The 144,179-nt window shown below is 42.9% G+C and overlaps 5 protein-coding genes across 6 annotated transcripts; 3 read left to right on the plus strand and 2 right to left on the minus strand.

Moving 5' to 3' along the window:
• Window positions 1–7,391: 7,391 nt before the first annotated feature.
• LOC133111759 (alpha/beta hydrolase domain-containing protein 17C) lies at window positions 7,392–21,325 on the plus strand. Its single transcript, XM_061222334.1, has 3 exons — window positions 7,392–8,186; window positions 15,788–15,967; window positions 20,548–21,325. The coding sequence occupies exons 1-3, from the start codon at window positions 7,702–7,704 to the stop codon at window positions 20,765–20,767; spliced, it is 885 nt and encodes a 294-aa protein (XP_061078318.1). The 5' UTR covers window positions 7,392–7,701; the 3' UTR covers window positions 20,768–21,325.
• A 4,973-nt stretch (window positions 21,326–26,298) lies between these two features.
• On the plus strand, window positions 26,299–55,319 carry LOC133111072 (inactive cell surface hyaluronidase CEMIP2-like). The gene is made up of 23 exons (XM_061221232.1): window positions 26,299–26,534; window positions 31,743–31,879; window positions 31,986–32,544; window positions 33,527–33,696; window positions 33,808–33,996; window positions 34,674–34,843; window positions 35,844–36,053; window positions 36,692–36,897; window positions 37,044–37,113; window positions 37,463–37,591; window positions 38,293–38,378; window positions 39,574–39,705; window positions 40,123–40,158; window positions 41,523–41,675; window positions 42,002–42,179; window positions 43,753–43,968; window positions 47,177–47,385; window positions 51,196–51,378; window positions 51,874–52,099; window positions 52,979–53,080; window positions 54,199–54,356; window positions 54,884–54,993; window positions 55,074–55,319. The coding sequence occupies exons 1-23, from the start codon at window positions 26,299–26,301 to the stop codon at window positions 55,271–55,273; spliced, it is 4,065 nt and encodes a 1,354-aa protein (XP_061077216.1). The 3' UTR covers window positions 55,274–55,319.
• LOC133111561 (cell migration-inducing and hyaluronan-binding protein-like) lies at window positions 30,776–78,476 on the plus strand. Its single transcript, XM_061222026.1, has 30 exons — window positions 30,776–30,869; window positions 30,974–31,057; window positions 56,278–56,434; window positions 58,610–58,747; window positions 59,060–59,198; window positions 59,287–59,523; window positions 59,979–60,158; window positions 60,469–60,539; window positions 60,667–60,762; window positions 62,422–62,543; window positions 62,915–63,062; window positions 63,309–63,500; window positions 66,326–66,495; window positions 68,056–68,265; window positions 68,480–68,685; window positions 70,289–70,358; window positions 70,841–70,969; window positions 71,396–71,481; window positions 71,717–71,848; window positions 72,035–72,070; window positions 72,376–72,531; window positions 72,922–73,102; window positions 73,335–73,550; window positions 73,691–73,902; window positions 74,345–74,530; window positions 75,175–75,379; window positions 75,803–75,889; window positions 76,253–76,410; window positions 76,635–76,735; window positions 77,382–78,476. Exons 3-30 carry the CDS (start codon window positions 56,383–56,385, stop codon window positions 77,507–77,509), a joined length of 4,044 nt encoding a protein of 1,347 aa, XP_061078010.1. The 5' UTR covers window positions 30,776–30,869; window positions 30,974–31,057; window positions 56,278–56,382; the 3' UTR covers window positions 77,510–78,476.
• Window positions 78,477–80,765: 2,289 nt separating this feature from the next.
• Window positions 80,766–87,377, minus strand: stard5 (StAR related lipid transfer domain containing 5). 2 transcript variants are annotated; one of them, XM_061222228.1, is made up of 7 exons: window positions 87,224–87,377; window positions 86,794–86,845; window positions 86,537–86,586; window positions 85,720–85,852; window positions 85,288–85,405; window positions 84,741–84,834; window positions 80,766–84,063 (listed from the first exon to the last, which is right to left on the minus strand). In XM_061222228.1, exons 1-7 carry the CDS (start codon window positions 87,253–87,255, stop codon window positions 83,913–83,915), a joined length of 630 nt encoding a protein of 209 aa, XP_061078212.1. In that variant the 5' UTR covers window positions 87,256–87,377; the 3' UTR covers window positions 80,766–83,912. The 2 variants fall into 2 exon arrangements, with proteins under 2 accessions (XP_061078212.1, XP_061078211.1); XM_061222227.1 differs by having other exon boundaries at window positions 86,794–87,377.
• Window positions 87,378–87,970: 593 nt separating this feature from the next.
• LOC133111755 (transmembrane channel-like protein 3) lies at window positions 87,971–104,206 on the minus strand. The gene is made up of 22 exons (XM_061222331.1): window positions 104,088–104,206; window positions 102,772–102,918; window positions 101,340–101,415; window positions 99,973–100,054; window positions 99,617–99,723; window positions 98,934–99,032; window positions 98,619–98,761; window positions 98,136–98,283; window positions 97,696–97,739; window positions 96,607–96,754; window positions 96,160–96,269; window positions 95,581–95,669; window positions 94,634–94,869; window positions 93,590–93,718; window positions 93,199–93,266; window positions 92,813–92,941; window positions 91,608–91,718; window positions 91,140–91,265; window positions 90,756–90,834; window positions 90,401–90,443; window positions 89,959–90,220; window positions 87,971–89,201 (listed from the first exon to the last, which is right to left on the minus strand). Exons 1-22 carry the CDS (start codon window positions 104,204–104,206, stop codon window positions 88,301–88,303), a joined length of 3,396 nt encoding a protein of 1,131 aa, XP_061078315.1. The 3' UTR covers window positions 87,971–88,300.
• Window positions 104,207–144,179: the final 39,973 nt, after the last annotated feature.

The raw sequence follows: 144,179 nt of genomic DNA on the forward strand, positions 1-144,179 counted from the left end.
CATTTTAGGCAGAGACGAGAAAAACTGGACTATAATATCAAACATAACAGCTACAATGTAATAAAGCTTGAGGTCACTTTGGCCAAACTTGGAGTCAAAAAGTCACAGATTTATCTTAGCCTTTGGAACAGATTATGACAGGTATGAATCCACCAATTTCACCTCTCTCCCTCTCTCTCACTTTCCCTCACACTGATCTTTTTAAGAAAATGAAACTCAGGTGTATTCATCCATCAGCTGGTGAATACTACTGGTGTTATCCAAGAAATCAAGTGTGCTGTTAATGTATACAACATATTAACAAAGTGTATTTCTCTGACTAGTTTCTGTCATTATCGCTGTCCTCTGAACAGTGAGGATTTTTCCAGGGGTGAAAATTGTGCTTGTCTGCTGAACCCTGTATTCCCCATAGCTTGCAGGAGGGAACAATGATCACTCACTCTGCTTTTCCAGGGACTTGGGCCTCCCTGCAGTGATGATAAAAAGCACACGGTCATGAAGAAGAGATGAAATGTCTCTGAAATGTAAATGTTCCCATGTGCCCTAGGACCAGTGGTAGCAGGGGTGCGATTGATCTGTGAGAAGACGTGCTATCTAGACTGTAAATGACAAACTGATCCTTGGCTTTGACCAAGCCTTCTTTCACCATAAACACCTTTCAGATGTACTGATATACACACACAGGATTTCTGAGCGACTCACAGCTTTGTCCCAAGGCACATCTGTTCAAAGGAATGTGATATCTTTCAACTGAAAATAACTGAAAGAAATGCTAATTACTGTGAAATTGATTGATTGAGTTGGAGAACTATACAGCGTAGTTTATTACCTACTGTCCTAAAAGGTTCTTAAAAGGTGAGTGACATTTTTCCTGTGTTTTTTGTATGTAGATAGATCTTTTTAAATAGCCAGGTGATAAAAAAAAAAAATATTCTAGAAAGTATTTTATACAAATTGCATTCATGAATTACATGTTTAGTCTTATTTTATAATGTCACTTTGTCTTCATCTGTGGCCGACATTATAATTATGTTAAATGCCATTTATAAAGAGGAAACACCACAAGATATGTTCTCTTTGACAATGTGCAGGGGGAAATATTAGGAGTCTTTTTTGTTTAGCACATCTGTGTCACATGACTTTTTTGAAATTATTGTCTAGTACAGGTTATATATGATTGTCTAGTCGGCCTGGTCCAGAACTCTTTTGGCAGCCTGTAGTACACGTGATGTTGAGCCTGTGGTAAGTTTTTGCTTTCATCATGTATGATTTCAAAAATATATGTTAATATAAGTTGATAGTATTAGCTATGAACAGTGTCTTAACATGGAGAAAAATATTGAAAATGTTTATGATGTTATTGAATTGAATTTTACTTCTGATCCGCCCTCGAGACAATGACACATTATAACAGAATCAGGATTATCTTGGCAAAGTAAGACCAGTTCTTGAACATATGGTGCGGAAGTGTGAGGCTCTTCAGACTGAGAATCTGTATTCCGGTGGTTAAATTATTGTCCCTTACAAGTGGACCAAGCCGGACATTCTGAGGCATTATCTTCCTGGCAAACCATATCACTGGGGTTTCAAGGTTTTTGTACATGCAGTACTGTCTGGAATTGTTTATACTTTTTTAACTTACACTGGCTAGACCTTCACGACCACATCACAGGCACCAGTGAGAAAGCTTGAACTTTGAGCCAATGTTGCTGCAGTCCATCTCTACAAGATCACGGAATGTTTTGTCTATTTTGGTACCATCCAAAAGAGCAGGTTGAAGGAGTACTCGTAGGAAGATGAGCATACATACATACTAAAAACAGGAAGGGGTCAAGAAGTGGGCCAATGACTAAATTGTCACTTTAGCCAATTTCTGTGCTAATGCAAGCCCAGTGAAAGAGGTTGGGCATTATTCCAGAGAAGAGGGAAGCGAAGTTGGGATTGCTTGCCTGAATAGTGACACAATACAATGGGCACAAGCAATGGGTAGACCCTGCTGATATGATGTTATCCCTGCAGAATCCCACTGATGGTACACTTAGTACTAGGACAGTTAGTGCTCTATGTATAAATAGCACCAATTGTGACAGTTACAGATAATGAAAGTCAGATGGAAATTGGAGTATGTTGCCCCCTGTGGGCTTCTTGCCCCAGGTAGGGGGACATCCTGTCCCAGTAGTGGGGCAAGGAATCACTTCACCTGGTTTTGTTTATTGTGCCATATCCACAATGTTACTCAACTATGTTACTAAATAGGTTTAAACCTGAACATTACATAAACACTTTATGGATGTCCAAATATGTAATAGTAATTTAGCATAAGAATTACATTGTTCTTAAGGGGCATATTTTCCCCCATCTTACCCTTGTACATTGCAAAAAATAGAAAAATAATAACAAAAAGAATCCTAACCCTAAAGCTGGTATTCAGATGACAAAACTGGAGTGACACTTTACTGTCCAGGTTGTCTTAATGAAACCCAGGATCTCTGAATCTGACACTGCTCCATAGATAAATAACTGAATGATGATATAAGGATGAAGTACATGGATATAATAATGTAATATTATAATTTAATGATGACATGCTTTCTTGTGTCAAATTTACTAAAACCTAAAACTTTTCATAGTTGCATTCTGGTTTTGCTGACAAATTAATTTAAAAAGTGTAATATTGTACGATACCTTATTCATCATTTTTTAAATGTGAACTTTTAAAATATGCTAAATTGCTCTGATTGAAGTCTTCCTGAATCACCTTTCACTCAGAATAAAGAAACAGGGGACTCTAAATTTAGCTCTTTTTTCTTTTTTTTTCTTTTAAAAAAAAAATCTCTCTTCATAAATCATCTGTTTGAGACCTAACATGTTTCCCTTCTCTGTGCCTTTCCTTGTGATTCTGGGACTGTTTAACTGTATTTCCAATGGGATATAGTAACTATGGCTATGTAATGTTTTGATTTGCCGGCTTCAAACCACCCCATAAAACAATTGTCAGGAATCCCAACATATGTTTTTTCTCTCTGTTTGGACTCTCCCACTTCTGAAATAATGTTCTTGTTCTGACACTTTTGTGCTTTTATACATCTGCATAGATATGTGTAAAGTGAAGAGTCTTTGCAGTAGTAGTGTGTGTGTATGTTTCTGCTGTAGTACAGTGAATTGTGTGAGAGTGTGCTTCTACAAAGCAATTACAATTAAAATGCATGCACAATTTTTGAATGGAACCATTAACACATTTTACACAATTTTGGTTGTTAATGGAGAGTTAACATGATGGTATGGTACAAGTTTACTGACTTCCTCTCAGATGAACAGGACATCATGTTTTCATGAAGCAAGTCTTACAGTTTTCATACTAACAGGAATCACCATTGCCTCAGTCCAGCTGGCAGCATATAGAGAGATTGCCTCAACAGGGTAAATAGCTGTGTGGGCCAGAGATTAGGGTGAGAGGTGCAAAATAGCTATTGTATAATCAGTGGCAAGCATCTCAAATATTTTAATCAATAAAGTAGGCAATAATCCTCAAGAACTATGTGTTCCCACATGTCCTGATGACGAAATTCTTACCAGAGTGTGAACTCCACCGCTCCTTCAGCTGCCTGGTACAGAAGTGAAAGGTGTTTTAAAGGGTAATGAACAGAGAGAAACCAAGCGTACGCCCTTTGTTACAGCAGCATTGTATGAAGTGTACTGCATAACTGCCTAGGATTCAGGTGTCAGGTGCTTCAAAGGGAAGGGCCTAGGATTCAGGTGCTTCAGAGGGAAGACAATATGGACCCAAGGACATACCGTAGCTGGCATGTTAAATATCAGCTATGGAATGTACTGTATATTATGTACATACCGTATGCATGTACGGTGTATTTACTGGAGCATTTCAGATTAAATGCCCTGGAAGGGCATGCAGCAGCAATACCATGCCTGGGATATGTCTCTGCCAACTGCTGGTAACACCATCACCTCAAAGTGTCTTAACAACCAATACTTATTTAAAATAAATAAATTAATGATTTGTATTGATATTGAAAAATACTTTGATCAAATAAAATACAATAAAATACATTTGACAAATTATTTATCACAATATGCATCACAATATAACAAAGCAAGTCAAAGGTGACAGTTGGAAGGCAAAACTCCCTCATGGTATGTAGGAAAAAACCTTTGGAGGGGCCAGGCTTAGCCAGGAGCCCATCCTCCTCTGGCCAGCTCAGGGTGTGGGTTCATAGAAACAAAACATGGTATTTTCTGCTTGTGGAGGTGGCAGATCTGGGGTGCGGTGGTGGATCAGGAGTGTCTCCAAACTTAGGCAGGGGCCTCCTAAGTAACAAAGGGAAACAAGGATAGGGAGTTAGGGACGAGCTGTAACAAAACAAAGATACAAAGTAAGGATGGAAAAGGATTCTGTAAAATTGAGAATTGTACAACGATACACCCTTTCCTATAACCCCCACCCAGAGTTTCCTATGTCAGCACAATTATTATGCCACAGACTGCAAGCCTACACGGGCATGAGTAAGGCAGGAATTGATGTTGGACTAGAGCAGTTTCTGTAGATTTTTTTCTGTAGTCTCTCACAGCTGGGCTTTTCCCAGACTTTAGGCTGAAGACTGTGGCCTGCTATAATAGTTTTTAATTTCTCATGAAAGTTCATAAAATCACTTCTAATGCAATTACATTACATTACATTATTGGCATTTTGGCAGACGCTCTTATCCAGAGCGACGTACAGTTGATTAGACTAAGCAGGAGACAAACTAAGGGCCTTGCTCAAGGGCCCAGCAGCTGTGCGGAACTTATTGTGGCTAGAACTATTGTGGATTAGAACCACAGACCTTGGGTGTCCCAGTCATTTACCTTAACCAATTAGTGGGATAAGTTGTGGATGTTGCTTTTAGTCGATTTGTTTACGGTATTAAAAGAGATATCTTGGGTAGTATGCAAATGAAAAGATCTAGCAAATGCAAGAGCAAGCTTGCACTGAAAAAGGCTACTTTTCCATGCATAATATTTCTCATTTTGATGATGCCATTTTCACTCCAGTTTTATTTCTGACTGCAGGCAAAATCCAGTGCTGATGGCAGGCCATTCTTTTAAGAAACATAATTTCATCATTAGTACTTCTAAAAATGCAAGTTAATAAGCCGTTTAATAATTTTCTACAGTGATAGTTCATCAGTGTTTTCTTCACCTGAGGCAAATGCCTCTGGGAGCAAACTCATGAAGTGAATAGGAGTCAATAGATGGATTTCAGGAATGGATTTCAAGTGTACTGAAGTAATGAAATGATCTGAGAAAGCTGGTTATAGAAGCTTCACAGCTTCTCATGCTGTGGGATATAACTAAGTTTAGTTTATATGATTCTCAGACAAAAATGAGTTATTTGGCTTGTTTCCACAAGGAAACCATTTTTAACCCTTTCAGTCACAAGCTGAATCTAAAGTGGTTCCACCCAAATCCAAAGGGCTTGGCTTTTGTTTCGAAAATTCTGAAACATTTATTAGGGTTTTAAGAGGGACTCAAAACAATAGTATAGCAGTCACTATTAGTTGAAAAGGTATAAGGTGGAAACTGCCATATGGCACTCTTGGACTGAAAGGGTTCATTCTTTATGGAACCATGTACAGTCGGTGTGAAAACGGCAAAAGCTACCAGAAAGGCTCCCAGTCAGTCGATGATAGAACCAAAGGTTCTTGCTAAGGGATTTTTACCCTTATTCACATGGATGTTGAAATCATCAAAAATCACAGCCTGATCTGCCAAGACAGTAAGATATGATAGTAACAAATTATTAGGATATGTGAAATTAATAATTCCACAGTAGGCTATGGTCAGACACAACATCTGCATTTTTGGCATTGAAATAGAGAGGCACAAAATGAGAGGCACATCATACCCACAGTGAAATATGATGGTGGTATAATATCAATGGTATAACTGATTCCACCAAGTATCAGGTATTTTGTCTGACAATCTGTTTGCATCTGCCACAAGGCTGAGACTTGGCATGGATCTGCATACAGGAATGGCCCAAAATGTGTTCCTTAACCTTGTCAAGCATTAAAGGAAAAGACTCCATGCTGTTATCCTCACCAGAGGTGGATGCACCAAGTACTAAACCAGGGGTGCCAATATGACATTTTGGTGAAATATATATTTTATTAAATGATTGTATGATTTTGGTTGATTCCATTGAAATATTTTTTCACATGTTGGCATTTTTATTTTATGTCAATAATTATATTATTGTTTTAAAGCATTTTTGTGCATTGCCAGTCATGGGTGCCCACTGTATATATATCTCATGTCTATATCTAATATAATCCACATTAATTGCAGTTTTAATTGCATCATTGCAAAGCACTGACAGAGTATATGAATAGGCTACTCTGATGTGTAATTTCTGAGCAGGTTGTAGATGGGATAGAAATGTTCTGCTTCTCCCCACACTGATCTATTCTCCATCTGTTTTTCATCTCTGAACAAACAAAACCCTGTGAACAGACACAGCGATGAGGTTTTCTGCCAGTCCTGGTCCTGGTAGTGAATGGGGATGCACTCCTGGGGCATGCATTTCACTGCTACTCAAATAAATATCCTGTACCTTACAAAGATAAACCCCAACTGCCTGAAACTGCTGAGTGAAAAAAGACCATTTAGGGAAAATACGCCTCTGCACACTCTCAACTTGCTGTAGCAGATGCAAAACAAACAAAACATACAGTTGCCTATTGGGATGTGGAATATGTTCTACATTTGGCACTGTGGTTTGTGCACATGCATCTATCATCAATTAGGCCAACATCTGCATCAGAAAAGTCATGTGCATCACAAATTTGAAATATAAATACAATGGCAGGCATTTTATATAGCGCCTTTATTTATTTCACAATAAATTTGAAATGGGAAGATAATCTCATGAAAACAATTGTGGGTTTTATTAGTTTTACCTTTATTAAACAAATTAACTGAATAAAACATTTGTATGAATGTTTTAGGGAGCACACCCTGTCAGTCATTTGAGAACAAACAATTTCTTGATAAAAAAAAAACCCAAGGTAATACAGATATTTTTATTGCAAAGAATTCAGACTATTTTGTAGCTATATTTGTAGAGAAAACCGTGTACCTAACAAAGACCTGTCCGTAAGAAGAAAACAAAGTTATTTTTACAGTAACCTCATTTGCTTTAGTTGAGTGTATTGCTTTGGGAAAAAAACTGCTTGCATGAATTTCAGACTTCACTGTCCTGAACCCCAAGGAAAGAATATATTATATATTAAACGTGTTTAGTTATTCTGCTTTAATATTTACTTTACAATGTGTAATCCTTGCCGCCGGGACAGGATATCCGTTATATGAGCACTACCCGGAAGTTCTGATAGCTAGTTGCTAGCAGTCTGCAGCTTCGAGTTTGAGAAATGGTAGCGTGCTTTGTCGTTGAATGTACATTCTGAATGGTATTTTATTCGGAGGAGGGTGGTTTAAAAATACGAGTTTAAAGTTGATTGTTCAGAAGCCTTATCTTGGTCTATGATGATAATTGACTAGCTAGTAAATTGGAAGAGGAATAGCCGGTAGCCTCGCTCAATCGTCTCCGTTTTTCATGAAGCTGGCTAGCTAGTATAGCTAGCTGGCTGCATCGTTTTCTGGCCATTGAAGACCGGGGATTAGTCTAATTGAACTAAAGCCCCGATGCCCGAGCAAGGCCCCAGGATGAACGGGTTCTCCCTCGGCGAGCTCTGCTGGTTGTTCTGTTGCCCGCCCTGCCCTAGTCGTATCGCCGCCAAACTCGCCTTCCTGCCCCCTGAGCCCACGTACTCGGTGCAGACGGACGATAGCGGGACCTGTAGCCTCCACTTGAATGAGCGTGCAGACTGGCAGTACTCCCAGCGCGAACTGGACGCTGTGGAGGTATTCGACACCAGAACCAGCCGCGGGAACCAGGTCGGATGCATGTTCGTGCGATGTGCTCCGAACAGTCGGTACACCCTCCTCTTCTCTCACGGCAATGCTGTGGATCTTGGCCAGATGTGTAGCTTTTACATTGGCTTGGGTTCGAGGATAAACTGCAATGTCTTCTCTTATGATTATTCGGGTTACGGCATCAGCACTGGAAAACCGTCTGAAAAGAATCTTTATGCCGATATAGAAGCAGCCTGGCAAGTCCTGCGGACCAAGTGAGTAACTAATAATACTATTTTATCAAACATACAGGGCACGCTGTTCTGGTGCATATGTAAGTTAGCAAATTGCCTGACGTTTCTTAGGAAATCTCAGTTTTATTGCGGGTCCCTCCCCGTTCTACATTGCCATGGTTACCATTGTCGGCTTTTTGTCGTCAGCTACATTTCGCCATCAAACAAACCTGATAGTAGGCTATCTTTATGATGGCTGCTTTTTTAATTTAACGACAATCTTAAAGATAATTGTCTTAATACTGAATAACCAATCATCACTTCAGTAATGTAAGAACTTTTTTTTACTTATATATTGTCTAAATACATTCTGCAGGTATCAATGTCAAAATGTGGCCTCAAATAATTCAGACCCCTTCACTTTATTGCACGCTTTATTTGTGTCGTAGATTTCATTTTAAATGGATAAAAGTGCCCATAGATCAACACTTTAACACATAATGAAACAAGCAAGTGAAAAAATCTTTGCAAATTATTAAAAATCAAAAACTGAAATCTCATTTATAGAAGTATTCAGACCCTCAAGTACATTGTAGAAGCTGGTTTGGCAGCAATTACAGCTTTGATTCTTTGATTCTTCTTTGGTCGCATCCACACTGGAGCAGGTTTTCTTCAAGGACTGTATTTGGCTGCATTCATCCTTCCCTCAATTCTGACCAGTCTCCCTGTCACTCATTATATGATGCTACCATGCTTCACCATAGGGATAGTTTTAGCCAGACATGGTGCTTTGAGTTCTGCCCAAAGAGTTCAGACCAGAGAATCTTTTTTTTTTCCCCGAATGCTCTCAGACTCCTCTAAATGTTTGGCAAACTTCACCTCGGCTGTCATATGGGTTTTACTCCAGAGTGGCCTGATTGGTGGATTGCTGCTGGGATCATAGCCCATCTTTGCAGAGGACTTCTGTTCGTTTGTCTGTTGGGTCACCTCCTTGACCAAGGCCCTTCTTACCCGGTTACTCACTTCTTCCATTTCACAATTATTGAGGCCACTATGCTGCTGGGAGCACTCAAAGCTTTATAATAGGGCTTATATCCCTGATCTATGCCTCACCGCAATTTGATTTTGTTGGTCTACAGAGAGTTAGATTACATTACATTATTGGCATTTGGCAGACGCTCTTATCCAGAGTGACGTACAGTTGATTAGACTAAGCAGGAGACAATCCTCCCGTGGAGCAATGCAGGTTTAAGGGCCTTGCTCAAGGGCCCAACGGCTGTGTGGATCTTATTGTGGCTACACTGGGATTCGAACCACCAACCTTGCCTGTCCCAGTCATTTACCTTAACCACTACGCTACAGGCCGCCCCACAATGAGTTCCTTGGACTTCATGGCTTGGTTTATGTCTTGACATGCAGTGTGAATTGTGGGACCTTATATACACAGGTGTGTGCCTTTTTAAACTATGTCCAATCAATTACATTTGCCACAGGTGGCCTCCAATCAAGTTTTAGGCACATCTCACGGATAGTTAAAGCAAACAGGATGCACTTGACTACAACTTGGAGTGCCACAGCAAAGGGTCTGAATGCTTATGTAAATCAGATGTCTGTTTTTTATTTTTAATACATTGGCAACATTTCTAAAGATATGTTTTCACTTTGTCAAAAACATGTTTCACTGAAGCCATTGTATGCCACCTGGTCTAAGGCTCACTGCTACCCTAATAAACCCTGAGGTTTTCTGACCCTGTGGGTCGGATGAATCCAGTGGGTCAAGCCTGCCAAATGTCTAAAATGTAATGTCATCATGTAGAAAGCTGATTTAAATTCTGTGAATTTAACAAACATCTTGCAATATTAAAATTTTTTTCCAAGTCTCCATTTGTAGAGATGCTCACTCAGTCAAGAATGTGTTGTGGGGAAAATGTAATCCTGAATTCCATTTCTGAATTTTTAGAATATATCCTAAAGGCCAGTGTTTATTTTCGTTATTAAAGGTCAGTGGTTTTTATTGGACAATAGACGGTGCCGCTCTGAATAATAATGTGTTTTGGTTTGACAGTGATGTCAGAGGTCCAGGCAGAAATGGCAGGAAATGAGCTCAGGGAGAAAGACACTGGGCTGTTAGAAGATTCACTGAAATACTCTTCATTAACAGAGATAATCGTGTGATATCCAATGTCTGTAATTTAATGTCTGCAAAATATTACGTCATTTTCTTTACCACAGAGAGAAATACTGCAATGCATATTCCAGGTACAGCGTGGTGCCACTTGCACCATTATGATCAATATGAAATCCATCCTGTGCAATATTTAGCAAAGTTAAAACCAACACTGTAGCACTGCACCTCAACCAGCACTGTAGTACAATACTCTTGCTTTGCTCTTTCTGTTTGCTGTTTATCACAGTCACAACAATCAGAACTAGAATGTGCTTATAATAGTTAATATATATATAGTTAATAAACTGTGTTCCTGGAACTTGGAGCACTTTCCCTTGTGCCATCAGCATCAGAATGCTCATCTGTTTGTGCTTAGAGAGCCATTACTGCAGCTAATGTGAAAGCACAGCAGTTCACAAGCACTTGATGTGTAATGTCTATGGAAAATTTGATATCTATTGAAAAGCATTTTTTCCTAATTGAGTTAGGCAGTGGCTCTGGAGCGACCTGACTCCCTTGATATAGTCTGTGCCCTTGGCATCAGTTGGTGTGTGTGGCAGGACCAGCGCATGGCATGGATGATATTCTCTGGTGTGATAGCCTTCATCTTTTCGTCACTGGAGCTCAATTAAAGTGATAATTTCCTGGCGGTCTGGGAATCTGAGCTGAAGGCTCACGTACTAGCCCTGTGCTGTTTGTGGAGGAGTAGAACGCTGGGCTGAATGCTATGAGGGAAAGGGGTATGAGGTTATGAACTTGTAGGACAAATTGAAGCCCTTCAGAAATTGTTGAGGGTATTTTTCTTGTTTTAGTATACTCACTGTTTACTGAACAACACTTCACAGGGCAGACTGTGAGCGGGTAGGAGTCTTCTGTAGATACAAGAGTATATATGCACATCCAAGAACTCAGATGGGTGCGGAAAGGACTGAATAAGACATCCACGGTGTCTGCTCCCCAGTGCCATACATGCAAGTCTGCTGGAGAAGTTACCCGGCTCGACTCATCAGTTCGTTTTCATGCAATGGGCAGCTTCCTTCTGAATTAGACATTTTTGTTGAAATTGCTAATATGTATTACACTGAAGCTTATTTTGGGAAAGGTACAAGTGCTCCTCCCCTGGTCCCTCTTGACTGTAGAGGTTGGAGTCAGCCCTACCCCCCCACCCACCGTTTCCCCTCGCTGGGGGTTATCCGGCCCTCCGTCTGCATCACGCTCTGGCAGCTCCCAGGAATCAGCAGGTGGCCCCTTATTACTGCTCCCCTGCTGGGTGAGGTGTGTGGGGCGGGGCACTGTGATGGTCTCTGTGACTGGCAGCTGTACTGTCCAATCCGGTCTCCCCGTGGAACATGTCTGTGCCGTACAGATGCTTAGGCTATGACCTTTATAGATATTTGCATCCATATCAGGTGCTTGCTGTAGGAATTACAGCCTGTTTTGTACGTAGACCCCCACCCATTTCAGGGCACCATAATATTTGTGATAAATTGCTTCGCAGTTGTTTCTGATTAGTTGAGTGTGTTTTCTTCAGGCAGGTATAAGAGAGCTTTCCATATCTAGTCTTGATTCTTGGCTTTTGATTGCCTTTGGAGTCTGTTATTGCCATTTGTCAACTTGAGGACCAGAGTTGTGCCAGTGAAAGTCACGGAAAGCATTTTGAGGCTGAGAAATGAGACAGAAACAGTCTGAGACAAAGGCCAAACAATGTGACTTCATTCATTTATTTAGTTTGCGCCTTGTTTACATTAGACCACACTATTGCTTTGTTCTAAGGGATTAAGAATCTGCCAGTGTGCTCATTTGCTTCAGTAAACAGTCCAACCCATTTTCACCTTGCCGCTTTGTCTCCACCCGGTTCTTACATTACTTACCGCACTCTAGGGAGCTGAGAATGCACTGTGTGTCTGTGTGTCTGTGTGTCTGTGTGTCTGTGTGTCTGTGTGTCTGTGTGTCTGTGTGTCTGTGTGTCTGTGTGTCTGTCTCTGTGTATTTGTGTTTGGTATTTGTCTATGTGAGCATCCATGTGTGCTTGGTATTTGTGCGTGCGAAAATGCATGCGTGTCTATGTGTGCTGTTTTGTTCTCTCAGCCTTGGTATTTTCACACAGTGTTTTCTCTCCAAGGAAACTGGTTTGGGTCCTAAGTGTGCTGTGTTTTCAAAAAAACGCAGTGTAGCTCGAGCCTTCACTCCACTGGCTTGCCCTCTCCTGCCATTTTCACTTGTATTCATTAATCCTAGATCCAAACCAGTCTATCAGGCCAGCAGTGTGAAAGCGTGAGCACCATTCAGACTGACTGCAGTCTGTTGCAGTAGCGTGGAGCCTGGCCTCCATTCTGGCTCTGCATGCAGGGGTCCTGTCTGTATGCGGAAACTGTGGTCTTTCTGGCATCCATAGCTGCAGGATGTATAGCAATAGATCTGTTGATTCTCATTTACATTACATTCCCTACAGCAGCCCCGCCTGTGTTTTTCTTCTCTTAACTGATGTACTCCTCTAATCAGATTTGAGAAATATCCATACTGCCAGATAACAGCATTTTTCCAATAGTCTAAATAGCTGTGGTTAAAAAGTGGCTGTTCTCCACAGTCAAAGGCAGAAACTCTGTTGGAAACAACGGAGCGCAGAGTTTGAGTGCCAATGTTCAGGATTTCATAGAGTTCATGGGAGACTATACCATGAGATTGTCCACTCGTGAGCTTTACCACTCTGCAAGGTTTTCCACAGCGTTCACTGCTGAAACAGCTTCTTCATTCAATTGCCAACTGTTTGTTTGTGTATCGAGCTGAATCATTGTTCATTAAATCAGTGGATTTAGATGAGTTAAAAGAGGTCTCTGTGTCACCTGTGGGGACATTTCAGGGGATATTCAGGCTCCTTGATTAGGTTTGCGTGCTCAGAGTGCGGGCGGGTCACCTAAGGTCGGTGTTATGGAAGCCTGTGCGCTTTGACTGCGCAAACAGGGCGCTGGCTCCGCTTATGTTTTTACTTGGACTGTGTTGTCATTCCACCGTTTCAGTGCCTAAAGCCGTTCAACAATAAATAACAGCCATTAGCCTCCAGAACAACCAAAACCATATATCAGGCCTTGAAATTTGTCATTTTTAGGGCAAGGCTTCTTTGGTCTTGGCCAGGCTGAGATTTCATAGGGCACCAGGCAGGGAAGCCGAAATCACAAACACATCAAGGTCAAAAGGATTGTTGTTACAAGACTTACCCCGTTCATGCACTCAAAGATCACAAGGAGTCAAAGGAGGGACAGAAAGGCACATACTGTGTACACAACAACAGTTTATTTACACCATGAAACCAAAAATATGACACAGGCTGTCAAGTGCTCAGATTGGCGATTTAAACAAACTGTATTTATACCACCACAAAACAAATATGGCAGGTACCAGTAAATGCTCAGTTTGTTGATTTAAAACAAAACAGTTTATTTCTCATTTTTTTGACTTGCGTCTTCTGCTGCTGTAGCCTATCCACTTCGAGGTTTGACACGTTGTGTGATCAAAGATGCTCTTCTGCATACCACTGTTGTAATGTGTGGTTATTTGCTTTACTGTCACCTTCCTGTCGAGCAGTCTGGCCCTTCTCTCTCTTGCCATTCTCTGCAAACTCTAGAGACTGTTGTGTGGAAATCCCAGGAGATCAGCAGTTTCTGAGATACTCAAACCACCCTGTTTGGCACCAACAATCATTACACGGTGAAAGTCACTTTGATCACCTCAGGGCCCGGTCTGAATGTTTTTATGCATTTTGTTGCTGCCACATGATTGGCTAATTACATATTTGCATTAACAAGCTGGTGTACAGGTCTACATATTAAAGTGGTAACTGAACGCAAATAATTTATTTTTCTGTTTTGCTATGGCATCCATTCTCATTTTGTTTACATATACCAAAAAATGTATCGACCTAATATTTGGTAGGGACCTGCAAGTTACCAGATTATATGAGTAGCGGTGTAGTTATAGACACGTAAACTGACTAAAGAAATCTATCTGAATAAATAATTCGAATTCTTCTGAGAGAACAGTCTTTTATTATTACTATTTATTAATCATAGCTATGTACCTAGTTAATTATGAAAACATTTGAAAACAGTATTTTTGTATATTCAGAATACAAGTATCTGTGCATGCTGTCCAGCGCAGCTGTGTACAGCAGGTGTACGGTTAACTGGAATGCGTGAAATTGGAATGGAAAAGAGCTTGGGAGTAAAGCCGCTATCTAGAGCGCGAGACCTTGTCAGTACCTCGGGAACATGCTAAATGTTACCACTTTGATGTGCTGTGAAATAATGCTCCGAGCATGTGATGAATTCCTGTCCCCGGAGGGCTGCCGTGTCTGCTGGCTTCTGCCTCAGTTCATTTACAGCTAGCCATCGGTTAGCCACAGACCGCGCGTCTTCTCACGGCCTTAATTGGCTGCCGATTGAAAGGAAACCACAAAACCCGCAGACACTACGGTCCCTCCGGGTTTGACTGACTTATAGGTTATAAGGCAAGGCACAAATTGTTGGACAGGCAGTTATTTTTAAAGGGCATTCATGCCAAAACGCAGGACATCCACTGCAGTGACATTATGCGCGCAGTGTCATTTGAGCCCTGATATTTCAATGTTGCAGAATACTCCAGAGAATAATTTTTTCTTGTTCTATTTTTTTTTTTTTTTTTCAAGCATTCTTCTCACTAATCTGTGTCTGTGTTTGTATGAATACCCATGGTTTCATTCTTCTGAAGGTCAGTGAAAATTACTCTGGAAGTGAACCCGACACTAACCTTTTGCCATATTTAAGATCAAAGAAAATCAGTCTCAGTTATTGTTGTAGTGTGGCCAGCTCCATTCAGTTGACCTTGACTTGACCTTGATTTGACGTATTTTTATTGTTCTCGTAGAGCTACTGTGGCTTTCGCAACCATGAATTTTGAGGTCTACAGTGGGAATAAAGTTTGTGCACAGATTTGACACCTGTGATGTACTTGGCAGATGGGATAACCATAATGACCACATTATTGTCAGTGAGGTCTTAGAATGTCATTTATTGAAATGGAGTACACGTAACGATTCATACCTGACTTATAATGTAAGCTGTTTTGAGGGTTTTGCCTTGAGCGTTTGGGCATTGTGTCACTAATGCGCACGGCCTTCATAACAGGATAAAGTGTTCTGTTGTATGCATGAAGTCATGCCGGGAGTCACAGGGAGTGCTGAGGAGAAGCTGTTTTTTCTGATCTTTGTCTGGAACCTACTACAGTGTTGCATGGTTTGATGACAGTGTCCTTCCTTGTTGCCAGTGCATTCGTCTCTGTTTCCTGAAGTTTCTTTGGAAAGATTGAGGAGAGCACTGCTGGCTACTGTCTTTGCGTGGGTGTGTGAATGTCAGGTTTTTTTTTTTTTTTGGTTTTTTTTTTAAACACTGCTAAGGAGCTGTGTTGACCTTTTCTTTTGTCTCCCTCTCCCTCTCTTTGTCAGGTATGGTGTGACTCCTGAGAACGTGATCCTGTACGGGCAGAGCATCGGCACGGTGCCCACGGTGGACCTGGCAGCGCGCTACGAGTGTGCGGCCGTCATCCTGCACTCCCCGCTCATGTCCGGCCTGCGAGTGGCCTTCCCTGACACACGGAAGACCTACTGCTTCGACGTCTTCCCCAGGTGAGGCCCTGGCCCGGGTGTGTGCGTGCGGGTGCGCCCGTTGAACGCAGGTAAATCTCAGGTAATAAGCAGCCCCGGGGCTCTGATTAAATCACCTCTGACAGGAAAGCAATGCCAACCCCCTGGAGTCAAAAATTAGTTGCCGAATGTGTGGTTCAGCCAGTTTGTCTCAACCGTCTCTTACATAATCGTACCTTTCCGCGTGTATTTGGGAATTGACAGGGTTCCTTTTTGTCACAAACAGGGTCATAGTCGGGGGGAAATTAGCGCCTCTTTCCCCTTATTGTCCAAATATACCCAGACCAATAGGACGGATCAATGCGGCGTCTCACTGCGACGCCAAGCCGAGCTGCTCTTTGGTCACAGCAGCACCGCACACGCACGCAGAATATAAAGCAGCTCGCTTCATTAGCTCGCCTTTAGCCAAAATAAAGACTTTAATGAGAAAGGCAGGAGGCCCTGCTACAGAGACCTTCATTCTGAGTCATACCCCGGTAGCCCCCTTTAAAGCCCGGCTTCCTTCCTCTCGTGTAGGCAGGAAACCGAGCAGCGGCACACGGTGATGTCATACGACAAAAGACCACCGCAGGAACGGCGGCGCTAGCACTGCAGTCCGCAGCCCCTTGGAACAGCGGGCGCCCGCATCCCGGCTCTTTATCCCGCGGCCGTATTCATTATCCCTCTGCGGGGAGTGCATCCCATGACCCTCGGGTGCTCCAGACACGGGCCCTCCCCGACCCCCCAGTGTGTAAATGTAGTCTTTTTATATCGGCCTCCAGGCTTTTGTTCGGAGCTGAGATTCTGAAAGGATGGAAGGCTCTTAGCAATGAACACCCTCACGCTCCCCTCTCTCGTGTGAAGCAGGATTGGATTTCAGATTGAATTGATATGGAGTCTGTTCTTTAGCGATGTTTGGGTACAGCTACTGTAAATGGGGTCCAGCAATATTGTGCTTTTTTCTATATCAGTATATGGATGGAATAAATCTGGGGGCGACATGGCTCAGGCAGTAAGAGCAGTCGTCTGGGAGTCGGAGGGTTGCCAGTTCGATCCCCCGCCCGTTGCTGTGTCGAAGTGTCCCTGAGCAAGACACCTAACCCCGAAATGCTCCTGACGAGCTGGTCGGGGCCTTGCATGGCAGCCAATCGCCGTCGGTGTGTGAGTGTGTGTATGAATGGGTGAATGGAGAAGCATCGATTGTACAGCGCTTTGGATAAAGGCGTTATATAAATGCCTGCCATTTACCATTTATATCTAAACAATTGAATATATTCACTATTGTATGACAAAGCATAGCATGTGATCATGTTTTTACTGAAAATAATATTCTAATTCTGTTTGGTAACAAGTGATTTTATTATTCGTTTACCGTTTTGTTCCCCCTCCCTCCTTTTCAGTTCCCAGAAATGTAGAAAAAAGTAGGCTATTGAGACATTAGATAATACAGGGAGAATCCTGCCTTGGAGAACTAAGTGCATGCTTCACATTTTATGCACTTGACTCAAAATATCCCGATGTAGACTTGCGTGCAACTTAATTCTGACACAGCCTTTTAATATGAACTCAATATCTTCATATTGAACAGTGATGGCACTTCAGAATATCTCACAAAGTCAAACACGCCCTCCTGGTGGCCTATAAAATACTTTGGCTCTGTCCGTCATACTCTGACTCAGCTGTGCTTTGTCTTCTATTACGGTAAATGTGATCGTTTTATTCTGACCAGCGGAAGGGTGGAATATTAACAAGTATTTGGCAATCATTGTCACTGAGCAATGGTATTTTGATGTAGTTAAAGTTAAATGTACTCTCTTGGGTGGATTGCGACTCCTCATAGCAACTGCATTTTTGCGGCAGTGTCATTGGATGCTGCGATTGCTGTGTATGGCCTATCAGAGTGGCCCCTGCCCTCTTAATGGTGCAGAAAGGCGATCCCATGTGACTTTTTCCTAATGGGTTTGGGCTTCGTTGTAAATTGAATTCAGTTTTAATTTGTTATGTCCGACAGAGTTTAACAAACAAGAACATTCAATTTCATTAACTGGTTTATGCTTGTCCGATAGGAATCCTTCATCAGAAATGATGAGCTCTCTACACGGGTCTGTAATTGGTGGCCATTATTAGATTGCGCCAGTTTGAAGGAAATGGGTTTATTCAGGAATAAAATGCAGCCTTATTTTCCCTTGCACTCTGTGCAGTGGTAAACAGTGTGCTTGTCTTGGGCTATCATGCTGACTTGTCTTTCCTGTGGTCTGGGATATGACTGAACATTGGGCCAATAGCCTTTCCTGTGGTCTGGGATATGACTGAACATTGGGCCAATAGCCTTTCCTGTGGTCTGGGAGATGACTGAGCATTGGGCCAATAGCCTTTCCTGTGGTCTGGGAGATGACTGAGCATTGGGCTGGTAGTCTTTTTGGTGGTCTGGAAGATGACTGAACATTGGGCTGGTAGTCTATTTGGTGGTCTGGGAGATGACTGAGCACTGGGCTGGTGGTCTTTTTGGTGGTCTGGGAGATGACTGAGCACTGGGCTGGTAGTCTGTTTGGTGGTCTGGGAGATGACTGAGCACTGGGCTGGTGGTCTTTTTGGTGGTCTGGGAGATGACTGAGCACTGGGGTGATAGTCTTTTTGGTGGTCTGGGAGATGACTGTGCATTAGACCGATGGTCTTTCCTGTGCTGTGTGAGATGGCTATTGGGGTTTTGGCGCTGTTCACGGTTGTACTGGCTGTCCTTGTCGCAGGAAGGGAACAGTCTGAGAGCGTTTGCAGTGTGCCTCTCGTATATCTGATTGGGTTCAGTGATACAAAGGCAGGCGACACTGGAGCTGGGAACGGTGTCTGCTCTTAAAGAACGTCTGAATGTGAGCCCATCTTCCCGCATTCCAGACGTCTGTCTCCCACTCTCTGTCTTTCTCCCTCGCTTTTATCTCTCTCTTTTGTGTGCTCTTGCGGGCAGAGACGAGGTGTGGACTTGCTTTTCACACTCGCTTGGGTTTGCGTGACAGTTGCAGAAACGGGTGTGTCACCTTTCTCTTTGAACACAATGCACACATTTTTCTCCGACCGGCCAAAACGTTCGCATCGTCGGAAACATCGGTGACCATTGAATGCTATGTGTGAAAAATTACCAATGCACCCATTTCTCTTTTTTTCCCACCCTTTCTTTGGCTCTCAAGAGAGATATTTATTCTTTTCAAAATGATGAATTCTATATCGATGTGGAGCTGAGATAGTGGACCATCATGTCAGACTGCTGTCTCGTCTCCCTTTTGTGGAGGTCCTAGATAAGGGAGAAAAATGTACAAACTGAGAAGAACTAGAACATCGTAGTGCACCACCCTCGGAATCCGCACCAAGTATCCTTCCTGTCCAAGCGCAGTGTTGCACACTGGCAGAGGGCAAAAACAATGAAAAGAATGAGAATCTTCTTAATCTTGCTGATTCGTGAGAAATTGTCCAGTTCTTTTGCAGAGAGAGACGTTCATTGTTTGCAGTGCCCCCACTGAGTTTCTAAATTGATGTTTTATTTTGACGGCTATGTTCTTCACCCCCCGCAAAACTGCAGCACTACTTCTGTAGAGAGCTGAAGAGGCTTAATGAGAACTTGAGTTCATGACCTCTGTGGTTCTATAGCAGGGGGCCCTTGGAGGCCCGATATACAAAATGTTCTTACATTTTTATCTGTGATATATCTTGAATATCTGTACTGCTTGTCAGTTTCATTATCCAAGGCCAGACCATCTTCCGCAAGTGAGTGTATGTTGGTGTTTTTGGTTTGCTGCAGTGTAAAATCACAGTAACAGCATGCCTTTCCCCAGTACTGTATGATGGAATTGATTGCTTTTGTAAACTGTTGAAGAGGATGGGAGCTCTTTTGAAAACTGTTGCAAGATGCTTATATATTTTGATTATGCAGTTGTATTATTTATTTCCTTTAAAAATAAAATGAATTGCTCCCTGTGTGCGTTACATGTATTAACCTTTTAACTGAACCATAATTAAAGGAGGTCTTCTGAAGTGGCAGATAAGTTGCAATTAGTTATGTGCTGAGCATAATTCATTAGCATTCAGAGCTCAGAGGAAACCTCTGAAATGTTCCTACAGGTCCACAGGCTGAGAGGAGGAAGCTTTAAGGAAAGTGTTGTGGAGTAGGTCCTGGTTCAGTCTGGATTGTGCCTGGCTTTGAGTGTTATAGTTATCCAGTGTCACCACAGTATGACAAATATTGTTGACCTGTCTTCACTCCATCAAAATATTTTTTTTATTATAAATTCAATAATCAATAATTTAAAATAACTTTTCACCAAAAAATTGCAACTTAGTCGCAATGTATTTACGTAAAAGTGCTTTATGTGATGAGATTCACTGTACATTTCTGCAGACAGTTATTCCATTAGATATTAGGTCATTTCCAAAGTTGAAATCGACTGTACTTTTATTTGCTGTACTTTTCTGCAGGTACTGTACAGGTGCTGTACTTTTTCTATTGACCATGCGTGACGCTCTGTCCCCCCGCCCCTGTGCGACATACTCTCCCCGACCATGCATCACTGACTCTGTCCCTTCCTGCGCTCTAGCATCGACAAGGTGTCCAAGGTGGCGTCTCCGGTCCTGGTGATCCACGGCACGGAGGACGAGGTGATCGACTTCTCCCACGGCCTGGCCCTGTACGAGCGCTGCCCGCGGGCCGTGGAGCCGCTGTGGGTGGAGGGAGCCGGGCACAACGACATCGAGCTCTACGCCCAGTACCTGGAGCGGCTAAAACAGTTCATCTCCTTCGAGCTGCCCAACTCCTGATGCCCCGGCACGTGAGCCTCCCTCCCTGTGGAGGTGGAGCAGGGAGGGGAGCTCCTCTGTGGGCGCATCCTCTCTGTGAGAGGCAGGGGGTCCCGATTGGCTTTCTGCACTTCCTCCTCTTCAGCCCATGGGGGGACGCATCGGTCACCTGTCTCTCCGGGGCGGAGTTTCAATGTGATTACAGCTTTGTATTCTTTTTTATCTGATGACAAAAAAAGAAACAAAATGTTTTTGCACCTCAGATATATATTTTCTAATTTGTTTTCTTTTTTTTGTTTTTGTTTTTGTTTTTTTACATTTGCTCTTTTCTACTTTCTATATACATAAAAGAAAACTACTAGGATATTCCACTGATGCACTTTTCTTGTGCAATTATCACTACATAATAATAGATTCATCACTTTTTTTTGTTAAATTGCATTCCACACCTGTCACCTGTCAGTGCAGGAAAACAAACTGAAAGAAGTTGAAAATGGCATCAAATCACTGATGTCCAATGATATTGGGGGAAGCGTATAGATCCAAGAACTGAACCTTATTTTTAATATCACAATTAAACCTGCTGTCTTGAATGTTTAAGGGTGCGGTGGGGTGGGAAAAGCAGTGTTTTGGGGGGAGGAGGGTGGTGTGGTGGTGTAATGTTTGGTGTTTCTGATGTCCAGTGATACAGTGATTTACTGGTGTCGAGGGTTCTGTGCAGATGGTCTTAGCAAGCACACAACTGTTGACTTGTGCATGTGCTAATGCATGAAGGGCAGATGTTCACAGCAAGAAACTTGTTCACGTTTTTCTGTTTTTGGACACATTTGTCCTACATTCCTTTCAACCTCAGTCAACACAACCGGAGGTTTACCGATATATTCATAGGATCAACAACTTTTAGAGTGATGTCTTAGACACTGGATTTTCCCTTTAAAGATTAGTCTTGGTACTAGTCTACTATTCTTTGTCTTCTTAAAGTTCTGCTTTAAGACACCACCCTATGGTTACTAAAGTCTGAGTATAAGTTAGTTGTATAATTATAAAGATTCATGGTATGCAGGATTAATCCAAAGTGATTTCTGGCCTTAGAATTCATTTAAAAAATAGTCTTCATAAAAATGAATGAATCTTGATTTTGAAAACTGATATATTATGTAACCTCGATAGGGGATGTGGAGGGACAGTGAAATAGCTTTAATTTTTAACAGTAACGTTATCGAATTTGTAAACTAAATAACCACTGAGTATATAGTATGTTTTCTATGTTTTTCATGGGTGCAGATTTTTATTGAAGGATGAACTGTTTTTGAAGGACAGCTGTAGTAGAATCAGAACGGGCCAGTTTTGTATGCAGTTTCTCATGATGGGGAGTCCCGGGTCTGGCTCTGTCACACGGATGCCAGCTGACCTCAGGTCAGCTTAGATGTGATGGGATTACTGTGAAGTTTCTTCACAGGGGATCTCCTGCTGAACTGGGTCAGTTTCTGTGTCCTGTTCCTGCACTATGAGCCTTGTTGAAGAGCCCCATCTCGTCTGTGTGTGCATCTCAGGCTCAGTTATTTTCCCTCAGTCTACCCCTCCCTTTTTTTCTTTTTTGTCTTTCTTTTTTTTCCTTTTTTTCTTTTTCTTTTTTTTTTTTAAACACTCAAAATGCAACAAAACCGGTTTTTGTTGATTGCTGTTTTTACTTGTTATTTTGATACTAATTATTTTTTTTTACACAATGTTTATGGTAGCTATACTGAAGTGGGCATTTTGTTTAATGCTGATTTTTAAGATGAACATGTGTAACTATAATGTAATCTCTAATGTGGTTAAAGGGTATTTTATCCTACTTGATTTTGACACTGGAATTACCTAAAATAGTTTAAAATTCTTAATCGGTACACTCTCTACTGACTTGCATAGAATTTGCTTGAAACAGAGAGCCTTAAATGTACTGTTCAATACTGGAATATGTGTGCATTGTCATGGTAAACACTGCCATGATGGTTTTAATGGAATAAAAGGTGCATGAAATCCAACTATAGTGGGTCCTTTATTTTCTATTTTAATTAAGTGAAATAATTCAGATATGTGCATGACAGTAATAATGCATTCATAACTACATGTACACATGCATATATGCAGGATTCAGAATTATGACATTAGCAAGAGGGATTGCATGCATGTACAGTGTTGAAAACAAAACTCTTTAAAGCGTCCACAAGTTGAAGAAATATTTCCACACAATTAGGTTGTGCCTGTGTGTGCATGTTTGGTGATGGTGAGTTGATTTGATTACAAAAGCTCTGTCAACCTTGTTGGACTGAAATGTGCATGTGTTGTGCACATGTATGATTTAGCCATGGCTTTTTGAGCAAGCCAGTGCAGTCAGTGGTAAGTGAAGAGGCTCAGCTGGTATGCGGTTCTGATGCAAGGAAGCGTCATTCAGAGGAAGCTACGATAATTGCTAATGTGAGAACAGCTGTCCTGAGAGCAGAGCTGAGCCCGGAAGCCTTCATTATGTCACTAAGAGCCACTTCAACATGCTATTCTCACTCAAAAAAAATCTTTTTGAAGGCCCGGTGTAAGAACATAGGCTTGGTGCACACTGCACCGTTTCATTTCACACAAAACGTTTTCAAAACTACAGCTTGCCGTACAAAAAATTACAAGGTTCTGGCAACCCCAAACTCTACTTAAGCTTTAATCACTCAGACCAAACTCAAAAAAAGGATTTGCCCTCAGTATCTACAGATTAAAGAAACAACCAGAAAAAAAGGAGACGACCAATATTATTTGCCGCCTTAAATTTCTGCTTTAAGCAGATGTAATTTATCCTTTGAATGTTTTTGCCCAAAGTTGAAAGTGCTGTATGAGGTGAGAGGTCAAAGGTTGAGAAGTGTCCAACAGCGCTCGTTGAACCCCAGCACCCCAGCCCCCCAGTAGTGCTGTAAACCGCTCCTCTCCCTTCTGGAGCTCCTGGTTCTCCGGGCCTGCCGGACGGTCAGGATCTCCGTGGAGCTGAAAAGCGGGACTGTTGAGGAGCGCTTTATAAATAGCGCCTCTGTGATCGCCCCTCTCCGTCTGCTCCGGTGAGCTGGCACACAGCAGGTACCCGGCCCACCACGCGCAGGCGGAAGAGCGCTTTCAGAAGACCGCTGTCAGACCCGGGCCCGGCACAAGGAAGCCTCACTGATGGGCCCTGCACTCAGGAGGCCCGTAAAAGAGCTACTGTAGGTGGTTCAAAAAAAAGGAAAACAAGAACCAAAGCTTCCAACTCCGACTGCAGATTCCTCCTGCAGCTGAAGTGCTCCTGGTGGATTTGAACGCGGTCGTTATCCCGACCCCCGTCCGCTGTTGGGGGACGCCTGGGGCCCTCTCCTGTGCGGCTATAGGTGCTGCTCGGTGCGTGGGAAGGTCAGGGGTGCACCAGGGCCGAGCAGGAGGGGCCTGAGGAGCTGTGGGTTGGGGGTGAGGATCCGGTTTCTCTTCCTTATGTAAGGGCGACCGCTTTCTCAGACCTACACGGACTGACCAGCTGGGAGTGTGCGCACGTGTGTGAGCGTGCAGTGCGGCTTCATTTCAGCGCAGAGAGGCCGGAATGAGCGCAAGGTGACTGGGAACGGGGGCAAGCCAAGAGACACCTGAGGCCACTGCGTACGACGGTGAGTGTGCCACTTAGCATCATATTTACTTACTACGTACTTGAAGTTGATGGTTAAAAGATTATTTGGTCAACTGCTGTCTAGTCACTAAACATATTTACACATTTGGTATATCATTTATTCATTTGTTTGCATAAAGTCAATAGTTGTAGGCTAGTTGCATGATTTTTAATTTATTATTTAAACAATTATATACACACTCTTGTCCTTATATTTGCCCACTGCATTGTAAATAGGCTAGTTTGATGGTTTGGTATTCAAGCAAATTGGAAGCATCTACGTGAATTGCATTTAGCTTTTATATTCTGACACATTCCAGTAAACACATTCCATACTGTAAAAAGCATAAAGCATAAAGTATATATTATTAGCACTCAAGTGACAGTTAACACAGAAATATTTCAGCGTTTGGGACACTTGTGTGACCTTCAGCGCTTGTGAAAGATGCACCATGAACCCAATCCCTGCCTCGTGCCACCATTGCACGGTATACGGTATAGCGGGGGTGGCGGTCTGCGTGTCAGTGTAAAAAGTCTGTTTGACCGTGCGTAGTTACTGCTGGGCCCGGGGAACCGGACACAAACACATCCAGAGCTCCCGTCAGGAATGGCGTAATGATTCCCACGGTTGCGGTCAGTCTCCCCTCAAGCTCCCCCGCACAGCCTGTCCGCACCTCCTCCGTCCCAGTGAGAGATTTGGGGGCGCTCTGCTCTCCCCCTTATTGGCGAATTGCATCAGACCCTTGTGGGGGTGTCAGGCTTAGGCCATGTGTGGATTCGCAAGCTTTTAAGGTTCATGAACTGGCTTGTGGTTTTGGCACAGTGAGCGAGAATAAGCTGTCCGTGTGACATAGGGATTGGGGAATTTGCACAGATGCAGAATGGTGCCCTCCTGGATCCTGCATCTTCACAATGAATGTGCTTCTGCTCCAAGCTTGTCCTTAACTGCATATTATTAATTTACTTTTAATGTTTTAGTTAATTTGCAACATTTTCATTTAATGACTTTGATCATCTGCACACATCACTGTACATGATGAATGAATCAAGTTTGCAGTAAATTAGAAATATTTTAATTAAGTGTATTTTGGGAAATGTGCAAGGGCAGGCATGAACAATTAAATTTTTTTACAGTGTTTAACACAGATTAAATTGATAGTATTTAGATGATTGCATAAGTTTCTGATGACCTGTGGGCTTTATAATGGCCGGTGTGTGGACATTTGGGAGTTCAAAGGAAAAATACACTTCTAGTAATTCCAAAGCAACATGTACAGCACGGGGTGTACATATGAGCACATTCATTGTCATTGTGTTTGTTCACTATTCTAAACATAAATATCCATTATCATATCTTGGCAGTAGTTCTTTCCTTGAGTGTAGTGGAAATATGAGCTAGTTCTGAAAATGAGATAAGATGTAGGCCTAATCTTGAAAAATAATAAAATAATAAAGTGGCATGCCTCAGGAGGCATAACGTCACTGCACAAGCTCCTATGGACTTGTGTAAGACTATTTTCCTCTTGCTTTAAACCATAACCCAGTTAATGCTCTCAAACCAGCCATTATAAACACCACAAGTCATCAGAAACTTCAGTAAGTATCTAAAACATCATTCAACACACACATAAACTGTCTGGGTCATTTGGAAATGTACAATAAAACCAAAATAGCACTAAGAAACTCCAGAAGTTAAACTCCAGAGTCTGCCAGCAGTGTTTATCAATCCCAGTGCTTGAATGCAGAGTGATCTCCATCCACAGAATTACACACCAACTCAAGCCGTTGCCTTGCCAGTGAAACAAGACGTGCCTTCTCAGCGCCAGCGGCCAACCAAAATTGCTACTTCTTTCACCAAGGTAGTTCCTGTGAGGCCCCTTTGAGAAAGCCCTTCCCCCACATGATGAGCTGGAACTCGGATCTGGAGGCCGTCCATCCTGCCAGGATGCAGAGGTCCCGGTGCATCCTGGGAGCCCAGCGGGTCCCCGCGGGTCTCCCCCGGAGCCAGCTCCACGTGGTGCTGCTCCTCTTCCTGCTCGTCTGGCCAGCGTCCCGCGCCGGAATCCCCACAGGTCAGTTTGAGCCCCGTTTCCACGACAGCAGCCCAGGATTTACAGCGCAGCGGCTGAGGCCAGAGTGAGAGGGAGGATTTATGTCCTGGGCCAGTCTAGGACTCCGCCGTTTCCCCCCTGAACTCATACATCAGCCCCCTACGGTGGGGAGACCGCTATACGTCTGACTGAAGTCAAACTCCATGCCACCAAATTAGCCTTAAATTAGTCACGGCCATCCCCAGTGGGTTGTAGACTGTTCTTTGTATTTATTCTGGAGGCAGTTCACAGAATACAACAGCACAGGTTACTCTTTACCACAAGCTGCGGACGTGTTTATTTATTTTTTACAAGGAATAATTCATGGACGATGAAATCGTGTTCCGGCTTAAAATCTGGAGTCTATATCAGAATTACATGCTTTAAACAGAACTGACAGAAACAAAACAACATTTCTAATGTGTCTGGTAAATGCATCTTCAATTTTAGTTTTTGGACATCTTATTATTCCCCATATTTCCTTTTTATATGAGTTTGGAATATGAAATCTCATTTATAATCCTGTCCCATGACTGCGACTTCTTCCTTCGAAAAAGGTATACGTCCTCCTAAACATGCACATTCGCTGCTCCATCACCTACGCTGCGCAGTCTTTGTACCAGAGGGCAGTGCTCTGAGCACAGCTGCCACAGACAGGCTGTAGAGACACGATTGAGTTGGGGAGTCACTGGTGCAGGATAGGGTGGAGAAAACCTGAAGCCCTCCCTCCCTGAATCATGCTTAGGCCAATTATGCAGCAGCCCAGGGGGATACCAGCCATAATATGCGCTAGTCTGTAAAGATTGTTTCCAGCAAACATTGTTGTGATGCATATACACTCACAGAGCACTTTATTAGGAACATTTTTACTTTATTACACCTATGTATGCATTACCTTTCATTGATCTGAATGACATGTGTGATGTATGATGGCTCAGTAGTGTCAGAAGCACCATCACACTTCAGCACAGGTGGAGAGGAGTGGACACGCACATGGGTAGAATGTGCTTTAATGGGGAGCTTGTTAGTTAATCTGAGACAGATAATGACTGTACATACATTGCAAGTACACTCACCGAGCACTTTATTAGGAATATTTTTACTTTATTACACCCATTTATTAATGCGATTATCTAATCAGTCAATGGTCTGGCAGCAGTGCAATGCATACTATCATGTAGATATGGGACAGGAGCTTCAGTTAATGTTCACATCAACCATCAGAATGGGGAAACATGTGATCTAAGTGACTTGGACCATGGAATGATTGTTGGTGGCAGACAGGGTGGTTTGAGTATCTTAGAAACTGCTGATCTCCTGGGATTTTTACACACTAGTCTCTAGAGTTTGCAAAGAATGGTGCAAAACAACAACAACAACAAAAATCCAGTGAGCAGCAGTTATGCAGACAGAAATGCTTTGTTAATGAGAGAAGTCAGAGGAGATTGCCAGACTGGTCAAAGCTGACAGGAAGGTGACAGTAACGCAAATAACCATACATTACAAAAGCGGTATGCAGAAGAGCATCTCTGAACACACAACGCACCATAACTCTAAGTGGATAGGCTACAGCAGCAGTAGAAGTAAAAATGAAAAAGTCTAATAAAGTGTCACTGAGTGTAAATTAATATATTAATAATGAACAGCTTAAACTTGGTTATCTAAGCACTCAATTTTACTGTTCAATATAAACATCCTAAGCAGCTAAAGTTTCTTTTTTAATGCAGATATAACTTATCTACTTTAGTTCTTTATTGCACCAAACTTCTTTAGAAAGAGATATTTGGCTTCTGCCTCATTCATAACAAACAAACAAACAAACAAACAAACAAACAAACAAACAAACAAACAAACAAACAAACAGGTTTTACATTAGACAATATTATAGTACAGTTCCAATGCCTTAAAATGAATTGACAAAGCTATCCTTTGTCAAATTACCACTACCCACCCCCAGTCCTTGGCCTATTTGAGTCATTAGATATTACACAGCAACAGAGTTCAGGTTGAAAAATAACAGATGCACTGACATCTGTTAGATATGTTCTAGTAGATATGTTCTATTTAAAATTCTGCTGACAATACATATACACTACTTCGTGCTTATTTCCGAAATTATAATTTTTTACATTTTGTAGAATTTGGACAACAAACTGGACAAGAATATTGCCGGTTCAAATTCCAGGTCAAACTCTGTTGTATACACCATTAGCCAGAGAAGCACTTAACATCAAATGCGAAAGGAAATATTCACATATATAAGTGGCTAAATATTAAAATAGCATCCAAATTCCCCTGGATACCAACATGTATAATGTAATGCGTATGTTGCACCGTGCTATTTTAAACTCATCTGCAACATAAATGCCCTTAGAGAGAGATATGTCTACATCTCTTAGTCAGCCAAAACCAATAAAAGCCAGCATTTCTGCATGCATAACCTCGTTCCAGGAAAAAAGTATGGCTCCAGTTTTGTGCGATCTCCTCATAATATGACAGAAAGCAAATAATTCCAACTGCGATCAAAATATTGTACCGTTTTCTCCACAGCAATGCAATTGCAGTTATTAATTTAGCATGATGTGCAGTTCAACTGTTTATGAAACTTCTGTGGATTTATAATAAAACTGCTCATATTGAATGGTCATTCTGGATCAGAATTAATTTTAGTTAGGCTACTGTAAGGATCCACATTGTTAAAGGTCTTTCGGAGAAAATGCTTCTTTAAACAGCAACGTCCATACCGATCTCACAGTGTATTATCTCATGCTGGATATGTTGATATGTGTAGCCTATTTGTGCACTTGTGTGTCTTTGTTTTGATCCACTCCTTAATTGTGACAGAATATCACACCCAATAGAAATATGTCTGGCGGATGTGGTCAAACTAGGTCGAAAGACACAAACAGGTCAAACAGCAGACTCCTCGGCATGCGAGTGAATGGCTTCGGCTTTACTTTTGGCATATAGGTTATCCGCTTCCTACTCTATTAGACAGTTGGTTAGTGGCAATATTCTAGAAGCTATATTTTATAGGATACTAAAGAATACCAAGAAGCAAGACTGTTACACCAGTATGTTCTCGCTACATAAAATCACAGCACGTGCGCGATGCAGGTGTGCTTTCCGATTTAGTAGGTATATTCTGGGGATCATGCCTTCCTCGTCTATCATCCAGCCAGTGGCGTTTCGTTGATATTTATGACTGCATGAAGCTAATGGTGTGAAAATAACTGTGAGGAAATGTAATTAGGCTTCTTGCATAGTCTTGATATGAGTTCTTGACAGAGCGATATTTGATGTGTATATTTTCATTAGAGGAGATGAAAGCAAATGGATAACTAATCAAAGGCTTCACACTCTCCAAGCCATTTCAGTGTCACACGCATCTGCAATGCTCATGTAATGTACATAGGCCGACATTCCATCTTACGGCGACCTCTGTGGGTGAAAAATAGTATTTTTACTCTGTTAGATGTTGGTTTTGATTGTAAGGTCCTGGTTGTAAAGCAATCAAGTTGTGAAACCCCTGTTCCAGTAACGGGAAACCTTTAACTACTACAGTGTTCTAAAGAGTTTACATCAGTTAACTTTTAGGTTGCCCAATAAGTTGCTGTTTCGAGTTCCTTGCGTGCACTGCCGTTGTAGCCTCGGGCAGGGAATGTCTTTAGTAACATTCCATTTATATTAGGCTACTGTGTCATATACTAAATTTGAGCTGTGTCATTCAGGCTGGATTAGAGTGTCTGCAATAAATGTATAATCACAGATAGCGACCTCAGTGTCTCAGTGAGGATGACATATTCAAATGAAACAATCTGTGGCTTTATTTAGATCGACACAGTGAACCAATTACACATTGCATTGGCAGTGAGTTCTTGTAATCTGAATTTGTGTATTGTACAGCAAAGACCTTGTCAGTCTGAAAAAATAAATAAACAAAGTTATAGATGCCCCCGCGCTATAATTATATTTTACTGCATGAAGGTAGTCTAGTATTCGGAACCGGTGAAGAATCAACAGCATATACCGATGCCTTACAGCTACTGGGGAGTTCAGGGACAATAGCAATGCGGTCTGTATAGGACTGTAGACAGTGATTGTTAATTGTCAGGGCGCTCTCTACTTACAGTAAATTAAATCCTCAAGACAGATAGGAATTTTCCGGACCAATCGGTTTTTAGCGGGAGTGGTTTCACTCAGCTGTTGTAAACAGCGAAGCCTGAGCCGAACTCGGAGCGGAGATTCATATAAATAACAGACGATTCGCTCTCAGGTACAAACGGAGTCGCGTCACATGAGCGCACTGGCTCTCCCATCATAAGCGCACCAGCCGCCTATGATTACACTCACTGCAGAAGTCGCCGCCAGTTCACCACAGGTTGGAGTCCTTGCATTCCGGATTTTAAATAACTAAAGAATATATTTATAATTGCTGAATTAGCCGGCATAGTTTATTTTCTGACGGTGAAATCGTGGTTTCAGATCCACAGGTGTAGCCTTCACGTCTGGATTAATATTTCCCTCCGCGCGCTGTGGACTGTCATAAGAGGAAGATTTGTGGTCTTGGTAAGAACAATGTGAAACGTTGGATAATGCTTATAATCTGCTGGCTCCACCTGCGCTTTGTTCTCCTTATTAACCCGCTTTAAGCCTTGTGTGAATGCGGATTTGAATGTTGCTACTGATTGAGTGTGCTCATGGTTTGCTACAGGTGACATCAAACAAAATATATTTTTTTAATCTTTGGGGGAATAATCATATCTTGTAGCCTAATTTTGTCACAGCAATGTGACATATACGACAAAAATATAATGTTATAATTTCTTGGCAACGTGTTTGACGGGTTTAACTAGTTTTCAACTATAGAAGCGGTCCAAATTGCGCGGTGAGAAATCCTTTGAGTTTACTTTTATTTTCAGGAAAATGTAATTTTTCACGACAACTTTAACAACTACATCGTGTTTCCGTCTGTCGGCCAACCATTCGTCGTGGTTCCACGGTTTTCAGTGCGTTTTCGCGTGCCCCTGACGTGGAGACCTGCAAGGTGCGCTTAGTGCGCTAAGACATCCGTTTCTTTGCCATATCGCGGGCAACAACACGGAGCGAAAACAATTTAGATCAGTAACTGACAGGTTTGTATATCATATTTACTATACATGTTTTTACTATACATTTACATCTATAAAAGCATTGAATGTTAAACTGACTGGGATGATTTTAGTTGGTAACGTAATTAGTTTATTTCAGACAGGTGCCCCCAAAATAACCGCCGTCTACAAAGCTGGAACCCAGGGCATGATAAAGACCGGACCGTGGTGATAGGATCTGGCACGTTTCTCAGATTGGATTCTTCTGCGACTGTCAACTCTATTCTCATAGAGGGAGGAGGTAAATCTGGATTTGCTACATATCTAGTATATTTATTTGGTCATACATTTGTAAGGAAGAAATCTAAATGATATTAATTGATTGATTCAATTTCTGTTTTTTCCAGGAGTATTGGTTTTTGCTGACAACTCAACACACAATATTGTGCTGAAAACAAGACACATTCTTATTCGAGACGGGGGCGAGTTGCACATTGGTTCTGAGAAGTGCCCCTACAGAGGCACTGCTACCATAGTGCTCTATGGGAAATCAACAGACCAGAACGAAGTCCATGACTTTGGGAGCAAGTTTATTGGTGTGGACAAAGCCGGCACGCTGGAAATGCACGGCCGAAAGCCAGTCTCCTGGACTCTCCTGGCGAGAACCCTGAACCCCATGGGTTTGCAGTATGGACCGTATAAATTTGAGCGGTTCTGGGGCAGTAGAGGCATCAATGTCAGGGTGGTGGATGACGGAACGGGTCAGGTGCTGGCCGCAGACCGCTTTGACACTCACATGTTCCCCAATGACAGCCTGAGGCTCAAAGACTTCCTTGACCAGCAGCCAACCGGGGTGATCGTTGCCATGGCGGTGGGGGACTCGGCAGCCAAGAGCCTGTCGGCTGAGACCCGGGAGTTCATCATCGAGGTTTTGGGGAGCAAGTTTATTAAACACCTGGGGTACAGGTAAGAGCTTCCACTGCATTCCGCCTCTCTCAGTAAATGTGCAGGGCTGTGTGTTCGGTGAACAGCTTCAGCATGGACAGCTCCCCTTATTCTCTCATTTCCTGACCCGTTTGTGCTTCTGCAGCAGCTGATGACTGTAAGATAACGCTGAAAACATGTAGTGATGTCAGTGTGCAGAGCTGTGTGTTCCTCCCCTCGGTGAGTGAACATTAAAGGGCTCCGTAGTAAAAAGGTGCGTAGGCAGCACCTGCTCCTTTCAGACGCGGTATAGTGCCATGCATTACTCCTGCGCTATTTCCGCCTGTCTGTACATGCCCAGTGATTCCCCCGGCCCCGGAACAGTCCCCCTGTGGCTCCAGCCAGCTCTGAGCCCACTGTGGGAGAGGTTGGCTGTGTGCCAGAGCCCTGCTTTTACGTCAGGACAACACGAGGCTGCTGTATAATTTGAGAAAGGAAAGCGCACCACACATTTTTATGTCCCTCTTTTGTTGCGAGGCTGACAGAGTTATTTTCGGCCTGTGAAATGACAGTTTTTCCACATCTAGTGCTCACAGCTGTGTCATTTCTTTCAGTCAACTCTCCACTGCTGCTATGAGTTTTATTTAACAGAGGCTGAAGTTCTGACCTTCAGCCTCTGTTCTTCAGATAGAATTGCTATTGTTGAGCAGTCTTCAGAAATATCAGTTACTTTGCATCATGATTATATGTCACAAAGTGCTGGATGGGTGTACTTTTTTGGGTTCCAGATTTATACTCGTATCAGTGCAGCTGTTTCATGCTGAAAGAATCGGGGCATTTCAGGCTAACCTGTATTTGGTGAACTTTCTCAGTCTGGAGGGATGTGGAACAGGTGTGAGAAATTTGCAGTGAGAACTTCTTGAGGAAATGCTGGCAGCTGTCACCCAAAGGCAGTGGAGTTCTGGTTCTGTGCCTCTGGTTCTGGGTCGGTACTGTAAGGTTAAAGGTCACTTGCTTTCCTCAGGCAGCCCTGGGCACTGGTGGGCATCTTGCGGGCAGGCCCCTTCTCCACCACAGAAAGGAAGCGGCCATATTCCCGGAGTGGAACCACAGGCACAGCCGTTGCCAGGAGACAGTTCTACACCTACAACGGGGTCCGCTTCACTGTCACCGCCTACAGTGAATGGGTAAAAGGTTTAGTGTCAATGTTTTGTCATCTTTGTTCCTTTATAATATTAGATCCATTATATATCATTTTAAGTACATTAGTAATGGTTGTCTCCTGGCTTGCTGTATATGGTACAGGGTCACCACACATCGGGTTTAAGGTGGAGGCCATGAAGGGCCTGATCATAGACCTGGCAGACGATGTGTCCAGTTGGAAGCCTGGGGACCAGCTGGTTGTGGCCAGCACTGACTACTCCATGCACCAAGCTGAAGAGTTCAAGCTCCTCCGCTGTCCGGAGTGCAGGCGCACCCAGGTCAAAATTGATGGTATGCCTTCCACCTCTCAATCCTGCCCCTGTCCTATTATTTGCCATATGAAACCAGTTCTACGACAGGGCATCGACAGGGGCTCCATCTCTATAAAGCAGTAGGACATGGTTCTAATCAGGTCAAATGTGAGTCAAACCAGGTGGTAACTTGAAGCCCGTAGACCCTGTGGAACAGGGACAGATGACCAGGGTTAAGCAGCCCTGCAGACAATGCAACACCTCCAGGGCAAGGGTAGAACAGTCCTGCTGGCACTGTGGCCATCCAAGACCAGAGTAGCACAGCCATCAGGCAACCTGTCTCTTTCCTCTATTTCCAGTAGCTCTCTCCCTGCAGGTCTTTTTCAAGCTGCACCACAGTGCCCCCTATCTATCAATCAATCAATCAATCAATTTTATTTAAAGTGCAGAATCACCAGGCAACATGGTCCCAATACACTTACCTATCTGTCGCTCCTGCTGTAGTCTCACTTTCAATCCATCCCATAGCACACAGATGGAGAGGTGCTGGCCTTATGTTTCATCCCACATCCCTCCCCACCACCTCAGCCCTTTCCTGCAAATAGAATTGCTACTAAAAAGAAAGCCAGAAAGATCTATCATTAAAATTATTCTGAAATAATTGCAGGGCTGAGTTCAGCCTCAGTGAGCTGGCTGTAATGTGACATGTTTTGGCAGGTAAGCCCCATTACCTACACATGGGGGAGGTGGTGGATGGGGTGGACATGAGGGCAGAGGTGGGGTTGCTCACCAGGAACATCAGAGTCCAGAGTGAGATGGAGAGCTCCTGCTATGGATACAACCATTGCCACCTCTTCCAGCAGGACACCTTCGGAGGGCACATCAAGGTGAGCTCACTGCCTGTAGCATACAAATACATTTAACATATAAGCTCCAAATGGAGTGTCAGATGGCTATTGTGAGTTTTGAAATGGTCAGCAAATAAAATTAAATATAATTTAGAAATATTTTTTTCCGATAATTAAGAATGGCTGAAAGCCACCCAGACTTTAGGGATTTCATTGGGACATTTTTGTGCTCATTCAGTAGATTATGTTCATCAGGTTTTGTGGAAATCTTAGCATGTGGAAGTTGTTTAATTTTAAATGTCATCTTTAAATGTAGCGCCACCTAGTGGCTAATTTGATGCTATATTGAAAGGGGATATAAGGGCGACCTTTTCTGTCCATCCTGCCAAAGCTAACACTGAACATCTGTCGTGAGTAGAAGTAGAAAATACTTTTTATGTTTTAAGTTACTGTTTGCTTGACAAGTTACCTCATTGGCAATTCTCGAAATGAGTCAAACTGGCTCACGTCATTGGCATATTTTTGTCTTATTTAGCAAAAAGGTAATAGAGGTAAGAATTTAAGTATAAGTATAAGACTAAAATACTTGTTGAGATTGACTTATGTCTTGGTGTTTGCAGTGCAGGTCTTTGTTTATCCATCATATCTCAGAAATTACGATCTGTAATTTCTGCCATTCATTCTCTATGAAAATTTTCAACAAGTACTGTTAATTATCTTGGAAACTCTTCCGAATTTTGGAAAGTTGTCTACAAGCATATCAATCACGACCATGCCTTACAGTTGAGAGAGATAGTGGACAAAATTCCTTTCCTTTGATTCATTTGCAATCAGACACTTTACAAACTTAAAATGTTAGAGTGGGCAAAATTTCACTTTTATAATAAAATAAATCTGTCCTGTATTGGGAGGCACAGGGCTAGCTAGTGAGGAAATGTACTCCCTCACCATGGAGGCGGCAGGAGAATTCAGAGAGAGACCTCTGAGAATCTGCCCAGATATAAACATAGCCATATAGCAGCTCTGTTTGTCTCTTCAGATCCAGAAAGGGTTCCGCTCATTCCACATGTCCGGAGTTGAGCTAATCGGACTGGGCCAACAGAACCGGGGCAGCTACCCTGTGCACTTCCACCTGGCAGGGGACGTGGACCAAAGGGGAGGGTATGACCCCCCCACCTACCTGGACAACCTGTCTGTCCACCACTGCTTCTCCAGATGTGTCACTGTGCACAACACACATGGGCTGCTGGTATGTACTCTATTCAACTCGTAACAACAACTTTCATTATGAGTCAAACCACTAACAGATGCATTTAATCTAATCACCATTATCAACTTAATTTAATCACATTCAAAACCAATACAAATGTTCAATAGCATTCCCAACCATTACCATTTGTTCACGATAACAAATTGATTTCCCCCGCCCCCCTTTCTGATATCCCTATCCCTCTTGTCTAACCCCCCCCCCAAAAAAATAAATTGCACTTATGATGACTATATGTTTAGAACAGCACTTCCTATGTATTTTCCTAGTTATGGATGTGATGCTTTGACTTGTGGAAGAACCTATGCACTTGTAAATCACTTTGGATTAAAAGAGTCTGCAAATGACTAAAATGTAAATGTATATTAATAAACTTAATCACAAACCAAACCAAACTCGCTGCATTTATTCACAAACCACGGCTAGATTAATTTTGGAACTGACCACAGAATTACCAGCTTTCACAAACCAAACCATTAACAGTTGTCTTTGTGATTTTGAGATGGTTGCCCAAAAGTGACCATTAGAGTTAGACTGGGCATGTTTTATACGGTTCTGGAGGTGTGTCCTTCCCTGAGAGTGACAGCTAGACTCATCTCCCTCTCCCCTGTGTGTTCTAGGTGAAGGATGTAGTGGGGTACGACACTTTGGGCCACTGCTTCTTCCTGGAGGATGGTGTGGAGCAGAGGAACACCTTCTACCACAATCTGGGTCTCCTGACCCGCCCCGGCACCATCCTGCCTACTGACAGGGATGAGACCATGTGCCTGCGCATCCGTGCCGCTGTCTATGGAGATTACACCCCCAGCCCCAGCACCGACTGCATGTGAGCCTTATGAACCAAATCACTGTCTTTTTGAAATCATTATCAAATTTACCAATATATTTTGTGTTTTTTATACCATCAGCAGTCTTGCAGGGGTCTTGTACAGATTGGTTATTCTGATGTTTTGCTATTTGTTTCTCGCACAGGGCAGTCAGCACATTTTGGATTGCAAATCCCAATAATAACCTCATCGGCAATGCAGCTGCTGGCTCCCAGGTACCGGGTCGCTCTTTGACATTTTCTCTAATGTATTTACGAAGAGTTTAATAATAAAATGTAATGGCAGGAATTCCATTAGCCATGCTACAGAGCCGCTGCTCAGGTCAAATCGATTAATCGCCTCTGGCCATGCGTTCTGCCGTTGATCGGAATCCATCTTGAAAGAGTTATGTGAGCTAATGTGAACACAACCAACAGTCAACATGAACCGCTGTTGTTCTCCCAATAAGGTTACTGTCATAAATGTCCTTGTTTTAAGCTAAGGTTTTATCCTATGTCCTGTGTGCTATGTGTGTGGGTAGAGCTTGCCTTACCCAGAATTCCATGCACTCTCTCTTCCTGGCAGGATGTGGGAATGTGGTTTATTTTCCATCGTGTTCCTACGGGGCTGTCCGAAGGCTGGTACCCAGAAGGCCAGGCAGAGCTGACGCCGTTGGGAGTATTTCGGAACAACAGGGTGCACTCCAACTTTAAAGTAAGTCACATACCTTCCCTCTCAGTCCCCTTCACCATTTACCTGCTGTCTATTTCAAGTTGCATCTGGGTAATTAATCACATTACTTGCTTTTTAATAAGCTGCTCTTTAAATACAGAAAATACTAATGCTATTACAGTTACTGAATTTTTCAGAGCAGCAGCATGCTTTGGTGATTTGTTTGCAAAATATTGAAATTTGACATCTCATATTTGCTCTAAAATATGAGTGTACAATTATTGAAAAGATTTTTTTAAATATCCAGCCAAGGAAAATATTTTAATGAGAAAATGGTCTTCCAAATATGAGTTTTCACTTTTAATCGAATACAAAGCAGCCTGCAGAACTGAGTTTTTCGGAGTTGCCTCTATTCATATTCTGTATTTTTGGAACCTTTTCTATGTGAGTACTTCTAGGATAAAGGTAGTACCTTTTACTAGCCTCTCCTTGGGATTTGCAAATGCAGCTTAGCAAAGTCACACTTGCTCAAAATGAGACAGGAATACCCTTTCTAATGAAACCCTACTTTCCTTGGCTTTACATTTGTCTGCACGTGTTTGGTCATGGTTGTGTGTGGAGGTCCATGCATGCATGTATGTACATGCATCCATGTGTATGCGCTTATGCATGTGTGTGCCTGTGTGCACATGTTTATACCTGTATGTGGGAGTGGTGACAGCTGTGCTGTGATTGATCTATAGGCTGGGCTCTTTATTGGAAAGGGGGTGAAGACCACACACGCCAGCGCTAACAATCCCAGGGAGTACCTGACGATTGACAATGCCAGGTACAGCACACGCGCCCTGCCACTTACTGCCCCGCCCTGCCACTTACTGCCACACCCTGTCTTTAGCCTCTGTCCATCTGCCCCAGTGAGCGAGGGGGTGCTTGGACTCACTCTTCTCTGCTTTAATAACCTTGCGCTAAATGAGAGGTTGCTTGGTGGAAAATGACAGTACTGCAGTCTTAGTTGCAGCTTGTGTAAGCTACTATAAGTGCCATGCCCCCACACAATGCCCTGAATCCTGCACTGTAACAACAAGCATGTTTGGACCCAGAGCTATTTTATATGCGTGGCACGTTCTATTTGTCCTTGTTGGGGCATGTTTATTCATTCCGGTCAGTGAATATTTCTCATTCATCACACCCTCTCAATGAAATTTATGGATGTGTGAGGTGGATTTGTTGTTCCATTAAGTGGTTACATATCAAAATGTGTTTCATGGCCCCAATGAGTGTTTTAAATCATGTGTTTATAGCAGCAGTCCGCTGTTTGTTACAATACAAGCCTGCATCAAATAGCTTTTAATGGGCCCAGAAGCTGCACAGGGCCATAACCACTTCTCGTTGAAGGTGGATGCTCTTTTTCCATTTGAGCCAAATAAATTATTTGGAGGACTAGCTGGGAGCACTCAGCTTAATCTTCATTTTCTGTGTCTGTTTTCCGGGAAGCTGAGCACCCCTCGTTGACCAATGAATGTTTGTTGCCTGAGGATGTGTAGGAAACAACGTGTGTGCTTACTTTTTCTGTGTAAAAGGCGTCACTCAGTCTGATAATTCCATGCTAATGAACCCAGAACTGGTGCTGAGATGGGACTCAATGCTGTCATTATAGCACATACAGCTGCTATATTTGGACTTGTGAGCATCTCCTATTCTCCCAGGAGCTAATCACACAAGTCTGCAGCTGAGATGCTCCATTTCCCAGGAAACATGCTGTCAGACCAGACTTAATAACCACACATGGACTGTGCTCTCAGTCTAGAGTTTATAACCACATAGTGACCGTGCTCAGACTAGAGTTTATAACCGGGCAGTGATCGTGCTCTTAGATTAAAGTTTATAACCGCACAGTGATCGTGCTCTCAGATTAAAGTTTATAACCGCACAGTGACTGTGGTCTCAGATTACAGTTTATAACCACACAGTGACCATGTTCTCAGATTAAAATGAATAACAGCATAGCTCTTTGTTCCTCACAGGTACCGGCCCCACATGGATGCAGACCCCACCAAGCCGCGTGCCGCTGCCCTCATTGATGGTCTGATAGCCTTTAAGAACAATGACCATGGAGCGTGGGCCCGAGGAGGAGACGTCATCTTTAAGAATTGTGGGTAAGCACAAGGGTCTTTCCAGCTCTCATCAAGGCAGCACGGGCCCAGAAAATGTTAAGTTCCCCAAAGGAAATCTGGTGCCTGTTTTAATTATAATGATTATTTTCAAATCGGACTTCAAAGACCACAGGAATTTGGGATTTGTGGATGACTGTGAAGCCCTTTTTATGAGAGGAAAAAGGAGCAGTGGACTGAAATTATTGAACAGTAGAGAAGGCGAGAAATTCTGCTGTAATTCCCTCCATATGCTTGGAATATGAAGCGCTCTGCTGTGCTTTCATACACGTGTGTCTCTCAGATGGACCTGTTTTGAAAAAACTGCCCGTACAGATAACTCTGCAGATGAACTGTAAGAACATAATAGTGTTTTCTTCTGTGACACTGCTCCTCAACACCACAATCTTTACTGTTTTACAGGTTTGCAGACAATGGCATTGGACTCACACTAGCAAGGTATGGTACTGCCAGGCACCTTCCCCTCACACAGCCACTGTGAAAAAGCAATCTCCTGTAAAGCAGTATCCCAGTATTCACTCACTCGCTTGCTCACTCACTTGCTCAATCAAGTACAGTAGGTCAGTCAAAACAATCTGAAGTACAGCAAAAAGAGCTGCAGTTTGCGCGCTTTTCACACACTTTCGCTCTCATTTCCTGTCATTTGTATGAATACATAATTCATGTCTTTGTGATGCAACTTTCTCTTAAATATCCATCTCAATTTTCCCAGCAATGAAATTTGGACACACCTCTATTTCAGGATGTTTTATGGCCAAATTGAAGAGACTCTTTTTTGCTCCAAGATAAATTGGCTTTGACATTATAAAGGAAACTAGGGACTGGCCACGATTCTGCATTACCACTAGATGACACGAAGGCTGAGAAAGAGGAGTCCCAGCCACTGAACAGAACATGTTCTTGGTGCTGTTAGAAAAAGGGCCACTGTACTGTAGTATGCAGGACCTACACAACCTGCATTTAGACACCAGGGTCATATAAACACCTCAACCTGAACTTAAATCCAGGTTAAGTTAAATCTGTCTGTCCTAACAACCTTTGGTAATTTAAGCCAATTTAAAATTAGCATAATGGACAGTCATCCACAAAATTGGAAGAGACATCCAATTAAAACAAGCTCTTCATTAAGTAGAAAGCGCTTAATCCAAAATCTGTCAGAAAACGAAAGCTTGTCCATGCCTTGAGATAGCATTGAAGTCCTGCAGAATTAACGCACCTATTTGCACGCCATTAATGGCTTAATTAAACTTCCATTAGCCTCACTTCATCCATTAGCTTCTCCTCACTTGTTGACCCCATTTGCGCTTCTGTGTGTTCATGAGAGACTCGTGACCTTCAAGACTCTGTGCGAATAAGACTAGCAAAGGTGTGGGTGAGGTCAGGCGAGGGGGGAATCTGCTCACCTTGTTCTGAGCCCCAAAGAGACAGGGTCATGGAAGGTCCTCTCATCTGCTGATGAGCTTATCAGTGCTTAATTACTGCGTGCATATTAATGATGGCAGAATCCTCAGCTGGTGTCCTTCAACCACTTCTCATTTCTGGCATCTTTACAGAGTCTTTTTCCGAAGCATACACAGACAGAGATGGAAAATAGATCAGTCTTCAGAAGGAACAAATTTAAGCTCCCTCTCTGTTTCTGTTTTCCTTTTCTTGGAAAGGCACATTGTGATAGCAAGTGTGTCCCAGAAAACTGCTAACATCTCGTGTTCTGTTATACTTCTCAATGTGATTGATGGTTTCAGGATGAGCCAATTATTTCCCTCAACCCCTTTTAATATAACCCTGTTTTCTTCCTTGTTCAGCGATGGAACTTTCCCCACTGATGAAGGTTCAAGCCTGGAGGTGACAGACTCAATATTTGTGGGGGAGAGCAGTAATGTGGGCAGCCATGGAGGCCAGAACAGATACTGGGGCAAAGGCACTAACAACATATACAGAACACTCCCCCGAAACAAGTAAGTATTTTCAATAGAGGGCTCTCCAATTTTTCAATTATTTTTCTAGTGTACTATAATTCATCAGTGTCTACACTGTCATATTTTCTCTCTCTCTTTCTTGCTCTGTATCCCCTGAACACTTGCTGCAGCTCTTTGACTAATTCCTTTAGCAGCAGTGTGTGTGTGCGTTCGTTTTTATTGACTGGGAGAATGAAGTTTAATATTCTATGCTAAGTGCAAGGTACAGTAAGCCAGTCCAGGAGTGATGCCATTTGAGGAAAATGCTAATATGAAGTCTTCAAAGTAAAGGCTGAATTTTGTTTTTGTACATGGTATTTGTTTAGGACTTTCCCGATTCGGGGGTTCCAGGTGTATGATGGTCCAGTGAGGCTTACCAGATGCACTTTTAAGAAGTTCTCCCCCACCGTGGATCGGTTCTCCAGTGCCGTTGGGTTCTCTATGAAGAACGCCTGGCAGGGAAGCCCCCAGAACAACATCTCTGCCGTCAAGATGGAGAGAACGGTAAGTGCACCAGGAAGCTCCATGAGCAGGGATGGAGTCATCGTGTTGGGTGGGACACGTGCAGGTGGGGTGGAGCAGGGCGGTGGTGAAATCAGCACCCCTGTCCCATCTCTGATCTTAAGTTCTGGGTTTTGTTTGGGTTTATTTCTCTCATAGTTCTGTGAAGAATGTGTCTTTGTACTGTAAAAATCTACCTTCAACTTTGCCAAAACTGCGCTCTGTGGACCATTAAAATATTTTAAGCTTTGGGTGGAAAATTCATTTAGGGGGTTATGGAGAGGACAGAGATCGCATCGTTCCCAGTCTCACCTCCCGCTCTGCACCGGAGCCAGTTTAAGGTCACTGTCTGCTCTCCTGGGACAGGGGGTCTACATACTGGCTGTCTCGCTCAAGCCGCAGATCGTAACCTGCAATTTTATGGTTCCTAAAGCTCATTGTTTGTGACGTGCCAGTCAGAGACGCGGAGGGCTGTTTAACAGTGAGTTGCATTGTAGGAGAAAGTTAACCTGAGACAGGGAATATCCCCATATTGTGCTGTCTGCATGCTCTGAGGTCTACGTACGTAGCTGTGTGTTGCTGTGTCATCGCCACCAAGCTGTGGTTACAGTGTCACGTTCTGAAGCAACATGCCAGTCCCTGCAGAGAGGCCTTGTGGGTCACTATTACCCTGCTTCTCACCCCTGTGTGGGATTAAGGCTCCTAAAACAGTACAGTCCCTGTTCTGGGATGTATCTTCCACACAATCCTTGTCTCCCTCTTTGTAGAAGTGCTAAATCACGAAATGAGAGGGAGCCTTTGACTTATCCATGGTTATCCTCCTCATGGTTAAATGATCTATTCCCCGTAACAAGTGCATATTAGAAACCTCTAAGCACTTGCTCTTCCCTGCACACACTCCTGTTTAACCTCCCCCTTCCCTAACCTACCCTAACCTACCATAACCTGCCCTAACCTACCACATGAGCAGAAGTGCCTTTCAGGTCCTGATTGGCAGATCCTCCCACATTGTAACAGTATCTCCAAGCTCAGCTATGCACTAGCAAATGAACTGCAAGTGTGTATATAGGTTGTTAATGGAAATGGAGCCTGCGAGTCTCAGCTCTGTGCTCTTGGCACTGACGGCTCCAGCATAGAGCAAGGATGAGGCCCAGAGCTGAAGCAGATGTGCTGTGTGGGCTCCCTGAGGAAGCCCGGTGCATGCCATCTCAGCCTCTCGCTCTCCCTCAGATGGAAAGAGTTTACCTTTCTCTGCCTGCTGCGGGATTCAGGAACAGCAGCCAATAGAATGTAATGCCATAAGGGGGGTAGAGCTCAATCATCGCTCAGTTTGCGGAATAGCAGATGATTGGTAATCTGGCTCCATACTATAGATTGTTTTACAGTGGGACTGTAGGGTCTTCTTGTTAATGGGGATTAATGAGATACCTCTGCCAGGTACCATTGCGACAGTGTCTCAGAGCACAGATTCTGTCAATCAAGTGCCCCCTGTGTAGACTGCATAATCTCAGTGCTAGGGTCCCAACAATAGAAAATTGTTCTGTAATAATGACATGGACTTCTCCCTGAACTCTAGGTGGGTCTGAATTTATTCTTTGGCCAGCCGGGCCCATGGTTCGGGGCTAATGACATGGATGGGGACAAGACAGCCATCTTCCATGACCTGGATGGCTCTCTGACGGGGTACCCAGACTGCTATGTGGCACGGGCCGATAACTACCTGATCCGGCACCCTGGCTGCCTCACTGTGCCCCGGTGGAATGGTGTGATCTGCCACGGACAATATGCACAGGTGAGACCTGTCATGGTCCTCTGACCTTCGACCCTTCTACCTTCTCTGTGCTTTGCCTCGCAACAGTGGGCTCATTCCAATCGCTTATTTTTCTTGTCTTTTTTTCTTTTTCTTGCTCCACCCACCGGGGAATTGAGAAAAAATGTGAACTTAGGCAAATGGAATATCCTTGCTCCTTCAAACATCAGCTCAAAGCCACGTCAATAATGTGGCCGATATGTTGCAGATGGGGAGAGCTGGATCCACTGGTCGATCATTTACAGTATACGCGAGGCTTTCTGAAACAATGCTTCCAGAAAGGATGCCCTGCTATGTCTTTGCTCAAAGGCATGATTGGGAGTCCCTAACTTCTACTTCTTGCTCCTAGACGGAATGTTTAAGGAGTTAGAATACCCTTAATGATTGTTAAGGGCAAGTAAAAGTACAAGAAAAAATAAGAGAAAAATAAGCAATTGGAATGAGCCCAGTGTCTTAGACAGGCTAATCTATACTCTCCACTCATAAGCTACTCTACAGTCTCCACACTGTAGCTTGCAGGCAGATCTACACATGCTTCTCCTAATCTCCTGATCCCAGGAGAACTAATTTGGCAGGAATTAGTGGAGCCTGCAACTGGTGTGATGGAGCAAGTTGCCTCCTTGGGCAGCCATATTTATTTGTGTTATGCGTGTTAATGAACTCTGCAGTGAATAATGAGACTGGCCCACAACTGTGCCATGGTGTCTAAAGCATCAAAGCGTGACCGCAGGGGTGGCAGTAATGCAGGAGAGCCCTCCTAGGGCTTGGGGGACCACTAAGGACAGGAGGCCTCTCAGAGCCAGGGCATTTGTGGATTTTTCCAGATGGCTTCCTGAGTGCGTGTTCCGAAAGGGGTCTTCAAAGGCGAGCTGTCGCGAAGCGGTTCAGATGGTACTGACCCGCGTGTGATTTAGTGCCCGGGGAGCAGGGGGGCGCTCTCTAGACTCCACGGTGGACTGCTTCCTGTCTCTCTACAGAGCTGCGGTGCTGGAGCTACAGTGACTCCATTCAGATAACCCAAGGCGGCCTCGCGTGTCAGCCACACTGAATTACCCCATTCAAATACCTCAACAAAACGATTGTTTCCCCCCCCCCCCCTTCTCTGCTCTTTCTCTGAAACAACGGGAGAATGCAGCGTGTTGGCACGCTATGTCTGCTGTGACATTCGCAGAGCTAAAGCAATCACCTGACTGGCGTCTCGTTCTCTTGTCTTAAGTATGTGCTGTGGCTCTTAGTGAAGACCTGTATCCCAGACCTGGCGTGTCTCTCCAGATTTGTGCTTTCGGAGTAAACAGCTGCTTATGAATGCTCTCTTCAGGTCCAGGCATGGGAGGGCTGACAGTGATATGCCCGCTGAAACAAGTGGGAACAGGCTGGGGAGACTTTGCACGGGCTGTAAAAATGAGAAGGATGTGCGGGAGTGGGTGGGGTGGGTGGGGTTGGGTGACTTGGATTCCACCACAAATCAATTTCTATTTGTTTACTTTTGTTTGAATTTTGTATTATTTATTTGTATACTTTTAGAGATTTCTAAGATGCTGCTGGAACAAATCTGTAGTGATATGAATCTGCTGCTCCATAAAAGCTTGTCACTGTGAGCATGTTCAGACAAGTCTGTCTGTGCTGTGCAGTAGCTCCTGGCTGGACACAATACTAACAGATTTTTATATGGACCCCTGGCAAGGATGCAGTGCCATAACTATGGCTGGGTATTTGTCACGGAAGTCACGGAGGCCATGACCTTAGCCATCGTTTTGGGCAGTTTTGTGACTTTCCAGCCTTTTCTGTGATTTTCCCCAATTTACAGTGTTTTTCCATGATTTCTTGGCAGCTTTGGATGGTAACTGTCAAACTTAGCATAGCCTACAGTGTGATTTGTATCGGCCTAGGCATTTTAACCATATTTCCAAATGCAGGGAGAAACAAAGTATGACAGCGTATGCAGATTCTGGATTGCGCTGAATATTTTACTCACATTTCTAGCAACAACTTCCCGCTGATTTTTCTTCTTTTTTTTTCTTCTTCAAGCCCTTGTTATTGTCGCTACAGTTATGCATATAATGTTCCACTGCTACACGAGATCTATTAATTAATTCACTAAATTATGATTCCTGACACCTTTTTTAGTGTACTGTGATTTTGAACAACTTTTGCGACTCCAGTCCTTATAGGGAAGCTTGGTCTGTGCTCGTAATCAGAACCAGGTTTGAATTGAAGGGCAATCCATCCAAGGCGCATCCTTGGATGAGACCAGTGCCTTAACAGGAAAACCCTTCAGCAGCCCTGTGGTTTATTTGATAAATTGCCCATTTATAGAGCTGGACGCTTGCTGAAATGGCTCTCTGTGTGTCTTCAACATTTCATATGGCAGTGCAACATTTTTACCATCTCATTCCTCAGTGTTGGGGATGAAGGCTAAATGTGGAGTTAATGATCAAACTAATGAAGTATTGCAACAATAGCCTGCAGACTAATGACTTGTGATAACGTGGCTGATGCTGAGGATGGTGGCTTGTGGTCCTGTGACTGATTGGAGGGGGAATGCTGTGGTTGTGATGTAGGCTGAATCTAATTGGCTGTTCCTTGGGTTCCTCTGCGCTGAGGGTCTGAGTGTGTTGAATAAAAGCTCATTCTGAAATCAAAAAGGGGAGCTGCAGCAGTAGCTCTGTGGTCCTATGTGCGCTCTGGTTTTCAAGTCTGCATATGTAGAGCTGGATGGATGTGTTTTCATGTCGCTGCGGTTCAAAGGCGGAGCGACCTCAGCCGCTGCATGACGAATTGCACTATTCTTTTTCCAGTAGAGTTTGAGGTATTTTGAAATCTGGGAGGAACACTGGCCTGCTTTCCTGCTGCCCTAATTTTTCAGGGAACATACCATCCCTCCATTGCAGGGCATGCGCTTCGCTCTGAGCATGTCCGACTGTAAAACACAAAAGGCTGTAATTAGGAGTGTCTATGTTTGGCCTTCCAGTTCTGTGAGGTAGCATTCCGCTGACAGATGAGGTAACAACCGAGGCTGGACTCACCAGGGGCAAAAGGCTCAATTATGGGACATCCGCAATGGGAATATTTTTCCCCAAAAAGAGAGCAGAATACACAAACTGGGCGTGCCCCCTTCCCGCTGCTCCTGAAAGTCTGTGTGCCCTGAGTTGTTTGTTTGTTTCTTAATTATCTCCTCCATGCCTCCCAGCTCTACATCCAGGCCCGTCGGCCGGAGAACCTGACCCTGATCATGACACGGGAGAGGTACCCCAACCACCCGCTCTCCCTGCAGGGGGTCACCCGCGGCGCCCCCTACCAGCAGTACCAGCCTGTGGTCATGCTCCAGCAGGCCTACTCCATCTACTGGCACAGTGGAGTGCCTGAGGAGATCATCCTGTACCCCATAAACTTTGACAGGTACACCCTCACCTGTACCCCATACACTTCAAGGGTTACACCCTCACCGGTACCTCAAACACTTCAACAGGTAGACCTTCACCTGTACCCCATAAACATCAACAGATACACCTTCACCTGTACCCCATAAACATCAACAGATACACCCTCACCTGTACCCCATAAACTTCAATAGATACACCCTCACCTGTACCCCATAAACTACAACAGATACTCCCTCACCTGTACCCCATAAACTACAACAGATACTCCCTCACCTGTACCCCATAAACTACAACAGATACTCCCTCACCTGTACCGCATAAACTACAGCAGGTACACCCTCCAGCTGTAGCCTAACTACACCCTACAACCAGTTCACCCATACTGTACCCCATCAATTAATGCTGTCACCTGTCCACCTGTGCATGTAGCTGTGTGTGCAGTGTACACACTTGTATTCCTATGTGTGCATATTGAAACCCTTGCAGAAGAATTCAAATCAGTGACAGATTTGGATTTGATTTAGCTTTGTTTTCTTTTGTATCTGGAAAAAGATGGATCAAGTTTCAAACTGGCAAGGCTGAAGTTTCCATTTGGAAATCATTATATTTACATGCCCCTGGTGAAACACAGGCTACTTCATAAAACTCTGAAAGCAATTGGCTGTATGAATACACGGCTGCATGAATACAATAGCTGTATATATTTTGACATGATTACCTTGTCTGCCACTGGCCTGTGACAGAACAGAATGCGCAGACAGACGTTTGACAGAGGGTATGAACGCTTCAAATTCCAACACACCTCCTTTTTTAAATTCCTAAAACTGCTCCTCTTCTGCTTTCAAGGCATGATGGGAAATCTTAAAGGTCAGAAAATGTGTAGATTAAGAGGCTCCTGTCAGGCAGACGTGAGAGTGAACTGCGCCTACGTGCGCGGCTGACAGTAGAGGTCATGCCTCCTGGCTGTCACAGCAGCGTTAGTGCTGCAGACTCCCTAGGGCATCTGTGTACGAGCAGCTGTCTTCAGGGCAATCGATGGGCTTCTATGATAGGCAATAGGTCTATGTTTCACCTGGATTTGGAGTGAAAATAACAGAAAAATACACATTCATAGCTATATTCAGTTATAATCTATGAACAGTGTTCATATTCTGTATCAGGCTTTTGAATAATGGAAATTTTACTGATAAAAGCTTAAAGCAGGACAGGGCAAGTAATACTTGGGCTAAGTTTTTGGGTCACATGCATGACACTGGAATTTTCTGAAATTCATAAAAATGGCCCCTCAGCATATTTTGTCTGATTGTTTTGATAAAGAATCACTGTCACTGTAATGCATGGTCTGATTCCTCAGGGAGATGCATGCCCTCAGCTCAAAATAAATATCATTGTTTTGTGTCCGTTTGACAGCCTAATTCTTACCACACACCTGCACTGCCTTTTAGGGGTGCAGAGCAGTTACAGTTTATGGAAGGCTGGGGTATCCCTGCTTTCATTCTCCCTCAAGCTGAAAGACAAGGCTGTGATACAGTGCAATCTGCTTGTTGACTGTGGTTGGTTGCAGTGTCCACTGGGATACACTGTTACCAGCAGGGATCTTAACTGAAACCGACAACAAATGTTAAAACGGTTTGAATTCAGTGGGTGTAGACCCCTCCACACACACACACAACTATGCCAGCCCTGGCCTGCGGTAACCAGACAGCGTGTCAGAACACTCTGAGGAATGACAGACGCAGGTTTCACATGTTGAAATCGGGTGGCTTTGATTTATTGAAAAATGTGTTTATTAGGACAGCAAAAGTGCTCCTTTTCCATCATAGCCCTTCATTAGCTGCATATTGACTTGATTTACTGCAGACGGCTCAGCAGCGAGCCACATCTGGGATCTCTGGAGACCGGGGCTCACGTATGAAATGGCGTGGAACAGCTGTGTGAAACAGCTGGCGGGGGGAACGGGTTTCACGGGGGGAAAGGCCGAAAAACATGGGCTGTTCCCTCTCAGGTGCACCTGCTGGGGCGTTGGGCAGCCCCTGGCTGTTTGCTCTTTTGAAGAGCACTTCATTTACCTGTCGGCTGAGTGCAGTCTGACTGCCTGAGTTCAACAACATGTTGAACAACCCACCGCAAATCTCACGAGATGATGTGTAACCATACCCCAGTTCTTTAGATAGTTCCATTGACGTTAGCTTCTTGATTAGATTGAATTATTATGCCTGTGCAGCTGCTCACAAGTCAGTACAGTAGTACAGATCTGCTTGTACAATAACAAGCAGGTTTTACTTTTTAACTTGTTTTTTCTATTGCGCTTTTACATGATTGGCTGATTAGATAATCGCATGAATAAGTAGGTCTAATTTGTTCCTAATAAAGTGTAAGTGTGAGTGTAAGTTATGATGTTAGCCATAATATATTCCAAGGGATTGTTTTTTAATGTTAAAATGATACTTGTGCATTACAAAAGCCAAGCTCATTATCACATATTTATATTAGAGACATTTTTGTCTTATTCCATCTTATCTGACAGAGATGGATGATGAAGATGTATTTTGAAATGCAATGATTGGGAACGCCTCATTACATTCATGCAGTGTTCTTATTTCTGTTATTGCAGTCTTATACCATACCAGAACACCTATCCATTCTTTATCAATGCCTAATCTTTCATATTTGAAGTCCAAAGATCAGTAATGCAAAGATTAAAGAGGAAAGGCTGGATTTACCGGTAATGCACCACAGAAAGCTAAGCAGCCATTAAATGTTACATTGGCCAGTCAAAGACGTGCGTCACATACAAACGAAAGGGGACAGATCACATTTCACAGCTGTCAGTACAGAGAGAAACTATCGTCTGTTCTGGTGCTACATGTCTGACAGTATAATTCAGCAGGTATTTTCATCCTTTATGCCATTGGCGCCATCTGCTATCTTTCCCCCAGAGTGTAGTGTGCTCAGGACTGGCAGGTGGAAAGACTATGATCCAAGAACATGCGAGATCAGGTAGCCATTAACCGTGCCCCGCTAACATGTCCTCTGTGACTTCATGGATGTACAGCTTTGTCATGATCCAATCTTCAACCTCCAGCTTTCAGCTGTTTATGTGCGCTGTCCTTGTGAATTTATAAAAGAACTGTAGATGGCTGCACACGGCCAGGTTGGAACTGTACGTCTGGGGCCATTGTGATCATCGATTACAGAGTCCAGGTCTTAGAGAGAGATAAGCTTATCATTGCAACAGAGACAGTGATGGTGGAAGGGGTAGGTGAGTGACAGGGGTCGGTCTCTCTGATGGGGAAATGGCCAAGGAAAAAAATAAGAGGCATCCAGAGAAAGCAGATGTGCAAGACAAGTGCTAGTTTGAAGACATTTTCATAGTGAAAACACTGAAACTGCTTTTTACCACATTCCATGGTACTATAAAAGGAGTAAAATGAAACTAGAAATATTTTCACATTATCAGCTGTAATGATTGTAATAGTTGTATTTGTAATAAATAATAAAAATGTAAGGGCAGGGCATGGCACAAAGCTCCTTTCATTGGCTGGCGTGCTGTAGGCTGAAAGCTGGTCCTGTGATTGGTTCAGGTGCTTGGTTTAAGGGGAGGCAGGATCATACTGTTTCGCTATTTCAGTTGGTGTGCTTGGTTTTGGCTCTCTGGTTGGTGTGCTTAGTTTCAGGGCAGACCAAATCACGGTAGTTTGGTTGATTAGGTTGTTGCGTTTGTTTTCAGAAGAGACATTATCCAAATCGGTGATGTGTTTTGGCTGTATGATTGGTTGGTGTGCTTCGTCTTGCCTCTCTGATTGGGCGGTGTATTTGATTTCAGGAAAGACTGGATCCTGTTGGCGCTGTGCTTCCCCAGAGGAACTGTATTCAAAGTTGTGTCGGACATCTACCAGAGAGAGAGCGGGAGGGTGCAAGGCGTGGCGCATTATGATTCTGCACCTTCCCTCAGATCCCTACAGGAAGACCGCAACAACAATCTCTATCACTACAGCAACAGGACAGGGTAAGGGAGGGTGATTCATCAACAGTAACGCACAGCTGGCCCCTTTTCATGGAGCTGATTAACCAACGGTTTTGTTTTCATGTAAATGTTTGAGATCGATGGCTCTTGCCATACTGATATAACCACTGTGTATAGAGGCAGGTTTTTTTTTTTTAATTCATTTTGGCACCTGTGGTTTGGATGAATCATTGCAAAGCATGAAATAATCACCATTGTATAACATAATTACAAAATTATAGTTTAATCTGTATTTAGTCACGGAATTTGAATTTTGGAAAAGCTCTTGTACAATGTAGTATGATGGTTAGAGGAGCGGTGTAGTGTCATGGACTGAACTGACTGAACTGCAAGTGTAAGCAGGAAGTTTATTCTCGAGTGAGGCCTTGCTGTTATACATTTGCACAAGGCGCTGAGCCTGTTGTTCCGTAAATGTGCAGGAGTGTCACTGGTGTGGGTAGATGAAACGAACAGCCCTCCTGTTCTGCATTGCCCCAGATACCTGTTCCTTTACCTGCAAGCTGCTCACCAACGGCTGGGCCACAGCTACTGCTCAGAGCATGGCTGTGAGAGGATCAAGATCCAGGCCATCATCCCCTCCTCTGCCCCAAGGACTTGTCACCCCCACCCCTTCTCCAAAAAGAGGAGCAGCAAGGATCCCCCCCGCCGGCTGTGGGCATCAGAGCGCGTGACCACGACCTGCCCCCTGTGTGGGGCCCCACAGGTATGCCTATATATGTATACTCAGTGACCACTAGGTTGACCTGTAAACCAGCTTGTTAATGCAAATATTTAATCGGCCAATCATGTGGCAGAGACCTAATGCATAAAAACATGCAGATGTGGTCAAGAGGTTCAGCTGTTTTTTCAGACCAAATATCAGAATGGGGAAGAAATGTGATCAAAGTGACTTTGACCGTAGAATGATTGTTGGTGCCAGACTGGGTGGTTTGAATATCTTAGAAACTGCTGATCTCCTGTGATTTTCATGCACAACAGTCTCTAGAGTTTGCAGAGAATGGTTGAAGCTGACAGAAAGGTGACAGTAACACAAATAAGCACACATTACAACAGTGGAATGCAGAGCAGTGTCTCTGAAGACTGAGTGTATATGGTATATTCACATACCATGATGTGTTTTTCAACATAAGTGTCTTTATTCTGACACCAAACCCACCACTAGAGTGCATTGCCAAAAAGCTAATTTTGGCCTCATCTTACCATAACGGCAAGTTCCAATGTTCCAGCATCATTTAGCAAACTCCAGATGTTTATTTTTGCTGATTGCCCACAATAGAGGCTTTTTTCTGGAAACCATTCCAAAAATTATTGGCATAGAGGGAGCATTTCATGGTAGATTTGGAGACTTTGTGCCCCCAAGTTCTTTAGATCTACAGCTATGGTCCTTCATCTTTGCATTGCTTTCTGAACTGCCTGCCTTGCTGGGCACTTGATTCCTATACCAGGATATTTTATATTTATTTGTTTGTAAATAACCATCCATCTCCTGAAAAGAGAAGGTCAAAACCTGTTAACCTTGTTTCTACTGAGAGCTCTTTGCCTTTCCCTGTGATCCATGTGGACGGTGTCTTGTTGAATCCAGGTGGCTGTGTCTACAGACCCTCTCCAGCAGTATGTGAGGATCCAGGTCCTGTCTCTGAGTAGCACCAGTGTTCGGCAGGGCCTAAAGTCTGCTTTCATTAAGGTAGGATTTCCGATCATTCCCTCACAGTCTGGATGATTGTGCTGTGTTTAAGCACAGCCACTGTTTCTTTAGACCTGTTGGTATGTGAGTCTCCTAATGCTGAGCTTTAGAGGTGGGAAGAATAGGTCCTAAAGCTGAGTGCTTTGTGAAGCTGAGAAGGCTCTGTGTTTGCCTTTTCCCCTAAGGTCCCATTAGTCAGTGCTAAATATCTGCAATGCTGTGGATCCCCATTTGACGTGCTGTGTTATACACACAGGGGATTTGGGCATAAGCCATTGGTTTGTGTGAGATTATGGGGATTAGCGCCACTCGCGTGCCGTGTGAGCTGTGCCTCTGGGTGATGGCTCCAGGCGAAGTTCATGGCTCACGTGTGATGCTATCTGAAAAACGCAGATTCATATACATTATTTTATGATTGGTGCAGGACCATGTAATGTTGTTCAAAGTTCCAATGATGAAAGTGTATTTTATAAAGTGTCTGGATGGAGTCTGACGTTCATCACATGTTAGACATTAGCCCTCACTGCCTCTGGAAAATGCTGCTCACCTATTCATGTATTTGAGAAATGGCCAGCTGCTTACCTACATTGCGATAGCATTGGGTAAGATTGACCACTTCCTGTCACATGACGTAAGCCTGATCGGATAGGAGCAGACAATGGAATTTCCCACATGTCCCCTGGCAACTGAACAGCAAACCCCCTGAAGAAGGAAATTGCTTTTCTGCTGCATTATGACTGGGATTACACTCTAATGCTATGTTCAAACAACAGACGTCAAGCATTTTGGTGAATCACTCCATCAAAGCTGGTCACTTTTCGGCTGGAAAAAACCCAGGCCATAAGAATAATGATCTGAGATGGGTGGGGAGGGGGCATGGGGCATTGGCAGGGATCCATGGCCATTGTTGCATTAAGGCATATCTTCAGATTCTGCTGGGTGGGTTTCCTGATCTGTCTTCAAGGAAGCTGTTGTTTGGTCGACATTACTGAAAGGATATTTCCAAATGATGAGGTTGGGCTGCATGTGTGGTTTGGTTATGTTCTGTAAGTGGATGTAGTGATGGAGGAATAGTGTTTTCCAAGCCTGGTTAATCCTGTCGGTTGTCCCCTCTCCAGGTAAACGAGGAGGTGTTTCTGTTTGGAATGACGGGGCTGTTTTTTGTGGTGGTGGACGCTTGCACGGGACACGTGCAAGACAAGAAGCACTTTGAAATGACGGCGGTCACCCACAACAACACTGCAATTGAGTCTTATATCATCGCTGTGAAAGAGAGGTCAGCAGCTTGTAACACACCCTTTTTCTGTGAAATGGAGAGATATAGAGACAGAGAGAAAGAATCTCTTTTAAGACCACCCTTTCCACTGACATGGGAGAGAATCTCTTTGAAGTCTTTGTTTTACATTCCTCTGTGGGACGTCTGTTTTCAGAGTGCATTGCAGAGCAGCAGTGTTAGCCGAGTGCTCTCGGAGACTGTGGAGATCATAGAGAACACTCTTTTTCAGAATGCAGCCGTAAGCTCCTGTTTCAGCTCCAGTGATGAAGTATATGTATATGTGGTCCACTCAAGTTTAGGAAAATAGAAAATTCGCTTCGGCAAGGAGAGACATGAAGGAACTGACCTTGCTTGGATTCAGTCAACATTAATCTTCTTTATCATTACCAATTCATGAACATATCTGGTCTTTGGGTTGTGTTTCTATTTGAAGAATAGTAATGCTGGCATTTGTTTTTGTCTTTGTTTATATGACCTTTCACCCCTCCTGTCAGGACTAACATTGTGCTGATCCATCTGACCCCCAGGTCCATAGTGCTAGTGTGCTCCAGAGACATCTCGGACCTGCTCGGGGATACCAGGATCTCCGTCTTCACCAAACTGGGATCTGCAAAGCCCGTCAGTCTCTTCCGAAAAGGTGATGCAGCGTGACAGGAACACTCAGCCATACTCAGCTCACCGAGGCTATAACTGTTATCCCTCTGTTTTCCTTTGCAGGAAGTCTGGCCTTTCTGGGGTACAGGGGCCAGCCCAGTCCACCCTGGGTGAGGACCATCAGTCGGGGCTGGGGGGAGGAGTGGGCCTCACTGCAGCACTATGTACCGCTGGCGCTACGGACTTATGGGTGCCTGGGGAGAGAGCGGGAGCCCCACGGGGCCAACGCCATCCCGGGGGGTCAGCACTGGCCGGGCCCCTGAGGGGTAACCCCCGAAACACCCACTACTCATGTCTGCTTCTGATTTTATTGACCAGTCCTTTCTGTTCATTTTCTCACTCCTGTATTTCACCTGTATCAGCTGATGCCTGAATAAATGCTCCTGTGGTAATGGACAGCCTGGTCTCCCGTGTCTTATTTTCCTCCCGTCACTCCGGTGAAAGCCCTGGACATTTTTCTGCCTGTGGAAGCCGATTTTGAAACCAGCGCAGGAAACCACTCGGAGGGCCGTTTGGTTTGATCACCCGTCAGCATGTTGCCAGCTCATCTGTAAAGTAAACATGACCAAAATGTAACACCATAACATTAGTTTGTGGTTATGGAACAACGTGGCTCATCTAGCTGATGCAGACAGAGACATTTTAAAATAAGTGTTCACTTGTAGCGGTGGGTAAAAATACACGGGTGAGGCTCTGGAGAAGCAGTGTGTGTGTGTGTGTGTATATGAGAGCTCAGTGGGAGGGTGGGGGGGGTTAGTCATCTAACCTAATGAACCTCAACTCTCCAGAGCCTCACACACCTGTAGCCTGTGTATTGCAAAAAAAAAAAAAGACAGGTGCATTTGGGTGTGTGGAAGTGCATGCAGGTACACGCATAGCTTTTTCGCCAGTTAAGATCATGGTTGTGATGCATCAGTTCTCTTCAATTGTGTGTGCATGTATGTGTGTGTACGTGTTTCGCGTGTGTGTGCATGCGTGCGTATGGGCAATTTTTATGCAGCTTGGAAAATATGTGCCAGCCTGTAAGTCCTCTATCCTCTTTCTGCCTGTCTTTGATCCTCTTGTAAAAACATGGTGAAAATGCTTGCCTGAGCACTCTGCAGATTAATACAACCGCAGAAATAACAGGGTAAGGAGGATCAGACGGCCTCCATGTCTCAGCTCCTTATGGTACTGCTGGAGCCCTTCACTCTAAAACCTTTTTTCCTCCATCTCTCTGGGTTTGCCTGGAGCAGCTGTGTGTCTGACTGCACTCATTTATTTTCAGAAGACTTTGGCAATCCACTTGACCCGCAGCACTGCAGCTGACCCTCTACGACCTGGCCGTCAGTCCTGAAATTGATCCTGCAGCGACCTGGCCCTCAGCGCAGAGATGAAGCCCTGCATGCTGCTCCTGGTGGTGCTTCTCCCCATTATTCAGGCTGGTGAGTGAAAATAGCACAAACAACTCTGTGAGAAATCAATCAATTGCTCACAAACTATTTTTAAAATCAAATTTGATTCAATGCCATACTTCCCCTTCCTGGGAATATTCAGGAAGCAGTTGGATACCTGGCTTCTGTCAGCAATACAGAGACAAATAGACCTTGGTGAAGAAGCCTACTGCTGACCTGACTTATTATAGATTAATTTCTGTGTCAAAGGGCAGCTGGTGTTCCAGTACAGCACAAGCTCTGCTCCGCATTAGCTAAACCATGAGCTTGGTCAGCTCCAAACAAAAGTGGAGTGCAGCGAAAATTTCAGGAGCTTTATAGGGTTTTAATGAGCTTTATTTTACTGCCCTGGTACTGCAGAGAGGAGAGAAGATTTAACAGAGCCCTGGCTTCATGGTCTCTGCCTTAACCATGGGTATGAGAGCTGGCATGCAGACTGACATGGGTGTGTGTGGGAGCCACATGGTGTGAAGGATTTCAAGGCTTTACTTGATCTGAGAATTGCCTTGATAATTACACATAATATGGGTTTTTTTCTTCTTTGTGCTCCAATATCTGACAATATCAGAGGATATTTCTCTTAAGTCTTGGAGGGACCAGAGAATAAACCAGTTTGGTTGTATATCATATCAAGTATATTTAAATCATGCTGATCCTGTGGTCCTTTTGCAATCAATTAAATAATAACAAGTGTGGTTAAACTATTAACTAAACCAACAGTGGGTTCATTAGGCCACTTTATAGGCGGTGTTTTCCTTCTGACAATTGAACCGAAAAGTCCACAGTTATTAGATGAGTCAGAGATGAAAGGTTCTGAGGAGCATTGCTGTGACCTTTAAAGATTTCTGGAGACACCGCACTGCCACGTGGAGAACAGAGTGTCTGCCACGCGCTCAGCAAGCCACGAGAGAGACAGGGTCTGGCTTTCTATTCCAACCCGAGCCACAGCAGATGAAGGAATGTTGGCCTGCAACAGGACTGTGACACAGCGCTCAGATCGCTTTATGAGTTTATATAAATATACTTTGGCCTTTTCATCCTTTTCTTTTATTTACACGGCTCCGTCTTTAATTGTAATTACAAACAGCGGCCTTACAGCACTTTTACTTGCCCCTTATAATTACAAATGACACCTCTGCCCAAGCCTTCCAGAGGATTAGCACGCAGCATGGTAGTGTATCTCGTAGTAAAACGGCAAGAGATGAGACTGATGCTAGCTTTAGCTACGGGTTTTAGCATGCGGGTTTTAGGTACATTGCAGCCCTATAGACAGTCCACCCACTCAGGGTTGGCAGACTTAGTCGTTACAGTGCACGAAATGAGCAGGAAACGACTCCCCAGTGATGTGTTCTTTCACAACTCTCAAGCAGCTGAAACAGCAGAATAGTTTACAGACTAGCTATTTTGATAAATTTTTTGCCTTTTCATTTTCTTGCAGATGAGCCAAAAAACCTCCTAAAATGAAAGGGGGATCTACAGAATGATATAATACATTCTTCAAGTGCTCCATTTTCCGACATACCTTTTTTCCAGATTTTTGCTGATCTGTGGTTAGATATTGTGACTAATCAGATATTATTGTGTGCTCTTGGGTTACCTTCCCCAAAGTTCACCGTGGGTTCATTCTGTGTTTTTAATGGAACAAAAAAAAAAACGAACCACTTCAGCATTCCCCAACCTCAGATAATGTTCAAGTCAACTTGCGGCCTTGTTTTTGTGGGAACATTAACCGCTCGCATTAACCGCGCAGGCTCCGCGCATAATGTGCCATGTGTGTTTGTGTCTTTAAGGTCTGCAGATGTATGCAGTGTATGTTTGTGTGTGTGTGAGTGTTTACCCTGGCCTGCTGACAAAATACACCCTGTAATTACATGGAGGAATAGACAGTTTAGATTCACTGTGAGAAGTCAACAAGTCATATCTCCAAACCATAATCCTCATGGAGCAGGAGACCTCCTTTGTTACTGGGATTTTTTGTTTATTTTAAAAACTCAAAGATCCTTTGTTTGAAACCTGTAAAATCCCCCAGTTGTGTCGTGTTAAACTGCTTGACTGTTTTATTCAATGGTTGCTTGATAGATTACTTGAGTAGTTGATACATTAACTAATTTGTCTTTCATTCCTTGATTGATTGATTGTTTGATTGACTGTTCTCCATGTTGGCAGTTTGTCCTGATAGCGATGCAGAACTCCAGACCTGGACTCCTGGCCACAGCAGTCGCCATCGCGTCCTTATCGCTTACGGCAGGAAGGTCCTCCTCACCTCCTCGGCCACCGTCCACTCCGTGGAGATCCGGGACGGAGGTGAGGTGACGCTGCGTCTCCCTGCTCTTCCACTGCTGTGTGATTTATCGGCACAATCTGGGATCTCTGCCTGAACCAGACTAGCCCTCAACGTGACTATAAATCACGCTATCGACCTCTCCTCCACTTTACCTAGTCCCATATCATTTGTGTCAGGTTGTTAATCTCCTAAAGCTGCAGCTGTCATGAAAAAGAGGATTGAGTGTTTTTAGGTTGTAATGCATTGTCATTTAAGGGTGCGTGACTGAGCTGCATGTACTGGCAAAGAGGAGAGAATTCAACAGCAGTTTTTACTTTCGTTTTTTCTTGCAGGGAAGCTTGTCATTGCAGACACAGGTCGTCCCATTGTGCTGCGGACAAAACACATTCTTATTGGGAACAACGGAGAGCTTCACATCGGCAGTCCGGACTGCCCCTACAAGGGCAACCTCACCATATCCCTGTATGGCAGGTATGGAGAATGGCAGGTGATACCGTAAATCCTGACCTGGTCTTGAGTGGTTGGGGTCATGGGTTTCTCTGTGCTTGACGCTCCACAGAGCTGACGATGCAGAACCGGAGCACAGCTACTTTGGGCGGAAATACATCGGAGTGGGAACAGGGGGGACCCTGGAGATACATGGGCAGAGAAAGCTGGCCTGGACCTTCCTGAACAGGACGCTGTCTCCTGGAGAGGCCGATGAGGACAGCTACCACTACGAGAGGGGCTGGGGAGCCAGGGGCATCATTGTCCATGCTATTCGCCCGACGACAGGGGAGGTGCTCCATTCTGATAGGTCAGCAAGCTGGCTGCTTACCAAACGGTTTGATTGATGAATTCACAATCTCATAAATACTAGCTTGTCTGAGTTACCTTACATTTCTGGAATGTGTGCTATACTATCTGGCTGTACCATTATCAAGAGTGTTTACATTTATTTATTTAGCATTTATTTATTCAACACTTTTGTCCAAATTGACTTCCAAGGTCAAAAATATAAAAATAATTGAAAGAAATTCAGCAGAGAAAGATGTTTTGCAAGAGCGGTGAAATACTTTCACAGAGAGACTCTAAAGTGGCAACAACAGCCCTGATGCACCGTTATTATTTCAATAATAAGGAAACTCTGGCACTCATGGACTCTTACAATGTACCATGTGGTTTATCATTTATGGAAAAATGCAAAAGATAGCAGGTAAATGTCTCTCTTTGTAATGTCTCACTTGTTGTAACGTGTGCTGCTGGCCTCAGGTTCGACACATACAAGAGTAAGAATGAGAGCCGGCGGCTGGCTCAGTTCATAGACACAGTGCAGGACGGTGTGATTCTGTCCATGGTGGTGAACGATGAGGGCTCCACCAACCTGGAGGACACAGCCAGGAAGAGCCTGGTGAAGTTAGGCAGCCGCGAATTCCATCGACTTGGCTTCCGGTGTGGAAATCTCACGTTTAATTACATGATCTTGATCTGTAGTACAGTTATACTGTAGTCACATGACCCCACTCTGCTGTGTTATACTGTAGTCACATGACACCACTTTGTTTATATGCTTTATTGGCATGAAATACAAAGCATACATGTGAATAATATCACAATAATACTATTGCAATATTAATATTAAAATAATAATAACTATGATTAATGTGACAATATACAACAATAATAATAGTTACAGCAACCATAACAATAATGAATCAATATGCACATGTTTATGCATGTATATTCTCTCTCTCTCCCTCAGTCACCCTTGGAGTTTCATCACAGTAAAAGGAAGCCCATCGTTGTCTGTAGAGGATCGCGCAGTTTATCAAGGTGACATTTCTCTCTGCTTTCCTGCGCTTGTCTAATGTTCAAACACACATTTATTTCTGTATAATGTGACAGTCTCACACAGTTGTGCTCCTACCCTGATGTTAGTCTGTATTCATTCCCTCACCAGGCACCAAGTCTTCATCTGAAGCAAAGAGTTCACGTGTTTTCAGTTCTGGAATTGGAGAGCACTTCACTGTTATTGCCACCAGTCAGTGGGTACAAGGTAACCCCAACCTTTCACCCGAATAAAGACCCTGGTCTACTGCCACATACCGAAGCCCAAAAGGGGTCAAGTGCTTGTCAGATTTTCATCCAGTTGTTTTTTATTCATAAGTTAATTTTTTTTTTAAACTGATATTGCTCAAAATTAAACCCTGTCTGTAAGTTTGTATGAAATGTGGCCATGAAAGAATTCATGTTCGGATTAAATTTAAATTGTTGGTGTTGGTTGATAATCTCCCTGGAGTGCAGCTCCAAATTGCTTATGTCTCTGATTTCTTCTTTTGGGTATGGATATATACAAGTAAAATGCTTGAAAATTTGGATAAGATATCAGCAATAGGGGGGAATGTTTTCCTTAAAATGTTGTCATCTAACAATCTAACAAATTGTAAAATATGATGCTGGTCTGCTGATTCCTAGAGCAGAGTCTTAGTATGTGCTGCAGCTGTCATAAATCCATACATCACTGATTCGGTTCAGTTGGCAGACCTGCACTGTTTCTCAGTACCAGCATAACCATAGTAACGTGTGATGTAACCACGGCAACCGAAGTATAAGCATGGAACAGCGATAAATATATTGGATAACATGGCACACATTAGGAATCGTGTTGGCCTGGGACATGATTATTCACAGAGTTGCATACTCTCCTTGGCCCGAAGGCTCCCTCTGTACTCCATTTAGAAAAATATGACATTTATTTTGTCAATCCCACCCTCAGTGCCACTGCCAGTGCACTACAATAATAATGAAACCACATGGTGGGCTGGCAAGAGCACTTACAACTACAGTGCACTATGGCACATACACAGACTCAAACCACAGTACAGACAGAGAAGCAAGCACTGACTCAAAACACCACAGAGGCACAGGCACTGACTCAAAACACCACAGAGGCGCAAGCACTGACTCAAAACACCACAGAGGCACAGGCACTGACTCAAAACACCACAGAGGCACAAACACTGACTCAAAACACCACAGAGGCACAAGCACTGACTCAATCTGCAGCACAGACGCATACATCACACTCTAAAGAGACCAAACGTTTTTTTTATTGGGCAGTTTTGGGAAGTCAGAGTTGATGTAATGGCCGTGACATTTTCACACCGTCAGCTGCCCACCAAAGGGTATCATATTCTCTCTGTTATTTTATGCAGCACAAATAGTTATTTCTACAATGCCTCATATTTTACAAATGGTCTACTGAAGGCTGTTAGGGTGATGAATGTGCAGAAGGCTTGTTTTGATAGGAATCCTCCCTGCTTCCCCCACTCATTCCTCTGCTACTTCACAGTGTTTTATTTGAATGCAGGCCAACTATGTAGGGCAATATTGTAGCTGGGTGGAGCAGGGTGTCGCAGGAGAACTCCCCCATGGCTGCTAATTCAAATGGGACTGTTTGAAGGGAACAGTCCTGCTGTGAGTTGTAATGCTTTAGTGTTAACATGGGCTATGTGTGTGTGTGAGTGTGTGTGCATATGTGTGTGTGAGTGTGTGTGTGAGTGCATGTGTTTGTGTGCGTGTGTGTGTGTGTGCGTGTGCGTGTGTGGAAGTGTGACTGTCAGATTGGTGGTCAGTGAGATGGGCAATAGAAGCGTGGCTGGTGTCACCCAGCTCTGTTGCCATGGCGACTCTAAGCCACTGGTCTCTTCTGCAGAGGCGGAGTGGACCGAGTGGTTCGACCGGGATGATGAACGCGGATCAGGTGACTGGGAGAAGCTGGCAGACCTCCACAAGGCCTACCCAGACCGCACCTGCAGCAGCCCCCTGGGAATACAGGTGCAGTCTTCCACAATACACTGCTCCTCTCTGTGTGGTAACAGCAGTCTGGACAGGGAGGAAGGGTTTCATTGAGCACAGTTTCCCTCATGCCCCCTCTGGATGATCCACCTGCTGTCTGCCTGTGCCAGTTGCATTTGTGGTGCAAGAAGGCAGCTGCACAGCTCAGGTGGAGAACAGCAGAATGAATAAAAATGCTGGCTGGCTGTATTTACTTGGGAAGAAAGGGATAGCTGTCACACAGGTGTTCCCTGCGGATTGGATGCTTGGTCAAATCATGCGTAAAACACCGTGAAGGTGGGAGTCAGAGGTGGAAAGCGTGTGTTTTACCTCACATTCCAGACCTAACGCTGTCCTTTTTCATGCCACAGGCAGTGACTCAAGATGGAGTACCGGCTAATCAGACCGGAGAGATATTCCACAAGATTGACAAGGACTATGGGTTCGTATGCCTGAATAAAGATCAGCCCGATGGAATCTGCCACAACTACAGAGTGCGCTTCCTCTGTGGAAAACTAGGTACTTATGCCACCGTGTTATTACTGTCATAAACCGTATTGTTCTGTTTTAGTACTATGCAGTGTTAGCAGCTGCACAGTGTATTTGTATCAATGATGAAAGTTTTGATCTCATCCATATTACTGTCCAGGGTATTAAATGGCCATATGGGGAATTAGCATGAATGCAGAGTTTGTGTATGTGCATGCTAAAGCTGGCTGTGGGTTTCTGCATTCTGATTGGCTGTGTTGTTGTGTCCATATTCAGTCAGGCCCCATGCCTCCATCGCCATAGAAACGCATTCCAACAACAGCGTCCTGGAGTTGGTGGACGATGCTAGCACCTGGCGGGCAGGGGACAGGGTGGTGGTGGCCAGCACTGACTACTCCATGCACCAAGTTGAGGAGTTCACTGTCCTGCCTTGCACTTCCTGCTCCGTTACTCAGGTCAAAGTTCAAGGTTAGTCACACCCTCTCTGTGTTTCTGTATGCGTCAACCCTATCCTGTTCAGTTCAGCCAAGTTCAGATCAGTTAAGTTTAGTTCAACCGTTCTTCTTCTTCGAAAGCGTAATAATGTAAAAATGCAGAAATCCTCTTGTGACACGAGGGCCCGACTATTTTTAAAGGGGTTTAGCATTCCTCAGATTTCAAAAGGTTAAGTACTCTGACTAAATACAGGCATCTCGGTTGTCATTTTAAAAGCATTTCTCAACATGACAGTGCTATTTAAAAATAATAAATGCTGTCCTCACAGGCACTAAACTGAGTTTCCCTGCTGATCAGACACACAACACTTCAAAAGTCAGCCTGTAACTCAGCGCCAGATCTCTCTGGGTCAATTAAACCCAGAAATGTCTGTCTCTCTTTTTCTCTCTCCTGTGCTTCTCTCTCTCTCTCTCTCTCTCTCTCTCTCACTTTCTCTCTCTCACTCTCACTCACGCTCTCACTCTCTCTCTCTCTCTCACTCTCTCTCTCTTTATCTCTCTCTCTCTTTATCTCTTGGCATGAAGACACTTGAAGTCGCCTCATTTCCTTTTTTACAACTGCTTCCAAATGAATTTAGACGGGTGATTTTTTTTATGTTGAAGACATTACTGGCACCAATAGGAATTTCATTATTATTGTTGTTGCTCTATTTGGCAGCTTGTTCTGTTCTCCCCAGATTTGTTTTATTAAATAGTCAGCCTGTTTTTTCGTGATTAAAGCTCCATCCAATCAGAGCGTTCTGTCCTCAGTCTGTGGTCTCAAGGCTTGTGTGTTGTGTAGGGATATTCTCCTCTCCTATGAGCTGTGTGTTGTGTGGGGATATTCTCCTCTCCTATGTGCTGTGTGTTGTATAACGACTCCAGTCCGGGTGATTAGTTTCAGGGAGATGTGTGATTGGCTGAGTCAGTGTGAGTTGTCACTGAGCCATGCGGTGTGACTGAGGGAGGACCCCTGCATGTGACCCACCGTAAATCACCGTGGCAGCTGGCACACAATGGCCGCTTCTGTTCCATGTGCTGTCCTGAGTGCCAGAGAGCTCCACGCTAAGCCTGGAGGCTCGGTGACCCTGCTGGGAATTCTGTGTTTCTGTATTCCTGTATTGTGCCTTTTCCTCTGCACTGCGTTGTTCTCCCATTCTCCCTGCCACTTGTGACTCTGGGGTTGTGCACTATTGACTCACCCATGTGGGAGGATGCACCCCTTTTATTGCATAATAGCAAATCTGCTGATCTGTTTGGGAGCCTGCAGTCTACCTGCAACAGCTGCGCATGATGTGTTCAGTTAAATGACTGCGCAGCTCAGCTTTGGGAGCGGGAAAGGAGAGGAAGCTGCAGGCGGCTGCACGTGATTCGGAGCCGACATGGCGATTCGGAGACAACATGGCGATTCGGAGCCGACATCTGCTTATTCATTCCCTCCTGAAGTCATTTCCACGGCTTTGCTGTGGGCATGGAATGCCTGTGGATGACATTTGGAAAATATTCACAAGACTTTACTGTCAGAGCTCGGAGCACAGCTTGGGGGAAAAAAAAGGCTTTAACAAAAAAAAAAAAAAAAAAAGGGGATTATCTCACCCCACCAATCCCCCTAAAACCCCTCAAATCTCCCCCGAGGCAAATCATGTCAGAATCAATCCCAGTGCAGTGATGTGAAAAGGAAAGAGGTGTGTACAGCCCCTCACATCTGTCAGAACGGACTGTACATTTACATAAAAATGCACTGCGACAGAGTGGGGATGGGCCCTGCATGAGAGAGCCATTTCAGGATCTGTATCATTAAGGGATAGCATGGAATATCACAGACACACTTCTCAGTACTTGCTCAAAGGTATGACCTGTTATGACAAATGGCTGGCATATGTATCTTACACCTCAGGCCTCATGGGGACCGCTCTGTCCCACCTCCTGTGCCCCCCCCCCCGCCCCCCCCAGTGGCTGATGGGGGTCTGGTCTTTTGTGCATCTGTCTAGTTCTCTGGGGTTTGGTCAGGTTTGGCCTAATTCTCAGTAAAGCAAGATTTGGCCCAAACTGCTAGCTCAGTGGTGGCTGTGGTTTGGAATGGAAAGTTAAAATAGAGAAGCAATAAAAATCTAAGAAATTATAGCTTCTCTTCCTTGAGGAAAACCGATTTGTCAATGACCCATTTCTTTCTGTGTTTGGGTGGTCTCATTGGAAAACATTTGGTTCCCCCACACAATGAGCAACCGTGTTCAGTCCTATCTGAGTCAATCCGCCCGGCTTCCCCAACACCCTGTGCACACAGGCAGTCCTCACACTCAGGCTCGATGAGCAGACGTACCCCAAGCACCAGACAAACTGACCGTCTGGATTTCCTGTCTTAAAATAACATCCCGAGGCCCATTCATGTTCTCCCAGAGCAGTGTTGAGTGTGTGTGAAGTGTGAACAGGAAGTGTGGCTACAGAAACTGTGCATGGTCTGCTACTGTGACCCCTGATGAGTGATGTGATAGAGTACCATTTACTGTCAAGCAGTAATGGTTTCTCAAGCTTACATACATAACATTAATATCTAAGCTGCCACTGTGAAGCACATGTTTGCACCTGAAACATGTCCTGAAGCTGTCTGTGGTGAAAAGCAGTTTTCACCCACCAGCTATATACATTCTAAGGAAAGGTAAGGCGTAGAAATATTGAAGTAATGTTATCCTGTAGGTCTGTTTTTCACACATCTGCTCCAGTGTCTCTACCTCTGCTCTGGTGTTTCTGTGTGAGATGTGGAAGGCATATCTGAAGACGCTTGGGTCTAGTCGATTGTAATGAGTGTAATGTCATGTGCAGGGAAGCCGAGCTATCTCCACATGGGACAGGAGGTGAATGGGGTGGACATGCGGGCTGAGGTGGGTCTGCTCACCCGAAATATCCTCATCCAGGGGGAGATGGAGCCCCAGTGCTACGTCAATGAGACCTGCAAGTTCTTTGACTTTGACACGTTTGGAGGACATATCAAGGTAAGACGTGACTCCAACTGTCATTCGCTGGAGTCAGTGTCTGTGGATTCACAGCGATTATACATTCTGTAGTCACTTCAGAGTCATTGTAAGGTTTGCTATCTGCATAGTCACAGTTGACTCGCCTTAGTATAGAGCCATTGTTCTGCTATTGAAAATCGAACAGTTGTAGTCATTTTTCAATTGTCTTTTTATTTTCTGGATAGGTGTGGATAAAGATAAAGATGACTATGTAGGTGGAGTACTACTCTGGAGTAAGATTATTTATGAAGCAGTTCAGTGGGCCCTATTGGTTAAGTATTGCAGGTGTGGGCCTAGGCTTTGCTATTAGCTAACTATACCCAGGAGTCCACAGTGGCAGGACACAGTTGGCTTCACCTCACCATGGTTTGAATCAGCCATGGATCCTTGGATTGCCACTGCATTAACCCACAGGTTCCCAGTCAGTGAGAGATACTCCTCTCCTTTGATGGGCTCTAGCTCTAGTTCTAGTAGAGACAGTTCTGGGTCACTGTGTCAGAGGCAAGGGGCTTCACAGCCACTGCAGCGATTCAAATCTCGTGCTTTGAATCAACTGGCAGTTGTGTTCAGGGGAGTGTCGTGGATCAGTGTTTTCTTGATATTTATGTCTGGTTACTATTTCACTACTCCGATTAAATCTAATGTGGCACTATGAAATATGATCATTGTTTTGGACATACTTTCTATTTAGCCAAAATATTTTTGCTACATTAACAGAAGACAGATGTTGACTGTAGGCCAAGGAGTTGTAAACAACAAAATATCAGTGCTAACAACCTTTACACTTCAAAGTATTTAAGTGTAAAGTACCAGGAATGCTGGTAATGAAATGGCACAATAACCTTGTTTTGAACATTTTAAAATTGGTCTTTTCCTGTTTTATTTGCTGTTACTTACTGACAAAGAGATAAGCTACTCCCCCAGGGGGAAAATAACTGAAATGCAATTTTACCAGGCTCTGCTTATGACTAATATGACTTCTTATGACCACAATGTTCTCAATCCAATTAAACTGCAGTGCTGTGCACTTAATCAATGTTGAATTGAATGCGGTTTTGTAAAATCTGGGTCAGATTGAAAACAACAGCAAAAACAAGCAACCAGTAGAACCTCTTGGGTCATACTCATCTCATAATGTCATTGCATTGAATACATTTCAGCTGAGTTGCTGTACCGCACGTAGCATATGTTTTGCATGTGTTTCAGCTGTGTCCCAGTAAATATGCTCAACATGTGCTTCAGCTGTGTCCCAGTAAATATGCTCAACGTGTGCTTCAGCTGTGTCCCAGTAAATATGCTCAACATATGCGTCAGCTGTGTCCCAGTAAATATGACAACATATGCTTCAGCTATGTCCCAGTAAATATGCTCCACACATGTTTCAGCTGTGTCCCAGTAAATATGCTCAACATGTGTTTCAGCTGTGGTACTATAGATATATGCTTCCCATGTGTTTCTGTAGTTCGTATGTTTGTGGAATTGGACCGCAGTTTGATTGGTTAGACTCAGTGTCACACAGAGTGTTTGTGTGTGTTGCAGATGGAGCGTGGGTTTAAAGCGGTGCATCTTCAGGGGGCAGAGTTGGTGCACATGGGACAGCAGTCCATGGGGCACTACCCTGTGCACTTCCACATGAATGGTGACGTGGATCAGAGAGGGGGCTACGACCCTCCCAGCTATGTGCAGGACCTATCCATCCACCACACCTTCTCCCGCTGCCTGACCATTCATTCTTCAAACGGCCTGCTGGTGAGTACACACCCGGTCACCCGCCTGCTAGCTCTGGGAGAGGAAGGTTCCAGTAACACTTTTATGACCTGCAGTGAGCTGTCAATCATTCATGCATTTCCACCAATCAAACAGAATGTTTAGGTCAGTGAACGTGTGATAGGGTTGCAGAAGCAGGTAATTCGAGCCCTTGTTCCTGCTAAAGCTGTCTTGGGTTTGCGCGTGTCCCTCCTAGGTGAAGGACGTGGTGGGGTACAACGCTCTCGGACACTGCTTCTTCCTGGAAGACGGTCCAGAGGAGAGGAACACGTTTGAGCACTGCCTGGGCCTGCTGGTGAAGGCTGGCACACTGCTGCCCTCCGACAGGGACGGCAAGATGTGCCAAGACATCACCAGCGGGGCCTACCCCGGCTACGTGGCCAACCCCCGGCAGGACTGCAGGTGACACACCGGCCCCCTCCCTCTGCTGTCATTCTCTCGACTCACTCACAGTCCCCGTTTTCCTGTCAAACCTCCCCGCTATATCCCCTGAAATTCCACACTCCGGACATAAATTGTATTGTACTGTGACAGGAAGATTAGTAATGGTGTTGGCAGCAGTCGAGAGAGAGATGTCATTGGAAACACGTAGATCTGCTCAATCTGTGCCTGATCTGAAACAGGACATCCTAATGGAACACTTTGCAGTTTTACCCTGTAAAGTTTCTGCATCATATTAGTGGTGGAATACTGTCATTTTCCACTCATGGAAAATGTGGTCAATCATGAAAAATGAAGGCATTACATTAAGTAAATATCAAGCCTGGGTGCCAACAGATGTCTCATTAGCTGTACAGATTTGTGCTAAATTGAGGCAGCTCTCTTAATTGAGTTAAGTGGTAGGATGCAGAATGCATTTTTATCTAAAATGAATTTGCGTGCCCCAAGACAGTGTAGACTCATTACAAGCTCCGCTTATCGGAGCTATTTGTGCTGAAAATTGTGGCTTCTACTGCTGGGAAATATTCACCTTTGCTGAGGGGCCTATCATTTTGGTCTCCTTCTGTATTTAATTATTGTGTAAATAATGATCCTTGGTTTTCATATGATGGCTTATTGTTCTGCACTCCTATGGTTTTAATATCTTCAGGATCATGATCTCATAATTGGGTTGTTTTTAAGTTCGCTGGAATTCTGCGGTACTGTGTGTTCCTGCGGTACAAACGCGTGATCACGCTGCACCACGTGAACAGCACATTAACACTGAACCCGTAACGCACACGGCACGTTCTCTGACAGCAGTGACAGATATTCTCCCACTTAGTGCTGGGTCCAAATATAACCCATGCTACATTAACAAAGGACCTAGTAATAAAGTGTGAAATAGTTACCAGTACAGATGTGTCTTGGCAGGCAAGAGTTGAAGCTGAGTCGTGGCCTTAGTGAGTAAGTGGAGAGGTTTGTGGTATGGAGTCACGAAAGTTTGTGAGAAACAAAGATTCTGAGAAGTGAACAGAAAAAATCTAAATCTTGAAGAGGAATCTGACAAAAGGTGTCCAAAACAAAATAGAGTGAAGAGAAAGTAAAGAAAGGAGTGAAGGTTAGCTGTAAAACCTTTCTCAGGCTCGCAAAGTGATTCATATAACACAACACAACCTCTAGAAATACGAGAGAGAGGGTAAGCCTGTATTTCTGGCTCCTTTTAAAAACTTCCACACCTGAGAAACGCGCATAAAAATAAGGTAGTCGCTCATACCTGCTGCCAAGCACCCACTGCCGTTACAGTAATTAAACAAAAATCTGCCTGGAGCAACATCACACTGCTCTCACGTTCAGCTGTGTCTGTGTCCCAGTATCCCCCAGTACACACGCCCTCGAACACACACACACAAACAAACACACACACAAACAGAGACACATACACACACATCACCCCTTCTCTCTCTCTCTCTCTCTCTCTCTCTCTCTCTCTCACACATACAGGAACACATTCAAAGTGCTATATGAAAGTGCATGTTATCAGGAGGTGAGGTGTACTCACTCAGACTATTGCTGTTCCTTGCAGTGCTACGTCTACATTCTGGATGGCCAATCCCAATAACAACCTCATCGGTTGCTCAGCTGCAGGGTCAGAGGTGAGGTCTACCCACCCCATTACTCCGTACCCCTCTGGTGAGAACAGAGAGCAGAGGGGCTGAATCACATTGCAGAGCACCTCAGAACCTGAGGTCAGGTTCAGGCTCTGAGCAGGCTGACTCATTCCCATTTCAGCCAAGAGCCTTTCCTGCATTTCTGTTTTCTTATTACAATTTGTGCACGCGCATACCTTACTGTATGTGTGTGTGTGTGTGTGTGTGTGGGGGGAGGGGGGGGTATGTTTGTGTGTATGGGCACATGCTAGAGTTTGTGTGTGTGTGTGTGTGTGTGTGTGTGTGCATGAGTTTGTGCATGTTGAGTCAGTGTGTGTGTGTTTGTGTAGGAGTGTGCATGTAGATGTGTGTGTGTGTGTGTGTGTGTGTGTGTGTGTGTGTGTGTGTGTGTAGGATGTGCATGTAGATGTGTGTGTGTGTGTATGACTCTGCATGTAGACGTGTGCTCATACTGTGTTTCTCTGTAGGAGACGGGGTTCTGGTTTGTTTTCCATCACGTTCCCACTGGGCCATCAGAGGGCATGTACTCGCCTGGCCAGACAGAGCACACCCCCATGGGCCACTTCCGCAACAACCGCGCCCACTCCAACTACAGGGTGAGCCCCCTGGCCTCAGCCATCGCCCCAACATGGGCCACATCCCCCATTTTGGTCTCTTGCTGAGCCCTAAGTGAGCTTCGCTCTCTATATTAGCATATATGCACCTGTTACCACCATGTGCTGAAAGTGAAATATACTGTATTTATTCTCAACACATTTCCACATTTCTCCCTCTTACTAAACATATTGTCTGGGCAGCAGGGAGAACACTGTACGTGGCATGGCCTTGGGTTTGAGTGCAGGCATTACTGCGGATGCTAGAGTGTGAGCTGCAACAGCAAAGCATTCATGCTGATGTGACTAAACAAGGCCATGGGAATGACAGCCTGACCCTGAAAAAGAAAATGCTTTCAATGAAGCAAAGTTAAAGAGGAAACTGTCAGCTTCATGTGTTTCTTACCAGCCTTGTTTCCATGGTTTCAGGCTGGAATGATCCTTGACCAGGGAGTGAAGACCACAGCAGCCAGTGCCCGAGATAAGAGGCCGTTTCTGTCCCTCATCGGGGCCAGGTGAGGTACCGCACACACAGCACCTGTGTTACCTGTAAGCCACAGCCACAGCACCTGTGTTACCCATAAGCCACAGCCACAGCCACAGCACATGTGTTATCTCTAAACCACACCCACAATATCTGTGTCACATATCAGCCACACCCACAATGCCTGTGTCACCTGCAAGCCACATCCACAGCACATGCATGGGGTCACAGGCAGATGAAGCATCTCTCTCTCTGGTTTGGCACAGGTACAGCCCGCACCAGGATGCAGATCCCCTCAAGCCCAGGGTCCCAGCACTGGTGCACCACCTGGTGGCCTACAAGAACCAGGATCATGGGGCCTGGCTGCGAGGCGGGGATGTATGGCTGGATGACTGCCAGTGAGTGGGCCATTTCAGTCACGTCATGTAGTACACCAGAATGAAGATGTTCCTCATGTTTGTGAAAGTCTGGTGTGGTAGAGTACTATAATATAGGAAATATAAGTGGTTACCCGTGCCATCTCATATAGGAATGATCTGTGTTGTGTTTCTGCTTGTGTTGAACACTATGTTTCCCTCTCTCAGGTTTGCTGATAATGGCATTGGCCTGACTCTTGCTAGGTAAGAGGATTAATCATGGTTCTGCTCCTTGGGCCAGGAGCTTATTATCCGCATGCTCATGTTGTGGAAATGCATGCTGTGGCTGTAATTGGATGCTGTGGATTAGGGAGGTTTGGGTACAGATCTCCACTGAATACTGATTTACACTTACTCTAACTAACCGAATGCCCTGAAAATCATGCATTTCTGATGCACTGTTATTACGATTATACTGAAGTGCGTGGTGGGGACAGCAGGAGTGCAGTGAGTTTGTGCTGGGGCTGGCCCGTGTGTGGAGTGTAATGGCGCCCCCTGTCTGTCTGCAGCGGAGGGACGTTCCCCGATGACGATGGCTCGAGGCAGGAGGTGAAGAACTCTCTGTTTGTGGGGGAAAGCGAGAACCGGGGGATGGTCAACCCGGATCACATGACCTGGGGGCCCGGTGGACCCGACCTGAATGGAAGGACCCTGCCCAGGGGCCTGTGAGTGACACTGTCAATCAAAACCTCACACACGCTGCCTCACACGCTTAACCACACACCTCATTCCATCTTTAATACAGTCCTCCTGCACGTTATCAGCCTGTCAGAGCTGTAGCTGTACTGTACATTGTTATATCTACAGCTATACATGTACTGCACATTGCTCTCTTCAGTCTCACATACTATGCTATTGGTCAGAATTAATGGTATATATATCTTATTTCATGTATTATTTATGTTGGTTATTTATATATCTGTGCTCTATGTTGGCCAAGTAAATTTCCACAACATAAACAACATAATCTGAAATTGGATTGACTATGTCTCAAAGCGGTCTGAGTGTGTAGTTGATGAAGGGAATGACCTTCCCCCCACTTTTTCTATTTTTAGTACTTTCCCAATTCGAGGCATGCAGATCTACGACGGCCCCATTAACGTGCAGAACTGCACGTTCCGCAAATTTGTTGCTCTTGATGGACGGCACACCAGCGCCTTCGGCTTCCGCCTGAACAACTCCTGGCAGAGCTGCCCCAACAACAACGTCACCGACATCACCTTCGAGGAAGTGCCTGTGAGTCTGGGAGTCCATGTAGAATCCAACTGCTTTGTGCTTTTAGCCTTTCTCCAGCCATCAAACTGCTGATGGTACAACTGCCAATTATTACAACTGGTGGGTGGGTACGATAGAGAAACAGACGGACAGACAGATAGATAGATAGATAGATAGAGAGACAAGTGCATGATTATGATTTTAAGTGCATACCCGTCCATAAATTGAGGTCTCCCATCTTTTCCGGGCGCAGATCACCTCGCGGGTGTTTTTTGGGGAGCCAGGGCCCTGGTTCAACCACATGCAGATGGACGGCGATAAGACCACCATCTTCCACGACGTAGACGGGTCCGTGAGCGAGTACCCCGGCGGCTTCCTGGTGAAGGACGACAACTGGCTGCTCCGCCACCCAGACTGCGTGGACGTGCCCGACTGGCGGGCGGCCATCTGCAGCGGGCACTACGCCCAGGTGAGCCCCTGCCGCCGTCCTGGAGGCCTGGTCTCCTGGAGGAATGCCCACAGCCCCACGTTTACCTCTGTTCTGGAGGCCAATTCTCCTGGAGGAATGCCCACAGCCCCACATTTACCTCTGTTCTGCTGGCTCCACAGATCTACATTCAGACACGAGACCCGGCTAATCTCAACATGAAGATCGTAAAGGATGAGTATCCACAGCACCCGCTTGAACTGCAGGGGGCGCTGGGCAAGAGGAACCACTATCAGCAGTTCCAGCCTGTGGTGACGCTGGCAAAGAGCTACACTGTGCACTGGGACCAGCCTGCCCCTGCTGAGGTGGTCATATGGCTCATCAACTTCAACAGGTGAGCATGTGCAAACACACATGCACACAAACACACACAAACAAATGCACACACACACACAAACACACACATGCACACACACACGCACACACATATCTCTCGCTCTCTCTCTTGCTCTTTCTCACATACACACAAAATGACACAAGGAAAAATAGTTCACGTCTAATGTGTTAATATTCTCACAATAGTTTAGTTCCTCTTGAATTTACATCCAGGTTGATAGTTGAATTTTCCTACTTGCCCTTGTTCGCTTCGCTGGCTTTCACTCTGGCCCTCTATTGTTCGCACACCATACACCTAAATGCTTATTCAGAGATGTAAAAAGTCCCTTCAGCCACTCTTTTAGTTTGATGAAAAATTATTACAGTATTTGAAATTAGCCATTAACATGCACGCACACAAGCATAAATAAATTTTGCTGTGGCCCTTTTTTCCCATGAAGGAAGGACTGGATCACTGTGGGGATCTGCTACCCCAAAGGAACAACTTTCACCATCATCTCGGACATCCACAACCGGATCACCAAGCAGACCAGGAAGACCGGAGTGTTCTACAGAACCGATGATAGGGACAAGGTGGAGCACACGCAGCTGCCCAGAGGATACTACTACTGGGATGAGGAGACTGGGTAAGAGAATCCCATTGGCTGTCTAGGGCTATGGAACATGACGGGCGTCTCTCGGATAAGTGGTTGTAGATGCTAAACTGGAGTGAATGATAGAATAATAAGGCTCTGTCCTACAAGGTTATCAGGGGGTGGTTGCTGCAGGAAATAGAGCTTCATATTAAAAAACTGAAATTAAATAAGGATACATACAACAATATAGAATAACATAGAATACGACATCAAATGTAAAGGTGTTTAAAGTGTGGGAGAGGGGCTTTCGTGTCACTGCCTGTCTCTGTGGTGGTGATAGGCTGTAATGAACTGCATCAGCACTGAGGAGGACGGAACCGTCTCTCTCCTGTGTGCAATAGGACTGCGGGTTTAACTGTGGATTGAAGCATCCATAAGCATCCATGTGGCCATAAGCTGGTCTAGCTGGGTATGAGCTTGTCTGAGCTGGTAGGTGGTCAACCAGCTACCACCAAAACATAGCTTGAGCTGGTCAAACTATGTCAAGCTGGGAGTTGATCTGAACTAGTCAACTGGCTAAACCAACCGGCTACCAGCTGTTTCAAAACCTAGCTTGAGCCGTTTTTTCTTCAGCAGAGTAGTTTGTGAAAGTATATTATGTGTAATACAGCGTATGCTTCTCTCTCCCCTCTCAGGCTGCTGTTTGTGAAGGTGCGTGCCCATGGTGACAGGGAGGAGTTTGCCTTCTGCTCTGATAAGGGCTGTGAGCGAGTGAAGATCAAAGCACAGATCCCACGGGGGAGCGGCCCAAGTGACTGCATGGCTGAGGCCTACCCCAAATACACAGAGGTGCCCGTCGTGGACGTGCCCATGCCCAAAAAGCTGCCCGCTGCCAAACTGGTATGGAGTGCCATCTGAACTTTTACCTTTTACACTACTGCTTGTAACATAGTGATGAAGTATATATTCTTTTGCTATTTTTCTTTCTATGTATCAGTGAGAAGGTCCAGGCATACCTTTATACCCCACAACACACACACACACACACATACACACACACACACACACACACACACACACACGCACGCAGACACGCACACACATACACACACACACACACACACACAGGATCCAATCTCCATACAGTGTATTTCAGGACATCCAGAGGCTCTCACAGGGAACATGTGTAGCAGTGGAGTGTTGGCATAGGCCTGGGTGTAGGGTTGTCCTTCATGCAGTTAGCCAGCAGGGGGAGCCAAAAGACTATGATTGCAACTGAAAGGATTTTGCTGTTCATCTCACAATGTTTCCTTTTTCCAACAGCGCACCACAGAGCACTTCCTGGAGGCTAAGCTGGAGTCCTACAACACACGCTTCTTCCACATCAAAGAGGATTATGCTTTTACAGAGGTAAAGTGCAGTGTGGTTTCACCCAAATAAATACTCCAGCAATAACTCTCTCTCCCTTTAATCATTAGGCCAGCCAGGGCCAAAAGCTCAAGAGATTGCTCATTTGTTTGCTTGTCCAGAGCCAGAGCCTCTGAAGTATCACTTAATTAAGTATCACTTAATTCTTTCCAGCACCTCCTAATCTCTTTGATTAGTCCTTGAGCATGCCCATTTGCCCTAATTGGCCCAATGAAAACCAAATGAAATGGCCAAAAACACATGCATGTGCCAATTCCTGGAAGTTGTTGTGGGAAAGCAAGAAATGCAGGGTGCATTTAAGCGCATTTAAGACACATTTTCACCAGCTAGCCGTTGTGTTGTCAGGTGAATGGGCAGAAGACGTACCAGGCTGAGGATGGGCTGCTGGTCACGGTGATAGACGGGCACTCGGGGCAGGTGCTGGACAGCCAGTCCTTCCGGAACTCCATCCTCCTGGGAATCCCGGCTCAGATCATCAGCTTCATCTCTGGCCTGAAAGACGAGTAAGAGACCCCCCCCCCCCCCCGACTTCCACTTCCCCCTCCCTTCCCCTGCCTGGCTCTCACCTTACAGAAAAACTCCAGTCTCCATCTTGCCTGCTGGCTGTACAGGGTATTCCTTCCATTTCCTGTGTGCTGTAAGATTACTTCCCGCTGGCTACAGGGCGCTCAGAGGGTAACAGACATGGCGCATTTTGATGATGTCACCTCTGTCTCTGAATGTGCAGGTCCATTGTGTTGATGACCTCAAAAGGACGCCTCGTTACCCGGGGGATGTGGACTAAAATACTTGAGTATCTTGGAGCGGACAAAAGTGTCAAATTGAAAGGTATGAATTAACTCCTCACTGGTTAGATTTGCTACTGAAGCCAATGTACTGGATTATCTCATGCAAACTGTTATTTTAAAAATTAATATGAGATTAATAATGTCACACACACACATTTTGCAGCCTCCAGTTCATCTGGGGATTTTATTTAGTTGCAGGAAATGTGCTTATATTGGTGAATGCTCAATCTAGAAGCAAGTGAGCTAAAAGCATTGACTCCAACGTGCTCTCTGCCAGGCTAGTATGCTATTCTGCATTTTCTGTTAATAAAATAACAAAATATTGGTGGAGGTGGGAAACAAACCATAGTACACTCAGTGCACAAGAGAGAGTGGAGGGAGAGACATAAGTGTATGTTTAGAGTTTATGCAGGTTAGGAACCATTGCTTGTTAACATCTTTCTGGATCTTGATCATTACATTTGACAAGATAAAATGTAACCATGATATGGAAATGCTTGAAGACAGAATACTTATAAAATAGTATGAGTAAAATAGTCAAAAATATATTATTGGAAACTCAGAGAAAACTGTTTCACACAAAAAAAGCATGACGTACTTCCAATTCTAATTCAAACAGGAACTGACTTTCATACGTCATTTATAATGTATGCTTCATGGAAAGTGACCTTTGCTGCTGTTTACAGAGAAGCTGGTGTTCGTGGGATTCAAAGGAAGCTTCCAGCCAGAGTGGGTGCGGATGGTGACTGACGAGGAGAGCGCTAAAATCCATCAGGTCGTGCCTCTCCCCGTGGTGAAGAAGATGAAGTTATGAGGGCTGAATGTGGTTGGCCTCCAACCTGGCTCTGCTGCCCAAAGTAATTGTGGGATGCACAGTCTGAGAGAATGAAATTCTGCATCTGTGACTGCACCTGCACACCTGCAAGACCACGTGGACCTTAGTGATTGATCAGAGTGTGTTGTGATCGGACTGTGTTGTTCATTGGGTAAACTTGACTTCACCGGAAAGGTGGAACATCCCCATGTCTGTATCTTGTCCCGTTGGTGTCCACTTCTAATGCATTCCAGCAGAGACTGGAATCGTGAACGAGCTTTGTGATTAAATAGCGTGGCGTTGTCATGTAATCGCTTCATTGCTGAACCTTTGGGCCATATGTGGATATTGTAAATGTAAAAGAAAGAAAATCTTGAGCCTTGAAATGCAATGCAGTGAGGACAGTTTGATTGTGTGTCCAACATATTAATCAGGCTCCCTCAGAGAGAATGCAATCTGTTGGACTTACTACAGCTAATCCTGACTTGAATTGTGTATTTCAGGTTTGAATCAATAATGCAGTGTCCAAATTTCTTTTTTCAGTTTGAAAAGAAGGAGTATGCTTTTGCCGAAATAGCAGGTCTTTTTTCGGATATGACAAGTTGTTAGTGTTTTCTATGTTGAACTTGTTTCTAAAATTCTTCAGATTGGTAACAGAGATATATTTTATACTTATTTATTGTAATGGCACAATTGAGTAAATGTAGAAGGGACATCTTTTGAGTTGTAATGTTCGGCTGTGTTTCTGTCTTATCTGTAAAACAAACAAAAAACTTTAAAAAATCATGTACTATAAAAAAAAATGTACTATATTACAGACATATGTAATTCCGATACAAAATCAAACTTTGTTTATGATCTCATGGAAATAGATGTGAAATAAACAAGACTGGGCATAATACATTCTTCAGCCCTGTTATTTCAAACTGAACATTTTTACAATAAAATGAATAAAACACTATATTATTATATTATACTATTATTTAGTGGATTTTTTTACATTCTTTGAAATGAGGTGGAGTGGGGGGGTCTATTGACAATTGTAGGCCGATGGTGATTACTTGCAAGTAACTGACCAGCAATTTTCATCCACATCACATTTTGTCAGCGTTGGTAGAATTATGAATTTATCCACCCCTGGCACTGCTAGACTGTGCTGTCATCCTGACATGGAGGGTGGCCTATGTAGATGTCATCTGGATGTCGGTCAGATATTTTCCACTTCCAAACTAAAAATCATTTGATTGGGTTTTGGAAAAGGGAGTGGCAGTTCAAAACAACATGTTTTGAACAAGACTCAAACCCCAATGTCACAGTCGTGTCTAGATGGGACACAGGAGATTTCAAGTAGTGTTCTATTTGATAATTTCACTGAGATATAATTCATATGTGCCTCATCCACCTTCTAGGGGATAAGTTTGTCCTCATTTGTTTGCCAAACTAAGATTACATTTGTTTGGATGGAATGGAAGACAAATAGAAGATTTGTAATTAAATTTCTCTAATTCCCTCGTGCCAAACGTATTGGATAGGTTTTTGTTGTCTCCAAATTTAATAGCTGGTTAAATGACGCTGGCTGGACTCATCGGTTTCCAGCTGTTTTCAGATAGAAAAGTATGCTCAGTTCAAAATGAACAAAATACAAAAGACTACAGGCTTAGGTGCAAAAAAGTAATGATTACAAAAAATGTAATATGTCATGTTTTCAGACAATTGGATGGGGAATCATTTTTTAAAAGAATAGATTGAACATTGGCGTTGAAAGAAAATGATTTTGAATATATTTATGATCAAAAAATGTATTACAGTGGAAAATAAGCAAAATACATAATGAATATGAATATGAATGAACTTAGGCTTATGTCCAAAATGTAACAATAAAAAAAAAAAGATTTTTTAATTAGATGGCAAAACCATTTTTCTTCAACCACCAGACTGAAGAAAATGAGCTTTAAGACATTCATGATGAAACTATAGTATTATATCCAGAAAGTGAAAGAAAATGTTTTTATTGATGAAACTGATGGCAAATGAGATACATATGAAACATATAAAGAAATACATTAAATATAATGCATATCAAGACATTTATGGCGTAAAACCCATTAAAAATAAAGCAAAATACTTTTGTCCAATTACTAAGAACAAATAATATATACGAAAATGTAATTGTGTTTTTATTACTGAAATTGATGACAAATGAGATGGATATGATAAATATGAATAGATAAATATGAGTGATTGTCTAAAATTAATTAATTCATACATGAATCTTCTTTCAGATTTCGATGTATTTTCTTCATTTTCCAGCTAAAAACATTTTTTCTAATTAAATTGTTAAAAAAACGTCTGTGTGGATTTATTTCAAAGTGGTTGCAATATAAACATGATAGTCTATCCATTTGAGACCGAAATTAATTAATTCATACATGTTGTCAGATTTTGGACATAAGACTATATTCTCTTATGTATTTTTCATTTTTCACTGAAAAAATGTTTTCTCAATGAAACCTTTGAAAAACATTTGTGTACATGCATTTCAACATGGTTGTACGATAAACATGATTGCCTATCCATTTAAGTCGAAAAAAAGAAACTGTATTTTTTTTTTGTCCATTTTTCAGATTTTGGACAAAAGACCATAGTCATGATTTTTTTCATTTTCCACTGAAAAACATTTTCCCTAATAAATCTCTCAAAATACATGAAAATTCATGAATCTCTTAAAACACATAAATATTGATTTGTATCAATGTGGCTGTACTATAAACATGATTGCCAATCAATTTAAGTCAAAAAAAAGAAATAGTATTTTTTTTACCCATTTTTCAGATTTTGGACATAAGACTAAAGTCTTAAGTATTTTTTTCATTTTCCACTGAAACACATTTTCCCCAATAAATCTCTTAAAATACATTTATATTGATTTGTTTCAACACGGTTGTACTATAAACATGATTGCCTATCCATTTAAGTCCAACCAAAGAGATTTGATTTTTTTCAGGTTTTGGACATAAGACTAAAGTCTTAAGTATTTTTTTCATTTTCCACTGAAAAAATGTTTTCTCAATAAAACCTTTGAAAAACATTTGTGTGCATTTATTTCAACACGGTGGTACGATAAACATGATTGCCTATCAATTTAAGTCCAAAAAAAGACATTTTATTTATTTTGCCCATTTTTTTGATTTTGGACATAAGACTAAAGTCTTAAGTATTTTTTCATTTTCCACTGAAACACATTTTTCCCAATAAATATCTTAAAACACATTTATATTGATTTATTTCAACATGGTTGTAATATAAACATGATTGCCTATCTTATTTGATTCCAAAAAAAGAAATAGTTTTTCATTTTTTACATTTTGGACAAGATTAAAGTCTTAAGTATTTTTAGCATTTTTGGACCACAAAACATTTTTTCCAATACAATTGTTTAAAAAATGTCTGTGCATTTACACACTTTGCCCATTTTCACATTTTGGACATACATTTACATACATTACATTGTAAAAAAAAAAAAAGTTTGTGTGCATTTATTTCAACCTGACTGCAAAATAATAAACGTGATTGCCTATCCATTTGAGTACATTTTTTGGCTGTATACTGAGAAAAAGTTATACTGTAGTTGCTTGCACACACCAGGTTCCAAGGGCTATACTGAGTAACTGCTTGGTCAGTACTGGCCAGAGAACCTTGTAGGAGAGCTCCTCCTGTTCCAGAATGTCAACCCGGAGATAATAACATTCTTATGTACACACTACTTTCGGAGAGCATGCAATGGTGAAACCGGCAGCAATAATTCTTCCAAAGAATTGGCAAGTTAACAATATATTGTATCAATGAGTTACCACATTTTTGGGATTAAAAACTACTATGGATTTTATTCACTGGATTCTCACCATGATAACAATCCTGACTTTACTCTGATTCATTCATATGTGGATTTCAACAAAGCATAGAAGGTGATTATTTAATCAATAAATGATGAAAAATCTGGGAAAGTGGGAAAACCTGCAAAATACATGAATCCTTAATCAAAAGTGAAGAAAATGAAAACTCATTTCGATGCAATATCATCTTTATTCAACGTGCATGGTGACTGATTTCGATGCATGAGGAATTCATAAGAAGATCCATAAGACTGCAGAATTTCATCAGGAAAGCTCAATGTTTCTTTTTTAATAATATATTTCCTCAAACAATTCTGAAAGCATTTATGAAAAATCTGTTTCACTGGAAAATTGTAAAAATACAGGTCTTACATCCTAAAAGTGGAAAGAATTTACTAAATGTATGGATTCATAAATGAAAGTCTCTGTGATTAAATGTATGATGAAAAATCTCAACTCAACACATCCTAAAGCTCTGCCTTTTTGAATCTTTTTTCATTCAACATCAATGGTAAAACCGATTAATGGAAATGTGCTAGAAGCCATTAATTAGATCTGTGGAATACAGAAAAATATATAATATAGGACCATAATCTCAATTTGAGGAAGTGTGCATGCACCAAATTGACTATATAATCTCAATGTGTTTTCAGAAATTTTTGATAAACACTTTTTTCATGATGATTCCATACACCTTTTCAATACATTTCATTGTATTTCCAATTTCACGACAGGTCCCTGTATCAAGGGATATTCCCTGTTTGTGGATATACCTGTATTACAGGATATTTCCGGTTTCAATACAGGGGGACAATATTAGAGGATATTGCCCTGCGTGCAGGCGCTGCAGTTGTGGATGTGGATGTGGCTACATAAAATAAAACAGTGCTCCCAACCAGATACATTAGCCTCACAAACATAAAATACTATCTATTTTTCATTAGAGTAGACACATTCCTTCCCTGGTATTTTACTCCAGTGGCATCTGAAGTAATACGAGTCAAAGAACAGGGCCCAATTACAGTGTTTGTTTCCCTTTTTAAAAATTGATACTGTATTTATCGACCGCTAGAACAGAGCACATACACATGTGACCTAACCCCAAACAAAGACCAGGACAAAGACCATCAGCAAAACAAATCATCACATAATATTAAATGGAAAATAATCAGTTTGCATGGTGACTACCTAACACATAAACCAAACATAGACATTCCATTTCTTTCATGGGGTGCTGCAGACATGTTTCTGCAACAAGACAAATATCACAATACTGATCTTCTACAAGGACATACGTTATTAAAGGTATTAAAAATTTCCCAAGATAAAAATGCAAATTAATCATACAGAAGGAATGGACACATTCTCATACTGTGAGACGGGATTGGTATGTGCTTGGACTGCAGTAGGTTTCACCTTATTGAGCCCAGGAAGAAAGACAATTGTAACGCAAAACTCACTCGGTATTAGAATATGGCTCATTAAAATATCCCTATCCTATAATATACTCAGTACAGCAGCATGCATTTACAGACAGACTGTGTCTAAGTGGGTCAGCTGGGCACTCATGCTCAGTAACACTCCCTCGTTGAAACACACGGGGAAGTAGCACAGCACAATTTAACACTGTGTGAGCAAACACTCTAACATTTAACACATTAATGTGTGAGGTAACATTCCCTGCATTAACTGCATGCGTCACATAGATCAGCTACCCTAGAGGAAGGGGAAGATGCTGTCACACTTATGGAGGCGTTCAACCACCAGTGCTGTGGCCCTGTGGTGAAATTGAACTTGAATTAAAATTGAAGTATTACCTTTTATTGTTCTTTTTTTTGCACAACATGATAAATGCAGTAATAATTGGGGGAAAAACATTTGAAAACTATTAAAAGATGGGGCACTACTGGGGTTAGATTGGATGCACCCCCTCAACTGTTATGGTTTCCATAGATCTGAACATTTTGGATTAAGCACTGGCTGTCCTGTAATCCAAAGCCACTTTTTTTTCCATATTAAAACACAGTCAGTCAGGAAATATTATTATTATTATTGTTATTATTACTAATAATTAATAGTACATTTTCAATGGAAATAAAATCCCATTTCCCATCCAAAAAAGCCGCACAGTACTACTGCATTCTGATATACATGCAGCAATATGCAATCAATAATAATATAACTCCCAAAAAAAGCAAGACTATAGAAATTAAGGAATGTGAGACAAATCAAAATGCTGATTTCTGAATTATATTGCACTGGCTTTGTTACTCAATTTGCACCCTGCCACATCATGTAGTGTAATGTCATATGTAGCTGGCCAATATTCTTTATAAATGTGGTAAATCAGTGGGTGGCGTGTGTACGGGTGCTGTTGGCTACATTATTGCTAAGATGATAAAAACAAAAATAAAAACCTACTTCTGATAAAGTCATGGTGCAATTCCACCATAAGTAGCGCAAGATACAATGAGCCAATTTCATTCTTGCATTTTCTTTGAAGGCATCTGTCAGAAGTCTTTCAGTGATTTGACGGCTTTGGAGAGGTTGCTGTAAAATTCAGCCATGCTGGAGGGGAAGAAGGAGTCCACCACAGACCGTGGGAGGAGGCCGCTGAGGTCCGTCTGGAAGAAGCTCAAGAGCTGCGTCTGGCCAGGCTCCCTGCGTTTAAAAACACCATGAAAGAGGAACCGGATGTGATGATGTGCTTTCAAACACACACTTCATCCTAGAGAACTGATGGGTGTGTGTTTTGGTGGGGAAACAATTTAGTTTACTATAGGATGGGGAGTTGGGAGGGGGGTGGGATGGGTATCGTACAAATATCCATTACATTACATTAATGGCATTTGGCAGACGCTCTTATCCAGAGCGACGTACAGTTGATCTAGGCTAAGCAGGAGACAATCAATCCTCCCCTGGAGCAATGCTGGGTTAAGGGCCTTGCTCAAGGGCCCAACGACTGTGTGGATCTTACTGTGACTACACTGGGATTAGAACCACCAACCTTGCATGTCCCAGTCATTTACCTTAACCACTACGCTACAGGCCGCCCCGGTGGTGAATGGGATATCCAAAGTGGTGAATGGGATATCTATAGCGGATTCCTGTAAGACTGAAACACATCCTCAGTATTTTAGATTTAGCAAAAATCAGTGATGAGATTAATGTTGCCATTGAGGGGCAGCCCCAATGTAGCCACAATAACATCTGCACTTAAGCAAGGCCCTTAACACCACATTGCTCCAGGGGGGATTGACCCCTGTTTAGCCTAATCAACTGTAGGTCACTTTGAAATAGTCTAATCTAATCTAATGCAGTCAAAACAACAGACTCACCCAGCAACAGGAACACAGAAACAGCCACATGGATGGTTAAACCCCCGGACATAGCCAGGCTGGGGAGGACAGCCAGGATGCCCTACGTTGGTAGCTACCAAAGGAAGGAAAACACATGCAGCGATATAAATATTCACGAGATCTACTTATACAGTAGGGAACAATGTGGCAGTGAACTTGCATTCAATGCATTTTGCATTGAACAAACTTTTTGTTGCAAGGATCCTCACAGGATATTAACGGAACTTCCAGTATCTTTTAAAAGGAATTCCGATGACAACATTGAAATTGTTCAATTTCCTGCGTGCAGTCTGCACTTTCGTTTACCAAGTCCACATTTTCTGGTAAGTAAAATGACTAAGAACACAGTATCACATCTGAGAGACATAAGTATAAACATCCCATAAGTCAAAAACAACATTGCATAAGCTGAGACATTACGTTCTTTTAAGATATTTATTCTATACTTTTAAAAATTACAATTCAAATTAAAGGAAATTGTTGAAAAATCAGGAAACCAAATTTGAAGGAAAGGTGTATTACGCACCATTTGATGTAATGGTGCCATCTTCATATTGCTTAACTAAAACAATATCTACAAAGTCTCGAGGAGCTATTATACCCATAGCGGCAGAGGGTGTTACTGTCCTGTAGACTGATACATCCTGCGTGACAGTGGGAACAAGGCAAACACACAACGCTCCAAATCACTGACAAACACACAGCGCTCCAAATTACTGACAAACACAAACAAAACATGCTTAAACCTGCAGCTGTATTGTGGCCTACTTATTTCATGAAAAAATTTAAACAGGGAAATGCAACGTGTAACGGGAGGGGGCAATGTTTCTTTACCCTTCTGCAACTCAAAGTTGTATAATGTTCAACAATCAAACAATCAATTAATAAGTCAGTAACCTAGGTACAACAACAACAATCAATCAGACAAACGGAGGAAAGGTCTGCGCAGGAAACTTACATCATTGAAAGTTTCAACAAGTTCAAATTTTTTTACGTTGTTGTCCCATTTCACTCGTAATCCATTCGGCACCGGCTTCAAACATTCCCAAACCTTGTCTGGACTTCCTTTAATAATGCCTTCTCCTTTATACCTTAAATATTGAAATAAACATTTCAGAAATGCTGAAATCTTACAATTACATAAATGTACATATCGCCTAGTTTCCATTTCAATGTTATATATATATATATATATATATATATATATATATATATATATATATATATATATAAATATAAATTACTCAATGATGAAGCTTGGCTTCTTCCGTCATTCACTACAGTGGTCTTCCAGGTGGTTTGCTATTGCTGAGCTCACTAGTGTGTTCTTGCTTCATAATGTACCAGTTGATTTTGACAATTTCTCTTTATTTTACCACCCAACAATGGCCTGCTTTATTACCATTGACACTTTGGTCCTCAATTGAGTAAACAGCAACAGAATACAAATTCCACATCTAAAATCAACTCTTTTGCTAGCTTTCTTGTGCAAAACCTAATAATACAGCATGCAGCTGGCCAAGAAACAGCTTAGCAAGGCAGCCAATTGTCTGATCACATTTGGAGGCCCGACATGGGGGCCCTATGTATAAAAGGGCTGCAATTCCTGCTTGGTTCACCCAGAATGGATGTATACACCTGCAAATTACTCTCATTTTCATAATTTCATTTCAAATGCAGGATTGCAGAGCCATATCAGGGGAAAAAAATTGTGTAACTGTCCAAATACATATGGACTGTACTGTATAAGTATGGCAGGGTTGAGAAAAGCTTACAAATTCCCTGGGAATTCAGTCGATGGTCGCCAGTACACTGTTACTTCATTCTAAAGAAATTGAAAAAGATATGAGACATGTCTATAGTCATAAATGTATGTCTGAACAACATATTACTCCATGACACAAAGACAATAATTTACGTAAAACTGTCTCTGATTTCAGCTAAATGTAGGCGCTACCAGAATGGGTGCGTCATGGATCTTAATTTCGAAATGGTTTATAACAAAATATGACAAAAAAAAACTTTTTTTTACCGTTTTCTTGCATGTTTTCCACCCACTCTCGTCCTTGGCGTAACTGCAGAGGCTGTCCGCGACAGTATTTGCAATTTGCAGATAGTCCATAAGTATAGTTACAAATAAATCTTAATAATTTTTCCTTGCTACCTGTTTGTTCAGACGACCAGGCACAATACAGCCATATCTCACTGCAGTTTATTGGTGGCACTGGCAGCTAGCTAACGTTACAATGATAGAAAATACATATTTGTCATAGTGTATGAAACATAACAATGATGCAAAGATCCAGTCTCCATTCAGTATTATAGATATTTAAGCAGTAAAGGGAACTACAAAAATTCCGGCAATAGTCGATTGCTTTTTCCTGGCAGGCTCACAATGAACACACTCGCGTAATGAATTTAAAACGAATGAATGAAAACGCAGAGCACATTAAAATACGTACCATTTAGGCTCAACACAAACAAGGCAATACATTAAATGAATAATAAAACAGTTCGAATGTAAAGATTACATCGGCATCATACATGTTTAAATGAATTCTTCCTCAATCGCGCAAACATTTCTTGCATTGCACACTGGGAGCAGTAGTCCATATACGTTGCATTGCAATTGATAAAACTACAACTCCCATCTGGCAAGTTACTATACCGGTTACTTTAAGTATGTATTTTCTCCATTTATCCTTTCCATGGAATTCATGTTTATTGAATTCAGTGTTTTACTTGACATTTAAAGCGAATTGGGAAGTTTATCGAACGAATCATTGTGCATGCTCCTCATGTAGCCAGCCAGTTTGATAATCGCGTATTTTGCCTTGCCTCAACTAATTATTTCCGTGTACGTTAAAGCCAGGCGTTGTGTAATACAGAATAACCTAGTTTTCAGTTGTAGATTTCAAGTAGTTTAATTGAAATGTAGCCTTATTAGTTACTAATGCAATATTTTGTAATGATTGTAATTTGTTAACGCTGATATAGGCTAATATCTTCATGATTTAGGCACTAGTTCAGATCTTTGTCACATAACTGCAATGTTATGTAACATTTTATCACAGAACTGGGTCATTTTCTGCTTAGTGTTGCGATCTCAGCAGACGATTTGATAGGAGTGTCCAAGTGTCAGCGGAACTACTATTTTGAAACTGCTTTATTTACGCACACAGATGCAAAAAACACACAAATCCCAAATATAACGTACATCAAATGGTTTCTCTTTTTCGATTCTCTTTTATTTGATCAGTGCCACAAGTACAATCAGGCAATGTACTGTACAAAACATCCATGAGAGATACTGTAGCACACATGAGCAAAACATTCAGCTCAGCAAAACGACAACAAAGTGTACACAATTAAAAGGAATAATCAAAGTAGTCTTGCCCTGTCCACTGCAATTAATGGATTGTTAGAATGGCACAAGTTAGCTAGCTGTGTACCACCCACCACCTTCATCATCATCATAACTATTATTATTATTATTATTATTATTATTATTATTATTATTATGAGTATTATTATTTTCCTCAAACATTTGAGCAGACCAGTTCATTAGACCCAGAGACATTGAAGTCAGTGCTGGCTTTGGACTTCTTCTTTGTGAGCTTGGCGCTTGACTTGAGGTATTTGTCCTTGTTGTGGATGACCTGGATGTATTGGTCAGTGCTGCTGTTCTGAGGGTCACTGCTGGATGCTACCGAAGCAGAGTCCGACTCGGTGAGGGATGGCGCCACCTTGTGCTTGGTTTTGGGCTTGACCTGTGGCTCGTTGTGCACGGATGGAGGCAGGGCACTGCGGACATTGGTCTGGGAGACGGAACGCGATGCGGCGTCCTCCCATTCCCCATCGACCTCCTCCCTCCCCTGCCCCCGCTTCCCATACCTCTCCCCTCCCAGCTCCTGTGCCATGGAGAGCTCACTGCCCACCTGGTCCCCAATGTAGAAGCGCGCAGGCGTGGGATGGTGGAGGTCGGACAGCGAACGCGGACGGTGCGTCTGGCCAAAGGAGCCCCTGCGCACACTCCTCAGTTCCTCCTCCTCTTCCTCCTCCTCCTCCTCTTCGCTGAGGTGCGGCTGGTGGGAGCGGTGAGGGATGCGCCCACCGAACCTCTTGTTGTTCCGGGGGTACAGCTCCACGATGTCGCTGGTGTCGCCGGAACGGTAGTGCCGAGGGATTCGGGTGGAGGATCGAAGAAGCTTTTTGCGGACCTCGTGCTCATTGACGATGACGTAGCGCGTGGTGTGGGAGCGTCGTCCGGTGAAGCTCTGGGCTCCCAGCCCCGTAGTATCCGGGTGCGCCACCCGCACGCTCTTCCTAAACAGAGGGTCTGAGTGGATGTTCTCGGCATAGCGGCTGCAGGGGTTGTACGCTACGTGGTGATAAGACTTGCCTCTATTGCCTGTGGCACCACCAAGATACCCGGGATGCCTTCAAACACAACGGAAATGTATTCAGTAAAAGAATAACAGCAAGAAGGAATACATTTTACTTCATACAGTAATACATGTGTGAATGCGTATGTTTGAAGCCCAGAAAATGTTTCAAAAACAAACAAAAAATATTGTATTCATTTTTAGTTTACCTAATTTACAGTATTGCCCAATCATAGATCTGTATATATTACCAAAGTACCACACAAGGATACAAAGTTAAATGTTCAACCAACCATGGCTGAACATCAACCAGAGATAGAAAGTCCAGGGGTCAGGATGTCAAAGTCACGGCATGCGTTTCCTTCACCCATGAAGCCAGCTGATTTCACAAATTAGTTCTACCTGCCAGTTCTACCAACCCTGAATCCATCGTGAATCCAACCTTTCAGTGGGATTAAGATAATCCTGATTTTCAATATCAAAACTATCCTAATCTCCATTTTAGAATTTTTAAATAACCAAAAAGAACATTTGATCTATATTCTTCATAGGATTACAAAATGTTTACCCCGCTTCTTAGGGTCAGGATCACAGCTTCTGATATACTGGATAATCCAGATAAATACTGATCTGATTCTGATCTGACCTAGATTAAAAGTTTGGAAATACTGGGCCAAGGTGATTGGAACAAAATACTCAGGAGGAATTGTATTTTCCGTCCCCCCAGCAGAGTCCCCCCAGCAGAGTCCCCCTGCTCCACACAGGATATGAACCCAGACCCCTGCGGTTTGGGTGTCTTTGCGGTCTCCCACCTGCTGGGGATCTTGTCCATCCTGTGTTTCTGCAGGATGGGGATGGAGGGGTTTGGGGAGCTGGCGATGCCCCGGCTCACATCGGAGCGCGAGGCAGACTGGGCAATGGTGCGGATGCTGTTCCCACGCTGAGCTGGGGACTCAAAGTTGGCCACGCTACCGTTTCGCCGGGGGGAGGAGGAGCGGACAGACGACTCCTGGCTGGTGATGTCGCTCTCCTGCTCAGGCTTCTTCCCTCCCTCCTCTGAGCCCTGCAGCCGAGCTGTGTGTGTGTGTGTGTGTGTGGGGGGGGGGGGGGGGTCGACAACCAAGGGGATAGGAAGACAAGTCATTATCATTACTCAGCGGTTTTGTTAGGTCTGTAAATACATTCAGGACTTTTCAATGTCAATGACCCTCACAAGTACAATCCCTATGAACACAGAGAGCAGGCAATGATCACCTGCAGCCAACTGGAACACCTTCTTCTTATCTTCTGTCCTCTCCTGAAACACACATGTGAATAAATGTATTTCAGATCTGACTCAAGAGAGAAAATATCTACTGTTTACTCTTCTTCATTTGAACGCTGGAGTTGTGATGGCCAGGGCAATGCATGGTGGGAGTGGCTGGGTATAAAGCAATGGCTAAGTGGCATATAATTATTCTGTGTCTCACTCTGAGTTTCTTGCACGCACTTCGATCGGCTTGCTGCTTCTGCCATAAACACAAACAGAGCATTAGCTGCCATTTTCTTTTTACCAGTGGCCTGTACCATTTCTTCTTCTGTGATGACCTGCTTCAGTAACCATACTTACGGTCTGAAGCTGCATTCTCAGTTGATTGTTGGTGAATTTTAAGGATCTGGCGATGGCCTGAAGGTAGTATATCAGCATGCTGGAAAGAAAGAATCCACACGCACGCGCACACACACACACACACACACACATCAGAGAAACGGCCAGACTGAAGACATTCTTTCGCTTCAGACATCCTTGTGTACTGTGACCCATACAGTTTATCAAGTCATTTAACAGATAAAAAGTTTGCTGTGTCAGGTTCTCAGCTCTGCCTCAACAATTGAACTACAAACTCAATTACAAGCACTACACCAAACTCCATGTTTGCTCACTGAGGATCACATAACCCAGTTGTTCCATAAAGCCAAAACTGGGCCGAGACAGTGACACTTTTGTACTTACAACAGCAGGAGCAGAGCAGGCAGGACAACTACAGGGCTGGTTACGTAGCTCATCACTTTACTGAACCAGAGTGGGAAATCCGCTGCGATCGTTTCAGAGATGATATCATAGATCTTCTCCTGACCACTGGGCATAATACAGGACATAATTATGAACTAGTCATGCGTGTTTATCTAAATTACATTTTGTATTTTATTTTCACTGGCTCTACACCTTAGTACATTTCACTTCTATTTTAACCAATGCAAATCTACTAAACTTTCATTTATTCATTTTTTGGTTTTAATGCATGAAATGCACCACAATTGTGCCATGGCACAGGGCTAAAACAAGAACCTGCATCCATGATGGCCCTTTTTGGATAAGATTGAACACCCCTGGTTTAGACAGGAAAAGGAAAATGTGGGTGATATTTACTGCAGCACTTTGAGGAGTGAAAGTTGGGCTCTGATTTATGGGGTCATTTACCTGAAGGGGCCGCAGTGCTGAGACGGCCTGTACCTCACAATGGCAAAGATGGTCGGCAGCATGCACAGGAAGAGCATGAACAGCAGCATGGCCAGATAAAAATTATTAGACCTGCAGAAACACATGAAAACATAAAGGCAGCATATGAGTGTTGGGAGCGTGCTCAGCGGCCTGAATATTTTTGACTGACCAGAGCCATGTGTGAGTCATACAGTTGAACAAGGCACATTAACTGAGCAAAGAGTACTAGGAACACACTTTCTCAGTCAAATAGGTTTTAGTGATGGGGTGCTGTTTGTGTGAGAATCACTCAAAGGTGTGCATGGTAAGCCCAGTCTACATCAAACAGCTGACTTGAGACGAGACGGGAGAAAGATCAGAATGTCAAAATTAAAATCTCAGTGAAAACGCCCGAGTCTAGGCAGTCCACACCAAAGCGACAAGTATATAAACAAATGTTTCCATAACAATGACTCCATGTGCTTTACTGTTTATTTATGTGTGTATTTTGTTTAGCTAGCTAACATTAATGTTTTATTGTCTATATTTATTGTTTGGTACCATGTTTTTTTAGCAGCATAACATTGGCTAAAAAAATATAGCCTTGTAAATAATGTCTGACACCAATTCCGTTGCAGCCCTGCTGCAAAAAAAACAACAACTCAAGCTAGGTTTTGATGGTGGTATTTCAAGTACACCAAGGGACACTACTGGCCGTTCTTCTTGTGAAGTGGTTTGTGATTGGTTAAGATAATAAGCTTTGTCTTTTATGTAGCCCTATGTTCTAAAACCAGTGTACAACAAACAGTCAATTTGAGACGAGACTTGACATGGTCAGTTTCGGAAACACTAGACGACGAGAGCAGACGTTCTAAAACTCGACAGTACCGACCACTAAGACTGTCTTCAAAAACCATCTCGTCTCATTTCGTCTCAAGTCGGCTGTTTGATGTAGACTGGGCTTTAGCAGAAGGCCGCGCAGCCTGGTCCTGAGGGATGTGTGGTCACAGGGTGGGCTGTATTAGGTGGCCATGTTAGGAGATGTTTATGTTTGACATGAAGGACTGTTGTCACTGGAGATGGAGAGTGTGCGAAGCTGAGGGCAGGGAATGAGGCCATTAGATAAATCAGGCCGGAATGTGAATGTGAGTGTGCCAGTCTCACTGGTCGCGGGTGACCTCACTGCACCAACATCAATCACCGACCTGGAGGCTCTGAAAACCTGTTGATGTGGGACATTGCAGGTCAGGACGGCCCAGCTACGCAGATACATCAGACCAATCAGCTTCATGACGTTAAACGCGGGCAGGCATGGCGAGAAGAATGCTCCCATCCTGGGATTAATATATATATAACAGAAAACTTTCAACAAATCCTGCTTTCATCTAACTTGATAGTAATAAATTGCATTTCATGGTTATAGTTCAGCTGGACACAAGATGCAAGATACAGCCTAACATGCAAGATGAGAGGGAACTTGAATTCTCTACTAAAGAAAGGTTCAATTTCAGCTCTGTAGAAAATGTCACTACAGCAAATGACTAAGAATTACACTCCATCCATAATGCACACAGAGATATCCATCACGTACCAGATCATTCCTTGGTTGTATATCAAATGGAGAACATTTTCAGCAATTTTAAATTCTCCATATTCAGGCTGTAGATAAATAAATCACACACATACACACACACACACACACACACACACACTAATAATTAGTCAGTCAGGAATTTTGTGAATCTATGAGTACAATTATCATAAATCTAATATATTCCTGATCACTGTGATGGAAATTTGTATGAGGCTCGAACATGATTCTATGATTACTGTATATATAAATTATAATTGAAATATATAATTTGATCGTGTCACATATTCTTAAATGAGCTTGCATATTGATATTTTTCACACAGTATATTCTGTAATACTGATGATGAAAGCAGAACTCTTGATAATTAGTTCTCCAATGTGCCACTTACGAACTTGCTCTCCAGATCCCAACACCAGCAGTCACTCAGGTACCGGACGAAAAGCCCGCGGATGAAGTCAATTAGCAAGATGCTCGCCACCGTAAATATCATGTCGATGATTGACAGTTTCAACATTTCCTGCAACAGACGAGCAATTATTTTGATATTTTAAAAAGATTCAATTTTGATTCAGTTTTACTTTTCTTCCATAGAAGAATGGCAGACCCATTAGAAAAGCACTCTCCCAGCTGCAGTCAAGGGGAAATTCAATTGGTCATAAAGATTTCAAACAAAAAGCAATACATGTAACATCTTATCCACCTGGACAATTTCATTAAATAAATGTCATGCTGCACATTTTGATCAATATCCAATCTACAAAAAAAGGGCAGGGTTGGGGAGCTGAAAGGCAATAAGTTTTCATTTAGCCCCAATGCAATGCTTTTAAAAACTATTTAACAGGGACCACTGCACACAATTGCAAGATAGCACTGTAATTTTCCAGTGCGCACGTAGACAGAACCATCTCAACTCTAATATACTGGGGACTGAGACTGAACATACACTACCGTTATTACTAAACACGTTTATATATGAAATCTCTATTATGCATTATTTAACAGTGTGCTAAACAAACAGGAAGTACAAAATATTGATATACTTTTTGATATTGATATAATTTTAGGTGAATTATTTTGCATATAAACATATTGCTGCAAGTTAACCTTCAAATATAATACATAAACATAAATATTGTACATATATAGGACAATGTAAATATAAAAATAAATCATTAATATATTCTGTATATCCACTTAAATCAAAAATTCGCAAATAATACTGATATTTTATAATGGATTTTTCTAATGAAATTAAAAAGCAGGAACAATGGTTACTATGTGATGTTCCTTGGATATAGTAATTTGTTAAATGATACCATTGCTGCTGTTACTACTACTACTCTACTACTACTACTACTACTACTAATAATAATAATTATTATTATTATTATAATAATATGATGATGACGATGATGAGGAAAATTCATCCCACCTGCCCGACGTATGTCTCCCAGCACTGGTCCTGCTGAGAGCGCATGTTGTACTCATACAGCCCGGTGTGGTTGAGGATGAGGGGCATGGCACTCTTGGTCCGGTTGGGCTCCAGTGTCACTCCCATGGTGCTGTTCTGCCGGTCAGAGATCTCCGGCACTATGGTGGCCAGGTTCTCCTCCTCAGGCAGGGCAATGGTGGCCAGGAACGCTGAGGAGTCTGACCAGTTCCCCGCGGCTGCCGCAGGAATCTGCCACACACACACAAGCCGATCACACTCTCTTCTTAATGCAGCGAGTGCACACACAAGCACACACTCTAGCTCTACTGGTGTGGAAGTATTGTGCAGGTACAGTGCAGTGAAATGCGTCCTAAGTTTGTAACCAGAAGGGTTCAGGTCTAACTCACATGCATGGCTCTACTGCTGTGTCCTTGAACAGGGTGTTTAACCACTATAACACATCACTCATTTGTTTCCTTTTATATTTCCACCTTTTATATTTTCTGCAGGATGAACAGCCACCATTTATCCCTTTTAGAGTGGCTGTCACTCACTTAGAAATGAAAGAATACACTGAGCCCATTACAGAAATGTACTATGTGTCAATGTACTTTTCTGTAAGTAGGCTTAATAGCTCAGAACTGTATGTCTGGATAACCCTGACAAGGACTCACGGTTACATTTCCACAAGATTAGATTAGTACAAGATTTGCACTAATCAAGTGTGAAATCCCACCATAAACAAAGGATTTCACTCCATATTCAACAGTATTCAATTTAAGTACCGGACACAAACCCTTTCCCATACCTGCAGGTAAGGTGCACATACATGTACAGTACATACACATACAGTCCATATGCCTGCAGACATATGTAGCAGGAAAGGCAGAGACATACAAATATAAAATATCTGGAAAGCAGAAGAGTGAGGAGGAGAAGGGAATGACTTACAGCCGAGCTCATACTCATGCTGTTGACCTTGTCCAGGAGGGCAATGATCAGACTGTACAGGTTTCCCAAGTACAAGACCAGCACTCTGTCAAGGAAAACAATGTTTTAGCAATACTAATAGCTAGCTGGCAAACAAACTTAACCAGTAGCTAAACATTTTCGCTAACCCTATCCAAACATACCACACCTCATAATGGAAATAAAAGACATCTGTCCCAGAATTCAACCATGGTCTCCACAAATATCCAGGTACTCGTAAAACAAAGAATTTCAGTCACACCTCTTAACCAGTTGTATGATACAGTTAGCAGGGCAAGTTTTGAATATCGTTAACAGGCTTTAAATTGCTTTGCTTTGCGCACCACCATACATACTGGAAGCAAGACGGCTGAAAGTACTGAACAAATGAACAAATGTCTCAATTCAATTGTCTGAGTACTGTTACACACATTAGTAAATACTTCATTCCACCTTGTTCTGAGTACTGGGAGGCAGTGCCTCCCATTTTAATTATTGAAGGAGATTGAAACAAACCCTCGCCCCCTAGTGTTTGCTGCAGGGATGTCACTTCTCACCTGGCCAGCTGGAAGCGGAGGCTGGTTCTGGGGTGGTACATCTCCAGCTGGGCCACCAGCTCAAACGCTGACGGTGCGATCATGGTGATCAGGGACACCACCACACTGACCTGCAGCACACAGTCAAGGCTCAGAACAACTTAATCACAGCATGTAAGTACAATAAAAGATTATTTTCCATGCTTTCATATCATATTCATCTTTTGATGTCAAATCCATTTGCCTTAAATATGTATGTAAAACAATTCATTCCATTGCCATACTTTTGGGGGGCACTGTATAAACTGGAATGAAAGACACCAGCTGTCATTCCTGGACAGTAATGGTCCTGACAGGAGACGCCATAACCTGCATAAGCACTCCCCTTTGTCCAGAGCTTGGCAGGGAGAGAGGGATGAAAAGCAGGATAAAAACGATGTTACCATGGCACCCCTGTCGCTCTCCTACCTCATTCTTCTCCCACAACGTGAGCTCTGGCTTCTCCTGCTCCAGCTTCTGGGAGCGGTCCACCACAAAGTATATGATATAGATGCTGCCTGCCAGAGACAGCAGGACCAGGATGTTGGCCAGGATGCGCAGGCTGACCAGCACAGCTCTGGAGAGGCAGATAGAAATGAGTAAAATCCCTATATAAATACATTCAACATGAAGAACAATACAGGTTTGAGAACGTACTGATAATACTGATATTTAAGCCTTTTATTATTTTTTTATTTATTATTCTGCCAAATGGACTTCAGAAACAATGTAATTAATTAAGCAGTGGCAACCCATTAATCTAAGTAGAATTAGTAGAATTTCAACATTGTTGACATTAATTAGAAGGGGATGCATGTAAAGTTTAAGCAGCACTGGATCCATACAGAACAAAGAAAACAGGAACAGGCATTTCAGATGGAAACAAAATATCTTAGAAATAACAGATCTTATATTGCAGTTACACCACCACTGTCTATAGCCATCAAATCTGGTGTGTTTGGATAGGCATGAGAAAATGTTAAATATTAATGTTACAATTCAGCGTCATGCTAATGAGAGCCTAGCTACAAATACTGTAGGTATTCTCATCAAATTAGTGCAAGCTTTCAGAGAGGATAGCCATATACAGAGAGGCAGAGACAGATAGTATGGGATGTTTATTGTGAGTGCCGTACCTGGATATAACTGTGGTGAACGTGTTTGCCTGTTCACTGGGGTGGCATGCGGGGACTCGTGTGCGTGGGTCTGATGGAGATTTAGGGGCGTGACTCACTGATTTAGGGTGGGGGGTGATCCGCAGTAAAAGGCTCCCTGTATGAAATACGGGGCCATGTTTTCTGCAGTTCGCTCTCCTCAGTGACTGCATGGGGCTGGGCTGAGCTTGATAAATCACAGCGGCTCACAGCCCTCTCTCTGAGGGCCCGGACCGTTTGAGGGGACAGACCATCACAAATCTACTGAAAACCGCTCTGACCTGGGGAGAATCCTGCAGCACCTGGCCGCTGAACGGGAAAGTTTTATTATAAAAACAAAACGTATGTGCTAACAAACACCTACAGGCTTGTGTCCTTTTTCTTCTCTTGTTCTTCAACAATGGCCTCCTTTAAAGGAAACAAACAACCGGAGTGAGCAGTCAGTCATCATGTGACTCTCACAGACACAGCAGACCCAGATGTTACTGAGGGCAGGACAGTACAGAACTGCACAGCACACATGCACCCCACAGACAGAGCGCTTTACTGTTTATGTGTGTCATATAGATTACAGATCAGCTGAAACAGATACAGTAGGAGTCTCTTGCGGCAATCAGCATCAATACACTGGTACATGGGCTTTGCTACTGAGATAATAAAGTTGGACTGACTTAGAGCTGAGTGGCCATTGGGAATGAGATAGGAGGAGATTGCGTCTTGTGATTGGATAGAAGGGGTGTGATAGGAGCGGTGTTTAACAGAAAGGTGTGTCCTGTGTGTAGCAGTGGTAGGTGCTGTGCTCACCCTGATGTTGTTGACGATGGCCGCCCCTTTACTCTCGGCTGCTTCAGGGTTCCCGATCAGATAATCCCAGGCACAGAACACGCGCCAGCAGAACGTGTAGTTCTCATCCGAGGCACTGGCCAGGCTCAGCCGCGAGTTTTTGGCCATTCTAAATAAACCAAAACGTGTGAATGGTCAAATTTTCACTCGGAAATCCAGTTTAGTTCCAAGAAAAATGAACATCAACAAGTCAACATTAAGTTTTAGAACTGAGCAAGAAGTTGTCTTTAGAAATATGGAAAAACACACAAACACACACACACAGCAAAGACTCAAATAGTGTCATGTTTGAATTTTCTTAAAATCATTTTGAAAATGAATTGTTTTTAAAAGATACGATTAAGGTTTTTTTTGCTGTATGTGTTGTGTTTTATCAGAAGGAAAGGGCTACATTTCACAAATCATGAAACACAATGTTGAGAAGTTTAAGTCTCTAAAGATTACTTTCTTAACAGTATGATGAAACTGTAGGCAAAAACAGCCATCCCAACCAGAAAGTAGGCCAGAGGCAGCCGGTAGCCGGCACTTCCGATCTTTCGGACCCGGCCGTAGTAACCGTAGAACAGGACCGAGTACTGGAGGTAGCCCTGCCATGCAGAAACACGGAGAGATAAGGGCAGACATGTCGGAGATAGTGGGAGAAAATACCGGAAAGGCAAGCCGAGAGCGATACACTGAGCTGCTCAGTTAATGAAACGCTTGCGCTATCCTGAGCAGCGCCGATATCGGCAGGACAGTAAAACTCTTTGATGGTCTTGCCCCGAGAGACCAGATGGTGTCCAGATCCTGAGCGGACGGCAGGTGCTCCTTCGGAATGGTCTTACTCCTGGTGGTCCCAAACGGCGCTCCTGCCAGCAGCTAGCAGGAAACACAGAGAGAATCATTCACTCATTCAGCTAACCAATCTTACATTTACACAGCCATGTTCTATCAGGCTGTTACCCAATTTTACAGAAGCAAAAAATTTATGAATGATAGACAACGCTATTTGAGCCATTATGATATGTATTTAAGATCAAGCTGCATTCCTGGAAAAAGGTAGTACACATAGAAGAAAACATATTTTGTCACTGAACACAAACAGCTATGGAGCAAAGAACAGCACCTTTAAGGTGACTGGGGTCTGTAGCAGTGAGAGGGAATGAGAGATAGAGAGATATGGAGGGAAACCTACAGCCGTGTGACGGAAGCAACATAAATCAGCTCTCTCAATGCAGCCAGCCAGCCTCCTCAAAGGTTGCTCTGATCTTTACAGTACTTTATAGTCTCTCCTTTTCCCGTGTGTAAGCTTCCTTAGAGTCTTAAAACAAAATGTTCCTTTTTTAATATTTTTATGCTGTCACCTAAAGCCTGTTATTTAATGACTCAAACTCGAAGTATAAAAACTGACTGCACTCAGTTCTCGCTTTTATGGACCAAACAAGGACAGTGGAAAGACTCACTTCTGGGAGCACAATGAAAGCTCCAGTCATGATGGTGAGGACGATGTTGATTCCGAAAAGCCATCGCAGGAAGATGAAGTATGAGGCCACGCCTGACCCAAAATGACCTGCGAATCCCGTCAGAGCAGCATATTACTATAAAATCATCCCAGTATAATCCCCAATATCCACAAACTGCATTTGTAGTAACATATCAACAGACATGAAATAAGGAGAGCTTTAAATACCCTGGAGCCCAGACATGGCCAAAGGCATTATCGCGTCTGATTAACGTAGATATAGCAGCTCTGACAGACAAGAAAATGAACATTTACAAAGCAATAATTGCAAGAACGCAGGCCTTTATTGGCTCTTACTCTCAATCTTCTTAATCCTCATCTCCCAGGGAATGAAGAGAACTACAATGTTGTACAGCAGGCGGGACAGTTTCTTCAGCAACTGCGAACAACCAACAGCAGAGAAGAAAAGGGCATTTTAAATTTGAAAGGGTGCCCTTTTGCTTTTCCCCATAGGCAACACCAGACATGGCTATCGTCACTCACATCCCAATACATACAGGAAGTCAATATGTTTATACTGTATCATCAGTTTGTGCGGAGGGTAATTACGGTCACTGATGATAGCGAAATAAATAACTGAATGGAGGGATACGTAAACAGGCTCTGTTGATTAATGTGATTTCCAAATTCCAATCTACCAAAAGCTAAAACGAACCAGAAACAATCTGTGTAATTAATAAACCATCATCAATCCGCTTGCTAAAAGTCAATTAATTTTAATGGCGCCCGGTGCTCAGAAAAGCTTTACCGAAATGCCACTGGAACATTTTAATTAAACTCAGCAATAACAACTGGCTATAAATTTCACCAGCAATGTCCGCAGGGAAAATACTGCACACAGGCTATTGCACATACAACTGTAAAACCTTAGTGTGCTTTTCTCATAGAGAGAGATAGCGATAGAGACAGAGAGAGAGAGATCAGGTGGAATTAGACAGTTTTAAGCCATGCCTTTTTTTCTTTCTTTATAGTTTTATATAAAGCCTTGTAAAATAATGAGATAAAACCCATACTCTGCACATAAATGGAATGTATGGGAAAAGCCTGAGGGATGGGTTGTGTGTCTAATTAGACTAAGTGCACCTCATCATGAAGTCTAACAAAATACCAAACATGCTAAAGAGCGTGTATGGAACCAGAGGAGACAAAGAGAAAATTACCTTCTGGCCATGCAATAATAAGTCGTGGCCACAAGTAAGGTTCAGGTTCACACTAATTAATATGGCATGGCCATGCAATAATAAATTGTGGCCATTAGTTAAGTATCATGTTCCCACAAATTAATATGATGAGGCCACAACATAAATATTTTTTCTCTTGGTTCCCTCCAGGGCACCACAGGAATAATTGCTTTGACCAACTAATTAAACTGAAATATATACAAAGAAATAAACGAAGATGACAGGGCCACTAGTGTAGCCTTGTATATATACAAGATTACAATTTCCATCCATATAATAGATAGATTTGAATGATTCCTGTATATACTATATATGCTCCAAAGAAAATATCTGTCGAAAAAAAGTTCAAGCATTTACATTTTTTGACATAAAAGGTGTTTTGGATACCAAAAACATGTTAAGTACAGGCAGAGATGCAGTTGAATTTAGCTTGTTTATGTAAAATTGTTTAACGGAAAGTATTGTGGTAAGAGACAGGCTTACATCAGCTCCAGCTGCCTGGTAGCCCCGGGTTCTGGTCAGTCTGCCCTCGTACTTCAGAACAATCTCCCGAGCCTGTCTGGACAGAGAGACAGACAGAACCGTGGCAGGGTTCAGAGGAACACCTCACGCCTGAGATCCCTGCTTTATCACAAAAACCCCGAGCCCAGTGCAGATTTACGGCAGCGAGGCGCGGGGATGAGGCCGTTTCTACATGTGCTTTATTGCTCCGCAGACCGGTGGGATCGCAACATCAGCCATTCTCGAGGCAATTGGTGACAATATGCACTCTTATCAAAATAACCAATATATTCTTTCATTTTCATTTTCAAACAGAGCAAGCCATGCCAAGTGAACATTTTGATTATTTTCTGGGCCGTATATCGCAAAGACAATAATTTCAAAGATATGCACGTTATGTGCAGGTGGTACAGTAATCTCTCATTTACACTATTCCAAATGACCGGTTTCTGCAGAGACGGAATCTGCAGGCACTCATCCAAAGATTACAGCAAGTGTAAAATGCAGGCTTGCATCTCAGTCTCGAGGATAGCAATAAACTCTTCTGAAGCCATAACAAATCTTCCACATAAACCGTGGTGTTGGGACACAGATCAGCAGTTGTGCGCTTTTTGGGGGACAGATCACCCGGCAGTGGGGGTGAGTGTGTGCGTGTGTGTGCACAGGGGGTGGGGTGGGTGTCATAATGGGGGAAGGCGTGCTGTAATAGTTCTCGTTCCAGTCACAGAGCTGGTCCACAGCAACGCTCCACAGCCTGCATGTTGACGACAGGATCGAGGTTCTGACCCCAGTAAAACTGACTGGGCACATAATCAAACTAAAATTAAAAAATCTGCAGCTTTAATTTGATTTGTTTTTCCAGACGGCGTGTCATTAGAGCGGAGTGCTCTGGAGCGCCAACATTAACCGTTATTTATATCCGCTGTTTACTCTGCGGATGGTTCCTTTCCCGCCATTAGTGTCACCTAGTTAGGCTAATTTAACCATTTATGAGCCCTAGCATAATGAACACCCACCATTTACACTCCTCCAATAGATGGAAATGCACTGAATGCCAAAAGTAATGGGATGAATGCTACAGTGCCCAGGCTTCTTTCGAATATGTAATGTTTTCATCCATCTTACAGTCACTCTTCCTGACTCTACTTTACAGGCATGGTCCAGCTAACGTCATTAAAGCTAATAACAAAAGTACATGTTCACACTCTGTGCTACTTTCATCAATAATTATGTGCTTTCATGTTCAAGGAAAGGGCTACGGTGTTTCAATTAAATCTTCGAGTAAATATACTGTATTAGTCATGTCACTGAGAACACAAGTTTTCACCGTGTTCGGTGCTATTGAATACATGTATACGAGCAATGCGTGGTTTTCCCTCAGTGGTTTGTGAGCCATGGCGTCGATGGTTCTCACTTGAGGGCCTTGAGTTTGTGTCTCATGGGCCAGGGTCGGGTTCGAATGTTGGCGATAATCTCCTTCTGGATCTGAATGTTCTGGAACATCTCCTCCGGGTCGTTGCTGTCCACCCGCTCATCTTCTTTATCCTCTTCATCCGATTGGCTGAAACAGAGACAAGAAATGACACATCACTGTCAAAACAAAGAGACAATGTCTGAGTGTGGGTGACATGAGATGTAGTGTAAAGAAACAATTGGAAACACTATTTTTGAAAGGAAAATTAAATAGTTTGTTGAACAGCAGCAACAACAGCAATGTGTAATTGCACTCCGGCAGAAATCTCATGAATATAAAAGCAGTGTTGGCGTGCTTATCTTTCATCACTCTGATTTAGTACAAATGAATATGTCCAAACCTCTGATAGGGCCATTAAAACCTGAGCTAAAAACTAAAATCTAGAGGGGAACATGAATAGTCACAAATACAACCATTTTGATTTAAGGAAACACAGACACATAACAACATGACTTGATTAATATTATATCATATATATTATATTACATAATATGATATATGACCAACAATATCACATAAATGTCAGAAAAATCTCTTAAATTATTGAACCTAAAAAAATCCAGCTTTGAACTTGCATTTAATTAAATTCTATTATATTAACATGGTGTACTGTCAGAGAATATTTATGTGTGTTTATAAACACACATAGCTTGCATTCTCTATATCATTTTTAATACTTATTGATTACCACAATAATATATAATAATGTATAAATATATCAAATAATTGTATAATAATGCCACAAAAAGTAAAGAAACAGATCATGCCAGGCAACCGACCCGTCTGTGGACAAACTGCAAAAGTGAGATTGACAGAGAAAGGGTAAAGAGAGAAAACAAGGAATGAAGGCAAAAGAGAGGGATAACGGAAGTATAGAAAGTGAATGGGGAAAGAAGAGGGGTTCGGGGAAAGAGGGGAAGCAAAAGTGAAAGACAGACAGATAGAAAGAGAGGAAGGGAAAGTGGGGACGCAGAAGCGAAAGAGAGAGGGATAGAAAGAGAAGAAGGGAAAGAGGGGAGGCAGAAGTGAAAGAGAGAGGGATAGAAAGAGGGGTGCAGAAGCAAAAGAGAGAGGGATAGAAAGAGCAGAAGGGAAAGAGAGAGGGATAGAAAGAGCAGAAGGGAAAGAGGGGACACAGAAGAGAAGGAGAGAGAGATAGAAAGAGCAGAAGGGAAAGAGAGAGGGATAGAAAGAGCAGAAGGGAAAGAGGGGACACAGAAGAGAAAGAGAGAGAGATAGCGGTATGGGGTGCTCACCCGGGCACCTGGTCCTGGTAGTGGGAGTAGATCCTGCGGGAGTTCTTCCTCATGCTCTTGTGTCTCCTGGAGGCTCGCGGGGGGCGGCTGATGGCCACCGGCTCACTGAGGGCGCTCATGTCTCAGAGGGAGCGGGGAGTCCGTCTGCTCGCTCAAACTTTTACCTCCCCAACTGCCTGCTGCTCCTCAGGCTCTGCAGCTCCTCACCGTCCTCCCTGCACCTCCTGCCTTTGCCTGGGGGGGCGGGGGGACCTGCTGACATCATCCCTGATTGGAGGCTGCCGGAGACCCCCAGCAGGGCGAGAGTGAGCGAACGCAGTCACTCCCCCCCCCAATCCATCAGGAGCTGTTAAAGGGACAGCGCACACCATGGGAACACTTCTCTACAACAAACAAAAATTCAGCATGCACAATAGTGCAGTAAAACCATAGAAACTGAACGGAGAATCAGTACACTCAAAAGACAGCCTTTTTGGCACCACTTGACATCTTTATTTGTACATTTATGAAGGAGCAAAACAGACGTCTCTGCTTTCATGCCACTGCCAGTGCATGGGGCACTACAGGCAGATTCCTTACTTCTACCTTCACCCAAACCAAAGGTCATCTCCATCGGTCATCTCTATCGGTCATCTCCAATATAGGACCATCAACCAATAGAAAAGCTTTTCTTGAACACACACACGCAGACATGCAGATACACAGACGCATGCACATACATTTGTCATTTTTCCCAACAAAGAATGTTTTGTACTGTATGTAGATCACGTACTATGTATGTTTATTGCTGCACAAATAAAGTACAGACTTAATGTAATGTGTTTCAGTTTACAGCAGCCATGATGGAAAATCCACTCTAAAACAAAAACACTAAGTATCAGATAAAACCGCTTTCACCATAAAACAAGCAATGCATCCCGAGAATTTAAAGTTCGAGCACCTGGTAAAATATCACTAGTAATTGACGTCTAAGTGAGCTATTGGGAACTGTGGTTTTCATGACACAGCCGTACATGAAACAATGCAGTGAGGGAATGAGTCCTCTTGGAAAAGTATAATTGGGCTGGTTACCGATATATGATAATTTTCCATATGCTGGTTTGGCCACTGGCTTTATGCTGCAGCAGCTGAACCGGGGACAGAAGGTGTAGCGAGCTGGAATAGGGCCTTAAAGAATTCCATGGGCACAGATTGTTGAATTTAAATGATCCGAGGGCATTCTCTGAGGTACTTTACCCTTAAATCTCCCTCTCTCTGTGGAGGACACGAGAATCTCATCTGTAATGGGAAATCAGGCGAAAGAAACGGCCAGACTGTCCCCTGTAAAGTCTCGTTCAGTAAGGATTTATGCAGGAGACACAAAGTACTGCAGCTCTGTTGTGTCAGACTATAGAACATACTGGGCTCTCGAGTGGCTCAGTCAGAAAAAACATTTGCAAATTCAGGACCCTATGGATTTCAGCCTCGGCTGCCAGCAGCCAACTGTGACATGACTGGCTTCTTCCTGCTATGGATTCAGTGGCCAGGGTACTCCAGGCTACATTTGTGCCTGCAAACATCATGCCATGTACCCACAGTTTATCACTTGTCCTCAGTATAAAGAATGTCTCTTTTTCAATATTCAATGTTCGAGGCTCAGGAGGTAAGAGCAGTCGTCTGGTAGTCGGAAGATTGCCTGTTTGATCCCCTGCCCTGGGTGTGTTGAAGTGTCCTTGGACAAGACACCGAACCCCCAATTGCTCCCGGCGAGCTAATTGGTACCTTGCATGGCCTATGCCGTTGGTGTGAATTTGTGTGTGAAAGGGTGAATGAGAGGCATCAATTGCAAAGCGCTTTGGATAAAAGCGCTATATAAATGCAGTCCATTTACCATTACCATTGAATAACAGTCTCCTGTAGTAGAGTGTGGCCTGCAGGGTATATCCTACACTAGAGAAAGTCCATATTGAGGCAGAGCAGATGGCGATACTCAGTGGTGGATGTATTGTTCACAAAACTGGTGTTATAGGAACTTAACAGTGATATGTATTATAGAGAGTTACATCTATGTTCCAGAAGCTGTATACTATTACACAGGCTATACAGGGAGTTGTAGAGTCACACCAGGTGAAAAGTACAGTTGGGTTTTTGGAATACAGAAGGGAATCCTGAGCTCTGTCCATGCAGTAATAAAAGAATCTTCCTCCCCATAAAGATGAAGCAGACCATAATCTAATTAAACTCTATTGTCCAGTTGGTTCTTTCACAGTAATGAGTTGGTTAATTAGATTCTCCACGGATCACAAAAAAGCCACAGCCCCCAAATCCACCAGTATAGCTTGCGAAGCGAGGGCATTAAAATTTTAGCAATAGAAGCTAATACATTAAGCTGCTCGGCTCTGCTTAGCAACATTGAGCGGGAGAATTTCAGCACTGCATGGGTAATTTATCTGAGGAATAGCGACACTCGCCTCATGGGAGGGTGGTTTAATGTTTTTATTTTGAGCAGCATTGTTGGCTCAGGGCTCATTGCTTGGAGCTTGGCACAGGTTCGTCTCTCGGGATAACTTCAGTTCTCAGAGATAAAATCTTCTTTATTACAAGCCTCCGCCTTAACATTCAACAAGTGCAAGTCAGGATTTATCAAGGTTTACCTTTTGCCAATGTCATATTTCAAATATTTTCCATTCCACTTTCAAGATACATATTCAATGTCATATTCAAGATTCTATCACCCTTGTCCAACTGTACAGATTATTTTGTGTTGAGTGGTAGTGAGTATAAAGGATAGTAGAATATCCATGACAATCAAATCAAATAAAAATGCAGCTAGGTAGCTAATATTAGGCCCATTAGTAACAGGGTCAACTCAGTAGCCATAGCATTGGAATACTCATTGAGTGACACTCCAGCAATGAAATATTTGTGAACAGACCTATTATATGAGAAGGCTTTTATGCTAAGGAATATTTTTTCATTATGAAAACCAAAATATCTATGGAGTGAAAAAACCTAAGAATGGCATACATATGTCATTAAAATTGACAAAAGAAGCCAGATTTGACCCTCTATTAAATATTCAGATGCAAATCAAGAGAATACATACATACATACATACTGAACTCTTTAACAGGTACTGGATAACAGAATTACACAATCAATGTTTGAAATGCTGCTACTCTTTTTCCTCACTTGGGATGATTCCTTATTCCTGGTGATTAAAGAATCATCTGTAAATCTGTAACCTGGCTAAAATCCCAGTTTTGTCATTCCACTTCAGCTTTTCTACAGATAGAATTTGTTTCATTAGGACATTGTAAATACAACATCATTACAACATTGCGTGACAACATCCCATAAAGATGACCTTTAATGCACATTCCTGCTTCCATTTCTCTGAGCAGAGCGGTGACTGATACATCAGTAAGTGTTGCTTTTATCGGATTGGATGTTTGTTGAAATACATTAATGACATCACTCTTCTCTAATGCCTCCATTTTCTGATACTCCCGTTTAGGACAATGAATTGTTGGAACAGATGTAACAAAATTGTAATGGAAAAGGTCAAGAACGTAAAACCGAGCTTTGTGGTAAAAATCGAATTATTGAGGTATCAAAGCAAACTCAAACCGTGAAAGCTTCACAAGAAACCAGACCACACTGCTTAAAATAGGACATTGATCTGTAACATCAATATCGCAAATTATACTGTACCGCACACCATATTATTTTACAATACAGCTGCTCTTTGCTGACTGTTTGCCGGAGTATACTGTAAGCAAAATGATAATTTCTGAAATATTATTCATTTTCTAAGTGAGGAAAATCAGAGTGAGGAAACATTTGACTTAATGCAACAACATAATGTCTCACCCTGTAATGAAACACAATGTCAACTATAATTAATGACTAGCCTCAGTCCTGAGTCAGGAGGACTTCCATTTTACACATGATCCACTTAAACAGCTGAATATTAGGCTAACTGAAGTAATTCAGGCTAAACACCTATCTCAAGGGAAAAAACAGTCCTTCTGCCCCCTGATAATCAAACACAACCCCTTGTTTATGAGCCAGGTCAAGACAAAGCTGAGGAGCAATTAGAACGATGACCTCTGGCATGGTGCAAGGTTATGAGTGTTTTGCTGCAGTATAACCTCATGAAGACCCTTGTGAGTCAGAGCACCGTGGTTCCCTTTACGGAGGAACGGGTGTACAAAGAGCAGAGGAGGAGCAATAACTCTGAGAGACAATCAAGCATGGCTGAGCCCAGGCGAGAAGTCCTGATAGACCCATCATCCCGCAGTGTGCTGATAGCATCCCCTCGGTAAATCCCACATGAGGTGTAATCTGCGCCGCGGTAATGCTCAGTCATGACTAAAGGATGAGGGTGTTAGGGTATGCTGGGAGAGAAGGGCTACGTCACAAACTCAGCCACATGTGGTAATGCGCGAGAAAAAGGTCAGGAGGCACATTCCTGCAGTGTTATTAAACCTCTCACAAAGGCAATTAAGGGTCTCCACTCAAGGAAAATTGTAATTGAAGGAGTTTAAAAATGCCTTGGATAATGAGATTTTCAAACTCAAGCATAATGAACACACAGTGTTACAAAACAGCCAAAACCATGTGCCACTGAGGAGAATATTTCTCAGTAAGGGAGAGCACAGGAAGGAGACGGATACCTGTGGAAAGGTGTGAGGACACTTGCGGTGAGCACAGTAAAGCATGAAGGGAAATATATTGATGCTCCCAGTTGGTGTACAGAATGACAAATAGACATGGAAAATAAATCTGGTCATATCTACAAAGGAAAAGCAAATGGAAATATCCCTATTTGAAGAAACAAAAGCATACAAAACCATATTGCAGTGTGAAATACTATCCTCCCATATAAATATCCGGGTGACGAACTAGCCCTCACTTCCCCCTGCACCTGAAATAAATGAAAAATAAGACACCCTAGGATCAGAGTTAAGTGTCATATTATCTAACACAGCCTTTGTTTTTAAACAATTTTCAAAACACTTTACTTGAACTATAAACCATAAGGCCTGCACTACATGGCCAAAATTAGGAGATAAGACCCATCATAAGCACCTAAGAAAGTTCAAAACAACAGAAGCATTTTCACGAGCTTTCAGTCAGAGCACTCAGTAAACACCTCCTCCAGTTTCTCACCTCCTAAATCTGTGTTTGTAACCATGTAGCAATGTCGCTGGGTTCTCACTAAAGATGAAAATATCTGCTGCCAAATTAATTTGCCAAATGAGGCCCTTCCCTACTGTTACTACACTTACTTGCTACAATTGCCCAGCAACTGGCCCAAAATGGCACAAATGCCTGGTGCTCTGTCCTTCATTATCAATCTTGGAAGATCACAAGAAGCATTTGGACATACAAGCCGTATCTGTTGCATATGCCTGTCAATTCTTGTATATCTCTTCCCATAGTTTCATGAGATTTGGAAGTGTCTACAATTCGTGTAGATCATGGTGGTGCAGTGGATAACACTGTAGCCTCACAGAAAAGGTTACTGGGTCTTTCTGTGTTGAATTTAGTTTCTTGATAGATGAGTCACATATTTTTGTGTTTGCGGGTGGCACGTTTCAGGAGGAGTTGACGGGGCGGTGGGGTGGTGAGGCAATCCCAACCACACCCATACAATCATGACACATTTTTAATACAGATTTAATGTCTGACTTGAAATGTGCATTATTATAGTTATTGACATTACTCTGAATATATATTTGGTGGATGTGTAGAGGATACACCCCTGATAATTTATGATTATTTCAACTGTTTTCAGCCATAAACAGTCACAGTCACTAACAAATATAATCAAATTTCTATTACCCATAGTTAACATTCAAACTCTATAAGCTGTGCCTTTACACAGTACATTGTCGCTGCTTAAAATTGAGTAGTAATTCAATCTTCCTTTCTGTAATTTGCATGATATTGTGGTTTGATAAATGTTACAAGTGACAATTGTGGAGCTATTTATTGCAGATCAAACCTCCAACCCTCATGATTTCTGCAGTAATGTCTTTAGTTGGACTATTCCAGACTGGAATTTACCACCCCAGTCATGATTCATCCTATCAAGTCATTGAAGGGGAATCGGGCTCCTCCCTCCAATTTGGGTGGGCATATCCTCATCGTGTTTTTATGGCCAGGTGATTTATCTGCACGGTTGTATAAAACACCTGGCTAGCTAAGCTACACACCATGTAACAGGTACACACAATATAAAACAGGTAGGCTATAAAAGGGCACATTAGTGCAGACAGTTTGCCTGTGTGGACTGATGGCATCTGAATAAACCATCTGAGATGCAGCTCCTGAACATGTTTTCAAATCCAAAAAAATATCAAAAGCACCCACTCCCCCGAAACAAATGATCTTACCACAGCCATTATTGTTATTTGTAATTGTTAGTCCGGAAAACCTAAAGCAATAAAGATGCTTCTCACACCGTGAAGTGTAGTTTTTGGTTAAGGCTGGTCTAATTACACACTACAGGAGGTAGACTGAAAACAAGGCATTTAAGCTGTTAAGCCAAGGTGAATTAACAACTGCCTTTGTCGATAGCGTCTTGTTAAAAAACCTGCGACACTCTTTCCCGAGGCTAAATGACCTTGAAATTCCCTGAGTCATGTCTTCTTCCTATCGTCAGAGCTCAGCACGCATCTTAAATCTTGCCGGTGTCTGCTGGGAGGAGATTGGAGGAGCTGCGCGCGTTCGCTGGCTGTATGGACACATGAATTACAGCAGAAAGCAAGCGAAAGATAATTACCGTTTCCCCCTGCCATCCGGGGGAAGGGATGGGGGAATTCTCTTTGTGTCAGATCAATAACTGCACTGATGAGGAGAGTGAGCTACGGCCACAGTAATGAAACAAGCTGCAAACCAAAGATGTTTACAGTTTGTCGGGCCAGGGATGCAAATGTTTGAAGTAAATGTTTAAGTTCCATCATTTTTATGGCACAGCCCATTCCCATCACATGGGCATGATGTGAAGTTTATTTTTAAATATCTTTTTCTGCACACCATATTAATGTTACAGGTATGGATAGATCTGCATTTTATTGGCTGGTTGTCAATAATCCCTTAGTCCAGTCATTCACTTTAATCAGATTTGTTCATTTTTGACGATTTATTGATGAGATTCTTAATTAACCCAAGTGAACAAAGTGAGCACAAACTGTACATATTCTTTTCTTTTCAAATTAATGGTATACTCAATTGTTGAATTAAGAAAGGGCAAAGCTGAAGTTTGATTAAATCAAATCTATCATGAATCTAATTAAACCAGGTGAAACATACACTCAGTGAGCACTTTATTAGATATTTGTTAGACTTATTTTTTAGACTTATAGCCTTCTGCTGCTGTAGCCTATCCACAGGTATGATGCATTGTGTGTTCAGAGATGCATACCACTGTTGTAATGAGTGGTTGCTGAACTTCTTGATCATGTCTGCATGCTTTTATGCATTTAGTTGCTGCCACATGACTGACTAAATATTTGCTGACCTGATTAAATAAGTTGCTTTCCTGGTCAGCTTAATAAATTGCTCACTGAGTAAACATACACACACGTCTTAGCCCAAACACACACACTTTTTGTTTTGGGATGAGTTTTATAGCTGAAATAAAATCTATACTAAAAGATAAATGGAATTATACAATGCCATGAATTACACAGATATAAGAATAGGTTTGGATTAGTGTAAAAGCTAAAATCACTGATGTATTAAAATCAACACATCACATTTCTTGCCAGTATAAAATTATAGCATTTTCATTGGCTTTTGAAGCTTGTGGCTTGTTCAATGGTGGACAATGAACTGAAACAGCATAAAGTTAATAGTGCAGAGAAACAATACTATTTTGTCATCTGCCTGTGGCCACAAGTCATACTTGCAAGGATGGTATGCACTGAGAGATGAAAATAAATAAAAAAGTATTTTCTGTTGTAAAATAATGCAAGAAATCAAGAAAATATTTCACATTTTATGTAATTTGTAAAAACTGCAGTACATGGATGAAATTGCTTTCTCATATCTGAGAATTGTTCCAACTTTCAGGTTCCATCTCATCAAATTTCAGTAGGAATCTTATTAAAATATAATCAAAACTCTAATATCTAAAAGACTAATATCTCAAACAGGGAGCCTGCTTTACACTGGATGCTGTGTGCTGTTCTTACAATACTGTTATCTGTGCACATCCACTGGATCTGAAATTCCTCCAAATGTTTAATAGACAACCCATAACACAAATACAAATAATGTGTATGTGTGCATAATACGCGTACATACAGGGTGGTTGGACAAAATAATGGAAAAATGACCACGTTTGAAGTACATAAATCAGACAAATGCACGCCACGTTAAATTTAATGACAGTTCGCATTACATGTCAGCTATAATAATGATAATCAGCATTTTAAGTTCCCAAAGCAATATTAAGCAACTAACAGGCAAAATAGTCAGTGTCCAAATTGCAGGTGCATTCATTACAAAAACTGAAAAATCATTTAATATTGCAACAGGAATAGTGTTGAAAATTAGGGCATAAGTCAAACACAAACAAATGACAGTGACAAAGAGAAACAGCGGAGCTTACTGACTCGGAGAGATGGTCATTTAATGGGATAGTTGCTAAATACCACAAAATTATGGCCTCAGAAATGATAGAATTGAATCAACACCTGTGACCGAGTCTCATTAAAATCTGTTTGTGGCAGGGCCGTCATACAGAAACCGTCTTTTTCCAAAGCCGGTTTGATGAGTCACTGCTCACTTTTTCCTACACCTGGACAGGTTATCCTTTCCTATGAGCTGCCCAGCGTAGTGTCACAACAGCATCGCAACTATGAAATGAGTGCCAGTGTTGGCTGTATTCGCTCCTCTCTCTCTGGATCCCATACTCATACGGCAATCCTGTGCCCAGTCTTCCCCTCCTGCAGAGAGAGGCAAACTGCCACTGCCAAACAGTTACCAGGGGCATCAGCCAGCTGCCACCCCCCCCCCCCCCCCCCCCCCCCCCCCCCCCCCGCAGCAATCAGGACACGCCTGTACATATACTGGAGGAAATTACAACTACCAATCTGTCCTCCTGATTACGAGAATGATTGCAAATACAACAACAATAAAAACTAAAAAAAACAGTAACACTTTACAATAAGGTTCCATGAATTGGAATGAACTAATGTAGTTGTTAACGTAGCTAAGGTAGCTCTGTTAATGTATTTGTACATCATTAATTAACATCGTTAACAACTACTGTACATGAGTTATTGCCAATTCATATTGGAATGAAAAAAGTCAGTTAATTTATTTGCATGGTTTGCTAATGTATAAATATAATGCAACAAATAGGTTAGTTAGTAGTTAACAAGTGTAATACTTAATTTCATGCTTAATTAATGTATTTGTCCATCATTAATTCAACAACATTTGTTATTGCCAATTCATGAATAATTGCAACCAAAAGAACAACAACAGTAAGCTGCCAGAGTCTGGACTGAGACACTCATGAAACACTCTCAGAGAACTATTCTGTAGCATTGCTGCCCCTGTGTGGGGTAAATCAGAAAAAACACACGAGAGCTATTCCTGAAACAGGGTACAATGTATCACAATGCAGGTATGGGTACAGATAAGTTACAGAAACATCTTCCAGCCCTGTTCCCCATACTCTGGACTCATTTGTTGAAACCTGTCCAACTGAGGTGCTCTGCTTCAACATAATCCACATTTATGTAGGTTCTACTGCCTTAAACTGCATAGACACCTAGGGGTACACACTTACCCCAAGGTGTCTGAGCTAATATGCTGTCTTTGTGTAATATATAATGAACTGCATCAGCATACACACCTCAGGGTACACACTTACCCCAAGGTGTCACTGCTGATGCAGTTTATTATATTACACAAAGACAGTGTAATATATCATTTCATCTTTGGACAGAATTTATGCTTGAATGCATTCTTGCCGATGTCATTTTAAAATTGTATCCTGTGTCCAAAGATGTGAAAGCAATGTTTTCTTTTTCTCTTTACTCTATCATGAGTTCCATTTTGTATTTTGTATTGTGCTTTTGCAATGAGAATGAATGCACTTTGCAAAGGACTTTGTGATTATGTTGGACAAAATATAACTGGTTGATAAATTGACTCCAGGGATTTATGTGTTGTTCTGAATGAAGAACATAGCAAACTAATGAATCTGTGGCCACTAGTGCAAAGGTTCTGGTTACTGATCAAGGCTACTGTGAGTTATACAAATAGGTGATGCATATGGGTGTGTTCAGGTGTGATTCAGTTTGACTGTGAACTCATTCTGACGTAGCGTGACACACCACAGCAGAACGGTGTGGTTAAGAAGCAGGGCTGCAGGATCCAAATTCAGCCCTACCATTGTGGTCTCTGAAGAATTCTCATATCACCTGGGAAAGTGCTCTCTCATAGAGCTCCAAACAGGACTCTAGATGTAAAAGACTTACATAGGGCAACGTAGATACTTTAAAAATGTACAGCTATTTATGAAGCCATATACTTTAAAGACACCTTGTAAAAAATACTGATGCAGTCCTCTCAGGATTATAATGTGCATGTGTGTGGTTAACATGCTTAGCTTTCTGTGCCATCTATACCGCTCTGCCACCTAGCTTCTCTTCATCTGTGCAAGAGAGAGAAAGGTTATTATCTTCCACGTCACTTGCCCCCACTTGCCTGTGGACAATGTTTAAAGGGTTAGGGTTAGGGTAAGGGTCAGGGTAACGTACTCTTAAAAGGATACCAAGTGAGATACTTTTCACATTGTGAGAGAGATTGTTAAATAATGAGCTTAGTTCAGTATCAGTTCATTAAAATATGCGATGCCAGACAAATAAGCAGCAGTAACTGCATTGCAACAGCCACTTGGTGGTAGCAGAGAGCCTTTAATCCAAAGTAGTAGCAGCAGCCGAACGTTTTTCCCCCTGCGGGATAACTTCTGTTAGTGAGGTGTTATTCCTAAGAGTCATATTTCCTCCTTTTTGTCCTTGTAACTAGACAGACACATATGGTGATTAAAACTGTAATTATGCTAATACAACGAAAGCAAACAGTAGTGCTCGACCAGTTACAATGCCTACAACAGAGACAAATGCAAATATTCACCCAGTTTGCACTCATAAAATGCTGTCCAATTAATAATTGATAGGGAATTTTAGCTGTAATGAGACATTATGATTTTTCTAAATTAGAAATTCTGATGGTGTATTTTGTAGCAAAATTATAGGGGGAGCAGGGGGGATGATATCAGCCTAATGCTGAGTTTCTCTGATCATATCTCAGCTGAAACTTCAAACAGGCTGTTCTCAGATCAGTCTTGGAGATCCTAAAGGCCGGGTCACATGACAGGGAGGCTGTGCTGAGTTGCCAGTGAACTCGTTAGATTCTTCCAGCTGTAAAATCTGTCAGATGTGCTGTGGAGGAGCAAATTATCGCCCCTACTATTCCTGCTTCATTTGTGTTTCCTCCATTTCGTGCTGACCTTGCATTTAAGGGGAGACTTCCCTTTCTTATGCAGTATCTCTGAATAAGATTAGCTGCCAAATACCTCAAAATGTACTGAAAACTAAATGTAGAGGATTGTAGTTCTTGGCCTAGTAGCCTGACAGATGACACTTTCACACCAAGCCTCTGACTGCCTTGGCCTAGATATGGGCCCTTTCTTATTTGTTCCTACCACAGGAAAAGATGACTCAAACATTCAAAGGTTCCAAGTATCAATAATTACAAATAAATCCTACCCAATGGACGTCTTAAACAAATTACATACAAAAAGATCTGACATTAAAAAGTATCTGATTCACAAAGTTTCCTCTCTTGTACCTGGACACAATTCTCCCCATTATCCAGCAAAGTGCCTTGCTGGCTGCCAGTGAACACGATGCTTCATTTCTGTGCCTTAAAAATAAAATCTTCACTCTGGATGGAGTGCCCCTACCTGAGGAGTGAAGCACCGTGAAACTGTGAGGAATCAGATCATATGGCCCAGGCAGGCCTGCTGAGCCAAGGGGATTTGGGCTGACATTAATAAGGATTAAACACTGAGCCAGCCACCCAAAACCTACTGTTTAAACATTACCAGCTTAAAGCCAGTCGTCAGCCGCCATGACGCCTCTCAGTATATCTGTGTTCCCAGCACCATTACGCTTTAAAAAGGAGTCTTAACGGAATTAAGCATCCTGGTGCAGAATCAGACTGCTGGAACACTGTAAATAAATGTCTGGAAATTTCAAGGAAAAAGTCTGTAAAATAGCGACAGTATGAAATGTAAACAGCAGAAATGTAAATAATTTAATTATTTGCGGTGAAACAACATAATACATTTAACGTTTGTTAGATATACAGCCTGATATCGCATGCTTAACATATTGTTTGTGTTATATATTGTCAAGTTCTGGAAACCCAGTTGCCAGTATTTTACTTTCACAGTGTAATAATATTGGTCTTCTACCAGAGGCTGAGCTGGGGTGCAGGTTTTCTTCAGAAAGATATAGATATACTGTATACTGTACAGCTGAATAATGAATGGCTTCTTAGAGCTGTCTGTTGGGATTACTGTTATTATCAGCATTAGTATTTATCATTTTATTAGAATCCTTCATCCTGGATACAGTACTATAGCTGTCACTTATACAGCAAGATGTCTACTAGTGCCATTTTGATTTAGAGTATTACTCAAGCACACACACACCAACGAAAACACATGCATGCATACAAATACTGTACGGACAACTACAACAAAAACAAGTACATGCATACACACATACAAACACACATCATATGCATATAAACACAGACATATGCCCATACACTGCACACACATGTGTTCACTGCATTAGGTCAGGGACCTTTCTGCCTTTGTAGGTCCATTGTCCCAGCAGGCAATAGAAAAAACTTTACAAATTCACATTGGGCAAAGGCAGGTCTACATGGAGAACAATGACTTCTACTGTAGAGATAAGGTCCTCTGATATGTCAGCAGTACTATGAGTTATGTATGCACATTCACATACACTCAGTGAACACTTTATTAGGTATTTGTTAGACTTAATTTTTAGACTTATTGGTCTACTGTTGCTGTAGCCGTTAGACGGGTCAGTCTGGCCCTTCTCCTCTGACCTCTCTCATTAACAATGCGTTCCTGCCTGCAGAACTGCTGCTCACTGGATGTTTTTTGTTTTTCTAATAATTTTCTGTAAACTATAGAGACTGTTGTGCATGAAAATCCCAGGAGATCAACAGTGTCTGAGATACTCAACCCACCCTGTCTGGTAAGAATTCCATGGTCAAAGTCACTAAGATCACATTTCTTTCCCATTCTGATATTTGGTCTGAAAAACAGCTGAACCTCTTTACCATGTCTGATTGCTTTTATGCATTCAGTTGCTGCCACATGATTGGCCAATTTAATATTTGCATTAACAAGCTGGCGTACAGGTCTACCTAATAAATCACAGAGTGCATGTATTTACATCTATGTCATTTATACAGAGTTTGATGCAGACTAAACCCAGAGGTGCATGTGGTATGGTACCAGACCTTTTTTCTGCCTCAAATGTCTGGAAAGTGCACCCACGACACCCGGGGAAATGACTAATCTGAATGACCGGCCCAGGAGAGGGAATATGCTAATGCTGAAGATAAAGTGAAGGAATCAACAGCCAGAGGAATGCAGTTTTATTTGAAATCTACACCATTAGAAGAAATGTCAATATAAGACTGCTTTCATGTATAAAATATTGATGTTGTACCAACAAAACATCTTATTTGACAGGGATTGACAAAGATGGAAGTTGGGCTGTAGTCTGCAGTGTGAATAGAAGCAGCTGGCAGCACCCCGGATTTTGAGGAAGAGCCACAGAAATGTCTCCTCTTTTTTTTGGAAACGGTAGACAGGTTCACACATGAACACGGCCGCGACTGCAGATAGTTAGGGTGGGAATTGAACATGCTGAGTCAGACACTGCATGCCAATTCATGATTGATTGATTGATTGAAGCACATTTAGGTGATTTTAGAGAGATTTTTTTCTGAGAAAATGACAGCACTTACGTGCATGGAAGTTGTGCTTTCCCTTCACCTGAATTGAAGGCAACAAGGTGGGTCAATTTCACTCTGCCTGAAACAACATGATAACAACAGCACAGTGTGCAGAAGCTAAGTACAGTTTCAGATAAAAAAATATCATTCTATACAGTGCACAGTTATCCCTACCAAATCAACATGCCTGGCTTTGGCAAAATAAGACTAACTGATAAACAAATTGTTTTGAAAGTTATTTTCTATATTTTTCCCATCAAGAACACATGCTCGGTCTAGTGTATTTTAACGTCTTAATACAATTAATTTCATATGCATGATTTTACCCTCATCACTGTAAGCAACTGCATCCATAAAGCAGTGAGAAAGCATCCATAGTTCTGTCACAAGTATTTTTTATCAATGAAAACAGTGTGTAGCATATACAGTATAACTACAGCTAATATGGGGTGGTTGTGTAGGCGGCATCTGCAGTAACAGGGCTGAATCCGCCCGTTCACAGAACGGACAACCACAGCGCAGAGCCCAGCATCCGAGAGGGAGCAGGGGGGAGCAATCTGGCTGTCGGTCAAAGAAGGAAAGGGGGCTAATTATGGAGGTGGGAGTGTGACTTTGACCTCCTGTGGTGTCGCTTTCCTCTCCGGAAACAATTTGCATTCATTTTAAATCTCTCCCAGTCTTTCATCCCCAGAGAAGGCATGATGTGCTATAATATATTCATCAAGTCTGATTAAGAAATGACATACCCACACACATCTCCAGATGTTTTTGAGCTATACATCACTTGGAGCATAATCTGCATATTTGGGGCCGCTTATTGCTGGCGTTTCAACTCGTGATAATATAAGGTGTCATTTTCTTTGCAACTCACACAGGAAAATGTTCCATTTTAAATAAACACCGATAACGCTATATGCTTCTACAAAACCTGTCTGATAAAAGATGCTGTGTTGAGTTTAAGTACAGATAAAAGGAGAGAGGGAACATTGTATTTAGATTGATGTCCTAGTATGCGCACAGTTTTGATATGATCTTGAAAATGACCAAACAATCAATCTCAGGACTCCAAGTTCATATCAAAACCTATGTGAAGCCTTCGCAAAAGGTTACAAAAGTCTTTTTTAAGTTTTATGTGAAGGAAACTTCTAACTGAGGGTCAAACTGCATTTAAAGGGTCCATTAAAGAAATAGGTTAACAAAATAAATCTGGCTCAGGGAAGAGGGAAGCCGGGTTTTTTGCTTGTTAAACAGGAAGAATGTCGGCGATGGAGCCTGCCCCGAGCCTCAGACACAGAGCAAGCAGGAGATGGATCAAACAGAGCGTGCCACTCAGAGAGAAGCTTCCACCATTAATGAAGTTAGTCAGGCAATAACAGTCCACTTTCTGACTCGGGTTCACCGCCGTACATTCCGTAATGAGAAAATACGTATCATATATATACATGGGAATTGAAGGAATATGACTCATATTTCTTCAATTTAGATTTCAGGCTCTGAGTTACAAAAGGATATAAGAAATGTAATTGACATGACGTTTTTTGGAGGTGTGCTTGATTTTGGTAGGCAACAGATACGTGATGATGTTGCCGTTTGAACTGATTTCTGAATATCAGAGCGAAAAGGTTCACACCACTTATTTATACCGACACCAATGTCTATGTTTAGCTCCCCACCACGTTGATTTGAGAACAGAAAGGCAACATTCCTGTTACTGGACATGGAGATGTGTGGAAAAGTTGAGCCTTCAACAGCCAGTGCATGAGTAAAAACAGTTAAAACGTGTTAGAATTGAACAACAACTGCACTGTCTATAAGTCTTGACTCATTGTATTTTTGGGCCACACAATATCCAATACTGTAAATGTCTATACTGCATGGATTTACTCTTAAAAAATTAGAAATATACTACTCTCAAAAGCGCAATATAACCAAGTACAGAAGGCCCATTTGTAATCATTAAGTGTAAAGCTAAAGAGGGTCAGAGGAACCGTGGTGAGGTCTGAAGGAGTAGTCCTTCAGATGTGGCAGAACTGAGAGGTCTGTGTGCAGGGTCTGATGATCTTTTGAAGATACAACAGAGCAGTCCCTCGAGCTGCGCGACAGGCAGGCACAAAGGTTTTCAATGTCATACAAACGGATAGAGGCAGCCAGTAGATGAGGGAGATGAGGAGTGCTAAGCCAGGGAAGGTTGTAGATCAAGTGTGCAGTTGCTGGGTATATGCTGGGTGAACTGATGGAAGAGGTATGGAAACTGGCGAGGAGGGAGTTGCAGTTGTCCAGACAGGAGAGTGACACCAGGGGAACAGAAGAGCTGGGTTAAGTGGGAGGTGGAGTTGATTTGTGAGCTGCTGTATGGCAATAGCAGGGAGAACTCTGTTTAAATTGCTGTGAGGTAGGGGCCTTTGCTTTGACTGTTAAATCAACACACTCACTGCCTCAGCGTCAGCACAGCACTTCAGAGCACAAGACTGGGCTGACTGGCACAGGCTTTCCAGGGGAAAACCGGGTCTTTGGCCTGCTTAAGCTGGGAGCTCAGAGTGCCATGCTCGAATGTGTGAATTAAAAGGACAATCCATCACACTGACAGCTGAAAACATTCGTTTCATTCAGAGTTAGAGGACACAACTCTTCCTGCCAGATGATAATCATTTGTAAATGGCTGATTATCTCTATAATGTCTGCTGGCAGTATCACAGCAAAATCAATGTTTAATTCACATCTAGTTAAAGCTCGGGATGCTAAAACTCAATGCTATTTGAGAGATAGTGCATCCAGAAAGGGTATGAAGTTACTGTAAATCCTTTCCTAGCAAAACTGGCTTTCATTACCTCCAAAACTACTGCTCTCTGGCTGTCTATCTGGCTGTCTGTTTGCCTTTAACCCCTTATTGGCTGATGTGACCTGCACTTTATGTCTCCCTTAACAGATGGATGCCACGCCAGCGTTGTATTTGATCATATGACCGTTTTTCAAGACACATGACCGTTGAAATGCATTGTGATTCCTAGGCCTTTCTATGGGTTTTCTAATCCCGCTATAGCCACAATAAGATCCGCACAGCCGTTGGGATCCAGGGGAGGATTGTCTCCTGCTTAGTCTAATCAATTGTACGTCGCTCTGGATAAGAGCGTCTGCCAAGTGCCAATAATGTAATGTAATGTAATGTGCCATAATGGGTTAAAGTCAGGTGACATCTTCTTGTGTGTGCACAACATACTTAAAGAAGTAACCAAAGGATTTGGATTAAACAACTTGACTGACCAGAAAAATATATTACTGTATATTTTTGGGCCAAAAGTTCTTCAATCACAGACAGCAATTTCTGCTGAATTACTGTGCTACAGGTGCAGCAGAATGTTTTTCCATTTGCAATGTGAACACAAAAAAATACGTATTTGACTAAATAATTTGATGCTGGGTGAAAAGTGTGGCATGAATGGAAGGAGAGCCTGTAAAAAAAATTTGAAATACAAAATGTAAATTTGGGAAGAGAGAACAGCATGTGTCAGTGCACATGGGTGGACGAATAGAGAGATGAATAACTGATAGAGGTAGACTAATAATGTCTAGCCAGCCATGACTGAGATCAAAGAACCCGTTACTCCAGTCCTTTACAGCAGGATCAGGTGTAAGCAGGTGAACAGCACCATTACTCAGAACACTGTTCCTCTGCAGAATCAGTCAAGCTTCACCTGCCATGCCCACAGCAAATCACGCCCATGGGCTACAGAGGCATTTAGTGATGTAGGTTCAGAGTGCTATTAAGCCACAGGAGTTGACAGAAGGCATTACATTAGCAGGTGGCAAGAAAAAAATAAGTGAAACCTTTAGAATTACCAGCATTTATCTATACATTTGTGTGAAATGTGCTTGAAGTTTGCCAAAGATTACCAATGCTATGGGGGGAAATGTTTTGTGGACTGATGAAACTTAAGGTTGAATTGTTTGAGAAGAACATGCAGCACTACGTATGGTGTAAAAAGGGCACTACATACCAACATGAAAACATCATCCCAATGGTAAAGTACGGTGTGACTGCTAGCTTTGTGACTGCTTTGCTGCCTCGGGGCCTGGGCAGCTTGCCATTATCGAGGGGAAAATGCATCAAGTTTATCAAGGCATTCTATAGGATAATGTGAGGATGGCTGTCCTCCAACTGAAGCGCAGTAGAAGTTGGGTGATGCTGCAGGATAATGACCCTAAACATCAAAGTAAATATACTACAGAATGGGTTCAAAAAAGGAAAATGTGGCTTTGGGAATGGCCCAGTCAGAGCCCAGAATTTAACCCAATGGAGATACTGTAGAATGACCTCCAGAGCTGTTCACACCAATAAATAGGCAGCCTAGCCCAGCAACTACATGGCCTGAACACAACTGACCAGACACAGAGGTAGCGGGATTCAATAAGACAGAAAAAAGGTGCAGTCTCACTCCCTAGTATATGTACTGTACCTGACTGGTGGTTTTCTGTGTATTCTGAGTAAAATTTTCACTTGGACAGAGCCCTCAGGTGCCAGAATGGAGCTTTTCCAAGTATGTCGATTCTGGGCTATGAGTTCGACCCACTCCATGGGAGTTTGTTGGCTTAAGCCTGCTGTTCCCTGGCTGGGAAAGAAGCACAGGAATTGAACACAACTGTGCTTCTTCAAAAATGATTGTAAGCATATGCAGAGACATTTTCGGCATTGCATCTGCAAATACGTCGTTTTGCGTCTAATATAGACATACAAAATGATAAATAGCTGTAGTCATGGCTGTAGTCATTGCCATCACTGTAAGTGAATTCTCTTACTGTACCGTACTACTCAGAAAAGTAAGCTGACGTGATTGTCCAAATGAGCTGCCAGGTAGATGCAGTTGGGGGATTCATGAACTCTGTGATTCCAGAACTAGATTTGATAAAACCGCCCCAACTGTTCAAAGACAACACGCATGCACACACACACACACTCACAAAAGAAAAACATATCTGTAAATGAGGTCATTCCACATTCTTTGTTATACTGTATATATGTTTTCCAAGGTGCATTGCAGTGAGTTGTAGCAACACAGTTTTTTAGGTTAGAGTCACTCACCAAGGGTTGTAGAACATATCTTGTTAAAGACATTTTGTTTGTGTTGACCCTTCTGCTTGCTGTGTTACTTCTGGGATGAAACCTGCACTCATTTAATTTCCTGTTGCTCCTGTTTCAGACAGAAATCAAGGAAGCTTAGGATCAAGACTACATTACATTACTTGTCATTTATCATTTGGCTGATGCTTTTATCCAAAGTGACATACAGTTGATTAGACTAATCAGGAGACAATCCTCCCCTGGAGCAATGCAGGAGACTTAAGAGACTTGCTCAAGGGCCCAACAGCTGTGCGGATCTTATTGTGGCTACACCGGGGATCGATCCACCAACCTTGCAGGTCCCAGTCATGTGGCCAGACAAGATACTAAAAGCTTTCTTATACCTGCACTAAGGCCGCGATTGAATAGGCTACACGAATCAGAAACAGCTGAAAAGTCAACTGTCCAATAATTTTGGTCCCATAAAATGAAGGGACTATGTATAAAAAGTCAAATATGGGTGATATGGGTGTAAATACCCTTACAGTCTGTACTTTAACCTCAAATATTGCTTTATTTCAAATCCAATGTGTTGGAGTACAGAGCGAAAAGAACATAAATTGTATCGCTGTCCAAAAACCTACGGACTGCACAGTATACAAAAGGACGATATCGGCTCCCAAAGTGGGGCAGGACCCTACTTTGGAATGTCCATATAATTATTGCAATTGCACCCATATCCATGTGCGATCCCTGCTACTGGGACAGTGTAAACATACACAGTTCTCCTTCAAAACACATGGTGTTGCCAGCCTGCTTCTTTTCTCACTGCAGCCCACAGCCAAACTACAAAGGTCTAAGCTTAAAAAGCTTGCTATGTAGAGTCAGTCCAAAAAGAGCAAAAAGGTTTAATGGTGGTCACCCTGGTTTGACAGACCCCCTTCCAATGTTATTAATTTCACAGCAGAACAGTCAGAGAAAGGAAGAGTGAAAGGCAGGAATATGTGAGTTTTAACCCTGCTGCCTGATAGAACTGTAGCACTGATTTCAGCTGAGCAATACTCACAGCCAGGGGAAATGGGACTTATCGCTCTTTCTCTCTTTCATAACAAATGTTCATAATCACAGCCTTGCATGTAGTTTCTGTATCAAAAGCATTAGACAGTTGTAGGCCATGTTCTAAAAGATGTAGCGTTTTTTTTTACTGGTTAAAAGCTCATCCTATGCATATATGAGGTAAATTGTGGTTCTGGGCTTTCAGAGAGAAAGCAGGCGGGTTGTGAAAGGAGTCTGTGCGGTAAGGCTAGGTTAATCCTCTCAGCTCTGTGTGGGAGATTCACAATGGACACCACCCCACATGTTAATCCAAGATAAGCAAGCATATTTAAAGAGATAGAAGGTTTTTTTATTTTTCTTAATGTCATTTTCAAGGAAGGTAGAAACATATTCATTAGTAAGAAATCAAAGGGGTCTTAATGCCTAATTTCCAGCTAGTTCAGTCGTTGCAGTAATGAAAGCATTTGGTTATCAGGCCCGTACCTTCATACCTTCATACAGAATACGGCCGCTGGCATTCCTTCACCAACAACAGGTTTTGGGGTATTAAAATCTAACCTTTTCCTCCTCAACCCAAAGGTAATAATGTCACCTTTTTTAATTGACATTTATGCATTAATTGTCCAGCTACCAGGAATCTTGCTGATAAAAGCTGCTGGTAGCTCAGGCAGGTAAGACATTGGCTTGCAGTGGGCCCATATCAAATCCTGATTGGCTAGCAGCCAATAATGATAAGTAACTGGCCGTATCATCACTGAAGGAGGTAGGACATTTTATGGTGGGATTGCTGTCTTCTCAGAGCAACTCTTCTGGTCAGTTACAGTCGACTTCTGGAGTCTGTCTGCATCAGCTGCACAGGACATGTTGTGTTGATGATGCTGCAGAGCTCAGCAGGTGGAAGGCAGAATGAGACACACACACACACACACGCACACACCCACACACACACGCTCCCACACACATACACACACACACACACACATACACACACTGCACAAAATCTGTTTTATAAACGCAGTATAGCAGCATACGGATAATTGTTTGAAAAGCAGCTCCACACGGTCAGACTCCACTACCTGCCTGCACAACCAACCTCAGCCACAAAAAGAGAGAAAAAGACGAATAGAGATTGCTCCTGCCCCAGCGCATGTCTCCATATGAGCTAGGTCAGTGAGGCATGTCAGTAATAAATGGCTTTATTGTCTGTCTGCAGGGGAATGAAGCACAGAGCTCTTTGGGATGAATTGGGTCACCTTCACCTTCAGTGCCAACAGCTCTAGTTGACCTTTCACTTGGTAAAAAGACATTCGGGATCATTTCACAGCTTTCACATATAGTTTATCCATTAATTTAGCATTGGGGTCGTGGCAATATATATTTTTGGATTAATAAATAAAAGGGCAAAATGAAAAAAGGAATCCTGATATACCAGGCAGAGGGAAGTTGATGTCCTGGGTCTGAATATGTTGTTTTACATTTCTAATGTTTTAGGTCTGGAGTCTCTCTTCATTTGCAATTTGATCTGTTGTTTACATGGCCTGATTGCACCCAAAAATGGGCACATCACAGACCCAGGAAACTAGGCTAGGAGATTAGCTGGGTGGTGTAACCGTGGAAACAAGCACATTAGTCGTTTACTGGGCTGGTGAGGGTGGGCTGCCTGGAACAGTTTATGAGCTGGTTTCAAAGGGGCTTGGCATTGCTGAAAAAGACAGAATGAAAAATTCTGTTCATTCTTAAGATGGCAGGTGCATATAAAAGATTACTGCTTCACTTGCGCTTCTTTGCCTTGAGGAGACCAATGAGCCAAGCACTCACAGCTCTGAGGTTCCCTCCCACATCCAAAGCTAAATTCTCCTTTGGCAGATATGCCATAGGTTGTGCACAGATTGAAATGCCAAGTGCTGTCAGTTTGCAATAAGTAACAGTTTCATGCCATGAGATTGAATTCCTCTTGCTATGACACAGGCAGTTTAATGGGAAGAACACTTCTCTAAACAAAGTAATTATTTCACACTCTAACTGATGTTCCTTGTTAAGCATTATGCGTTTCTCACCATCAAGTCCAGGTTAACCACACGGATCACGCACACCTCAGTAAGATGGGGCCTTCCAGGAGCTGCTGTCAGAATAAACAGCATCTGCTCATTATAACATAGTGCCATACACCTGAAAAGTATTCCTTAACTAGAGACCTTCAACAAATTACCATAAGTATATTTACTATATGCTAATAATCACTCATAACTAAAGCATAATGTTCAACAGCCCTAAACTTAAATGTGCTGTAAATTGTATGCAGGCATTCTTCTCAAAGTTACATTTTCTCAAACAATTCTTTATGGAACTTCTGGAGAAAGTTGACCTGAGACTAAAAAGAGAGCACTGGCAAATCAACAAACAAAATTTTACTAAAAATAAAGAAATGCCATTTTTCAAATCAAAGGAGGAAAGAATCCATTGAGTTCTGCACTAAGAAAAAACATTGTTTCACAGAATTACAGCTGTCAGGCTGAGGGAAGTTTTTCAAGGATAATTCAGCCTTTATACTGCCTTCGAAACATGAGGTATTCATTCCAGTGTCTGCTTGAACCGAAATATTTCCCAATGATTTTTCCACAGCTCATATAAACGGTTTCTGATCTCTTTCTTAATAAACATAATATTTTTAATGATCCAAGGATTTGTTCTCCTTCATTCACTCTATGCTACAGAAAAAAATACAGTATCTGTCACAGATACTTTGATCCAAAGAACTTATTCTGTTAGCACATTTAGCTTTCATTTTGATTCAGCGTAAATTCATTTCATTTAGCATAGAGAAGGGAAACATACACTTATACACATACACTGTTTCTCCTGGAAGTCTGGGAGTTCACCTGAGCTAACCCAAGTTCACCTGAGCTAACCCAAGGTCAGCTGGTTTAAGTGGTTTACTTCAGTTGAGCTAACATGGAAATGAAGAAGAAAAGGGTAATTAATCAGTTCTTGTTTCCTGGTGCTGCGTAGCGGCCGATTCTTCACAGCCGATTCATCACAGTAGATGCTTGTTCTCTTGCTTTTCCATTATGGGCAAAATGAGACATATCCTCAGGGTTTCACTGATTAAAGTGTAACTGCAAATATGATATCGGGAGAGCATAATCACAGGGCTATCTGAAATGTGCTCTATCACCTGGAAAAGGCTGTCAGCACTGCTGTGGAGCAGAAGCCATTGATGTACTTTGAACTGACCAGTTACTCAGAAACTTGGTTATTTTTTCATTCTTGTTTTCTTTTGTATCTAGACTCTCTCTCTCCACCCTGTTACATATTCCATATGTATGGGGAAAGATCCCCATGGTCATTAGATACTCTATAAAACACACCAGCTGTGCCAGCCATGCACCAGAGTTTATGTGGTATCACTGATCTTTTGATCTCCAGCCTGACAAGTTCTAGCACATGTGATTGAGAAAGAGCAAAAATAAATACTATGACAACTGCTTTCAGTCCAATTATCAAGCTGTAAGGTGTGGGTATCTGTCTTTTGGGTAGTCTCCCCGGGCAACCGTTGTATCTTTTGAGCTCCTGGCTAATACTGGGGTCTGGTAACCATATGTATTGCTCGCAATAGCATAGCTGATGTATTCATGAGTCCTGTGCTGACATGTCGGCTTAAGCAACAGAGGTACCGTAAGGACCAAGTCACTGAGCACTAAGTACAGCATTAGAACCAGTGAGTTGCAAATCAGACAAACTGGGTAACTTATAGCCTACTGTAAGTGGAAAGTGCACATAATGCTGTAGCTTATACATCCACATAATGCTGTAGCTTATACATCCACATAATGCCGTAGCTTATACATCCACACATTCTGTGCTCGCTAGTGAATTGTCCCACAATTAAAAGTTATAAAACAGAAGCCGAGCATGTATTGTTCACAGCTGGTTAGCTGACGCAGGCAGGGGTAGCCATGCTGTGCATCTCACCTCAGCTTCCAGGTTCCCAGTGAGTGAGTCATGTGTATCGGCATTACCGCCACCAAGCAGTTGGGAGAGGCACTACCTCCTTATTTTGATTATAATGGAAGATCTCTCATTTGTGTGATCTCTGTCAGGATGCCTGTTGAGAATGGGCATGACAGATGAGCTTAATGTTTGGGCTGTGGCCAAGCATTAAGGGTTAGGGAACACTCTACTTCATGCATGGATTGTTCTATTCTGCCCATGTGCAAAAGGGATGCACATTCTCATTTCTTTGCAGAGAATGTCCTCCCTCACCTACCTCTGGATCTTCACCCTGGCCCCCTCCACAGCTGATCACACCATATTCCTGCAGAGGAGTACCAAGAGGTAGAGGAGGTAGATGGGATGATGTGGTTCCCTTCTAAGGGGGATGAGCTGACTGCAGGACAGCGAGAGCAGGAAGAAGAGGTACCAGGCTCAGAGGAGCCGCTTAATTGCCAGCTCAAGGAGTAAATCAGCAGGGCAGCTAAAGCCCTGGTTGTTGGGTCCCCTGTCATGCACTGGTGATGAGACTCAAGGACAGGCCAAACCCTTGGTGATCCCACTTCTCCCGGACTTTGAGCAGATAATGCAGAAGCAGCTCCTGGTCCCTTAGCTGCACCCTGCTGGTCTGGGGTGAGCAGACGGCTGGCAAATGTGTAGAGTTATAAGAGATGCAGCCAGCTGCTCATACTAGATCAGGTGATGACATCTCTCTAAATCCCACTTCCCCCTCTTAGTCAGTGTTGGGGAAAGCCACACGCTCAAGCAGGAACTGCAGGACCGTGGACGGCCTGCTCACTCGGACGCACAGAAAGATGGCAGTCCAGACACGGCTGGGAAATATGGGCTCTATCCTCTCTCTACACCTATGCCACTTATCATGTATGCTACAGGATGAGCAGGGTATCGATGCATGGGAGGACATCGAAGAGGTTTCGATTCTTTCCTTCCTTCCTACTATTGTTAAGGAGCAGGCAGAGGTAAGGCCATTGCTACATTCTGGACAGTGTAAAGTCACCTCTGGTTGTCCCAGTCCTGCCTGCAGCAATACAACTGGGACGGTCTGTTGAGGCTTCCCTCCATACATGTTTAGGCCAGATGCTTTTAAGATGATCCAGCATGATCTCTGAAGGCACCACACTGAGGTCCAGGGGGACCTACAACCTCAACCCAAGTCTTTTTGTGTACTAGATTTGTCTAGATAAGATAGCTTTTTCACTCAGAGAACCATGTTTACACCATAACCAATACATTCTCTCTCTCTCTGCAGCACCCCATGTTTCCCCTACTGTTCCAAGGTGAATAGAGGGTCAAGGTTACCTCACTATGACCCCTGAGCTTTGGGGAGCCAGACTGCACTTGAAAGCAAAAACATCTGACATTCCAATTTCAGTCAAACAGAACTCCTCCCCTTCCTGCCCTCCCACGTGTGCCCCAGTCCCATAGTCACCCAGGGTCCCAAATCATTTATACATGTTTTCAGGATGTTGCAGGGTATATAAGGGACATTTCCTGTTCTGAGACTAGCAGAATGTACGAGCACTCAAACAAAGGTTCAGAAAGTTTGATAAAATCAGTATAAGAGCAACGTTCTGGATACAGTTTAGTTAGTATCATTGAAGTACAGTGTGTACTTGGGACAAACATGAAAGCGTTTGTGGCATTTGGGACTTTTAGCCCTTTGGTGAGTTATTGCTCTGGAAGAAAAGGATAACAGGTTGTGTGGGGAGTTTTTTGTGGCTCTCGGAACATTTAAGATATGCTGGGGCCCTCAGAGCCTGCAAATAAACCAGAGATGAGTTCTCAGACCTTTTGCCCCCCACAACCTCATCTTTTTTCAGTCAGATCAGCCAGGCAACCTTGTAGAAATCAGATAGATCTGCTCTGCATTTTCTGATGGCAGCTTCTTATACAATCCTTTAGGCAGTTTAACACCTGCCTAATGGATTATGTATATTTTAAAAAGTATTCAGAGTTGATATGCACAGTACTGTCGGTGAAGGGAGGATTATGTAAAGCAGTTTTAACTGTCAACACCCTTGTTTAAATGTCCAGCACTCTGAATACTGAACAGGGTGCTGTCAACTCACTTAACCAACATGTAAAATATTTTCAAAATTCTGAAGACCTGAAGACCAACATTCCAAAAAGACCAGTGATGAACACCAGACCAAGGTGCAGGAATTAGATGCTAACTTCCAATTCAAGCCAAAAAGTAAAAGCTAGGTATCCTCTCTTTCTCTCTTCCACTCTCCTCTAACACCCATCCATCTCTCCCACCATCCACTGTCACCTGTCGACGGAACCTACGCCACCTGTCTTCCTCCACCCTCTCATCTACAATCCTCTCCTCCCTACCATCTGCGGAGTCTTTCTCTCGACTGTCTACCGATGATGCGGCTACAACTCTCATGTCCTCCCTCTCATCTTCCTTTGACTCTCTGTGTCCCCTCACCACCAAACTAGCTCGGGCCTCCCCCCCCAGTCCTTGGCTTTCTGATGCTCTACGAGCTGTCCGAACCGAACTGCGGGCGGCGGAGAGAAAATGGAAAAGGTCCTGTCTCCCCAGTGATATAGCTTCCTTCCATGCCCTCTTATCATCTTTCCATTCCTCTGTCTCTCTAGCTAAATCTTCCTTCTTTCACTCGAAAATTAACGCGGCCGCCTCTAATCCCCGCAAACTGTTTTTAACTTTCTCCTCTCTTCTGGCCCCCCCTCCCCCCCACCCCCCTCATCACTCACACCTGATGACTTTGTCTCCTTCTTTGAAAAGAAGGTCGATGCTATTCGCAATTCCTTCTCCCAACCCTCCACCCCTGCTGACCCTCCTACCCTCCCCAACTCCCTAACCTCCTTTTCTCCCCTCTCTGACGCCGACACGCTGAAACTCCTTACTTCCCACCGCCCAACCACCTGTCCTCTTGACCCCATCCCCTCTCCCCTCCTACAATCTATATCTGAGGACATTCTCCCTTTTCTCTCCTCTCTAATCAACACCTCCCTCTCTTCCGGCACCATGCCCTCTTCCCTGAAGAGGGCCAGAGTCACTCCCCTCCTCAAAAAACCTACTCTCGATCCCTCTGCCCTGAACAACTACCGGCCTGTCTCTCTTCTTCCCTTTCTCGCTAAAACCCTGGAACGGGCGGTCTGCTCCCAACTGTCCACTTATCTTCTCCACAACAATCTCCATGACCCCAACCAGTCTGGCTTCAAGAGTGGCCACTCCACTGAAACCGCCCTGCTCGCGGTCACTGAGGCACTCCACTCTGCTAAAGCAAAATCCCTCTCCTCTGTCCTCATCTTCCTCGACCTGTCGGCCGCCTTCGATACAGTCAACCATGAGATTCTGCTCTCATCGCTGTCTGGGATGGGTGTCACAGGTTCTGCACTCGCTTGGTTTTCCTCCTACCTCTCTGGTCGCTCCTACCAGGTGACTTGGAGGGGCGCACTCTCCGACCCTCAACCCCTACGAACTGGAGTCCCGGATGACTTCCCATCACCTGAAGCTCAACCTTGCCAAAACTGAGCTTCTCTACATCCCTGCTAAGTCCTCTCCGTCAATCGACCTCTCACTGACTGTGGAGGACTTTGTAGTTTCCTCCTCCCGTACGGCAAAGAATCTTGGGGTGACTCTTGATAACTGCCTCACCCTGGCTCCACAAGTATCCTCCACTGCCAGAACCTGCAGGTTCTTTCTGTTTAATATACGCCGCATCCGTCATCTCCTGACGGAGAAAGCCACCCAGCTCCTAGTCCAGGCGCTCGTCATTTCCCGCCTGGATTACTGCAACTCCCTCCTAGCCGGTCTCCCAGTGTGCGCCATCAAGCCCCTCCAGCTGGTCCAGAATGCTGCAGCCCGCTTGATCACCAGTCAGCCCAGGTCGGCTCATGTCACCCCGCTTCTCATTGGCCTCCACTGGCTTCCTGTTGCCGCACGCATCCGATTCAAGGCCCTAGTGTTGGCATTTCAGGCTGCTAAGGGGACTGCCCCACATTACATACAATCCCTGATCACTCCCTACTCCCCAGCTAGACCACTCCGGTCTGCCAGCTCTGGTCGCCTTACGATTCCCTCTCTACGGGCACCTGGCGGTCGAGCTGCACGTTCACGCCGGTTTTCCGTTCTGGTTCCTCAGTGGTGGAATGACTTGCCTACCGCTGTCAGGACAGCAGAATCCCTCCCCCTATTTCGACGCAGACTCAAAACACACCTCTTCAAACTCTACCTTAGTCCCCCCTCCTGATTTACCCCGCCCCCCCCTTCTGATACCCCTATCCCTGTCTAACCCCCCCCCAAAAAAAAAAAAAAAAAAAAAAATTGCACTTATGATGACGACTATATGTTTAGAACAGCAGTCCAGGTGTATTTTCCTAGTTCTGGATGTGATGCTTTGACTTGTGGTAGAACCTATGCACTTGTAAGTCGCTTTGGATTAAAAGCGTCTGCCAAATGACTAAAATGTTAAATGTAAATGTAAATGCTGCAAAGTTTCGGATCTTAAAGAAGGATGTCAGCATGAGGCCTGCTTGGTCACCCCCATTGAGAGAGAGACACACACACAGGCACACACACACACACACACGCACACCTAGTTCTTGCTCCTCATCTATCTGCAGACCACTGGACCTGTTAAATTTCCTATTAGTTCCCTGACAGTACATGTGAGAAAGGATGTATACATTAGAAAGAACCTACTTTATAAAAAATGTGTGCAGCAGTGAGTGGGTATGTTAGAATTAGTGTTTGGCTGAAAGAGTATAATGAGAGTTTGCATTAGAAAGAGTGCATTTTAAAATTAGTCTGTATGTTACTGAAACGCAGGTCTCCTGGAGATGGCTGACAGCTTTATTTCTCTTACCCGCACAGGGCTGCTTCAAGCAGATGTTGCTATAAACATGTTGCTCAGCAAATAAGCAGCAGTTGAGAGAATGTGCTTTCAGGCTGTTCTTCAGGTTTTGTGCATAATTGTGACAGAGACTAAGCTGGTTTATCTCCTCTGTATGGCTTTGAGAAAAAGACGTTTCACAGGCTCCTCAGAGGATGCATATTCAAAACAAAATTGCCCAACTTTTTACATTTACAGAGCTTTTGCTTTCCTAAAAACAAAGAGAACAAATTAATAAATAGTACTCAATTGTTCACGCATGGTATAACCACACTAGAGTACACAGATTCCAGATGTGTCCAAAATCGTCGATGCTGCCCATCTCAGCTACAAGCATGCACACGTCTGCATGCACACGAATACACACACACACACACACACACACACTTCAAACGTTTAGGTAAATATGGCATAAGATGGCCAGACTATGGCATAAAGAAACATCTCTTTCATATGATTGTATATTTCTGTTAGAAACATTTAATTGGCATTTCTCAAGGATCTGCTCAGGGGTTTAAAAAATTATTCTGGGCACTAATGCCATACACAGGCGGTGCCAAATGATGAAGTATAAAGCCTTATAAGATAAAAAGCATTCACCATCATAGGTTTAAATTCCTCATACACTCAAATTAAATGTAGGTTCTGTCTGTTTGCCCATCATCTCATGGGGGAGGAATATCAGGTATGCACAGAGGATACGATTTAGGATACTCAACTGAGCAACTGTGCATGTAACACCTGTCTCAATGGGACTCAGCAGAGGAATGAATAATTGAGTATTACATTTAATAGTCTGGATAACAAACCACGGCGGCGACATCCAAACTGGCCTTTATTTCTCAAATCTAGGGACTTGGGCCAGCAATGCAGCTACTCTTCAGCAATAAGTAAACCTGGTGCTATTAAAACAATAGACAGGCACCCATACAATACACATAAATTAACAGAACACAAACAGTTTGCTCAATTTAGAATAACTTTTTATTTTTGGATATAAAAATAAAGGGTAAGAACTGAAATAAAGAACTTGACACACTTATTGTTGAAGCCAGTGGTCAGTGCACTCACAACCCTTACAGAGTGGGAGAGTGAAGATATCTGTGGTTAAAACAATTTCCTTTGGAAAAGGCTGAGCCCACCCCATGTAGGTCCAGTTTCTCTTCAGGTTTGAAGTGCAATCCGGTAATTCAGCGGTGCACTCACTCGCTGTAGTCTCTCAAACTCTTCAGGCTCTGGAAATATTAAAAATCTCTTCTGCTGGGAACTCGTCCGCTAGTTCTGCAGGAGATCTCAACAAGATTCTCCCTCGTCCAAATTCTATATCTTTCAGCTGCCTACTAGCCGCTTGTTCTGTATCTGCAGTGTCTGCACTGCCACCAGTCCCTTCTCCAACTCTCTTCATGGCCAACAAAAAAAAAAAATCTAAAAAGATCTAAATCAACATCTAGCTCATGACAAAACAGAAAACAGGCATGACCAGACAGTTTAACCAAAGTTCAATAACTCATTAGGAAACAAAAAAAACTAAACAAGAACAGAACCCCTGCAGAACATCTGCAGAATTGCTTTTACGAGGATGTTATAATAGGGCATTTCAGGACTTTGAATGGCATGCTGGGCTTTTTATCCTGCATTGAATTCCCCAGAATGGAGCCATTACAATACTGATGAGCCACTCTGGAAATGACTAATATTAATTTTCAAAGAGAAGAATGGAGGAGAAAAGGAGAGATAGAGAGAGACAAAGCGGTAGAAATATGTTCACTTCCTCAGAAACACTGCACTCTGGGATCTGACCGGGTTTAATTGCTATGGAATGGTCAGACAGCAGACATTGTAATACAAGAAATTACTCCTCGGAGATACTTGGTCTGCCCTTCCAGACAATCACTGCATTATCCTCACTTGCCTGACCATATAGAAATGAAATCTTTTTTCTGCCATAGTTTTACCCCATTTTGTTCAAATGTTGCCCTGGAAAGCGGTTAATTGTGCTGTGGCCGCTGAACAGAGTGTCATTGGATCTGAACAATAATTACCTGACTCGCGCTCTGGTAACCCGGTTGACATGCATTGTGGGTGGGGTAGAGGAGTGGGAAGGAGAATACGGTTGGTCTCCTCAATGCCTGCCCTGCCCTTCCTCACAGCACCTCCTTCCCAGGACGACAGACAGAAGATTTATGAGCTGTTCTCACCGTTTGGGGACAATGGCACTATTCACTGGCAGGTCTGCTGAGGTGAGGGGGAGACGCTGGGGTCAGAGGTCACTGGCCTTTGACCTCTAAAGGCTGAATGGGCGCAGCTTTGTGCCTGACTGGATGCGGCGGCTGAGTGAGTGAGAATGCCACAGGGATCAGCGCTTTCCCCCCTGTGGGGGGTCTCTGTTCTAGATGGCAACCTGAAAGAAAACACAACAAAAGTCCCCTTACACACAAAAACAAAAAGCAGAACATTTCTAGCCTGTCCTTCACACAGCTCCCCCTGCAGGCCATGGAAGGTGAAACATGGGAGTGAAGAATCCAGTGTGTGTATAATGAACACTTATAAAATGTAGGACAAATCTCGCAATTCTGATTGGTTCACAGCAATGATAAAATAATGATATACCACGGCTAGATTCTGCACGGTCACATACATTCGCAGATTAAAATAATTTACGTCAAACCGACTGGTTTATAAAGCCAGGACAAGTTCCAAACACTGACTTCAATTAGTGTGCAAAAGAGAACTGGGATTCAGTGTACTTGGAAGTTCCAGAAGCTCTGAGCAAAGAATTTAAACATGAGTCATTACACAATGTGAAATGCTTGCAGACAGATTTCTCTAGCAATTGCTGACAGTGATTCAAAAAAACAAAGCTCTTAATAACACTTCCGTTTGTCATTCAAATTCAGTCATAAAACACCCATCAGAGATAATGGTTAAGCAGATTGAAACTATATGCCACATACAGAAATATGCTATCCATATTCATGGATGCTTAAGTTAACAGAGCCATAAAAGACTGCACAACAAAATTCATAACTGTCCATACACCAATGCAAGGCCATTAGAACCTTTCATAATCCGTTTAAGCTGCTGACAAATGCAATTGGCTGCTTTGGGGTCTAATGAATTATGGCTTTACTGTATAGTATAAACTTTTTGAGCAGTTACACTTCCACTTCCAATGTTTCACTCCTGGGTGCAGTTTGGAACATTTGGAGGTCATTAGTGTCTGGAAACAGGACACTGGCCTAACCTAACATGATCCCTAAACTCGCCAGTGAGTCAAAGCAGAGATCAGTTGAGTAATAAGATGGATCTTATTAAATTAGATTTGCTTGCAAAATGGATTTGATGAGAATTGATGTTTATTTATTTTTTGAAAGGTCAAGACCATGATTGATCCAAGCAGCTGTTTTGCATTCAGGCCTGTAAAAACAGCACCTGAACTTGTTTAATTGATTCAGCCACTGCTGAACGATACATCAATCAATAGAAAGCTTTGATTAAAATTAATAACTCCCAATTCACCCTTAAATTGAGATATCCCATGGCTACAAGAAACTCAAATGAAAAACATCACTCAACAGTGTCAAAGCTTTCAATTTCGTCAAACATTTTTTAAGCCTTTCATAGACATTAAACTGCTAGCCAGAAAACTATCCCAAAATGACAATATGTTGCATACTTACATAAGTATAAACAATAAGCATTGAACAATCACACTGATGTAAATATAAGTGTTATAATATACAGTCTTGAGATTTTTAAATACGTTTATTTCAAAATCATTTCCATTGGAAGACTGCCAGAAGACCCATAGACATCCCCAGAAGCTGGGTATCTTCTCTGCTGATGTTTTGCCAGGCCTGTACTGCAGCCATTTTCAGCTCGTTTTTGTTTTGGGGGCTTTTTGGCTTCAGTCTTGTCTTCAGCAAGTGAAACACATGTTCAGTTGGATTGCGGTCGGGTGACTTACTTGGCCAGTCAAGAACATTGAACTTTTTGGCCCAGAAAAACTCTTGCTTTAGCGGTATGTTTGGGGCCATTGTCCTGCTGCACGGTGAAGCACTGTCCACTGAGTTTTGAGGCATTGGTTGGATCTGATCAGATCTTTCTGCACACAGTATTTATTCTGCTGCTGCTCCAAGCAGTCACATTGTCAATAAACACAAGTAAGCCAGTTCCAGTGGCAGCCATACATGCCCAAGCCTTAACATTACCTCCACCATCTTTCACAGATGAGACGGGGTGCTTTGGATCATGATCAATACTTTCTTCTTTTCATCACTTTGGAACAGGTTAATACTCATCTCTCCATAAGACTTTGTTCCAGAGCCATTCTGTTCTTGAGGTTTACCAGCGGTTTGCAGCTTGTGGTGAGGTTAACCTCCCTGTGGTTATGTTGGCGTAGTCTGCTCATTATGGCAGTCAGTTAAAAAATGTGCAAGAAACAGTTCAGCAGACAATTTGCCAATTACTTCTGGTTCCCTTAAATGGGGAACTATAGGTATGTATAACATAGCTCAAATGTGACCCAATATTGATGTAAATACCTGTAAATAGAATCTTTAATCTCATATTCAGGGTTTCATTTCTAATCTAATGTGCTGGAGTACATGCCGAAAACGACAAAAATTGTCTCACTGTCCAAATACTTAGACTGCACTGTATTTCCACCACTGAAATGAGAAGAAGCATGAATGCCAATCTGATAGGCTGTTTTATTATATAATATATTAAAGAGCATATTCTTAACATCACATACATGACATTAACTGATGTGTTTTCATATGGATCCAGGCTTGGTGGAATCGATCATAATGGATTCCTGTTTCCTGCTGGAACCAATCAGAAGTTCTCATGAGCACTTGCTTGCTACCAGTGTGATCTGGCTCCATCTGCTGCAGCACAATAATGCTGAAGACTTGAGATACGTCTGCTCTGATTCAAGTGGCACACATATGTGGGAGACGCAATACAACGGACAACTACAAGTCATGATACAACCGATGATAATAACAATGACAATTACAAAAATGTATACGGCTTTTGTCTCCTCTTGATAAACAACTCTGCTAAAATTGTTTCAATGTACATTCTACACAATAAAGCTTTGCTGAACGTACCGTGAGTTATACATTGAGAGTCAGGAATAATTTACGAGAGCCATAACCCAGTCTCTCCGATTTTCTGTAAGTAAGATGCTCCAGCCATGTATTCCCCCACTCTAAATTAATCTGGCAGGCCTAATTCAATTCTAACTGTACACCGTAATAAATCTGGTTTAGCCCTAACACTGCACCACTAGAAGCCCAAACTTATCACTGGTCTAATTGGCTACATTCAACACTGAGATGAAAACCCTCAATACCTTTTCTTTTCATTAGAAAAGCGAAATCAAACATCAAATCATCTTACTTTTACAGCCAGTGACGGGGTCATGCAGGGCCGATTACTGAGCTCCACAAAGGGGGAGCACATTATACTGGTTATGCTGTAAGTGTGCGCAGGATATTATGGTCCGTCTTAACATTCAGCATGAAGCATTTACTGTAGAACCTGAACACATTTCAGTGAAGCAGTTGCTTCACCTTTTCACTAATTTAATGATTTATGAAATGGGGAGTCTCTCCATCAGGTTATAGACCATACACTATCCTGTAGCCTACACACACATCTCATTTACATTTATTTTCTAGACATCCTCTAGATATCACTGTTGTTGAATACATATTTGTTTGGACATTGTGTGTTACCTGAATCCATTTTTATTTATTTTTTTACATATTTACCTACAGTATAAACTGAAATTTCATGCAATAAAAATGCATTCCATATAAATAATGATTTAATCATTACAATTACAAAAATGAGTCAATCAGTCAAAGACAGGTCATTGGATTGCTTGTTCTCAAGTGGTAGAACTGTTACTGCAGGAACGTCAGCAAGTTGCAGTCAGACACACAGACTGAACTGATGTTTCCAGATGCGTTCATTCAACAGGCTCTAGCAAACAGACAAAAAAATGTACAAGGCTCCTGACACAGGGCAGGGAATGTGTTGGTGTCAAAGTTAAATGGGCTTCTCAGGGGGCTCTGGCTATTTCGGTCGTTTATCAGTAATTACCCACAACAGCAGGGTAATTAACCTCTTTGCCTCAGATTGGCTGTGGGCATGCCTATGGCTAAGTCCCCTGAAGACGTAGAAAAGATTTTAGCACAGTGTGTAATTGTTTTCAGACTAAATGACCAAACAGCAAAATGACATTATTCTGAGTGAGCATATGGTAAGCAGTTGTATTATAACAGTTTGTATTTTAATGTAGACCATACCATATCCTGTTGTAGAATGTAGTGTGTTTGTGCGTGTGTGTGTGTGTGTGTGTGTGTGTGTACATATGTGTGTGTGTGTGTGTGTGTATGGAGCTCTGGCTATGGAGACCCTTTGCGACTAATCAATCCATTCACATCTGATCATTTACAGATCCAAAGGGAGTATTTTTCCAGTAAGAAGTGATATACGATCCCAACCACTTCTTGTATCTTCCAGTCAAAAGTAACAGGAAAGTGATCTGATTCTGGAAACATTTCAGAACATGGAAGAAAACAGAATTCCTAACCAATGCAGTAAAATCAGCATGTGGATAAGGACTCAAAACACAGACAAAGACCAAGCCAGAAGCTGCCATCAGAAAGCCAAAGGAGGAGGGAAAACAGATTCCAGATCTGAATGTTATTGCATTAGGTTCAAAATTCCTCATTTTTATCCCAGCTCCCAGTTCAGGGGAAGAGCTTTCATCGGCATTCAGTGCAGACGGACTCCTCCGGATAAAGACCATCAGAGGAGATATACTGTAGGGAGCGGGGTGAACCACTCTCGGTTGCTCTCTGATCAGTGCAGAGAACATTATTTGTCCTCTGCTGCTTGGTAATTTCCTCAAAGTGCAGGAGAGCCTGTGCCAGACACTGCAGCCTAATAAAGCCCAGCCCCTAGACGGTACAGCTGCTCCAGCGCAGGGTAGCTTTTACGAGCCACCGGGGCTCTGGGTTCAAAAGGGGTCAGCGTGCTCCGGGTCTGACCGCCACCTCCTCCTCCTCTGCCTCCTTCTCCTTCGCCTCCGGTCTCCAAAACAAACAGCTGTAAATGATATCCTGCGGAGAGCCTATTATTAAAGACATATTTCCACAAACTGTCACATTTCGAAGGATGCTACACATTAGACTTTTTTTATATAGAGACCTCATGCAACCTGTAGCGAAAAAGTTAACGAGACAGCCAGACACTGCAGAGCAAGAGTGGCAACCTGCCAAAGTGGGAAAACAGATCTCCATGCAGAACTCCAGAACGTCCATGCTGCACGTCATAGATTTCCCATAAGATTGTGAACTGTGTAGCAGAGATCCTGTAACACTTGGCACAGCACAGACTTCCCCCGTAAGACTGTGCTGTACACACTCTTCTGTGACTGTGACTGTTGCAGCACATGCAATATACTCCCTGTAAGAATGTTCATTTTTAGAAACGTTCAGCAGAACAGAAGCTCACTTAGAGAGCTCCACTGTAGCTGTGAAAATGTGTTTTGGAGGCACATCAGGTCTCCATGTTGCTCCCTCAGTCTCACAGTGAGATTTCCATCACGTCACCACACTGCCGTTAACAGTAAACTTGACACATTAATCTGATACAGACCAACTATGAAAAAAACATTCACAGCATTCCAGTATCCATGAGCACAACATGGAAACTCACGTCCCCTTGTTTACTTTCTACAGCTGTAAGTCATAATGGAAAAGCCATGCCAAATGTAGAAATACTGATTCTGCTGGCAGAGGCAACTCCTGAATAGACTGTAAGAAAAGCATTATCTGCCCCCTCTCTGCCTACAGTAACTGCAATATCACCAACATGCTTGCTCTTTCCCGACATATAAATAATATCAATGGACTGAAGTATTTTTAAAGTAACCGACACCTACAAACAGACCAAACACTCTTGCAGAGCTGCAGTTCATTTTCCAGAATATCACACTTTCCTATATCAATGGTTGATGAGAAGCACAGGGCTTTGGGCTTGGGGTGGGGGTGAGGGATTACAGGATTATTAAGTATCATATCGTTCATTATTGATTCATGTTATGTTTTTTTTTGGGGGGGGAAACAATGTGGTGTACTGTACCAGATAATGGACAGTAACAAAACCCACTCCAAGTGACCACACACATCTGATGTAAAATTAGGGTGATATCCATTGTTGGGGATTTTGTTCTCCTACAGAGAGACCAACCCTGTGGCACAGTAGAGCACAGTCGCAGGCACAGCCACAGCAACAACTACAGCCACAAATCTGCTCATTTCCCTCTGACACAGCTTCAGTGGACTCTCAAGAGGGCTGGGACTTTTTGGCTTCCATGGCAGTGGCATTTTCTGATCATTAAGAGCATGAGGTTCCATTCACAGCTGCATTGTTCTTTTAGCTGTTTGTAGTACCATTTAGTTGGAGATTCTACCATAGCAGCCTCATCTGGACGAAGACTCAAAAGGACAAAGATGAGGGAGTCTTTCTGTGGGAGTCTATCAAGGTTAGCTTTCGTGCTTTATTAATGTTGTACTCTTGCCGGTCTGGGAATGTTATTAGAACTGGAAGTAAAGGAAAGGTCTTTCCCTTGGACCTTGCAGAGAGCTCTGTGCTGTGCTATACTTCAACTCTGGAGTGAGAGTACAGTATCCCCCAGCAGGGTTCCCATCTTCTCTCTGCTGAAGAGGGCTGGCTGTGGAGCTGCCCCCAGGTACCAGGGATTAGCCTATTCACGGGGAGAGCTCAGGTACAGTAAAGGCAGGCAGTGGGGTGGATGTGTGCGGCATAAGCATAAAGACACGTGGCTGCCCAGCACCTGTAGCTATGGTGTATCAGATGTGGGTGTTCTAACCCAGTTCATGAACATAAAGACACACACCAGCACCCGTCTCCATTGCAACCCACAAGAAGTCACAGCAGGGATAATCCCAGCCTCAAGGGAGGCAAAAAAATAAAATAATCTAACCACAATCCACAGCGATGAGGACCTAAATATTTAATGTACCTTAAATGCACTCCTCAACCAGCTAGATCCACCATACCTGTAGTGCATTTAATAAAATACATCTTGGACTGAAGTTGGCACTGTGTGCTGTTTAGAACCTGCAGCCATCTGGCTAGAGATATTTTATCTACTATGCCAGAGTGTAAAAAAATGAAAACTTTATTTTTATCCACAATGTTAGTTACCCATTACAACACTAACACACACAATGCTTAAATCGTAGATCCCACCACCGCGTTTACTGTGCTTTTTTTAAATGCGGTCACCAGATTAAAAGAGTATTACTTCCTTCTCAGTTGGATAAAGAAATACTGAGTTCTGCCTCTGGGTTTCATACATAACAGCACATTGGTACATGTTTGGGATGAGAAGACAGATCAGTGCCTCCCACACACTGTTGTGAGAGCTTTACTGGCACATCTGGCTTACAGTACCACTGCATGTTGATCAGAGAGAACAGGAGAGATGTGTTCAGTGTGTCCTGATAGCTCCTTGGATTAGGGATGCATTCATCTGTGTAGATGTGTTGGATATAACTCTGGTGTGAAGGCTACTGTAAATTTCAAACTCATGAATGAATTGTGTTTTTCTGCCTGCACCCTGGCACACCCCCTTCCTACCAGAGCACTGTGGGGCACCCTTCTGGCCAGGACAATGCCTAAATAGCCTCTTCAGAGAAACACACATCCTTCTGTACCGCATACACAACAATAACCATGTGGAACAATGACCCTACGACAAATACTTCCACACACCGTTTCATACAAAAGTTTAGTATATCACAGAAAAAAATATAATGAATGAAATGTAAGGATCGTTAATCAAAAATTCTACTGGGGAAGTTTTATTTTGTCTTTAAAAGTCTGATATTCCCTATTGCCTTTCATGGTGAACTGATGGCTAATTGGCCATTGAAACTGAACTGGACAGAGACATGAGATTTGATGATGTTGTGACTGAAAAGCAAGACAAAACTTTGACAATTAGATGCAGTAAATTACATGTTACTTTCTGTATTATATTTCTTTATTATAGCAAAAATTAATGAAATGGATAATTAATAACTACTGTAACACCCACGTTACCACTAGGGGGCATTTTGGAGGAAGAGCAGCTGCAGTACCAAATCTGACCACTGCAGAGCAATGCCCCCATACAACACACTCGGAAAGGAAAAGCAAACACACACCCAAATCAGCTAACTTAATTACACACAGGAGAAAAACACACAGGAGCAAAAATCACTCAAACTCTGAAGTAGAGGAGGCACCCAGAATTACAATTTTAAAAAGTGTCTGTTTAAGTTTAGTTTAACCTTCTGTATGCCCATACTCTTAAGATACGGCTAATTGCCGTTGTGTGTGTGCCTTTGTGTGCACATGCGTGAGTATCTGTGCACGTGAGGGTATATGTGTGTGTGTGTGTGTGTGTGTGTGTGTGCACATGAGCGTGTGTGTGTCTGTGTGTGTGAGAGAGAGAGGGGCGGGGGAGATTACAGCAGTAATTTAAATGGTATGAGACAGTATATTCCAGTCAAATCAATGAGAAAATATTAGGTAGGAGAGCAGTTAGTTCCCAATTCTACTATCAGTGAGATTCATTTTCTATGATGGACAATTTATTTATTTAACTGCCAGCTGACTTGTAGTTAATACTGTCTTAATGAAAAAGACGTTATGCAAGCCTTTGGTATCTTTCTTTGGAAGAAAGACACATATACCCCCGCTATGTGTAATTCATATCAGCCCCCCAAACGTCTTATAAGGCAATATGGCCATACTCACAAGCCCAGGAGGAAGAGAAGTGAGAGAGACAGTGAGAGATTTCAGCATTCAGCATCCCACTATCAACTGACCCCTTTTCCAGAGCTGGGGCTGGGGAATATGAAGCTTCATGCCTAATTACAATGAAGAATGACTAAGAAAAGGTTGCATGCGCTCCAAAACAAACTTTAA

This window comes from Conger conger, chromosome 15 (assembly GCF_963514075.1).
Source record: "Conger conger chromosome 15, fConCon1.1, whole genome shotgun sequence".
In the NCBI taxonomy this organism is placed as follows: Eukaryota; Metazoa; Chordata; class Actinopteri; order Anguilliformes; family Congridae; genus Conger; species Conger conger.

Coding starts and splice junctions, on each gene's coding strand:
- LOC133111759 (XM_061222334.1), top strand. CDS start 7,702: ATGCCCGAGCAAGGCCCCAGGATGAACGGGTTCTCCCTCGGCGAGCTC. Junction 8,187..15,787: donor TGGCAAGTCCTGCGGACCAA/GTGAGTAACTAA, acceptor TCTCTTTGTCAG/GTATGGTGTGACTCCTGAGA. Junction 15,968..20,547: donor TGCTTCGACGTCTTCCCCAG/GTGAGGCCCTGG, acceptor CCTGCGCTCTAG/CATCGACAAGGTGTCCAAGG.
- LOC133111072 (XM_061221232.1), top strand. CDS start 26,299: ATGATGAGCTGGAACTCGGATCTGGAGGCCGTCCATCCTGCCAGGATG. Junction 37,592..38,292: donor GGGTGCACTCCAACTTTAAA/GTAAGTCACATA, acceptor ATTGATCTATAG/GCTGGGCTCTTTATTGGAAA. Junction 51,379..51,873: donor CACTACAGCAACAGGACAGG/GTAAGGGAGGGT, acceptor GCATTGCCCCAG/ATACCTGTTCCTTTACCTGC.
- LOC133111561 (XM_061222026.1), top strand. CDS start 56,383: ATGAAGCCCTGCATGCTGCTCCTGGTGGTGCTTCTCCCCATTATTCAG. Junction 59,199..59,286: donor ACCATATCCCTGTATGGCAG/GTATGGAGAATG, acceptor GACGCTCCACAG/AGCTGACGATGCAGAACCGG. Junction 74,531..75,174: donor TACTGGGATGAGGAGACTGG/GTAAGAGAATCC, acceptor CTCCCCTCTCAG/GCTGCTGTTTGTGAAGGTGC.
- stard5 (XM_061222227.1), bottom strand. CDS start 86,883: ATGGACTATCTGCAAATTGCAAATACTGTCGCGGACAGCCTCTGCAGT. Junction 85,853..86,536: donor ACTGAATTCCCAGGGAATTT/GTAAGCTTTTCT, acceptor TCAATATTTAAG/GTATAAAGGAGAAGGCATTA. Junction 84,835..85,287: donor TGGCACCATTACATCAAATG/GTGCGTAATACA, acceptor TTCCTTTGGTAG/CTACCAACGTAGGGCATCCT.
- LOC133111755 (XM_061222331.1), bottom strand. CDS start 104,206: ATGAGCGCCCTCAGTGAGCCGGTGGCCATCAGCCGCCCCCCGCGAGCC. Junction 93,267..93,589: donor GGGATCTGGAGAGCAAGTTC/GTAAGTGGCACA, acceptor ATTTATCTACAG/CCTGAATATGGAGAATTTAA. Junction 89,202..89,958: donor ATGGACAAGATCCCCAGCAG/GTGGGAGACCGC, acceptor TTGTGTTTGAAG/GCATCCCGGGTATCTTGGTG.